Below are 144,179 nucleotides of genomic sequence, written 5' to 3'. Positions count from 1 at the left end.
ATCTTTCCTCAGGGAAATACATTCTTCTGCTATGACAAAAGCTCACTCATTTCATCCTCTATTTTTCTATTTTTCTTTGTTAAAATTAAAAAAAAACCCAATTCCTGCCTTTGCAGTGACAGGACATTGACAGTTCCCTCATCTTCCTGCTTTACCGGTGGCAAAGTTAAAGGATGTTTTTGATATTTCAGGCCTATTATTTGATGTTATTATGCCTAGTAGCTGCATATGAGGGTATGGTCCAGACATTATTAAGAACATGTTAGACATGCTCTTGATCAGGATGGTTTTAACAAGGATGATCCTGCCTTGAGCAAGGGGATGGACTAGGTGATCTCCTGAGGTCCCACCCAGCCCTCCTTTTCTATGATTCCAAGGTATATACATTTTGTGGTTGTGTTTAAGGGTCCTGAAGTCTTGATGCTTTGCATGATGGGAAAAGACATGTAATCTTGTAAGGAACATTGATTGAGAAGAGTTATGGTGTCCATTATAATGACTTAGCAGATCATGAGTCAGTCCTAAGAAGAGCTAAGTCTATTGAAGTCAGTAGTTGTTGAGACACTCATCACCTTTGAGAACCAGCCCTTTAGTGCCTGGTCCTACACTATGGAAGTCAGTGGAAGCTTTGCTGCTGATACTGAAGAGTTCAGCCTCAAGTCCTTAATACTGATTTCCTCTTAACTGTTTCACTCTTGATACAGTTAATAGTAAAATGATTATGCAGTATATGCATAGCACTCAACACTATACTAGGTACTTTACAGAGCCCATAAACATGCCTGGCACATCCACTGCTCTGAAGTGCTGAAGATCTAATTTTAGACTTGATAAAACATGCAAAAATTATGAACAAAAGTGGGACTAGATTCAAGAGGGCAAAGGTGGCAGCAATAAAATAACAGGGTTACTTGGATTTGGTAGGGGAACATCCTGATGGCTGCTCTCTTTAAATAGGATAACTCACCTACTCTGGGCCAAAGGGAAGAAGAGGGATTTTAGAAGGATGTGGCTGTGGAGAGACCTGGTGAACAGAAACTAGGAGGATAAATCATAGAGTAGCTGCTACAACTGGCTTCATTGTTTCAGTCCTTTAAGACCAGGCCAGGATAAAACTAGTGCTATGCCGAAGGGAACAATATTGTATCAGCAGTCTTCCTGATCTCTTCCCTCTTTGACTTTGTTATTCTAGACAAAACAATCTGTTTGTTCATTGTGTTTCATTCTGAGCCCAAATGGCCTTGATTTGGAAGGTTTAAATCGGGTTTTAAATGAGGTTATTTTTCCTTATACCAAAAAAGAAATGCAATGCAAAAAGAAAAAAAAAACAAGATGGACATGGGGAAAAGTATACCAGGTTTTTTAAATTATTAGATTTTCACAATTGTAGCAGTAAGATAGGGTACAACATGGCATTGGTTATGAGACATGATTTTTAATTAGACAATCAATGCCATCTTCATACGAATAGTTCAATTTAGAGTTTCTTAATGATGCAATGCAGGGGAACAATTATTATTTTCTTTAAAAAATCCTGTCTTTGCTGGCATTTCCTTTCCCCCCCTCCCCTTTTTTTTTTTAGCAGTGGAAATATACTGGTTTTGCAAAAGTTTATTTTGCAAAACAGAAATGGTCCTCAAACCTATAATAAAGTAATCCCTTTAACGTTTCAGAAATTTACAGAGCATTAGCATAAGCTCAGGGGAGGTTGAAAGAAGATGCATTGTTGTTTTTGCTTCTCTTCACTTTCTTTCACTGGTCTGGTGACTACATTCTTCTGGGTCATGTGTGCAGGAAAGACGGACTACATGGAGCCGTGCAGCATGGAAAGTATTCTAACCAGGAATAGTTATGTTGACAGGCTTCACACGTGATGCCCATTTGTATATTCCTCACATGTGTTTTATTAATAGCATGAAACGGAGACAGGGAGAGAGCTAGTTATTTCTCTTTCCTCAAAGAAAACACCAAAAACCAAATGCTTTCTTCTTTATCACATTCAACCTGTACACAGCTGATTATTCTTTATCTTTCTAGAAATAGCACACAATACCATTAGGAAACCAGTGTAGTGCAGAGCAAATGAACATCAGTGAGAATGGCTTTCTAGGCTTGTCTGATTGTCACAAGGAAGGAGTGAGGCCAGCAGGACAAAGGACACAGAATCCAGCATTTGATTAAAAAAGAAACTGGGAAGACATGAATAGAGGTAATTACCTCAGAGGCCTCAGGGATCTTATCTTTTTTTCAGGATCATTCCTAAATGCAAGCAGAGTAAAAAAAGGGTCCCCAAGTTTGTTTTGGTACTGTGGGCCGTGCACGCTTTACAGCTCTCATCAGACCTACATCCTTGCATGGTCCTACCAGCAGAGGGAATGAGAACAAGTCTCCTCCCAGACCAACAACCTTCTACCTGTGGGTAAGTTCAGGAGAATTTTCTCACCCTGGTGACACAGTCACAGAGGGAAATCAAATTTAATTTCTAGCAATTTTTTTTTCTCTCCTGCCTTAAGTTTAAATTCCTACATTCATTACCTCTAACCTTACTGCTCCTGTTTGTTACAATGAGTCAGAGATGTTGGAAGGTGTTGTTTCTCCAGGGCACTTTGCTAGCTGAGTAACATAGTTATTTCCTTCTCTCCAGCAGTCATTAAGGGCATGCTTAAGGGAGCTGGTGAAGCAGTCATAGACTGGCAAAGGATCCACAAACAACTTAATATGGTAGGTTTCGCAAGCTGTTTGGAATTGTTCTAGATAATGTAAAATGTCATATGGTGTTCTTGGGGAGATATATATATGCGTGCCTTTCTTGTACTGAGGTTACTAGGAGACATGCATGCGCACCCAAAGGCCACATTGTGTTCAAGATCATTATTACCTGAAGAGACGTACATATTTCTAATTGTTTCTTTTACTGTAGTATAGCCAGTAGGTCAAAGAGGTACCTGGGTGGCTCCCATGGCTAAGACACCCCAGTTCATGTGGGACACAAAGGAGTGATGTAGCTAGCTAGCACCATGTCCAGTCACCTTTGATACCCAAGTCCAAATGACTAGGTACCCATTTACAACTGGGATGACAAGGGCAGTGTTTGGTGTGAGGCTTGAACTCATACCTCATGATCCCTGCCAAGAAGCTTACCTGCTATGCTCTTGTTATAGGTTTCAAACAACCAGAAAAGGGCTTCTTCTTTTAAAAGGAGCTCTAGGAAATCTCAGTACTAGCCCCACCAAAGATCTTGATTGCCTTAAATTGCCACCAGCAGCTGTTCTTGGACAAGCTGGCACCTGTTCACCATTCTGAGCTCTACTGCCAATTCAGCAGCCATCCATTGAGCACTGTGCTGTCCTAGGCAGCAGTCCTTAGGGTAAATATCTTATTCCCAGTAATGATATTACTAGTGTCTGAAATACGAGGATGAAGAGGCTACAATCCATGAGACTAGCTCAAATTCCCAGTGAATATAAACCACATAAAACAAAGGCTGTAAAAAAAAAAATCTACTTTCATACCTTTTAGATGCTAGAAGTTATTTAAATTAGATTGTATAAAGTACTTTAGAATTTACTGACTGAGATGGAAAGTGGACCACAGGAAGGGTGGATCATAGGATGTGTACTCAGGAAACCTGTGTTCTCATCCTGGTTTTGCCAGACACTGACTAGGTGACCTTGGTAAATCACTTAGGTCACTCTTATATCAACAAGGAGGCACCCAAAGTTTGGAGCCATGTTCAGAGTGTTGGACATAGATTGCAGTTGGTTATAAAGGTGGGTAGATTAGCTTACATTTGCAATGATAGGGAAGAGGATGATAGCTATTAGCTAGAGTCCAGAGATATGGTCAAAGTAATGGGCTAGGAAACAGTGTTCTCAGTGGGTATTAACAGGGTATTGGCTTTCTTCCACCTTCCTCTATAACGTGTTTTAAGGCAGACTTTTTTGTGCAAAAGAGGTTGTGCCTAAAAATACTGTAGATGCATTTTAAAGGAGTGTTAAAAGGCATGAGCTAAAGTAAAGAATAAAGCAGGGCTGGAGAACATCTGAGTGCTAGTGCATTATAAAACACACTGAAATCCAGACTTCGGATAACATTCAGGAATTGTTTCAGATTTTGTTGCCATGAGTGGTGAGCTGCCTGAATACGGCACCCCCTGTGAGGAGTAGTTTCATATTGCTTACCATTCAGGCTCTGCATTTTATTGAAAACTTTGTTAATTGCAGACACGTGATTGTAAAAATATTCTAACTCCTCCAACGAGGTTTCATTTTTCTTGTCTATGCCATTCCACTTCATAAAGCAGTAGAAATCATTGTAGTCTACCGACCTTGCTGAAGAAAACCTTCATATCACATACAACCATGCAGATTGGCAATTTTTGCATTCTTCATCCCAGCCTGCAGTGACTGTGGAGCACAACTTTACCTGTTATTGAGTCCATAGACAAATGCTGTAGGGTTTAAAAGACTGAACAGTGGGCTTATCTACATGTACAGTTCATGCAAATGAATAAACTCTGGTGTACTTTGCATCAAGTTTATTGCTCCTGGGTGAAGTGTTTGCATGTGTGCTTGGGACCGCAGCACATTGAGCCGGGATGGAGCAACCCCAGCCTGCAGGAGGCCCCGGGGGTCAGTTTGCTAGCCTGGGGCTGCTTTGACCTGGCTCAAGGTGCTGCGGAGGGGCTGGCTGGGGCATGAGGGTGCTTCGTGAGGGTCTTGCCAGCAGGCAATCCCCACATGGAAGAGCCCTTATGCACCAGCCATCCCTGTCAGCACCTACACGTGCACTGCAGTGAAGTAAACTCCACCATAGTATAATACTTGTGTCTGGCAGTACTATCCTATGGCAGAGTTAATTAGTTTACTCCAGCCTAATAGCACCGCACATGTAGACACTGATGTCTTATTGCAGAGCTATTTAGTCAGCTCCACAGTAAATGTCTCATGTAGATATGTCCAGTGTGAATGATTCGGGGTTTGACCGCTGAGGAGGTAACACGAACAAACTGGGCAGGCATTTAGATGATGGAACTGCAAGGCCAAGATGAACAGTAATAACTCTGAATGTTATTTGTCCCTCTCCAGGTGGCGGTGACATTCACCACCAGGATGAGAACAAAGCAGTGCTCCAGGATTCTCACCCGAACAGCACTCCCCCAGCTTTCAGACTGTGTTTTCGTATGAATTTTCCTAGTCTGTTTTTGGCAGAGAATTAAGTTGAAACAATTGTATAGGGTTTTTTTTTTTTTTAATGTAGCATAAAAGCTAATTAACTAAAGTAAAGTACTCTTTGTGTATCTGCTTTAATTCCTGTCCAAATGTTACACACACCACTGTACAGTGCTGCATAATGAAGCTTTGCATGTATGCAGTGCCTTCTATTCGTAGACTTCAAAGGACTTCATAGCTGATAATAAGGGAGATAAATTGTAGGTAAGTAGCCACCTTTATCCAGGCAGTAATTGACATCACTGGAGTAATAGCAGGGATGAATTTATCCATTACTTTAATATTATTTATGGAGAAATTGAGGCTCTGAGAGCTTAAGTGATTTGACCTAGTTTCCACAGAGTCTATTGGTGTGATAATAGGAATTAGAGCACCGATCTTCTAAGTCGTGGTTCTGTGAGTTGGCCACAAGACTGGAGGTTGTTTTTAGGTATTATATGCATCCGGATTTGGCATTTTGTGCTTTGTCTACTTGTTTTATTCGCTCCTTTTTGAGCCTACAAATAGAACAGCTGGTTACTTGTGTGGTTTGCCAGTGTATCAGCCTATATCTTGGCTGACTTCTTGTTTTCCACATGAAGTTTCATGCAGAATTTCTGTAAAGGTGTGGTATACAACTGCTGCCAATGTGTGCCTAGACACTGTTGTGGCATGTTAATAGGATTCTTGTAATTCTTATGTGACCTATCTTTGTAGTCTCACAGCACTTAGAAGTAGTCTTCTTGTAGTCTCGCAGCACGGAGAGCTTAGTAATCTCTGAACCAACATAACCTATGAATCTGTTATGTAGTTCATTTAGGAATGACGCACACCCATAAAAGGAGATATAGATTTTAACCAGACAACAGCCTGATTGGATGTAGGAAAAGTATCAGTAATCTGGAAGAATGGGGGAACCAAACCCAGCCCAACACAAAGCTAGAGCCAGTGTCGTCCACACAGGGTGCTTGGGCTAATGCATCTGTATAAATGCCGATCTCGTGGCATCATCTTGTGCCCAGTGGTGCCTTCACACCAGTCTACACATGGTTGCCATGGAGACCTTTTGGGAACATTGCGGGAGGGTGTATAAGCGTCTCTGAACAGCAGCTCGGCATCTCTGTCAGCAGCCTTACTACACAAATCTGATGCTGGGATTTAACGTTGAGAGCCAGGGCAAGGCCTCTCCCAGCCAGAACTAAATGTTCATCAAAGGCAGCATTCCTTCACCAAAGCTTGCTGTTGAAAACCACATTTCTGTTTGTGTAGGTGATAGGAAAACCTCGAGTTAGATTTTAATTCGTGTTCCAGCCCCTGCCCAGAATCAGAGCTGCAGCAATCGGAGCCTGATGCTGCCCCAGCTTCAGCACCTCTGCCCTGCCTATCAGCTTTTACATGCGATGACATGGAAAAAAATTAATTCACTGAACATTAAGTGGAGGTAAATTTACTATAATGTATATTACATCAGTGGCTAGATGCTCAAACCAACCAACGTACATTGAGGTACCCGGGCCTTAAAAACCTCCAAGGATGGAGAGTCCACAACCTGTCTGGGTAACCAGTTCCTGTGCTTTACTACCCTCCTAATGAGAGAGTTTTTTTCTAATATCCAACCGAAACTTCCCTTGCTGCAACTTGAGACCATTGCTTCTTGTTCTGTCATCTGCCACCACGGAGAACAGTCCAGCTCCATCCTCTTTCGAACCCCACTTCAGATAGTTGAAGGCTGCTATTAAATCCCCACTCTCTCTTCTCCAGATTAAATAAGCCCAGTTCCCTCAGCCTCTCCTCAGAAGTCATGTTCCCCAGTCCCCCAAACCTTTTCATTGCCCTCCGCTGGACTCTCTTCAATTTGTCCACATCCTGGACACAGTACACCAGATGTGGCCTCACCAGTGCCAAATAGAGGGGATGTATCACTTCTCTCGATCTGCTGGGAAAGGGTCTCTCAATGGTGTGTGATATCCTGGGGCTTCTCCTAGAACAGTGCTGCCTCCTCATCCCCTCCTGGCCAGGACTGTCCCTCCAGGCACCTGGATCTAATGTCTCATAGCTCATGCCTTGTCCAGAGGCCTCAAACTTTTGCTCTGGCACCCAAGCATACGCAGAGCATTTCAGATAGGTGAATTCTGTTCTCTTTAATCTAGAGACTGAAGTGCATGTGTGTTACGGTGGAGCTCATAATAGAAAGTTTACTTCCATCTCCACTATGGAGAGATTAACACCATGCCATAATGAAATACTGTATCTTTTTCTACATATCTAGAGGCAATTATCACTCAAAGCACTGCATGGACTGCAAGATCCTCCTAGCAATAAAGCCAGTGCTGTAGCTCACATGGGGCCTGAGGGATTCCCTATCAATGACTGTTTTATGAGATGGACTTCATTCTGGCTAAAGAAGGGGTTAAGAGCTTTGTGAGCTCCTGTTGAAAGGGATGATTTGGACTGCTACAGTTTGCTGTATGAAATTGCCTGCGAGTAAGGCTAGAGAATGAGGAAATTGTTGCTTTTCTGTCATTATTTTATGTGGAACATATTTGGTTTCTGCCCTCTTCAAGCAGGAGGAAAGGTTTCACATTCGTTATTTGTGAAGGGCATGGATATGTAGGAGCCCAGGAACATTGATACAAATGAATAGATGACCGAGGAAAAAAATAAAAGCCTTACATGGTATTGTTTGTGCTACTTCCAGACTCTAGTGCCACCCACATATACATAAAATGTAGCACAGTAAATCCAGGACAAGAGTAATGCTGAAAAGAAAGGTGCTTTTTGAACAACAAAATCAGCAACTTATCATAAGCAGAAGCAATTTGCTCCTCAACTGCACAGCTCTGACATCAGCAGAATTACCAGTAGTTGTGTACATGCATTCATACACATACCCCTCACCTATTTTTCTCAGACACTAATCTTATCAAAGATCATTTAGTAGCCAGACCACAGTCTCTTCATGCTAGTCAGACTTGGGATGATACCCAGATTCTGGAGCCCCTGGATTTCCAAAGTTAAGCAGTAGGCTCTCCTAGAAACTACCTGGCTGAGGTCCAGGCAAACAAGTTCTGATTTCTTTTACGCCTTTAAGTCATTTACTATCCACAATAAAGAGTAAAAAGCCCATAAAAACTTGCACTGTATTGTAATCACTCAGTCATTCTAGGGTGTAGCTTTGATATTCGAACAGCTAAGCCCTGATTCTGCTCTCAAGCACACAGTGTAACACTAAGTACATTTCAGTATAAGTACATGCAGAAACCGGCACTTAAATATTGCCCTAATATGCTCACTTTTTCAAAAGCGATCAGTGGTTATTAGCAGCATGTGAACAAAGCTGCCCGCTGGCTAAGCAGTTTTCAAAACACACACCCCCTATTAATCTCAGTATTGGGATTCAGAGCCTTTTTTAACATGGACTAAGAAATATAAGATTAATCTATTTTTACAGTATTTTCATGTTCATCAAGAGTTCAGTGCAAGTCAATAGAGTAAGGATTGGGAGTCAATGAGACCAGTCCTAAAGCCTTTGCTCAGGTGAGTAACAGCTGAAAGGGCCTGTAATTGGTTATACACATATGAGCGGTGAATTTACCTTTAACAAAGAATAAGTTACTAACTGAATTTTGCACCTTTTTCTGTTTGTGACATCTCTATACGTGGATTCAATTTTCACAGCTTACTAGAATCATCTCAAGAAAGCTTTCTGCCAATTAACCTTGGCCTGTAGATCACTTAATTGTTAGATGTCTCTGTTTAAGCTATCTAAATATTTATATGGCCTTCCAACGACTAATACATATATTGTCATAGTTCCTTCTGAGGTGGATAATCCGGATACCTTTTACTGAGAGGGAACTGAGGCAAATACAATAACGTAGCAATTTGTAGAAGCTCACAGAGAAAGGAACTGAATGCCAGTCTCAGGTGATAAATCCATTTGTTTGCTCAACCCAACCTTTTGTTTCGAGGTGCATTGGTTAGCATGAATTCGATGCCAGGGCACATGGTGTAGTTTCCCTTTCCTGAATGGCTGTTCACAACTAAGAGCCTGGTCTCTATTCTGATGAATGGAACATTCACCTTCTAACATATTCTTGAATATATGCATGACAGCTGCTGTTTCTGTGGTGATGCTAATAAGTGAATATATTCATTAGGAACTTCTCAGGGAGAAAACAAACAAACAAACAAGAGCATAACCCAGCTGAGTGAATGTATTGATTTATTTGAATATTCACTGTTGTAGGATGCTTGTCTCAGTGTTATTTGTCCCTGCCCTGATCAGCAACTAGTCAATTCTGGCCAATGTTTTCACACGTCTCAGCTTTGGGTGTCCAGATTGAGGCACTGTATTTAAAATGGTGGAGACTGCTCCGCCAGATATCAGACCCTGAGGCTGCTTGCAGACATTAAAAAAAACACCAGAAAACAGTGCTTTACTTTAAACTCAGTGAGCTCCTGTGCCGAGCCTGATGCATGCCCAGAGGAGGCAGCACATTAGTTGGACCTGGCTTACCCAGTGTCTGTACAGATCGGGCACTTTAGTGGGGCTTTTTTTGGTGCTTTCATCTAATAGCTGATTGAATCAGCTTTAGACAAAATCACCAAAAAGCCCCACTGAATCTCCCAATCTAGACAGATGCTGCAGAGTCAGGTCGAAGTAATGCGCTGCTTCTTCTATTAAAGCATGGTTTGGTTTGGTTTGGTTTGGTTTAGTTTTTAACATCTGCAACCAGCCTGAGTGTCTCCATTTGGGTACCCAGCATTTAAGATATGTTTGAACATCTGGCCCTTAATGAAGGCCTGTGATCTCTTATGTTGTATACATAGGTAATACATAATTCAGAGAAAGCCAAAGCCCTAGCCAGAAATGAACTAGGATTGGAGTCAAAAGTAGAGGATAATACGGTAAGATAAAAAATTAAGGCTTTTGAAGAATTAGTTCGGATCTTTTGGGCACCCTCCAAACTGGCCTCATTTTATGGCCCCACGGCACATGAATAAGCTTGGCAGAATTCAATTTTTTTTTTTAAATTTTACTGGCTAAAATTGATGCCTATCTTTAAGCACATACTTATAAATTTTTATCACTTTGTAGCAGTGGTTGCTTTATGGAAATCGATTTTATTGGCATTTTGCAAGTTCATAGTTTATGTGCATTTTTGGGTGGGTTCACTTCTTTTTATTGATCTTTATTGATTTTTGTCAATTTCTGGCATCTTTGATTTTTATTGATTTTTGTCAATCTTTGTCAATATTTCTGTAACTTTTTAATCAATATTTATTGATTAAAATTTTCAGGATTGCATGAAAGCAGGTGCATGAGGGGAAGACCATTTAGTAATGACAGTATACTGTTAAAAGCTTTATAAAATTGCATGTTAAAATATATAAAAGGAAATATCCATAAATCAATACAACATACCTGCTTTAAATCATTCTGTTCGTTCATCAGGAAAAAGCCAGGTGGGCAGGGACCAGAAGAGGAGGGCAGCAGCACTCTGGAGCTCTGGGAACATGGGAAGAAGCAGCAGCTGCCCAGCCCAGGGCAGGAAGCAGCTCCCCAGTCCCCACAGCCCCTGCCTGGCAGGTGCCAGTGGAGGGGTGGCCTGGCCCCTGGATGGCCATGGCCTCCTGCCTCTCTGATCAGTGCAGGGGCAGCAGCTGGGCCCTGGGGGCACCCCTGTGCACCCTGCCCCAAGCACACAGGGGCAAGGATGCATTGGGCTCCCCAGGAGTTTGGCCCCCCACAACCCCAGCTGGGACCTGGGCAGAGAAAGCAGCTGACGTCACCAGGTTCCTGACTGCCAACAGCCCTGTCTTCCAACCACCCCCTCCAAGCACAGGTCTAGCAGCACGATCCCTAGCTCCTGCAGCGGCTGCCTGAGCTGCTGCCAGAGGAGCAATGTGCAGGTGGCATAGCCAAGGCTCCCCCCACCCTGCCTGCAGCGACTGCTGTGTGTGCGTGTGAGTGTGTGTGTGTCGTGCCCCCTGTGCTAGATTTCCTTATGTCCATCCCATTTTTTTTAACCTTTCTATAAATTTTGATGATTACAGACGGAAATATTTTTCCGTCAGTCTGCAAGTGCCAGGTGAACTTGATGCTTATTGATGAAAATTGAATCCTGCCAGGCCTACATGTGAACTAACAGTAATGACAACATCAACCCACCCTCCCAGTTGGACCCAACAGCACATCACCAAAATTTCACTTAATTTGACCGTGTCATTTCACAAACTTATATCCTTGCCCAAAATGAAACTGAGGAAACCATCTCACGATGCCCAAGCTCTTTTGTTTGATTTTTATAAAGCCATTCAGCTAACAGATGATACTGAACAAATGCGTCCTGCCCACTCCCATCTGATTTATCTCTCCTTTCTTGTCTAGCTATGCATTTTTAGCTGGACATCCAACACCCACACACCCAACTTCCTCTTGCAAACCTCAGCTAATCCTTTCCTCTGTACCTTGTTCTTTTTCAAAATGATTTTGTTGCAGATCTTTCAGGTGTCAATGCCAAAGGGCAGTGCGTGAAAGTAAACATTTTTTTGCACAATCCTGAGGTCAGAGACAGACTTGTTCTCAGTCGTCCTGTAGTTTTCCTACTAATCATGAAGCAGAGGAAGCAGTGGAGTGATTCAGCTCGTGTCTGATGATTCATCTAGCTTGCCGCAAGGGGATGAAGATCATAAATTGGTCATGGAAATTTACAAACTTCAGAAGCCTATTGTAAATTTCTCTTGCCAAATTTGTAAAATTCCAGAATTTCTTCTCATGTCAGCTAAATAGAATGAAGTAATTTTTACTTTTTACTATTTGCTGGGACATGGCACACATAAAGGTATACATTTTTTGCAACAGACTATTGGAAGTAGGTAATAGTCTATATGGTTCTTTGAAAGAATGGAATAATCAAGTATTTTTTAGATAAGAAAACTAGCTTCACATGCAAAGAAATTCCAGGCAGATGGTGGATTTTTAAAAATATATTCAGTAAATTAGTATACATTATGCCAACTTTGTGAAATATAGTTCTATTAGGAATATGCATGGGAACAAATTACCTTATTAGGAATCCTTTTGCTGCCATTTTCAAATCCTAACTTTCTAAGAAGTCTTTTTTTCCATTTTTAATTTTTTTTATAAGTATGTACAATGTTCTTCAATATAGCTGAAGTAGGACATAATTTAGATGGAAGAGACAAGCACATATCTGTTTTTCCTTTACATGTCCAGTACATTTTCCAATGCAAGAATCATTGCAAGTCACCATAAACTGAGCAAAAAGTAAAGGTGTAGAAAATATGAGGGCCAAATGCTGGCATGACACTCAAATTAAACTCTCACTGGCAATTTTAAGGAAGTCTTTTGGGTTTGGGTTTAGAGTAGATTAGGGAAGGCTTAACCCCCAGCCTGCAGGTCAAATTTGGCCTGTGGAAGCATGGTATCCAGGTTGCAGGGTTCCCCAGGGGTTGATAAACTTGGCAATGCGGGGAGTAGTGACAATGAATACCGCCACCCCTCTCCCACTGCTAAATTCCCAAGTCCCGCATGGCTGGATCAGGGCCAGGCCATGCCCCAGTCTCCCCCACGTGGCCAGATTGGGACTGGGCCACACTCTCCCTGTGTGGCTGGATTGGGTCCCCACCATGCTTGGCCCACACACCAGATCAGGCCCCCACAGCCTGTTGAGCAAAAAGGTTGGGCACTATTGTAGCAGACAAACACAGTATCTCTACGTGCACTCAGTGAAAACAGAAACCTTGCCACTGACCTCAGCTGATGTAGTCTCAGGTCCTTCGTCAACTCTTAATTGGATCGTGCTGCCTATGTATCAGACTGAATCTTGAATGCCTGACAATCTGGGAGAAACATGTTTGTTAAAACCAGCAGAAAGTGACTTACGTCCACACTTATGCCTTGAGGTAGAATCCAGAGTGCAATTGAATTAATTTAATTTCTAAGCAAGCTGTGACTAGAAGCATGCAGCCTGCCAGTGCCAGCAGCACAGAAATCTATAAAAAACCATGATAAAATCCTTATTAAGGAAGACAGTCAACTTGGCTTACATAACTCATTCAAGACTCCTGTGGCACAAGGAGCATCCAGGGAGCAGACACCTGCAGCAGGAGAAACATCCACGGTGGTCAGGAGACCTCTGCCAGGACATCTGATTGCCTCCATGCCTTTGAAGTCATGCCTGTGTAGGCTTTGTCCACAGAGGGTAACTTGGAGAACGGGGGACTAGATGGTGATGATCTGATATTGATTAAAACAATGATCTCTCATGTGACAGAAGCGGCTTCTTTCTATTCCATGCAGCCAATACCCGAGAGGGGTCCCCTTCCTAATTGCATCTTTGGGCACTGTGATAATAATTCCAATACTAATAAACAAGAATAAATGAGAGAAGGAATAAGATACACATAGACAGACAGATAATGATTATATTAAGAAACACACATGGGAGAACTGTTTTAATGTATGCTGTTTATACACAGAATATAGAATGAATCCAAAATCCCCCAGACGCATCTAGAAAAGGATTGAGAGAATCATCCCAAAGAACCTAAGAAAATTAAAGAAAATCTTAAAGGCCAGGAAAAAAAAACTCACAAAGAAAAGCATGCACATTAAAGGCTGTAAGACTGCTGTTCTATGTCATGTAAAACAAGGGTGGCTCATCACGTAGCCCTGCTCATGTTTGGAGCATGCAGGTTCAGTGCTTGACAAAGTAGTCTCTTTGCAAAGCTATGTAATGCAGCAGAGTCAGCTAGGAACTAGTTATAAACAAGGGAACTATTGAGCTGTCAAGGCAATTTTCAGCTATGTTAAAACAGAACAGGATGGGCTCAGTTCTGCAGAGACATACGCCTGGCGCTGCCCAATGGATTTGCATGCATGTAAGCCAGTGTAGAAAATGCCAGCCATGTACAGTGTTTGTACATGCTCACATACACAGACACACGGGCAGCATCATTGTACCTTCATCTTTCTCAGCTCATATATAGATCGCCCAACGCTTACATAAGTTGCGTTCAGTCTGCATTCGTGGATGTCACTAAGTTCTACCCATGCTTGTAACATTTATGTTTCCATAGTAACCAACATACTTTGAAGGGGAAAAAGCAGGGGGAGACTTAGAAGAGCAGAATAAGTGAACAGAATAAGGTGAACCCACGATGTAAAGAAACGAATGGGTGAATGGCGGGGTTGGAAGCAAATTTGTATTGCCCTTTCATTGCAGAGATGCCTGTTTTAGTCATAGTTCCACCGCGTGCAAGGAATGTCATCCTTCAAAGTCAGGTCCTTAAAATATATACAATATCACCGACCTTGGATACTGTATGCAGTGTGATTTTTGTGTGTGTGTGCACGTGCGTGAGAGAGAGGGAGTTCATCCAGTGTAACCTCAGCTAGCACATGATTTATTTGCTGCTTGCTCTGTCTCTTGCTCCATCAGCAAGTGTTGCAAGCCATCCCCCTCAAACTGGAAGCAGGAGCTAAGAAATTAAAGATTCAAACTCAAATTTAAATGGAACATCCATCAAGTTTCCCAAAATGGTGTGTACGGTCCATGTCTTAGGAGAGGCAGGGAAAGACATAGTCTCAGATATTTTTCCTTTTGAAACAGCCAAATTTCTGTTAAATTGCTTAACGTAAAAATTAAAAATCTTTGATAAAATGACTTTTCTACAGCTTTTAGCAGAGTTCCCATTGATTTCAATGGGAGCCATGATTTTTGCCTTTTTATTATATCCCTCAGTCCTTCCTTCCCTCCTACATATTTTGTGTCACAGTTTTTTCTCCTATTTGACTTTTCTGCTGTTGCAACTTTTCCTTTTTTTCCCTTCAATGTTTTTTCTCTCTCTTCCTCTCAGTGCAATGCCCAGTCCCTCTTTAGGGATATCTTTTCTCCTTTTATCTTCATGTCCTCTTGAAGGCTCTATTCCATTCCAGCTTCCAACAGAGAGTGCTTTAAAGACTGTGTGGGTGACTGCTGGTGTCAGCCTCCAAAGGCAAGTGGCAGATGGAAGAGAGCGTAAATTGGGTGGGAAGAGGGCCAGAACAGGCTTCTTGAGGTTTGTGTCACATGTAATATGTAATATGGGCCTGTAAATACTGAGTTCATGTCATATGAGAACACAGACTCTAATATCCAGCAATCATTATTATATTGATATTGCATGGTATCACTGCAGGGCAGATTTAAGGCTATTTGGGTGTCATATTTGCATTTCTGGGCCTTCAGATGCTTGGATTTCCTTTAAGTTTTATATTAAATAAGAACTTTTATAATGCTTTCATCTAGACTAAATAAAATAACCCTGTAACACTTCCCCCCACCCCGCAAAATTACTAATTTGTACTCAGCTCCATCTTAGCAAATGCAAATGAGAATTCTAATGGAAATATAAAACCAAATTCCCATTCTCCAGTGAGACTATTCAATGGCACATATATATTTTTCATTAGCTATTAGCATTTTATAGTTGGATTCTCTGTAATTTTGCTCTTAGAATCTAGTTTAAATTAGACTGATTCCTATTTCATTGCCCCCCTTTTCCACTTTGTTCTCTTTATTTCTCTCATTTATGTTTGGTTTTTTTTATTTCTCTGTCTTCTCCCTAACCTAATTTTGTATTGAAAGGTGGATTTACTTTCATTACATTTCAAAGGGATTACATATTGGGCACTTAATCTCCCTTACTGATCAAGAGAACAAGTTTGAACACAAAAATCAGCTGCATTCCTGAGTACATATTCAATTTGTGAAACTAAAATGCCTTATCGAGTTACAAAATAGTTTAAGACCTTGACTGCTATTTGCAAGCTTTGGTCTGAGGTCTTTTTTGGATTGCATCTTCATTTTTCTTGTTACCTTGGAAATGTGAGGATTTCAGAGATGTACCACACCAGAGTATTATTATTCATTTGTTTGCTTGTTTTTGGTAGTGTGCTGTTTTCTATGGGAACACTAGGAGGTGCTTCTTCTAAAACCTTTTGGCTCTCCTTAAAGACAGTCTCTAGTGTTTAAGATCAAATCACATTGATCAGCTTGTTGTGATAGAAATTCTTGGAGTTATTTCCAAAAATATACACAAAAACCTGTAAGTTAGACAACAGGCTTTCATCAGTTGATATATATCACTTGGTGAAGCCACTGAAGAAATTCTGTTTTCCTCCCTATAATGCCAAAATAAGTCATTGTTAGATTTTTTGGTGGAGAAATAGTTCTGATACAAAAATGTCTAATTTCTGATGAAAAAAATGGATTTTTCATGAAGATCAGTAATTCGCAACCTAAGTTTCTTTTTGAGCAATTTGAGTACTGTGAAGTTAGACCTGAGGCATTTTCTAAGTCTGCTTGTGTTCCTCAAGCGTCATTCCACTCTGGAGAATACAGATAACCACTGGGTGAAACTGTTGACAACATTACTTGTTTCAACAAGGTATACAAGAACAACCCAATAACACTGAAAATGTCTTAGAGATACAGGGCACGTCTACACAAGACACTTAATGCTCAGTAGACTAATTCTACTGTGTATTAGTGCATCATGGCAAAAGCTGTGCTAACGCACAGTAGAAGTAGTCTCCTTGCATTAAGCATAATGAAAAGACCGTGTGTCTTTGCTATTGTGCAGTAGCGTTGGCTACTGCACATTTATGTAGTACCTTATATTAGAGGTACTAAACAATGCGCAAAGTTACATTAATTCAAGTGTAGATGCACCCACAGTGTACCTACCTTTTCCTGCCCAATAGGGCTGTGCGAAGCTTTGGTTGCTGATTCGATCTGGAAGTGATTTGGCCCAATCCAGCAGCCAGATGTCCAAATCCGAATCAAACCAGGAGACCCATTAATCTCTCCAAATTAAATTGGAAGCTTCCAATGCGATTCAGAGAGATTCGGAGATATTCAGTGATTCGGCCATAGACACAGCTTTGTATGTTTTTTCTACATACCTTGAGGTACCAGGCGCAGCTCGTGAATGCTGCGATGGTGGGGTGGATGGAGCATCCCCTGCGAGCATGGGGGGGATCCCCTGCGCACTTGGTGGCGGACCCGGAAGTGGACTGGAAGCACTTCTGGTGCACTTCTGGGTCCGCTGCAGAGCACACAGGGGACCCCCCTCTGTCACACTGGTTCGGTGACTGGTGGCTCCTCAGTGTGGGGGGACACCCAGGGTCCCCCGTGGCTGATCATCCAGCTAGGGGAGGCACAGGGGGGGTCCTCCACACACTTGGTGGTAGACTCGGAAGTGGAAGGAGAAGTACTTATGATCCACTTCCAGGTCCGCCATCTAGTATGCAGGGGACCGCCCCACATTCCCATGGGACACTCCATCCACCCCACCATTGCAGCATTCACACGCCACGCCTGGTACCTCAAAGTACATATAACAAACATATAAAGCTGTGTCTGTGGCCGAATTGCTTATTCTCCGAATCAGAATCAAATCTTCAGATTCATATTTGGCTGAATCGAACTGGGACAGTGATCTGAATCAGCAAATTGAATCACTGTCCCCCGAATTGGGCCAAATCTGAATTGAATACTGCCCACTTCACACACCGCTATTGTCCAGATACAAGGTAGTATCTGGTATAATCAATTATATCAACATATTGAGGTCAACATCTCCCTTTTCTCTGCTCAAAATATTGACCACAAAGGCCATTGGTGACTCGCAAGCTGACATCCACCATGATAACTCAACTTATTGAAAAAAATATTATTTTCAGGGAGCTTGTCCTCTCCATTATTCCTGTTCACAGGAGTTCTACAAAATAACTGAGTTTGGGTGGGAAAGGGTCATAAATATCCAAGAGATAGTCAGAAAGTTGCACAGACATGTGATTAAGCTCATCTTATTTATGAACACATCTAAGCACTTGGATGCCTAATTAGAGATGCTGTCCTGAAACACAGCCTCTGGGGGTTTGGGGGTTTTGTTTAAAATACATATTTCAACACCCTGCTGATATCATTGTGAAAAGTCCCCTGGCCATTAACCAGTTAACTACATGTGTTTCTCATTGCATAACAATTTTACAATACCAGTGAGATTAACTTCCCTTTTGTTCATTTTAGCTTCTCTTCCTCCATTTTATATTATTTATATTAGAGCTTCTGCTAGACTATCTAATCAGACTGCAGCTTGAAAATTCAACTATTGGAAAGTATCAGACATGACTATCAGAGCACATGGAGATTTAAAAAAAAATTGATAACATATTGAGTGTCAATAGCAAAATAACTTGTTTATTTCTATTATACTTTCAGGTATATTGAGCTGCCATTTTTTTTCTAAAGTGTATTTCTCACACTCTTGTCCTATCCCATTTAGTAGTATGTTAACATTACATATGTTGGTCACATGTTATCCCAGCAGTTCTAAACCTCAGGACTAAAGGCACCCCTTGTGAAATGATTTTACTCATTTCTTGTCTAAGAAAAATCATAGAGCAATTCTTCTGTTTGAAACAACTCAGAAAGAGCACAACGGGTCAGAATGTTTGTGACACTTTATATTCCTAGTGAAATCTCTGGGCTCATCTTTCAAAGCATGTGTAGATATTTGTACACCTAACAATGCTAATATTGCGTGGTACCCCATGGCACCCTTAAAAGGACCTCATGGCACCCTAGGGTGCCAGGGCACCTTAACTGAGAATCACTGTGTTATCCCACTTAAATATGTCTTTCTTTTTTGAGCCTGTGGACACCTTAAAGGGAGATGATTCTTACCACAGTTCAGTTGATTTTGCTATGACTGTTTCGTCTGTTTATTCTAGCCCACTAGAGCAGGGGTGGGCAAAATATGGCCCACGGGCTGGATTCGGCCTGCCAGGCAAAGTCATCCAGCCTGCAGGCACTCACCAATTATTTGAACCCCACCTAGCCCACATACCTTGCTCCCACTCTTGTGCTTGGAAGGACCCAGTCCAGCTAGCATGCACAGCTACCAAAGGACCTGCTCAGCTTCCCCAGCCTCCAGCAGCTCCTCCTCCTATCTCTGCTTCAGCATTCACTCTGGGCAGCAGGTAGGGAAGTGGTGTGGACAGAGGCGGGAGCTGCAGCTGGGCAGGAGCCCAGAGCATGGGGCTGGGGCAGCGGGAGCACAGAGCCTGTGTCCAGACCAGTGGGGTGGTAGGAACGCAGAGCTCAGATGGGCAGGGTATGGATGTGAGTGTGTGGGCTGTGAGGGACCTCCCCACACACTCCCCCATAGTGCACAGCCCCTGCCACTGGTAGCAGCAGGCAGAAGGACCTCAGGGTGCTCATGGCCCGTGCAGGCACTGCTGCCTGGCAGTGCGCAGCTGCAGCCAGTTCCAGGAGCGGCACATAGTGGCCCGCCAGTTTCAATCGTGTTGGGCTCCCCGTGGTGCTTGTGCAGCTCCTGGCACTTGTGCGCCAACGCTGGGAAAGCCCTGCATGATGGAGTCAGCTGCCTTCCCTGGCCCCTGCCACCATGTGCAGCTGCTGGGACTCTACCAGGAAGCAGGGAGTGGGACTCCCTTCCATTTCCACTGGAGTCTCAGGAGCTGTACATGGTGACAGGGAGCGGGGCCAGGCCACTGGCTTCATCGTACGGGACTTCCTTCCAGTGTCCTGCAAGTTCTGGGAACAGCATGTGTGCCACAGGGAGACCTGGATGATAGAGGAGGACTAGCCTGGCACTGCTCCTCACCACCATATGCAGCTTCTGGAACTGGCTGGAGTCACATGCCACCAGGCGGCAGCGCCTGTGCAGGCCACAAGCACCCCAAGGGCCTGCTGCTGCTGCTGCCACCAGCATGGGCTGTCTGCCATGGGGGGGGCATATGTGGGGGGGTCCCCAAACTCCCCCACCCTCCCTCATGCCCCACAAACCCCACACACCCACACCCTGCCCCCACAACCCCCCTCATATACACACCATGCAACATACCCAACACACAAGCCACACCCCCTCGCAAGCCACCCACACACTCCACAACCCATCATCCACACCCCCCCACCACACCCTACACACTTCCCCACGCACAATTTACAAGAGGAAGACTTTAGTTTTGAGCTATTATGCAACCATCTTTATATACACTATGTAAACACAAATCATGACAAAAATATTTCTTTAAATAAAATTAAAATGTGTTATAATAGATGTTTGACTTTCAATACATTTTTTTTTTTCTGGTTCCAAGACTGCAACCAGCCCCTCCCAAAAGAAGCACTTCTGGGAGCAAGGGGAAGGACTTCTGGTGGCAAAGGTCAGGGTTTAGGGGCAGAGCTTCTGGTTCTAAGATGGCAACTAGGAGGCAGGGCACCTGTCAAGGGGTGGAGCTAACCTTGCAGCCCTCGACAGCTCACAAAACTCATTAAGTGGCCCTCCATCCAAAATAATTGCCCACCCCATGCACTAGAAGGTAATCACAATAATTTATTACCTGTTTCCTTTAGGGGTAAATTACTGCAGTGTAACTTCACTTACTGTAGGATACGAGCAGACAAACAAAACTGTTATAATTGATCAGGTGATGCACATTTAGTTACAATTAGTTCCTCCCCTTCACACTAGTATAATTGTTTCCTTTATCCAGAGCTTCTAATCTCCGAAATCACATTCCGCTGCTCTTTCTACCACATTGCCTTTATCTCCCAGCAGCCAAGCAAGCAGCATAGTGTGTTCAACTTAATGACAAAATTCAGGAGAATGCCAGGGTCACCAGTGATATCCTCCAAGGAGGTGTCTTTTAATTAGAGCTGGGTTGAATAGTACCAAAAATAACTGTTTTGTAAAAATATTCATGCAAAAATGCACTAAAATTGATCCATTGTGATTTATGATATTAATTATTCATGATTTGCAAGCGTTTGAGTAATGGATACAAAAACTGGAAGCATGAAAACATGTTGGAAAAATAATTGTGGGCTTCTTCGACAGAGAAAGAATGGGAGGATTTTTTTGCAGTAAGCAGGAAATTAATCTCTGCCCACAGGACCAGCACGAGATCTCTGTACCATATAAGCCCTCAGAAAATATGGCTGGATGGTACAGCAGCCTAATTCTAGTTCTTTGGACACGGCCAAATTTTACCATAAGGCAATCATTAAAAACACACTTTAAAGTAAATGTTTTTTGCTGATCTGTTATCTTTATTAGACACCATGTAAAGCTTTGTCATTGTTGGAGACATAATAGCTCTGACTTAATACCTACGTGAACTATGGAAGCATGTAAAATGACAAAATAGTGGGGAAAAAGACAAGGAATAATGAATGAAAGTTTGGAAGAGAATGGTAATTTTCCACTAGGCCCAGTGATGACTCCATTGTCTCTCTTTGGAAGATGATTCTTCTTCTCCTAAACAAATATTACCAGGTTGCTCTTTCTCTTAAGCAATTTTGTGCGTTACAGATGAATGGGATCAGCGAGTTGCCTGGAAGAGGGCAGGGAGGCCCCTGTGTGGGAATCTGACAAGTGAGTGGAGGAGGTTGAGAGCCTTGATGGAAAGCTGGGTGGGCAGTGTGAAGACTGGCATGGGAAAATATGCAGAGAGGGGCAGTTATGCAGAAATTTGAACATGCTGCCAAAAAGTTAAAATTTAATACGAACAAATCAGATATCAAATACCAGGAGAAGGCAGACACAGCAAGAATTCTTGTGAAACATTTTGTGTTGCAAGTTCAATAGATATACAAAGAACGAATTGCATCTGCATTCTAAATTATACAACCAGGGACGTCAGTGAAACAGCAGGATGATTCATACCAGCTGAGTATCTGGTATGGAATCCCAAAAGCTACAAATACTTCAGCACAAAGCAGCTATGAATTTCAGAGGTCATTGCAAGAGTGCACTGGTCTTTATCCTGACGTTCTGAGAATTTCAGCTACCTGAGCTAGCACAAGCAAAACTACGTTTCTCAGGTGAAGCTACACAGTGTGAAAAATGAGCACCAACTCATCAAATTCTATGTCTGATTGGCTGTTTTGATTCATTTGTCTTCCTCCAAACCATTTCAGTAAACTCTTGTGCATCACAGCATTTAGAATCAGTTTGGAGAATGATTCACTCATTGCAAAAGCCTACGTTTGTGGACTCAAACCTCCCTCCCCTTCATGCAAATGCAAACTTAAATCTCATTTAAATCCCACTTCAGTTCTCAAGCAGCTACTTGGGTCTTGTGCTGGGCGATTCCCACTTTGATGACCATGTCTGCAAAGGAAGAAGCCTGCATAGGAAACAGTGGAGGGAGACAAAAAGCAACAATACAAGAAATCTTGTGTTTCAACGAGCATATATTGTACTCAAGACACACGAGGTTGGGATTAAAAAGAGGCACAAAGAAGAAGGAATTGGAGAGTTTCCCTTTAAGAATCCACAGCAGCAAGGCAGTGCCTGAGAAATAGCAGAAATCAGATAAGAAGATCATTATCGTCTAGACTTGATATCAAGTTTGCCTCCAGGATGCCACCTGGGTAGTGTTCTACTCATCTGGCTAGTTATCTCCTTTAGAAAACAGATGCTGGAAGCCAAATTGCTGCTTGGATTAATGTTTTTGGTTTTTATAATGTCTTAAAAAATTAAAAATAAAGGCAAATTACATAAATAATATAGCTGAAATAGGCTGCTCCACTGCCTTTAAATCTTTCTTGCCCCTGAGCCTCAGCTACAGTCATAGCCTGAATGCTAATAAATGGAGTCAAGAGAAGAGGGAAGGGGATAATTCCACCCACTGCTGTTTAAGTACAGAATTCACTTTCCAGACCCTCCCCTTCCACCTAAGATGGACACGTTTTCACAGGGGCAAGGGGACAAAGCATCTTCTCAGTTTCATTGGAGCCAGTCCCCGTTGACTTCACTGGGGTGATCCAGGACTGACATCACTGAATCTGCAAGGAATTAAAAAAAGCCGGATAGTCAGTTCCAGTGGGTGCATCTATATGTGCACTTTACTGTGTGTTAGACTAATTAGCTCTGCAGTAAAGTGCCACCATCTACACGTGCGTCAGTATTAAGAGCACAGTAAAGTGCAGGGACAGTACTATCTTACTGTGAAATAATTAACTGTGGTGAAACTCCTGTATAGCCAGTGACTGCAGGTGCAAATTGTGCCCGGTCAGCCCAGCCAGCAGGGACCAGACTCCTGCCTGCAGCCTAGCCACCCGGCTCTGCAGGTTCTGCACCCTCGTGCCCCAGCCAGCCCCCCCACCACCCAGCACCACTGCCAGAAGCTGACCCTTGTGCCCCCTGCCAGCCTGGGCCTCTTCCGCCCTGCCTCAAATTGCTCTTGTCCTGGGCGCATATGTGAATGCTGCACCCAGGAGTAGTTTACTCCTACTCCAATTGCTCCAGAGTTTATTGCTCTGCAATAATTGCTAGTGTAGATGCACTCAGTGCCTCCAAACTCCTCATTTGGAATAGAAAAAAAATCAGTAAAGCTAGTCAGGGGATTTATTTATTTATTTCTGAAATGTGTTTTTTCCCCACAAAAAATACCATTTTTGTTAAAAGCAACACGTTAAAAAATGGCTTGGTTTCAGCAAAATTACATTTAGAATCCCCTCTCTCCCCTTTTCCCCCCAAAGCATTTAAATAATGTCAGACTGGAATCGGGAAGGGTTCAGGTTGAACTGTGGGGAGAAATGAAATAAAAAGTGAGCAATTTTACCTTTTGTTGCTTAGTGTTTGATGCAACTGTAGTGGCAACCTCATTGGTTGCCAAGACAACCCCTGAAAGAAATGAAATCAAGAACAAAAACCTGTGTAAAAAACCCCCAACCCAATAAAACAAAAAAACCCCCAAACTATGCACTCATTTTAGTTCTCTAAACTATGCACTCATTTTGACTGTCTGGAAATTAAATACTGCTCTCCAAATTAACACAGGTCAGTTTGGTATGTAGTAGGTAATGCTAATAGTATTAACATGACTTGCATTTAGAGATTGCCTTTCACCCTAAAGAGTGTGGAAGCATTTTGTAAATTAGGGTCAGAACCTGGGTCCAGCTTCAAATTTTCCACATCAAGCCTGTAGAGCAAGCCTATCTAAAAGCTGTGATAATCCATACCTTGAGGTCTATCTTGGACTATTCCTGGCTAGCTTTGAGCTTGACCCATTGATTCCTACATCAAACATCTCCAAGGAGGTGTTGGGGAAAAAGTTAGTGGAGTTCATGTCCCTTTATTCTTGAAATGGTTTTGTAGGGTCAGGCAGTGGATTGCAAAGTAGAGCAATTTTCCAGCTCCTTTCACTTATGCCATGACTGGACTGTTTCTGCTCAGCGAGTGGATCACATCACTCAAGATTTTTGTCCTATATACAGTGGAGGAGCTGAGCCCTTAGTTTATTAATGCTGGCTTACCTTCAGTTGCTCTGTTTCGATCTTTCCCCTTTCCATAAACACCCTGGAGTTTACGGACACGTCAGAGATTCCCATTGCATTCCACAAGAAATTGTCATTTTACACCACATATGAAATATAAGTTTATATTGACATCACATGCAAAAATGACTGCAGTATGCTAAAAAACACTATGTCCAGATGCCTCCCTGAGCCTGGGACTACCACTGAGAAACAAGCATGAACTTGGGATCCCACTGCACCCTTGCCTCTAATTAACTGCCAGGCTTGGGCACATAAAAAGAAGGAGTAAACAAGTGTAGCTTCATCAGCCATGGATGAGATACAGGCATGACCTAAAATGCTTTGTAACTTTAAGATCCTAGCAGCATCCAAGGTATTTGATGCGGTGAAAATGACACCACTTTACAAAGAGCCAAGGCAAGGTCCCCACACCATTCATTTGGGTTTAGTAGCATTATCTGACAACAGTTATAGCAAAGAGGATTGAATTCTCCATTGCACTTCATTGATTTTGCCCTGGGTGCAATAGGAAGACACATTCATTCCAATACCCCTCATGGTACAACAATGGCATTAATGTAAGTGGGAGAAGTGGTCCCTTTTTTTTTTCTAAGCCTCTTTATTCTTTGGCCCTGCACTGCTCTTGATGTCCTTGAAAATCAGCTGGATATTAAGATGGTCCCACTGGTAAATCTGGCAGCATTACAAGAATACCCTGCTGACTATAGCTGGTATGCTAAGCATCAAGGAGGTCAAACAAGTTAATTGTGATTTCAGACTCCTCTCCCTGCATTGCCACCATCATCCTCCTTCCCTCCCTTTCCCTGCCTCGCTTGTAATTGCATGATTTGGTTCAGTATCTCCAGTACCTTTCGATTTCCAAAACAATGCTTTTTTTTTAAATACTAGTGGATCAAACATGTAGGTTGCCAGGGAAATGTGGTCTTTGATTAGACCTGGGAACTAAGACATGGTTCAGAACCAGAGTCAGTTTTGCTCTGATGGCACTATCAATGTCTTCAGAATTTTAACTTCCCTTTAAATGTTAGGATAGATTACTAGACAGTATAGCAGTGATTCTCAACCAGGGCGATGTGCCTTGAGAGCCTTTCAAGGGTGATGTGAGGGGCCACACCGTATTAGCACTGCTAGGTATGCAAACATGCCTTACAGGGTAAACCCCATATTTCAAATAGGAATCCATAGTGCTAAAAACATTCTGACATTTTGTGGTCTGAATTCTTTGCTATATTATTTTTCCATAGTCAAAAAAGATTGAAAAGTTTTTTTTTTTCCGAAGGGTGCCTTGAGTCCAAAAAGATTGAGAACCACTGACTTATGGTGGCTTAAAAATGACAACAGCCTTACAAATTGGAATGGGGCTCTTGAAATGATAACTCTGAGAATGAGCTTTTTGCCTGGTTTAGCTTAGCAGGGTGAGGTATACATTTGGAGCATGCAGGGACTATCTAGTTTTGATCACATTAGAAGAAACATCCTGGCTAAGTACAAACAGTCAAAAAGCCTGAGGCTGAATTGATTCATTATTTGTAGGTTAGTCTAAACTGCACAGATTAAATTAAAACAGAAGTGAACAGACATTTACCTTTGATTCAGGAAATGCAGCCTCATGCCTGCAGTGGCTCAGGCCAGAAGCCAGGGTGTGCTAGAGCACGGCTCTCTGGCACATAGCCAGCATGAACTGAGAGTTCATTTCTTCTTCCTGCTGCCCCCGAGATCTCCAGGATTTGCAGTCCAGAATCACAGCAGCAAAACCCTGCAAGGTTACTCATCACTTCCTCTTCCTGCTTCCAGGTACCTCTGGGATTTGTAGTCCACAGTTGCAGCTTGCAGTAAATTTAAGCGGGGGAAGGGGTGTTTAGCCCCTGGCCCCAACCAGGGTTTGCCTGGGGGGACGGTCAGCCCCCCTTCGCAGACTATGTTGCATCCCCAGTTGGGTTTGCCTCCCCCTGACCCACTAGTCACCCAGCCCTCACTGCTCCAGCTAGGGAAGAGAGGGGCAGAGCTAGGGTGGCCATCATAGAGGATATTCCAGTTTTCTGCTGCTCTGTCTTCTATTGATACGAAACCCAATGCCTTTATGCCTATTTTTCTCCTGAAAAACAGAGGACATAAAAGCGTCTGGTTTCATATCAACAGAGGACAGAGGACAACTGGACTATCCTCTATGATGGCCACCCTAGGCAGAGCCAGACCTGCTCTCTGGAGCAGACAGCCCAGCCCAGCCCAGGGATGCAGAATGCTGGGATGCTGTGGGACTATGATTTAACTTGAACCAGGAAGGGGTCTGGGACAGAAGTTCCATAAACCGGTTTGACCCAAATCAGTTAAGTCTGATACTACATTCAACCAGGTTTAAAACCATTTCAGACATTTTGAAATTGGTTTATGTGCACTGAGCTTCTGTTCTGTTACAGGTTTAAACCAGTTTCTGATCACTTCAACCAGTTTATGTGTAATCTCTGTCCCTAGCCCCTATGTGGTTTGGGTGTGTTGGGGGAATCTGTATTTTGGCCAGTTTGAGAAAGCTACACCCTTTATCCCATCTCATGAATCATGGCACAACTTAACCTGATAAACATGGATGTTACGTTCCAAGTTTCACTGCCCAGGAACAAGAGGTACCTATGTGAGAGGACCATATCTTTGCAATCCATTGAGTGGGAGTGAGGCCTGTAATAGAGCATCCAGGTCCAACAGGAAACAAACCAGAAGATGATGTTGCCAGGTAGCAGAGATGTGTGTATTTATGGTATGTGTGAGGTTCAGATAGTAACCTAAAGAGAAAGCATTCATGCCAGCAAGATAGAGCTCATGCTTGTAGTTGGAATTGCCCCAGCTCACTTTTCACTGGGGTATTAACATTTGCTGTACTCAAGCAAAAGACAAATAGCAGTTTGAAGAAGTGACCTGTCAGAGATGTTCTATGTATTCTAAAAACCTCCCACTCCACAACCCTACTCCACAGGGTGCTAATTTACTATTACCCTTTTGGTACATCATTGATTATTTTAGCAAACCGAAACATGACTATGGGCTCATTTATACAAGATGCTAACTGTGCAGTAGCCTATTAACATTGTGCAGTAGCACATCACAACACAAACAGTGCTAAAATGTTACTGTGCAATATTATTAGGCTCCTGCACAGTAGCATCACTAAAAAGGCATGCAGTAATGCTGGTTACTGTGCATTAATTTAGGACTTGATTATATAAACACTAAACTTAATGTGCAGTAACTATGGCGCATTAATGAACATATAGACATACCCTATTAGTAGTGGCAGTAGTACATTACATTTTGTAACGGTCCTGTTTCAAAGATGCAATTGTATACATTGAGTAATTAAGAGAAACATTCAGAAAACATTTGTTTATTCTTAAAGCAGTGCCACTGTTACGAGTTTACATTTTTATGTCCAATGATAGGATTCCTTTTAAATGAAACTAAATGGTTAAGAAGTCTTCCTACATTATAAAAGGCCCTTTATAGCTAGCTTTCTAGTATGTAAGGTGACTACTGTATAATGAAATAAAATTACTGTATAATGAAATGTCCATCACAGTGAAACATATTGCTAAGATACCATGTTAGCATTCTTGTTCTGTATAACATTGCTTAGCACCATCATAGCATATGCCAGGAAAAGCAAGGGTGTGTTATTACATATCAGCTCTGAAATGCAGGGTCTGATAGTCTCATGTTCAATCTAGTGTGAGGTTTAAGCTAGAATCTTAGGGGACTGGTTGATTTTGATACAGTTCCAACACTGTTTAATAGTGCAGAGCATATGTGGCTTAACTGGGTATTGGGAAACTGGGAGTTAGCCCAGAAAGCCTTGTTATGAGCCTTTCAGATCATTTTGCCTATTCCAGAGTTTCAGAAAGGATGAAACAAGCCTGAAGTCTTTGGCTTCCTTATATGAACCAACATTTGGCATCTGAACCTGTAACCAAATCTTAATTTTGTAAAAGATTTTTTTTTAGAGTGAACCAAAGGAAACCTCCAAATCTGAACAAGAATGAACTTTGGGTTACTGGAAATCCAGATGCAGCTCAGCTTGAGTACTTTGAGACCTAAGCTTGTTATCTTTAATTGTGATTTTATAAGTTAACAAGATGGATAAATAGTTCATGCTTAGATTAATTACTCAGTGGGCGTGTCTACATGTGCACTAATGCACCGTAATTATGGCGCATTAAGTTAGTACTTCTAAAAACAGGTACTAACTTAATGCACCATAATAGGCACTGCTGTGCAGTAGTGCTGGCATATGTTTTTTACATAACTAATGTGAAGTGGACTAATTCTACTAAACATTTAGCTCACTAGCACAGCTTTTGCCATGACACGCTAATGTATAGTCGAATTAGTCTACTGCACTTCTAGTGTCTCGTGTAGACATGCCCAGTAGGTATCCAATCTGAGAGCAGAAACAGTGTCATATTTGGCATGTGACTTAAGTGGTGAACCAACAAGTCTATGAATAAGTAATACTGAATCACAGAAGCACAAAGTTGGAGAAGAATCTCATGGACCTGATGCATGATTTCTCAAAATTATTGGTGAATATTTGTGGATGGCAAAGTCATTTGAAAAATAACAGTTTGGTTTGAAAGTGGTTTGCTAAGCAAAAAAATAAAAAGAGGGGCACTTAGTTTACAATTAATAATTTTCTTAAAAATAGATCAGACAACTCTACCAGATTTTCAGAACTAAAAAGAAAACAAGAAACTCAATTCTTAGTAACAGATAATACCATTACATGAACACAAAACAAAGAATGGAAATGTATCAGCTATTTTCTGAGTGTTCAGGCCTGGCTTTCGCTTGTTCCTTGCCACAAACACAGCACTGTAATTATCAAGCACATTCATGGGACTTTTTCCTATTGCCACTCAGCATGAGTGTGAATGAAAAGAGATTAGCCTCTTGTGGCATTCATTTGAATGTGTCCAACAGAAAACAACCTGTGGGCATATGGGAAGCTGGATGTCTCCAAGGCTATTTTGAAGACCTCTGGGTTCAAATTTACTTGGTATGAGTATTGCAGGAAACTTGACCTTATATAATATAACTATTTGGTGGCTTATTTGGAATGAGAAAAAGTCCCAGTCCAATTGCTGATGTCTCTACATCTTATAAGCTGCCACCACAAAATGTTGGTTGACACTTTCAGTGGCGATGCCAATGAAGGAATGAAAGGTATGAACTCCTTTCTCAGTCCTAGAAGAAATTCCTCTAAATCAGTGATTGGCGACATTTTCTGGGAGCAGGTCAGAATGACCCAGCTAGGATCCAAGGCAGGTCAGGGCTAGGATCCAACTGTTACTGCTGCTGCTTCTCTCCTCTACCCGCCCCAGCACAGACAAAGCCCCGTGCTGCCAAACAACAGGGCTCTGCAAAGCTTCGGTTGCTGATTCGACTGGGAGGAGATTTGGCCCAATTCAGTGGCTGAATCTCCAAATCCAAATCGAATAAGGAGACCAATAAAAAGGTCCGAATCAATTTGAAGCACTTTGAATTGATTTGGAAAAGATTCAGAGAGCTTCGGAGATTCAGGCAGTTCCCGCTCACTGCTGCAGGGTGCTGGACCTGGACTCCATGCTGGTAAGTGGGGGTGGGGGCAGCTATGGGTCAGGGGTTAGGAGAGCAGGTGGGGAATGGGGGGCTCATGGTAGAGCCCCCCACACAGTGCGGGGCAGTGTGGGGCAATGTGGATGGCCCCTCCGCCTGGCAGCAGCCAGTGAGTGCCAAGCTTTTTTTTAAAGAGCTGGGAGGCTGGGGCTGGGCGGGGCAGCCATTGACAGGGCTGGGAGAGTGGGCAGGGGATAGGGACTGCTTGATTCGGAGATTCGGCCAATTCGGCAATGGCCGAATCTCTGAATCAGATTCGGCCTAATCGATTTGGGACAGAAATTTGAATCACCGAATCAAATCACTGTCCCCCAAATCAGCTGAATCTTTGTCCCCCAAATCAGCTGAATCTAAATCCAAAACAAATACTAACCACTTCGCACAGGCGTACCAAACAATGCCAACGCCACTGCACACTCCTGAAGCTCTCTTGCTCTGCAAACTGAACCAGTGTCTCTGCAGGTCAGATTCAACTCATGGACCATAGCTTGCTCTAAATCATACTCAAGGAATATTTCTGTAGGTCAGGGGTGCTCAGCCTCTGACTCACAGACCAGATCTGGCCCATGGTGCTGTGTCATCTAGCCTATGGGGTTCCCCACAGGTCCAGAAATTTGGAGGTTGGGGAGTGGTGACACCACTCCCCTGCTGCCAAATCTCCATGCCCACGTGGAGCCTTGGCCCCTACATGCTGGATCTGGCACCCAATTCCAGTGCGCAGGAATGGGCTGAGGTAGCACCACATCCTAGGGTCCAACCCCCGTGTAAGGCGGGGGCAGGAGGGCTACTTGCACCCCAAGATCATTCTGGCCCACAGACAGCTGAATCTAGTCTGCAGATGGGCTCTGGGCCACTTATCTGTCTCTCGGGGCCCAAAGGTTGAGCACCACTGCTCTAAATCATGTTGTCTCCGTGAGATAAGTCTATGGGGGAAGCTTAGGAAGTCATCGTCCATGCAGTATCCTTTTCTTGGAGAAAGGACTTCCCTCCCTGCAGAGCTTTCTGTCTGGTACTTCTAACAAGCACAAAATGTTATTTAAAAAAGAAATTAGAACAACGTGGAATCTGTTTCTCCAAGCAGACTATTGTCATGGAAACTCACAGATGTAACCTTTCTGCAGGAAATATTTCCAAGATAGCCCCTTATCTGCGACAGATTTGCATTGAATCTGAGTGCAAAATCAAGACATATTCCCTGTTTCAAGGGAGAGCAAAGCCGCCCAGCATGCGTTCACAATGTAGTGGCCACCTTTTCCTTTCACACGGTTTTCCATTTCTGTATAAACAACAGGAGGATTTGAGTGAAAGATGGAAAACCAGTCCTGTTTACTTAGGCTCATTCACAGTCCCATAGCATAGGAGAGTTTCGCCTTGGTGTCCTGGCAAAATTACAAGCTCAGGTAATTACTGTGCATTCTGGCCTACTTACATGCCCCCTGCAGTTTCAATTAGACCAATTGTTTTCATTTTCCTTTCCTACACTGTTGAGCAATAATGCCACTGCCATTAAATGGCTCCTGTGGTCCCTCCTCTAAGTGGCAAATTTTTTTTCATAGCAAGGGAAGTCATATGCTTGTACCACACATAGGACTAAGCCTCCAGCTGGTGTAAACTTATGTAACTCCCCAATGGAGCAATGGAGATTTCCATCAGCTGAGAATGATGCCGACAGAGTAAGGCACAGCTTCTTTTGGATATTAAAGGTGCTGTGCAATTGTTGTTACTTTTCTTCAATTATACTTATTTTTGTGGACATTTAAATCTGGATTTCCAGACCATTGGAACCAAAACCACCATTTACATTTACAGGAGCTGCATATAGATAAGAGGTTCAGAATGGCACATGTAGTTTTGTACGTAGTCTTTTTTTTTTTATTCAAAATTCTGACTATTCAAAATGCTGGTATTTAGGGACATTCTGAACCTTCCTTATTCACATAAAACACCCATTGGCCCCAACAGGCTAGACAGGACACATGATGCATTGCTTTCTGTGTTATGAGCTCCTGGAAAATGAGTTCTTTGAAATAATCTCCTCAGGCCTATCAGGAGAATTAAGAACATGGCTAAGAGCCAATCATTACACAATACTGGGAGGTTATACGTTTACCGCTAAGCCACCACCACATTGAGTGTTAGCATTTATGACTCAGGACTGCAACATCCAGCGTATTATTTATCTTATCAGGAGAGTCGACATATTGAACTAGTGACAAGGTACAAAGGTTTCATTGGTGTGAGTTTGAGGCGGGCTGGGTGACTCTTGATAGGTGGATATTCATCACCTGATTTCCCTGTGTCATCATGTAGGTTTTCTAATAGCTATTAACACCATAAACATGTGTACATTATAGAGGGAGAGAGTGATCATGGATCAGCCATTCAGGGTCATGGTAGCGGGGAAGGATAATAAGACCCTCCCTTTGGATCCTCCTTGAATCTTGGGTCCATGTGTGGAGACCAAAGTGGGTTTTGTTCTCTGTAATGTGTTCTCTCCAAGTTCTCCTCCAGTGGCAGCTGCATATGACCCCTTACCCTGCTTGTAAAAAGTAGTTAAAACCTTTTAAAATGTCATGAAATGCCTGGTGTACGTTCCTTGATGAACTCTCATCAGGACACCAGGCGAGGTGAATTTGCTGAGTGTTGTGGCTGGAAAGAAAGAGCAGAAGAACATTTGTAGAAGTTTTGCTTGAGGTTTTGCTTTATTATCTCCAAGGTGCTTAGGCATATACATTTGTGGTAAAATCGAGGTCATTTTGGTTCAGGATTTGAAACCTCTGCCAGTTAGATGTTTTGTTCTAACAGAGCTAATAAAGCCAGGGACTAAACATGTAGTTCTGGTGGCAAACACAATGTTTGCCCTGACTCAGCACTGAGCATTTCCCTGGCATGGAGGAATCTCTGGGCAACACAGACATCATGAAATCACTCCCTTGACGTCTTCAAGTGAAGGAGCAAGTCATGGACATGGCCGAGGCAGGCATAGCCAGATTACTCTGGATTCAGTAACCCCTGTCCTGGAGGTTATCAGTTAGTAGAAGATAGAGGTGCCCCAAGGCTACTCTAACTTGCCCCTAGTGTCACAATGGCTTCACTTCCAAGTTGGACAGGAGGTATGGATACTGAAAACCCTTGTTCCCTCTTTCAAAGTCTGAAACAAATGCAAATAAGTTGGTCCCAGGAGGCAAATTCCAAGAGTAGAACTGGTCTGGATCTCATTTTATTGAGCTCCAAATTTCTAGACATTTTTACTTAAAAACACTGTTTTTTCTCCATTCTCTCAAATATGGCTCTTCCTTAGCAAGTGTTTTTCTTTTTAAATCCATGGAACTAACAGTATCTTATCTTAACACCCTGCCTCGGGCTCCTGAATGGAGCTAAAGCTTATATACCACTTTGGGTTTAAAAGGACAGCAGTCATGATCCCAGCTCTGACCTCCTCTTTCTCTTCCTTATCCAGTATCTGTTTGCAAAGTCAGTGTAATTCTTTATATGGGATTTTTTAACCCCTTTGGAAAACAATAGGTTTACATGTGTTTTCCAAAAAAAAAAAAAAAAAAAAGGGAGTGTCAGCTGTTTCTTACTAACAAAGAAACTTCAGTGCGTGCTTTTATATCCATTCCCATAAGCAGCAAGTCACAGGTTCCCTATGGAAGTGCCACAGGAGGTAAACAAAGCAGAGCATGCAGCATTTACTACACCTTTCTATAGTATACCAGAAGCTCAGGACTCTCTCTCTCAGCTTCTGTTTAGCAAATCACAAGCTTCTTTGTAAATAACCATTTGAACAAAAATACAACCAGAGAAATCATTCACTGTTATATTTTTTTATTAAAAGTAATATACTTTTATTAAAACTAATAATCTACAAGCATCCCTGGGACTTGTTTTCCTATGAGAAACTACCTACCATAAGCTAAAAGAAAGGCCCACAGTCTACATATGAGGTTCAGGATGCCACCTTCATTAAAAAAAATGGATGTTTCTTTAGCATCATGTACATTCAGGGCAGGAAAGTGCTAGGAAAGAAGCCCAAAGCAACTGAGATTCTATTTCTGTGGCTCTGCATCATCTAGTTACTATCTGGATCATTGTTTGCATATTGAGTGCTCTAGATAAGGAAAGACCATCACTGCACTGAGAAATGTACGTTGCAAAAGTCACTGTTTCACATATTCTGGTATACCCAAGCTTTGGTCAGAGCTGGACTAAGGAGATTAGAGAGCAAAAGTATCTTGATGCCACTACTGTGGCTCCCTGATTCAGAGGCTAGTTCTGGGCCAATTCAGTCACTATGCCTACTGAGATTAACCTAAGGGTTGTTCTGCCAATGGTAATCAGTGGGACCCGGTAGCATACCCCTTTTCAGTGAGCATGCCCCCAGTGCTGGGGACTGGGGAAGGGGGAGGTATTAAGCCACTATCCCAGTGTAGCAGGGCCAGGCCAAGCCCTGTACTCACCAGGACGATGGCTGCCAGCATGCCTCCCAGGCAACGAATTCCCGTCCAGGCTTGCGGAAAAGCGGTGAGCCCACATGTCAATGGTGTGCTCTGCTGTGCTGCTGTATAGGCATCCAGTGCTCAGCAGATGCTCCCCAGGCTCCGGTCCCAGACTGGGGTGAGGGTCAGAACCCCAGCTCCACGCAGGCATGGGCTGCAGCCTAAAAAAAGGGCAAGTGGTCGGCACAGGAAGCACTGCCTAGAGCCTGGAAAGAACAGGTACAAGAGTTGATGGGCTCTTCTGGGGCTCTCAGAACTTGTTGGCAGTAGTGGGGCACATGGCCCAGACCAACCCAGAACTCCTTACATAAGGCTGCACTAACCCCAGGAAAGGGGGAATGCCAGCATAGGCACTGCCCCACACAACATTACTCCATTGAGACTGAAGACCGGGAGCCAAGGCCCAGGACCGCTCCAGCGCTCCGGATGGAATCCTGACTGCCACCCTACCATAGAAGGTCAGGCACCTTTTATGGGCTTCTCTGGGGTTTGTGATACCCCTGGCCCTATATTATCCAAAGGGCTCTGCCCAGGACAGACTGGCCCACTCAGTCTGAGCTCATAGAAAAAGCAAGCCCTAAAGAGCTAGGAGTACCGGAGAAAAGGTGGCCAAGATATCCTGCTGGGCTGAAAGGCCTGAAGCAGGCACAGATGTGTTTATTTAAGTTATATTAGTTTATTCATTTTTTTAATGTGGTCCATATGCCACTGATTAGAGAACTGCAGCAAAGACTGGAGGGCTTAGCTGAGGTGCACTGATCCCAGGAAATGCAGTTTCCTTCTGCCACAGGCTCTTTCTAAACAAGGCCAGACACTCAGTACAGCCAAGCATCTGCACCAACACCAACAAGAACACCCAAGTGGAAAGGGGTGGGGTGTAGGAAAGGAGAAGCCACACAATAGACCCATAGATGCCATGACCCATACCAGTCTCAGCCAACTGTCTTCAGTCAGGTGCCACCTCCTGATACCCTTTTTGATTACACCAAGTCGTGGCAGGTAAGATATGAAAACAGAAGAGTACTACATCCACTGAGCATGTCGCACACGAGCCCTACCCCAGTGTAGCTGCTCAGCCTGGATCCCTCTACACCCAGATATACACACTCTGAAGGGTTCTTCTGTGTGGGGAAATTCATCACTATGCTGTTTTGCAGCCCTCTGGCATCATCAGAGCATTATACAGGGGATGTAGTCTAGTTAAACTCTGGTCTTATATTTGTAAAGTGTTTTGAAGATTCAGTGTGCTGTATAGTACACAGTTTTGGAACAGATTTTAGGGTAGAATGTGCCAGTAACCATGGGGCTAAATCCTGCCACCCTCGTACATTGTTGTTACTCATCAGAGACGTGCTTATTACTCATTGTGAGCATGGCTAGTGCATACAGGCCTCTAATGAGTGAACAGGCTGCTGGCAGGACTTTGCCCCTAGCCCTGCACCTAAAAAAAACATTTTGAATTCAGCGTGTGTTCTAACCAATTCCCCAGGCATAACAGAGTGGATGAAATTGTCCTTCCTTAACTAAAATCCTAGCAGTTGCCTTTTGCACCATCTGGAGTTTGTGCAGAGCCCGATTAGGGAAGGCAGCCAATAAAGAATTACAATAATCTAATCTTGCTGTGATAAAAGTGTGAATAACCATTTTGGAGGCTGACTGGAAAATCACCACAACCTGTCAGGATAGTAAGAGAGAATGTAATGCAATGGTACCCCAACTAGAGGTCATGACCCCAAATGGGAACGTGGTACCTATCACTGACATCATGATCTCCCCCAGAGTCCAGTTAGAAAAGATGGGCTGGCATTGGAGGTGGGGCCATGAGCCCTTTCAGACTGAAAACAGATGAACTTATGGGCCATTACACTTGCTACCACTGAAGTGAAAGCTATTTGATTTTATTAAAAGAATAGACTCAAATCTGGCTGGGTCTGCGCTACAGGGTTTTGCTGGCAGAAGCCCACTTCAGGGGACATAATGTGTTTGCACTTAAATCCCCTCTGCTAACAGAGTTATTCCCACATCTACCAAGTAGACCAAGACTTCTACAGCTGCTGGCAGCCAGCTGAAGGCATGTGTAGACACTGCTGCACCTTTCAGCCACTTCCCACGCTTTTCTCATGATCTTGTGCCTTCCCAGACTACACCTAATGCAATGGTGGCCCAGCGGTTGACTGCAGTTGTGTGGAACTGCCAGAAGCATATACTCATGAGCAGGGATCCAGGTTTTCTGTTTCCCATGGAAAACAGAGAAAAACCTGGATTTTCCCCTTTGCCCAAGGAAAATGTGGATTTCTCAGTTTAACAGAGAAACTTGCAGATTTTGCACTTTTGCCAAGAGCTGTCTGCAGGCTGGCAGAGTTTCAGTCTGCAAGTGGGGCTGGAGGTAGCAGGAGAAGGGCAGTCAGGCAGGGGGTGCCATGTGCATGTATATGCACGTGGCCCCAGGCAGCCTGGAGAGCAGCTCCCGCACGTAAGTGGGTGGGGATTGAGGCCCCCAGCAGGAGGGTCAGTTGAGATTGTGAAACACTTTCCATATTCAACACCTTTTCTTCATGCCTTCACTGTTTCCCAGATCATCATGAGTTAGGGGGACAACTGGTTCCTCTTTCAGTTTGGAACAAAGTCCGCTCCACTATTTTGGAGCTCAGAGAGGTGAGATTTGTGTTCTTGCTGCTCAGTGAAGAGGCGATTGGACACATTTAATCAAATAGTTGCCACACTGCAAAATGCCTTGTTTCACCATGAATGGAAGTGTGACTTTTAAATGGCAGATTTTGACATATGAAAATTTGACTGGCCTACTCACATTACAGGCAGTCCTTGACTTACGGCATTTCAACTTATGGCGATTTGCACTTGTGGTGCTCCACCATTTACGCCCATGTTATTACTTACAGTGCTGGATCCTCGCACTTACGGCACTACAGGGACATTTACAATGAGAAAAAGAGGACAGCAAAACAAACACCCCTGGATCCGTTTCTCAAAAAGCCATCAAGTGGCCCTCAGTCTCCATAACCCTGATGAAAGTGTTCCTTCACCTTCTGATTAAATAAATTCTTATGTGATTAGTTACTGTATTGCCCTGTTTAATCAATTTATATGCAGTACACTTTAGAAAGCTTTGTACTGTACAGTGTATATCATTTATAGTTGATTAAATATTTGATTTAAAGATGGTGTTTATGGTCATTTCTATAAAAATTTAGGCATCAGGCCCTTTGTCAGGAACATAACCCCCTGTTGTAACATTGTTTCTATGGGAAAATCAGAGTTGACTTACATCATTTTGACTCACAGCGCCTTTCCAGGAACGTAACCCACCATAAGTGTGAGGACTGCCTGTATATTGGAAATTTTCACCCCAAAATAGGCTTGTTTGTGTGGAAACATGCTGTTTTTCCAGAAAGAAAACTGGCCAGTTCTGCTCCCTGGACAGTGGTGGTGCATGGTGCAGAAGTATTGCTAGGGGTTCTCTGACTGGTTCTGGGTAGCAAAAAAAGGAGGTAACGTCTCCCCCAGCATCAGCTGCTCCTACACCGTGTGCTGCTGCTGCTACTTTATCCTCCCCACTGTCAGAGCTGGAGCTGCTGCAGGGATGATGCAGGGTGCAGAGGGAAAGGAGGGCGAAGGGGGGCATCCCCTAGCTCCTTTTTGGTGCCCCTCTTTGGGCAGCACCTGGGGCTTATGCCCTGCTCACTAACCAGTATTGCACTGCCACTTTCCAAGCAAACAATTAACAACATGTGATTTGTGCCATCCCCTCCCCCCACAAATGGCCTTTATTCAACTTTCAGTAAAATGGAATATAATTCATGCGTTGCTTAGCTGCAAGAAAATATGTCACACGCACTGGTGCAGACTTCATCAATATCCAGCACAAGGCCCAGTACATCAAGGTGTACAGTGCCAAGCATGTTGCTGAGGCATGATAGGCAAAATGCTTGCATTACTGCTTCTTCTCATGAATTAAAAATAGCTTTTTAGCACTGCCTTAAAAGAAATAAAGGCCGCAACTAATGTAAGGGTCTAACTGGTACAGATCTGATCTATCCTCCCCTCCCCATAGACTGTTTTTTCTCATTCTAGATCTGGGATACAAGACCCTACATGTCTCTCTACCCCTATCATTTCTGTTTTATGCATTTGCTTGGCATATAATCACCTGTTCCATCCCCAACAGCTTAACCCAGGCCAGGATTCAGGCAGATCTTGTGTGGACCATTAATCCACACAGCTGTTAAGGCAGACTGAGCTGAAGTGAATTAGGGACATCTCAAGGAACCTATGTCAAGCTACTTGAATAAGGGATCTGCTTCCGATTACTTAAAGCCAAGTTCTACCTCTTCTTCTACTGAGAGGGGCACTACATGAATATACACTATTTGACTTTCAAAGGTCTAATGCCTATTTGAACTAAGGCAACCCTATAAAGCCTTTTTTTCCCTGATCTGGCAATGTTAAGTAGCAAATGTTTAAAAAGAAACAGACCCAAAATGCTTTAAAATGCACAATGAAATAAAACTGGAGAGGCAACTGAAGCAATCTAGTGAATGTTACTGCCAGTCCCAGGGAAAGATCTCAAAGAAAATAGCCTATGTTGCTGTCAACTCACAGCAGGTGCCTGACGGATACTGATTGTGGAAGTATGACAAGCAGGGGGCTGTGTTGGCAAGGAAAAGGCTGAGATGCCCGAATAGGTAAAGGGGAGGTTCACTGCTGGTTTGGGGCTCAGCTTCATTGTTTGCTATCTGGCTGGCTGATCTGCACTTTAGAAACACAGAGACTCAAGCCATGGGGCAACATGAAGCCTGCCTGGTGTCTCCCACTAAATCCTGAAAGATTTAGCTGGAATCCAGTCAAGGGCTAATTCTGAACTTTTGAACGCAGGACATGTGTACATGCTGTGTGTGATCCTTTTCATTTTTACAGTTACATACAGATGAGCATTGGAGGGTGAGGTTCAAGATCACTAATAGGCATCACACAGGCCAGATCCACAGCTTGTTGTCAATCATTGACTCGAATGAAATTGCATCCAAAGTTGCTCTGCCCCTTTTCTGCTTTTCATTCTATCCCCACGGTTGTGTCAAGGCTATCACTGAGACGGTAGGTTCCCAGCCAAACTGAATTGGATGAGCCTAATTTTTCTTCACATAAACTGGTTTCAATCAGAGCTAACTCTTTCATGCTCAGTCAAAAGCACTGGAGTTAGATCAGTGTAAACTTAACAGAAGTGGGAAGAGAAGATGTGCATGCCTGTGTGCGTTCTGTTCGGTTTCTTGGCAGAAGTGTGTGTCCTAGAAAACAATTATTAATAACAACAACTCTTGTTGACTTAGTGGTTAATGAACAAGCCATATACTGACAGGGCATTTGGCTTGTCAGACATACTGTATTAAAATTCTGTTTCAAAATTCGAACCCCCAGGCCTCTGGTGATGATTGAGGATCCTAAAGAATTTAAGGATCTCTAACTCAGAGCCTGGTATCTCGCTGCTAATTTTTTTACGTACTGTGTGCAGAGCAATTACAGCCATTTAAAGCATCAATCTTGGATTGTTTAGTGTTTGGAAAAGAGCAGTTTACTCGCGTTGCTTTGGTAAAGAGGATGAGGCCAGGTGTATCATTCAAAACCAGTGGCCTGGCCTTTTTAAACACAGCTTCGGGCAAGCGCTGGGGTGAAGCATGCCGTGGGAAGGGAGATAACGCAAACATGAAAGTAGCACAAAACATGACAGCCTATAAACCACAGGAAATAAGGGACAATACTGTGATAAAATCCATAAGAAAATAAAGATAAATGTGTCCCCTCTCCCTTTCCTCCAGCATTGCTCTTATTTCCTAAAGTGACAGAGATCATCTGATTGTCATTTGGTAAAATCCAGCTGGTTAAGTAGTGAGTTAAGCACTTGGGGGGCCTTACGCAGAGTATTTTAAAATCCTGCTCCTTTTTTCTTTCTTGATGTCCTGCCATGGGTATTGTGGTATTTTAAACCATTTCCAAGTCGCCTATTTCTCAAAGTGGGGGAGGGAAGAGGGGGAAAAAAGGCTTTTGAAGATTTAGAGTCATTAACAGTCTTTATAAGGTTTCAGACATTCTTGTGGTAATTCTTTGGAAAGCATATACCCTGGTGAACTGGACTTTATTTTGCCGCCCATGCAACTAATGGGGCTGTTCCCAAGATGTTTACTAACAGGAGGCAGAATAGAGCTAGAAAAAAGGGATGAATCTGAACAAACCCTTCTGGTCCAAACCCCCTATAATTCTGGGGATTGCTTCAGTTGCGAACTAAACTGGCCACAGTAAAATGTTCACTTCTACAATGGTTCTGGTGTGGAGAGGTGAGCGTGGTTTGTACGCAGCCAAAATGTCAGGCTTCGTGGGAGCATGACTGAAACAACCTACGAGATTGCAGTGCTGTTGAACTGGAACCTCACACGTTGCCGACATTCAGCCTTGAGCCCAGATCCCAGCCTACACATAATCCCAGTTTCGGTTGGATTGTCTTGGAGTATGAACTCTTTGGTCTTGGACCACCTCTTCCTTTGTGTTTGTATAGCACTTAGCACAAAGGTTCCCTTATACCTAGCCCCTAATGGCTATAGCCAAAAGAACAACAAATAATAATGAGGCACAAAAGTAAAGCCACTTGCCCAAAACTATAGTTGCAAAGCCAGCTCTTAGGCTGACGTGGACTGATGGAGCTCCATTGACTTCATTGGAGCTGTATGGACTTCCAGCAGTTTAGGTCCATGGCTTTAATATGGCAGCAAGAGCAGGTGCGGAGTTAATGTCAGAGCTGGCGTTGGAACTCAGGGAATTCCTGGATTCAGGTCACTAGCCCGATTTTCTCAGCTTTAAAGAGGGACTTTCATGTGAAGGAAAACTCCATGTATATCCGATTTAAGTCCAAATCCATTGGCCTTTCTCATTTGTTTCATAATTTGCCTTGTTGCCAGTCTGCTAATGAGCACAGCTAGTTATCCTCAGACAAAGGGGTTCTTTTCCTTGTATCCATAATCCTCTTTTGGGGTCTCATAAGCAGGATGTGAACAGGCTTCAAAGTGAAGCATGATTGCTCAAATCTAGCCTTGAAGCCTGAAACCTGAAGGCCAGTGCTGGGGTCGAGAGCACCTTCCAGCTCGCTGGAAGGATACACACCCCTTGCAGGGTATCCTGCCTTAGCTATGTGTAGGCAGAATGCCTCGGAGCATCTCTGCATCTCCACTCACCCCATGGCACGGCTTCTGAAACCAAACTTTGCCCTTAACTAATGCTCACAATCCCCCTTGCAGTCTATATGTTATTCCTTTTTCTTTTTTGACAGGCTGGGAAATGTTGATACGGAAAGGTCACAAGAGTTTGTCAGGTATAATAAGGAAGGCAGTGGTACAATGGGGAGTAGAAGTCGCATCTCCTGAGTCTTCTTTTTTGATTGACCCACCAAACAAGTCTCCCTATTTGTAAGTGTGTATACTCCATCTCTAGTGCATGACTGAAATATTCAGGAGCAATTTTTGTGTCTGCTTGTTTTGTTCAATCTGATTTCTTGTTTGCATTGCTTTCCAGGACCCTGATAATGAGTCTGTGATACAGATTCCCTCCTTTATTCAATCTGATGCTCATTTGGATTTGTAACTTTAACTTCAGAGAGGCTTGCTTCCCAAAACTAATGAATCACACACTAGATATAACCAGTTCAGTGCTCTCCCTCTAAAGCATGCATCCTTGCCACTGCTGGAGACAGGTTATTGGGCTAGATAGACTATTAGTCTGGCTCAGTGCGTGCATCTACATGAGAGGCTTGATGTGCAGACTAATTCTACTGCGCACCGGCACAGCTGGCAAAACCCATGCTAATGCACTAATGTTCAGTAGATTTAGTCTAATGCTCATTAATGTCACTTAAAAAGCATTTATCTGCACTGATACGCAGTAGTACCAATTATGGTGTATTAAGTTAGTACCTGTTATTACAGGTACTAAACTTAATGCGCCATAAGTACAGGACATTAATGAACATGTAGCTGCATCCCGCATGGCACTTCTTATGTTCTTAAGAGCACAGGGCTTTACTGTCTGGGGTGTAACACCCACAATTGTCAGATTCTCAAGAGAGTTCAGTTTTAATGTAGCCACCTAAAGGACAGAGATTCCAAAGGGAAAATGCATGTCCTGCACTGCGTGTCCTACACTGCTCCCAGCCTCTCGTCTCTATGCCCTGTTTGTGTCCTCCACCAACTTTTGTCTTCAGGCCTTCTTTCAGGAAACCCCTTGAATGATCTACTTCTTTTAATTGCCAAACACTATCTTCTTGGTTAATGTTACCTTAAACACTTGCTAACACATCCTCCTTGAGGTCCTCCAGTGTTAACCTCTCCAAGTAATCCAGTCAATTTTGATTTAACTGGTAAGGCCAACACCAACTGGAGTGCGGTGATTGAATCTACAGGATGTACCATGTTTGAATTGTACAGCCTGTGTTTAGATCATAGAATCATAGAAAATGATTCAGGAGGTCATCTAGTCCAGCATTTCTCAACCTGTGGGTCATGACCCAAAAGTGGGTCACAAGAATATGTGAAAGGGTTGTAACAAACTTTAAAAATGGATTCTCCTTTAAAGGAGAAAAACATGGGAAACTGTGGCTTTTCCCTTGCAGGTTGTCAGAGTTCCAGCCTGCAAGGGGCAGCTTGGGCCCCCCTGTGCCCCACACACTGGGGGGCTGAGAGTGGGGGGCAGCAGGTTGGGATCGAGGGGCACTGGGTCAGGACTGGCCATCAATCTTTACAAATGGGTCCTGGTACAAAAAAGGTTGAGAACCATTGATTTAGTCCAACCCCCTGCTTAAAGCAAGACCATCCCCAACCAGATCATCCCAGCCAGGGTTTTGTCTAGCCAGGTCTTAAAAGCCTCCAAGGATGGAGAGTCCACCACGTCTCTGAGTAATGTGTCCCAATGCTTTACCACTCTCCTAGTGAGACAGTTTTTCCTAATATCTAACCTAAATGTCTCTTGCTTCTCTTCTGCAACTTGAGACCGTTGCTTCTTGTTCTGTCTCCTGAGGTAAGAGACCATTTCTTCCTTTATCTTTGCAGTCTTAAAGAAACCACCACTGTGTAGGGCTCTGAGTTTGCCCTGTATTATTCAACGTGCTAATATGTAGTTAAAATCAAACAGCAATGGATAAAATAGATGAACAACATGCATTGTGGCTGAGATTTTTAAAGCACCTGAAGTGTTGGGATTTTTTTACACCAGACTCTAGTCCATGTGAACATACACTGGATGTCAAGATCCTAAAACTAGTTTTGAGAATCTCAGGATTTATGTGGCATCATCTTGATTTGCTTTTGTATGTGCTCTTTTACCCACTAATTCATAATAGCCCATCCTTAACAATTTTTAGTACTAGCAAGATTGTACTACAGAGAGGAAATAAAGAGTGTTTTGGAATACCAGAGCATCAGCAGGAGAAGCCAAAATTCAGTTCCAGAAACCACAGGGTGAAAGTAAAGGCTAGAAAAATAAAGATTTCTAATAAAATAATGTCACTTCTTATTATTTATCTCATTATTTTGTAACCCTCAAAACCAGCAAGCTGAGGTTACCATATACAAACCCTCCAGGGGGACAATATTAGAACTATAGCGATAAGTCCCAAACCCAACCTAGCTGACGGGCTGTTTTTCAGTGAGGGTTATGAAACATGTTCATATCTTTCAGTATAGGACTGATGGGATTTGAAATTGTACAGCAGATGATCCATGCCTCATTGCTGGAATGAGCATGCTGACCCTAGGGCAGAGCTTGAATGGACTTCAAAAGCACGTGTGAATATGCTTCAAAGTGTTATTGTTTAAATGTTCCACTCAATGGGAACTCCGGATCAAAATACCTAGCTGAGGTCAAGCTGAAAAATGTCAACAGGCATGATGAGAAAACAACATGTTCTGTCAGAAAAAAGAAATATTTCACAGGGGTATTTCTACTCTTTTGGGTTGTAAAAACACTTCCCCCCCCAAAAAAAATGTCAGCAGGTTGTCATAATGGCATTGCCATTGCTCTAAGAGTAGCCAATGCATCCTTTGTGTTTGTTGGACAGCACACAGAGGGCATTTGTGTGGTATCAAAGCCCTGGAAAAGTGTGGTTTGTTCACAACTTCATACACTGAGGCTGCCATCACCAAAGGTTCTCCCAGCTGATGTGTGCTTTCAGCTACAAGGTAGGTTCTGTTTTCACTGGCTTCTCCTTTAGAAAGGCAAAACTCTTCCTAACTTGAATAGGGATTTTGCCTAAAGAAGAACTCAGTGAAAACAGAGAGCCTGATCCTAGGATGACTGAGCCCGATTCTATTTCTTTGCAAGACTGTAAGTCCCACTTACAGTGGAGTCCTTTGACACTGAAGTCCATGTGAGTTTTGTCATTGAGTTCACTTGGAAAAGTATAAGGTTTTTCCTCATACTAGTGATCCTGAAGTCAGTGGGACTAATGCCATGAATACAGACTTCTCATATGAGCAAGGGAATTTAGCACGTGACCCTTCATTCCTAGTATGTTAGACCAACCCTTGGGCAGCGTGACAAGCAATGACTTCGATAAGCATCATCATTTTTGTTTGACAAAAAAGCTCCTGCGCTGACAATTCATGATTCAACACGGGTGGTTGAAAAAGAATTACCACTGCTGGAAACTATCAAATAAGCTCACAGGTCACAAAATCATTGGACAGGTCACAAAATCATTGGATGCAGGTGTCGCCGTGGATGTAGTCTTCCTGGACTTCAGGAAGGCCTTCGACACTGTCTCCCATCCCATTCTCATTAAAAAGCTAGGCAACTGTGGCATTGATGCCTACACAGTCAGATGGATAGCAAATTGGTTGAGGGGTTGTACTCAGAGAGTGGTGGTGGACGGGTCATATTCGACCTGGAGGGAAGTAGGCAGTGGGGTCCCCCAGGGCTCGGTCCTTGGGCCCGCACTGTTCAATTTCTTTAATAGTGACTTGGACAACAGGGTGAAAAGCACCCTGTTCAAATTCGCAGATGACACCAAGATTTGGGGTGAGGTGGGCATGCTAGTAGGGAAGGACAGATTACAGTGGGACCTGGACAGGTGACAGGGGTGAATTAAAATGAAAATAGGATGGGATTCAATACTGACAAGTGCAGGGTGCTGCACTTGGGCAGTAGGAACCAGCAGCACACCTACAGGCTGGGGGACTCCCTTCTCTAAAGCACGGTGGAAGAAAGAGATCTTGGAGTCATTATTGACTCCAAGATGAACATGGGTCGACAACACGAGGACATGGTCAGTAGGGATAACGTACCTTGTCGTGCATCCACAGATGCATCTCAAGCAGGGCCAAGGAGGTGATCCTCCCCCTCTACGCGACACTGGTCAGGCTGCAGTTGGAGTACTGCGCCCAGTTCTGGGCTCCGCACTTCAGGAGGGATGTGACCAGCATGGAGAGGGTTCAGAGGAGGGCCACTCACATGATCTGGGGACAGCAGGGCAGACCCTATGAAGAGAGGCTACAGGACCTGAACCTGTTCAGCCTTCGCAAGAGAAGGCTGAGGGGGGACCTGGTGACCATCTATAAACTTACCGGGGGGACCAGCGAGGATTGGGAGAGACCTTGTTCCCCCGGACGCCTCCCAGAGTAACAAGGAATAATGGCCATAAGTTGTTACAGAGTAGGTTTAGAAAGATATCAGGAGGCGCAACTTCACTGTCAGGGCGGCTAGGATCTGGAACCAACTTCCAAGGGAAGTGGTGCTGGCTCCTACCCTGGGGGTGTTTAAGAGGAGGCTTGATGATTACCTGGCTGGGTCATTTGAGCCAAGTTTTCTCTCCTGCCCAGGGCAGGGGGTCAGACTAGATCTACAAGGTTCCTCCTGACCCTACATTTATGAATCTATAAGCTGTAAGATTTCCATTGCACCTTATCCTGCAGAGGCATGCCACCATCAAGATGCCTTATTATGACATTCAAAAGTTTATTCACCTGGCAGGCCTAACATGTTAAAATTCAATTGCAGGAAAAATAGACAAGTTTCTTCATAAAGAAAAAGAAAGCATGCTAGTTTCTCTTATCAATATTCAATGAGATCAACAAATCTGTCGCACTATGACTAAGAAAGCCACCAGCCAGCACAACACAGGAAAGGACTAATGTGGGGGCGGGGAGGCCTGTATAATGGGAAGGAGTCATTAAATCAAGGTGCTACCAGGAATCTGTGTGAAAAGGGGTTAAGTCAGTCATCAGAACCAAGTCATAACTGATATTCAACTTGCCAGCCAATGTAAATGGTTCAAAGATAGTGCCAAACCCAGATTTCCAGCCACTATGGAATTAAGCAAAGAACTTAAGTTGGTGTCTAAAAAAGTCTCTATTCAGCAAAGTACTTTAGCATCATGCTTAACTTTGGCAGGCACTTAACTTTAAGCAAATAGAACAGCTCTTTTGGTGAATAAGACCTGTAATTCTGAGCAAGGAACTCATAGGCGGTAGCTCAGTTAAAGATTTTACTTCGTTCTCTGTTTGTGAAACGCACATAAAGAGTCTGTGCTCAGCGTTCAGATTGTAAAAAAGGACATTGTTGCAAGTATTCAAGATTGAGAATGGAAGCTGTCTCAGTTAGTCAAAAGTAACGTTACCTTTCTGTTCCCTAACTGGAGGACTAAAACTATTACAATCTGGTTCCTGCAGTCAACAATTCAAAATTAACATTTCTCCAAATGTTTTTCCAAATAAGAATAAAAAAAATACTCCACAAACTTTTCTAATGCTAACTTCTTATACTGTTCATGGAACATAAAAATGCAGAAAAATAGAGAAAGTAAAAGTATTTAAAAACCTGAAAAATATTTGCAAAATAGGGAGAAAGTTTCAAGTAAACAAGAAAAAAATACATTCAGTACCCTTTCACATTTTTTCCTTGAATATAATAGAGCTATAAACATTTTCTGTCAACAGCTTACAAAGAAACTTGTTCTAAATGTGATGCATTGTGTGAACTTGTACATCTAAACTGGGCTATAAATACAGGATGTTCCCATAGGTGGTTTCTGGCTGGGGCTGGTCAAATAATACAAACTTGGATTCACTAATATTTTCATGTGTAAGCAGAAGGAGTTATCTCATCTTGTACTTACAGGATGCTAACTTTATTGTGCACACACATCTCAGTCATTGCCAGCTTGTTTGTAAAAATATTTGTCTGCAAATCTCAAAGACATCTTGAATTTTAGGATAAATTTACACTAGAAAATGTGTTATTTGTCAAAGCTAAGAATATATCTAGGTGTTTAGCTAAACAAAGAGGACTTAAGTGTGTACCAGTTGAAGGCCTATTACATTTCAGTTTTTAGTTTAGTAGGGGGCAAGATCAATTAAATTCTGATACTCATTTACTTTAAACAAACCAACAAAATCCCTGCACCGTGAAGTTCTCCATTTATATATGTAGCTAGACCATGTTTCTTTTGCTGTTCCATTAAGTATGTCAAATCCAGTTTTTTATTAAGGCCTTGTTCTACAAACATTTATCTGCATGATTAATTTTATGCCTGTGAACAGCCCCATGGAGTTAAATGGATGTTAAATTGGTAATGAGTAAGAACACAATAGACCTACACACCTGCACAGGTGTAAATTAGAGCACAATAAGCCTACACAGACTGAATCCAGTGGGGCTAGCTAGCCACCTGCATAAAATGCAGCAAATATTCTCAGGATCAGGCCTACATAAGATCACAGAAAACGAGGGTTGGAAGGGACCTCAGGAGGTCATCTAGCCCAACCTCCTGCTCAAAGCAGAACCATCCCCAACTACATAGACAAGGCTTTGTCTATCCTGGTTTCAGAAACTTCTACAGATCTACACATATAGTTATTTATGATCTGTTTGTACAGCACCCAGCACAATGAGGTCCTGATTCTGACTGGGACCCCTGGGCACTACTGTTGTAAAAGTAATAATTATAATTAATAATACTTGGGCATCACAAATCAAAGAAAGAGTATTCAAAGTGAAAAGTTCATAAAAAGACCAGTGGGGCTGGGTAACCCTGAAGAGTGAGGCTATATTTTCATCAATAAGTCATTCAATCAAATCCTGCCCTAGGTTGGTAATGCTAAACAGTCCCTGCCATCTGCTCTTTCATATATGTTATCAGTCTGAACAGGCACGTGTCCACATCACCAAAGAGACTATCCAATTTGGCACTCTGCTGCAGTATAGAAGTCAAAACTGGGTAACGGAGATGGCCATACATTCTTAACCTTAGGTATGCTATAAAGTCAAGTAGTCAAGGCTGAGGTATACTGCTGTGTGGTGGTGGTTTCTGCTTAGGCTGTACCTGTCCTGTGGAAAAAATAGTATTATTACTTCGAACATTTGTAGCACATCTGCTATCATGATGTCAAGTTACATTTTATACTGCCTAAATTAAAAGCAAAGGCTTTTCTCCAATGTACAAAGCAAACATTCTCTAGAAACTGCAGCTTTAAGCATATACATTAGCATGCTGTGCTAGGAACAGCAGCCAGCTGTTAGTGATGCTTGTCTTCTATAGCTGTCTGAATGTGACCACTTAAAACTTAGACATGTTTCTAGCAGAAGAAAATTCCAGGGACAATATTGTGCAACTCAAATTGCCTAACGCTACTGGGTCTCACTGTTGGGGCAACTGGCTGAGGAATTTCAGATCAAGGAGGTGACTCAGTGAGTCATTGGGGTTTATCTGAGGTTAGGCCTTTTAGGGTGTGTCTACCCTGCCCACCCACTCTTATTCTGCATGTATCAATGCCTGGGGGTGCCTTCAGCACAATACTCAAGGTCTGGATTCTTGCTGTAGTTTTTGAGGTATCCTCAGCACCTCACTGGTGTTGATACACAGAACTCTGTAAAAAAAAAAAAAAAAAAAATTAGCATGTCCTTGTCAAAGAAGCTTGCATCACTATACCTCCTCAGTCTAGGTTCAAGGCTTGTTCCTTCTCAGATCATCTCTCCTACATCACTAGCAAACCATGCCGTTTTAGAAAGGTAGGTAACAAAATAAGGAGCATCTGTAAGCAGGAAAAGATCAGAAAAAGGGGCTTAGCTAGGCCTTTACCTCTAGATGCAAGGTTTCATTTGTAGGGAAGGTTTAAGGCATTCTGGCACTGTTCAAGACCAGCCACACAGTGATGCAACTGGGTACCTGGGGCACAGGGGCAGTGGTGAATTCTGGGTGCTGCTGTGCTGCCAGCATGATCACGATTGCGATTGTGAGGCTGGTGGCAGCAGCTGTTTTGTATTTGCTTCTCAAATTGGCACCCGGGTGCTTGCCCATGTCACCCTGTTCTAGTTACCCCACTGCCCGGGACACTTTGAAAGTTTGGTTCTGCCGGGAGACAAAATCTCACTTCACTGTGAATTCCACAGCTCCACATGTCTATTAAACCAGCCAACCTTTGTGATGGTTTAACGGACTTTCCCTGCTATTGCTATTTATTTTAGCTAAAGATGACAGCAAGATGCAGTCTTCTCCCTTCTTGCTCCCTTGTGTGCCACGTGCCTTTGTTTTCACTGGAGGGGCTGTTCATGGGAATTAGTTGGCGCCCCTCTCCTGCTATTACACATTTCACTAGTGAATAATCCGACAATTAAGAAGCACAGCAGGCATATGGACTTGCCTTTTGAGCTAATGAACCATCTGGGACAGTATCTTCTCAACCCCACGTTAAGAACAGACAGAGAGAGTCCAGTGATGGTGATACAAGCCACAAGAACGTGCGTGGTTTGTGGGAAGCAGTGTTGCAGCGGTGTAACGGGAGGCATGATAGCATTTGGGGCAAACAAGAAGTGCTCTGAACAACACAGCACCAGTTCAGGGCACCTCACCTTGCCCTGCACTGCCCTGCTAGCAATAGCTGGTGTGCAGGGAGACCTGCAGCCAGACCTACACCCCTGCACCTGAGTAGATACTTTCCCTCTGGGATGTGCAAACCTGTTGGCAGTAAATACAACTCCAACTGTTTTGTCCCAGTATCACAGGGAGTGCCAAGGTTTTTTTTTATCTTGTATTGTGAGCTCTTTGGACTGAGGCCTGGTGTTTTTGTTTTGAGTTGGTCCTGCACCCAGAATGGAGCGTTGGTCTAGGACTTGTTTTAGGCTCTGCTATTATACACGTAAAGCAGTGTTTGTCTTTGGGTTTTATACTAGTTTTTACAGCTAACTCATGGGGGATGTGCAGAAAGACTCGGTTCCTCGTGCCTCCTTCTCTTTCACAGGCAACTGTAATAGAAACCTTTATATGAAGGTGCCTTTGGGTTTACCCTTTTATGTAAAGGAAAGAAAATCAGGGGCTCAACAGTGGCTTAAGCTTCAGACCACAGAGTAAGGCAGTGCAAGGTTACACTTCGCTGCTTCAGTGGGTACTGCTGGAGCATGGTGCAAGAAAGAAGCAGGATCACAATTCAGGGCCACTGCCCCACATGCAGGACCAGTTCACTTGGCATATGCAGGAAGCCTTTCTGTCTTCTTGCCTTTCTTTATCTCCCTTGGACAATAGACTGAGGCAATTCATGTGCTTATGGAAACCCTGGTGTGTCTCAACCCTGGATAAAGAGGGGGAAAGGTGTGCTCTCTCTTGCTTTTAAACAGATGGGCACAGCTTAGCCCTATGTGTTCACTATTTCCAGATATTCATATAAAAATATAGATTCATGGATTTAATAGACATTAGGGGCTGGAAGGGACCTCGTGAGATCATCAAGTCCAGGACCCCTGCCAGAGGCAGGAAGTCTGCAGGGATCAAACAATCCCAGCAAGATAAACATCCAAACGCCTTTTGAATGAGTCCAGAGTAGGTGCTTGCACCACCTCTGGGGAGAGTCTGCTCCAGACGTTGGACACTCAGACTGTAAAGAAGTTTTTCCTTATATCGAGTCTGAATTGGCCTTCTAGAAGTTTGTGGCCATTAGACCTAGTTATCCCTTGGGGAGCTCTGGTGAACAACTGTCCTCCCAGATCCTGATGCATCCCTCTTATATACTTATAGGCTGCCACCAAATCCGCCCTGAGCCTTCTCTTCTCCAGGCTGAAGAGTCCCATGTCCCTCAGCTTCTCCTCCTAAGACTTGCTCTCTTGGCCTTTGATCACATGGGTGGCTCTCCTTTGGACTTTCTCAAGCTTATCCAGGTCCCTCCTGAAGTGAGGGGCCCAAAACTGGACACAGTACTCCAGCTGCGGCCTCACTAAGGCCGAATAAAGCAGGAGGATGCTGTCCCTGGTTTTGCTTGAAATGCATCGGTAGATACATACCAGAGTTTGGTTTGCTCTGTTGGCCATGGCATTGCACTGGTGGCTCATGTTCATCTTGTGGTCAGTCAAGACCCCCAGGTCTCTTTCAGTCATGGTGCTAGCAAGTGTAGCATCACTGAGCCTATAAGTATGATGCTGTTTTTTTCTCCCAAGGTGGAGTACCCTGAACTTCTCTACATTGAATGCCATCAGGTTTTAGTCCGCCCACTTTGCAAGCATGTCCAGGTCAGCCAGTATCCCCAGCCTGTCCTCCAGCATGACTGCCTTCCTCCATAGTTTAATGTCCCCATTTAGTTATTCTTTGGACAAACCTTACGGGTTAAATCTTCATATCATTAAAGTCAATGGAGCCAGGATTTCCCCAAAATATATTAAGGTGTTTTATATTTTTCATGTGAATCAATACCACTTAAACCTATGTTTTTGTTGTTGATTTGTCAGTACCTATCTGTTTTGGAGGTAACCAGAGCTGCACACATGATTTTAAGTTGGTGCCCTACAGAAAACAAATGTCATCTCTCTGGTACGTTACGTGACCCTCTCCACGTAGCCCAATGAGTAGCTGGAGAGAATTTGACACCAATGGTATCTCAAGGGATCAGGCTTTCCAGTACTTCAGACCTCAGCTTAATGTAAGGCTCAAAATACTGCTGAGAATGACAGAGATACTCAATGTTTTACAAGTTTCAGGATCCAGAAGTATGTTGCAGAGACTAGCTATAATGTAAGTGGCTATACATGGTGAATACATCAGGTAAATTTCTGTCCTTTTACACTCAAAATTTTGCATTTCTGTTGTAATAATTAATTCTGTAGGAAGAGGAAATGTAGAAATGTTGGTTTGGCTTTTAATATTCATAGAGATACAGATGCCTTTTTTCAGGAACTGCGGCCTCTTCCAGAACCATGTTAAAATGTTATTACAGCCCTGAAAAAGACTGGAATAGGACTCACAGATATACTGATATTCATATAGTCACATGCCAGATGATAGAGAAAGACCCCTTCTTCCTTCATCCATGATGATGCCTCAAATACAGTAAGAGTCAACAAGACTGCCTGGAAGTGAGAGACTTTTTTTCTTCAGAAAAACCTATCACCTATGATTGATGATAAGCAGTAGGGCTCTGCAAAACAGCACCGTTCCATTTCGCCTTGAGTTTCGATGGTTCAACGGAACAGTGTTTTGTCTCAAATTTCATTTTGAGTCAAAACAGCTGTTCCATTCCATTCCATCGAAATAGAAAGGCTGTTTCAACCCTGTTTCAAGTTTCGCCAGGGGTGGAAGGCAGCCCAGCTGGGCTGCCTTCCTATCCCCTGCACTACATCATGCCAGGGGCAGGAGGCAGCCCAGCTGGGCTGCTTTCCAGTCTCCCGCACTACATTGCACCCCCGGCAAGATCTAGCACAGGGGGCCAGGAAGCAGCCGACTGGGCTGCCTCACCGCGCCCTGCCAGATCTTGCACTGGGGATGGGAAGTCAGGCCAGCTGAAATGACTTCCCATCCCCAGCCCATGATTGAAAAGTTTCGACTTTTGAAACATTTCGACCAGCCTTGTTTTGTTTTGAGGCTATTTTGAGGGCCTTTGTTTCATTCCGATTTTGCTGTTTTGACCTCAAAATTGGTCGAAACAGTGTTGGAACGAAACGGCTGGCGAAATTTTGCACAGCCCTAATAAGCAGATGTACTTGGTTGTCTTTCGTGACTTTGCCCTTTGCAAATCATTATTTGGGGGGCCTAGTTTGGGGGGGGGGGGGTTGGCCTAACAAGAATTAGAAAAAGCGCTTTAGAAAAATACATATTTAAAGAAAAAAAAGACAATATATTGGTGTTCCACAGATTAGTGATGAAGAAGTAAAAGTATACAAGGTGTCTGAGTTCACCCATCCTGATGTCTTCCACTGACACTAAGTGAGAGTTATACTCTAGAGAAAAATCCCAAGTCGACCATACTTGGTCCTGTCATCTCTTAGTAGATCGTTCTTAAAATAGAGAGGCTTTTCCAAGTCTGGTGAAAGCTTATCCATTTTTGGTTTCTGTCCCTACAGAGCTGGCAATAGCTGCTGTTTCTGTATCCAATACCACTGTTTGTTGGTTTAATTTAGCTATTTATATGGTCCCCATCCCCTTAGTGTTTCAGTTCATTGAGTGCATTTAAAAAAGACATAACAATAACAGTCTCCCTCTTTCTCTTTTCCTTTCCCAGCCTGATTAGTTTATAGGGTTTTGAGTTATTATGTGTGTGTGAGAGGGAGAGAAGAATTTACTGAGGGGAAGCTAAGTTGAAGAAGCAAGCTTTGCATTCAGTTGTCAATTCACTGAGAGTGAGACAGCCATCAGAGGGGTGGCAGTGGTGCTCTTGCCTTTACAGTCATAAGAGAGTATCTGAATAGCTTCTTGAGCTGTTCTCCTTCACCACTGTTTGGGTAGAGGTTTTCATAACTTATTTTATTTTGCAGAGTTTCAAGAGTTCTCAAGGGAGATCATAGACATGGCTGCTTCTTGAGTTACCACAAGAAGAGTTCTTATTTCTGCCTGAACAAAGAAGTAGATTGATCAGGTCGTACGGTTCTTACATACCTCCTACCACAGCTGGACCAAGGATCCAGAGTATGTCAATTTCTGCCTCTTTCTCTTTCACTTTTTTCGGTGTGTAGAGACTGTCCATGAGAAACTTAATGTGGTAGTTTAGCTAGGGTATTTTGGGCTATCTCATCACAGGCACTCTTCATGGAGATACTGAAGTGTCCCAAGACCTTGAGAGAGGCAAGGATTTTTGTAGATGATACCTTTGTTCTGGACCAACTGCATGGTTGGGATAAAGATAGACTGGTCCATAATTTGTGGACCATCACAGCTCCAGCACTACCACTTGAGTCTTATAAGTTTCATTATAAAGCATTTCTTTCAGGTTTTCTGGGGAGTCTTTGGTGGCAGATCATTTATAGATTACTAATGTATTAGTTCTGTCTCAACTTACATAAGAAAAGGACTCACTCCAGTGGGTTTTTTCCACATACTAAGGGAAAGAATGGTGAGTTGCTTCTAGGTTCATCATCTTCAGGCCTGGGTCTTTAAGAACAAGAGATCATCATCATCATCCCAAGAGTGGATGAAGTGAGCTAACAACTGAGTTGTAGTGCTGGCCTGACATATTTCTGTGATGCACACAACAATGGGACTATAGATGCTGAATAACTAAATGATCATGTATTGATGAACCTAAGATTAAGGTTCTAGTAGTGTTTGCTTTTGGCTTCTGAACTGAAAAGTGGTAGAAGTATTGATATAAGAAGACACAGGTGAACCCGTGCTGACATCAGTTGGAGTGGTTTGTCCTATTTACAGCTGTCTTTCCCCTCAGTGACTGCATCTATGGTTTAGGAGACTTCACAGACACATACTGTCTCCTTTATACCAACAGAAAGAAACACAGTTTTCAGCCAAGGAATTAGAATTGGATGTGAAGAAGTTTTCTATGCATACCCTAACAGCATCTTCATTTAGATCTGGATCACTGAGGAGGACTAATGAAAAGTAGTCCCATGTTTATCTCATGTTTGGGCTGGACTGTAGATGATTTGCTTACTTGCAGGAATAAGACATAGTCTCAGAAGCTTTATTGGCATCCAGACAGGCAGCTGTCAGCACCTTTGCCTACAACTACATGCAGCTCATTAGGACAGTTGGCTATCATCAAATTAGCTAGATGGGGCAAGACAGGAAAACATGTGACAAGAATTGGCATCTCAAACCCACCCCTTTAGAAATTCCAATTCAAAACCAAGGAATGTTGCGGTCAACTGTAAGTAGTATCATTACAATAAAATATTTCCTAATTTGAGAGCAGGCTCGCCAAGTACAAAATGGAAACAAGGAGGGAGGTTATTTCAGCCTGGGCTCAAATGCCCATGGTACATATAAAAGATATAGCATCAGTTCTGGATTAGTTACTTGGACATTGGTAATGATGTTCCTGGAATAGTCCCACTTGCATTTGCAGACTTTGGACAGGTTTCCATGAAAGTCTTCATTGTTCACTAGAGCTATGGTAACAAGTTGTGTCCACCCACGATGCTGAGGATGGGGTAACAAGTAAAGATGCAGGAGCCTTTCTTGATATCCATTTTGCAGAACCACAATGGGCGTGATGTTGACAGGAATTGAGGGTATGTGTGCAGAAGTATTACGTCAGGAAGAAGGGAGGTTTTAGATCTGTTCCACGTGGCACTCAGAGAATGTTGCCTCCAATACCCAGTTCTGTTCTGGACATCTCAGTGCCAGGAAGATACCAACAAGTTGGAGGCGATTTAAAGATGAACAGCAGCAACAAATCGACAGAGGAGCAGGAGGGATTAGTTTATGAAGAAAGATTGAACGGGCTTAGCTAAGTGACAGCTAAGGTACCAAGGGAACATGGTAACTGTTTATGAGCGCGTAGTGTAAACACCAGGGGGCAGATGAATGGTTTACTGCAATACATTTCTCTGCTTATTAATCAAGTTAAAATGCTTGTTTTAAACATCCCCTCTGAGGTTGATCATAGCTCCTTATTTTTTGCAACCCAAATGATAGCAATTATGCTTGATCCATTATTATGTTCCAGTGCTTTTGATCCTAGGATCCCCGAATGCTTTGCAAAAATTAATTAAATGAGCATAACATTACATAGAGAGATACAAGAATCATTTCTTGCACCTTAAATGCAGTTAATTCTGGAGTGAAAGAAAGAAAGGCCCAGATTGTTTGATCTGTTGTACTTACTTTGCTTTCCTCTGGTGGCACAGAGAAAGTTAAGTTCCCTACTGGAGACACCTCCACTATAAACATAGCAAAAATTTGGCCTCAGAGGTTTATCAGTGCACAGGAACAGTGTGTGACATCTTAAATCTTTCATGAAGAAGAACATAATGAGCACGTCTATACATCCATTAATGTACCTTAGATCCTATGCATTTAGTTTAGTATTTGCTTAATAAAGTACTACTAAATCCGCAGTAACTAGAGTTATTGCACAGTAGTGCCGACACATGGTTATTTTGTGACGCTTACTCCACATTAGCCTAACAACACTGTGCTGTAGGTTATTAGCACGGTTTTTAACTGCCACACTATTGCACAGTGTTTATTAGGGTAATGTGCAGTAAGTGTCTTGTGTAGACGCACCAATTATCAAATTAAAACTGTAGGGAGGAATCAAAGATGCAGAGCATCATTTACCCACATAGAAAGAGGTCAGTCCACTCACTCTACTACCCTTGCTCTTATTCATAGTGAGAATAAATAGGCAACATTTTGACTTTTTTTCCCTTTTGAATATAGCACAGGCCTTGAGCTGTACTAGCTCAGTGTGGAATTAGCACAAGCATGGCACCTACAGCAACACCAAAACCACTTCCTCTTGGACTCAGATGTTATGTTCGCTGAAGGGCCCCCTACCAGACACTGACACCGCTCAGCTTGCAAAATCTGATGCCGGAAACAAGATGCAACAGGATGCTTTGTAAGCCATAATGGAGATTTACCTTCTTTAACAATCAGTCAAAACTAAGTGAGGGACAACAAAAGATTGTGATACTCCTGGTCCTAGGTGACTGCATCAAACTATTTAAAAACCAGGTGTCAGGTTTTGAGAAAACTTCTAATCTATTGATAATCACTATTAGAAAGTGTGTGGTTTACTAAGGCACATACTGTAGGCATCATAAGACAAATCCATTCTGCCAATTAAAGAAAAAGTTCATTTCTGGTTACAAACAATTTCCTACTGTGGAGAACAAAAAAAAAAAAAAAGGTTTGGGCTAATAATAAAGTGGCAGAAAAGCTTTAAACTCTATTACATTTGCTCAAATTCAGTTTAGTTTTCACTAGGCTTTCTATGACATATTTTGTAAATGGCAAAGGGCTTAAGAGATCTGTGAGATTCATCAAGTTCCCCTGGATTGGAAGCTACTCTGGTAAAAAGACACATGGGTTCTCTTTAAGGTAACTTTTGCCAAAGGCTGCCTACTGAAGGCTGGGGGCACATGTAGCAAGGGAGATCTGCACTCTTCTAGCTTTTGATTTTCTATTCAATTGCATGGGTGTATTTCTTGAGAAGGGAGGGCTCAGGGCTTGCTTAAGCTTGTGCTTCTTTTGCAATACTCTTTCTCTTGCATTTTGTTAATGAGAGATTGTTCTTAACTTATCAATCATGATCATTATCAACACTATTGATCCACAATGGTTTGTTCACTGGCTCTTTTCTGTCCTTTGTAACAATAATATAGCAATTTCTGTTGACTTCCCTTCACAGATTCAGAACAATCTGTTTTGGGGGCTAAATACACAGAGGTATCATAGCAACAAGAGCATGGGGAAGATGCTGCCTTTCTCCACAAGCTTCTAATGCAAGTGCAGCTAGAATGTGGCATTTAGTTATGAATATCATCTTACAAAAAATTAACCTATCAGGAAAAATCTTGCAACTGAGCGTTTGCCTGGGCTGTGAAACACTGCTACAAGCAGGGAGAGGAGAGCAATTACATATCGGTCAGGAGGGCATTTAAAACTTAGAATGCAAATTATTAGACAATATGCTGCAGGCGGCAATCCTGCATAGTCAGGAAGACAGGTGACTTGAGAGACGCTAGAGGATTATAGAACAGCTACATCAGTTTTTTGCTTCTTGAACATCTATGATTTCCTCCCTCCCAATGTGCGAGCATTACTCTATCGTCATGTGATTTGCTTTATAACCCAGAGGGGATGGCTGAATTGCTTCTACAGCAACAATATTTTTGTGATATCAATGCCATGACCTTTATTCATAGAAAACAAAGTACAAAATGGGAAAAGCAGGGTGGAGCTCAATCAGACATTTAATGTAAACAACTGTAAAGCCAGGATTGTTCTACTCAAAAGCCGTTTCCCACCAGGTAAGAATCTAAGCCCTGGGTGTTGCAAACATAGCAAAGATACTATCTTACATTTTATTAAGCTAATTGTCTATACCTAAAAACAAGGTCTACTAAAAATTACCAGTTCTCTTTTTCAGTTTAAGGGTAAAATGGCATTAAGGAAACAAATTCTTATGACAAGTGCATTCTCACCTCTAACAAAATGCCAGAGATTTTCCTAGGCTTCAGGAAAATGAAAGAAAGGAACAATTCTGTTAGAGTAATTGATTTAATTAATAAAAAATGATGATGAAATCTCCATTGAAGTCAATGGAGGTGTTGTCGAGGCTTCAAGTGTGACCAGAATCGCACCCAAAGCTTTACCAGCTTCTTGGTAAGGCATTTGAAGATGTGGCAAAACCCACTCCACAGTCCAGAGACAGAGTGCAAGGCTGCAGCTCAAAACACATATTTTTATCTCCCCTTTATAATCAGTTTGTACTGATTGTAAGGGGGAGATAAAAATATAAATGAGTGCATGGGCTATGAGATGAAGAACTTCCCAGGGCCTACAACTATCACTCCCCTCTTTTATTCTAGTCTACTTAGTGTTTTCTTCTGCCATCATTGTATCAGAGGGCTGTTACACCAGATTATTTATGGCCAGTGCTGAGTCCCACCTTATGGAGTGCAAAGCTTCCCAAGTGGCTAGGATTTGATGTGATGGTCTTCCTGAAGTGTGCTGGATGATAGATGGCATGTATTTGCCTTCACGATGTGATGGTCTTCCTGAAGTGTGTTGCATGATAGACGGCATGTATTTGCCATCTCTGGCATTTTGTTAGAGGTGAGAATGCACCTGTCATAAGAATTTGTTTCCTTAATGCCATTTTCCCCTTAAATTGAAAAAGACGACTTTGCCTTCATGTTGCACCTAAACATATAGGGGTACTTTCCCATGGTTGTGCAAATGGTGGTGAGGAAGTGGGGACAATTCACTGATGATAACACAGAGCCGTCAGAGCTGGTGCACAATGTTCACATCTCTAGAACTACAGGCAGGGGCTTGTTTTAAAATCCAGCAGGGGCATTCTGTCTGAATGCCCAGCACATGCACACTGGTGGGGCTGCCATGCCAGTTGTGTGTCTAAGGGACTCCGCATACTCCTTGCTTCATTGATTTGTAAAAATTGGGAGGCTGAACAGCAGAAAAAGAAAGGTTTAACTATCATTGGAGCAGGTGCGAGATGACTGTGTAAATGGAAAGGATGTTGGTCATGTGGAATCCATTTGAGCCATATAGTTCTATTGTTATTGCTGCAAGTTGTGTTTTATATAATGTTTACGAAGGAAAGAGGAACATGTAACAGGCAAAGAATGGGGAAATGGAAATATTGTCTGCTGATTTTGCACACAAACAGAACAACAATTACAAGAGGAGAGTGAGGCCTTATAGGGCTGCGGGAGACATCAAGAGCACACTTTGATTGCCTGCCCTAGTCCAGTAGTGCACTGTTTTGTGTTAGTGTAATGTTATGAACACCCTGTGCTTGGTGTGCATGTGCATTTTAAATGACTTGTTAACAGGTTTTATACATTTTAGAAGTGGGGGCTTTGAGGGTGGGAGATGGAGTGGGGCTGTTCATGGGCCTGCTTGTGAGCCAAACTAAATAGAGCATGACTTACAAAATAAAAATTTACTGGGTGGTAATAAAAGGAGACTCCACTAAAAATAGCAAAAGCCATGTAAAGCACCTGGTGCAAAGGGCTGGGGCCACTCCTACATGAATCACAGGTCAGTGTACGCACAGTCATAGCACTTCTTGTTTTCCATGGGGACTGAGTGGAAGGGACTTTGTGGCTTGCTGTATTTCTAGGAGCAAAGAAGAAAGAGTTTAAGTGGGACCTAGGTTCTGCAGCACAGTGGTTTTAATATTTTCCTAGAGGTGGGTATCTTTGGTTCTGATCTCTTCACATAGGGCTATTTTTGTTTAACACATGACTATTTAATGTAATACAGTTCAGCCTGCAGCCTCGTGGTAGGGCACATGTCCTGGAGGTGTGTTTGAAACCAGTGGCATATCTAGGGTGAGCCAGTAGGGCAACCACTCCAGTTGCCATCTTGAGGGAGGGGAACATGGAAAAAACTGGCTGCCATTGTAGCTGTGAGGTCATGCCAGTGGTGCAGCAGCAACTGGAAGTCACCACTGTCCTTGTGGGTAGCAGCTGCCCGGAGCACCTGCCTGTATTGTTACACCTCTGCTTGGAAACCTTCAGAGCACTCGCCCATGGGATAATGGACTTCCTCAGTTTGAGGAGATTCAAATCCACATCTCCCATCTCCCAAGATAGTACTCCAACCACAAGGCCAGATGGAACGGGGTAGGTCTCTCCCATTCCTCTTGAAACTGTGCCACTGTATAGACAGATGTGTATGATTCAAGGGGCCAAGATGAGACCATGGAAGATGGATCTTGATAGTGTGCCCCTCTAGTTCGGGCATTTACCTAGGAGGCAGGAATTCCAACAGATCTGATCTTGGCAGCCAGGGTTCATTCTTTCTTCTCATTCAGTCATTGGCTGTTTAATGTAAAATGCATAATCAGTCCAGCAACAGTCTGTTGGTTAGTGCATTTTGCTAGTAGATGGGCAGATGGTTGGGGAGTTTAAGGACCTACAAAAAATGTATAGAAAAGGAAGCATGCATTAATTCACCTTCCACTTCTTAAATGGGTTCTCTTTCTGGGCTTATATAGAATAGACTTAGATGAGCTCTTGGTTCTCTTCAGTTAGCATGAGCATCCTCCACAAGTTTGTCACCAATGTGCTGTACTGGAGTTCCTTCCTTGGGCAGTTCCAAAGTGTTCACTGTCAATCAAGGGCTACTTGTAGAGCCCCCACACAGTTTGGTACCCAACTCTACATAAAAGTGGCAGATTGATTGTTTCTTTCTTAACCTCCTCTGCCATTTAGTGGGACACCACTAGTCTTTTCCCTTTGCCAGGCATTGCTCTTTGACAGTACTCCAAGCTGTCATCTCCTCTGCAATATCTGAATAAGCATTCCTCTTTCCAAAGCAAGGAAAGACAAGACTTCTTTCCTAGGCCAGGTGGCAGCATGGGATTTAACCACAGCTTTATGGGGACCTATTTACTTGCTGGGAGGGACCGGAAGGGAGACGGGCATTGCCAAAGTGCCCTGGAGATTATAAAAGTTCCTGTGGGAGAGGGAAGCTTCTAGTCACTCTGGCCAGCTGAGTTCCAAATTGTAACCAGACTGATCCCTTGAGATGGCCTGGGATTGTCCCTGGAAAATAGTTTCTACCAGCAAAGGTAACGTGTTTTCTCCACAGGCGTTATACAAGGGTGCTGCTGGCAGACATTCATTCCATTTGGGGAGCTGGTTTAATTTGGTTGGAATACACTTAGGGTTTTAGGACTCAAAATTGAGTGAGAGCACACACAACGAAGTGCTGACATGACTTACTGGTAAAAACTTTTGTAGTACAGGCAAGGCTTTTAGTGGCTCACAGAAGGACATTTGTGGGACTCATACAACAGTGCATATTATTCTTTTCCTGCAGTAATTTGGTATGCAAAGCACCCTGGGACTTTACTTGCAATTCTTTGTGTGACATCATTCTAGACTTAGGCTTAACAATATTACATTATTTGTATAGGCATTGCACACAGAAATTCACCCTTTTAAGTTTAATGTTTTGTCTATTAATAGCACACTGCTTTATCTTGGGAAATTGAATTCACATGATAAAGGGGAATTTAATAATGTATTAAATTTTGATGAGTAACTTGCATTTTGAGTACTGAATTATGAATACAGAAGTGCAAGATGCAAATGATGTGTTGGCAACACTTTGTTCTGTGTTATATTTACATGTTTGATGTGAGTTGGGTGGGGGAGTACTGTTTTTATCAATAATTTTGCTGTCTCATCAAAGTCAATGGGAACTTCAGGTCAGTTCTTGAGGCTTCAGCTGTTGGTCATTGCACAGTACATACCACGCACAATTAGAAACTGCTTTAAATATGTTTTTGAAGACATCTAGCACAAAGTTTGTCGAGTGAGTTTTGAAAATAGCTTGACTGAGTTTGGCATAGTTTTAAAACTAGAGTTTTCAAGCCCAGTGAAACAAATGATATAAGTAACAATGCTGTGGTCAGTACACAACGAGCCCTCAGAGACTGACTGAAAGTAGCAATTTTTTATCAGCCACAATTGGTCAAAAGGAACAAACAAATCTTTCTGTGTTTTGTCTCTGTGATCATGTGAAACAAAGTACAACATCACAATTTTCACATGGAGCACACGGTGGGAAATACAGATAGTAGGCTTGTTGAATCTTCAACGAGTTGCAAAAATCCATGTATGTATTTATTTTAATTCAAGGAAAATGACTTTTGCTTCTTTATACCCTTATATAACAGTGGATCTATTCTCTTTTGAATGCACAAGTGTTTATCATTAGTCTAAAGGGAAACAGTCTTCTTTAAAAAACATACTCCTTTCTGAATTTTTTAACATATTATTTTACAAGTTAGAGCCTTCTTTCATTTGGCTGACTTGGAGCAACAATAATAAGGCCATTTTAGGGTTCGTTAACTAGTGTAATGCTCCTGAGGAAAGGGAATATATCTCCGCAATGTCATTGTCAAATTTGAATAGAGGGCAGAGGATTGTTATGTGGTCCATAGTTTGATCAGAGTTGGCAGAGTCACATTCTGCAGAACTGCTAATAAACCATCTGTGCATCAAGTGGGCCATGCCCAGTTTAGATCCAATTTAGAGGCGTCCATGTCAAAACCAGGAAGCTTTATTGTTGGGTCAGAAATCAGATGTTTATTCTGAATGGTAGTTTCTTTCCACACTTTCCTCCAAGCTGCAGCACTGTTGTGTCCTACAAGGGCTTGTATACATGTCTGCATAGGTTTCCAGGAGACCAAGTGATGAGCTGAGAGGTTCTTTAAATCACTATGACTGTGGAGGTCTGGATTGTCATTTATGCAGATGACCTCTCTGTATGTAGCTTTGTCTCCATGAATGTCTGGAGGAGCTATAGTGGCCAGCACCAGTCACCATTGAATTGGTGTACATTTCAGGGCTCCAGTGATAGGACACATTGCAGAATTTAACTGGACATCCATGCATTTGATTCATAGATTCATAGATGTTAGGGTCGGAGGGACCTCAATAGATCATCAAGTCCGACCCCCTGCATAAGCAGGAAAGAGTGCTGGGTCTAAATGACCCCAGCTAGATACTCATCTAACCTCCTCTTGAAGACCCCCAGGGTAGGGGAGAGCACCACCTCCCTTGGGAGCCCGTTCCAGACCTTGGCCACTCGAACTGTGAAGAAGTTCTTCCTAAGGTCCAGTCTAAATCTGCTCTCTGCTAGCTTGTGGCCATTGTTTCTTGTAACCCCCGGGGGCGCCTTGGTGAATAAATCCTCACCAATTCCCTTCTGTGCCCCCGTGATGAACTTATAGGCAGCCACAAGGTCGCCTCTCAACCTTCTCTTGCTGAAAAGGTCCAGTTTCTCTAGTCTCTCCTCGTAGGGCTTGGTCTGCAGGCCCTTGACCATAAGAGTTGCCCTTCGCTGTACCCTCTCCAGGTTATCCGCATCCTTCTTGAAGTGTGGCGCCCAGAATTGCATGCAGTACTCCAACTGCGGTCTGACCAACGCCCTATAGAGGGGAAGTATCACCTCCCTGGACCTATTTGTCATGCATCTGCTGATGCACGATAAAGTGCCATTGGCTTTTCTGATGGCTTCGTCACACTGCCGGCTCATGTTCAACTTGGAGTCCACTAGGACTCCAAGATCCCTTTCCACCTCTGTGCCACCCAGCAGGTCATTCCCTAGGCTGTAGGTGTGCTGGACATTTTTCCTCCTTAGGTGCAGCACTTTGCATTTCTCCTTGTTGAACTGCATCCTGTTGTTTTCTGCCCACTTGTCCAGCCTATCCAGGTCTGCCTGCAGCTGTTCCCTGTCCCTGTTGGTATGAGTGCAACAGCCCAGACAGGTGCACGGCTGTTGAGAAGACCAATGCCATAGCTGAGGTGTGGAGTACTCCCACAGTAGCACCTCAGCTCATTCCAGTGAGTTTTCGCCCTATGTTCACCCGACTCTTGATCTTCACAGCTATTTTCTGAAGATGATTATGGAAGGTTAAGGTGTGGTCAAGTGTCACACCTAGGTAGGACAGAGTTGGATCATGTTGTGATTTTTCTCTGCAAAGGTGACATTGAGATGAACGTGTGCTTTGTGGTTGTTGAGATGAAATGCTGAGATCTCAGCCTCCACCTGCAGAAATATTCTGACATTATTGAGAGGTCTAATGTCAGCATGTTTTCAATCTCTTTGAAAGTCCCTGCCTCTGTGGTTAGTGCCAGGTCATCGGCATATGCAAATTTCCTCGAAGAGGTAGCAGGAATATTGTTTATATAAATGTTGAAGAGGATCGGGGCAAGAACCTTGCCTGCAGGAGGACATTATTTAGGGTCCTTGGTCTGCTCACTTTGTCTCGCAGGTAGACCTGCATCCATTGATTGCCCAGAAATGTCTACAAAAGGCAGAGCAGCCTGGCACATTGGAGCAGGCGGGACAGTTTTAGCAACACACCATGCTGCTAAAAGTACTGTATGCTGTGGAGAATGAATGCAGTGCTGGTCTTCAGGTTGCACTAGAAGCCAGCCTCGATGTTTGTGGTACAGGCAAGCACTTGATCACAGCAGCTTCAGTGTGGCATAAAACTGGTTTGTTCTTGAGGGATGGATGCCTTGGCAATTGGACTAATCCTTCAGAGGGTGAGCTGCTCTAGTAGTTTGTAAGTTATACCAGCATTTCCTAACCTTTTTCACCCCATGGCACACTTACCTAAATAAAAAAGCACTGCAGCACACTGGAAGCAGAGTGCTGGGGGAGGGAGGGGCTCATGATAGAGTTGCTATTATTACACAAACAAGATTTTTGCAAAAAAAATTATTTAATTGCAAGCTGTCAGGCACAAACCCTTCATCAGGCATTGGAGAAAAGATTGTAAAAGTTCTCCTGGGTAGAAGTGAAATTTCATATTTCATAGGATTTCACGGAGGAGTCAATAGATGGAAAATTCCTCTGGGCAGGCAGGTCTCAGCTGTTAAAGAGTCTCTCACCTCTCTTGTGAGGATCTGTGATGATGCAAATTAGCCTGAACAAAAGCAGGAGTAGTATCTCAGGTTTCAGGTGGTCATGGTTGCTTCCTGCTTGGAAAAATATGAGGACTTCATTTAAAAATAGGCTAAAATTTGATATCTTCCATGTCTTGTTGGTCTAATAAAAGATATCACCTCTACCATAAGCCCAGATTGTTTTTTCCTTTAGACCAATATGGCTACATCCTAGATACCTGATATCAGCCTGTAGCTTCCAGGATCACTGTCTGGTTTCCCTGGCTTCAGCAGAGCAATAACCATTGCTTCACGCCACATTTGAGGCATTTGGCTGCTCTGCATCAGGTTTGAATATAGGTGCAGAAGCCACTTTTGAGCCATCAGTCCAAGATGGTGAAGAAAGTCTGGAGGGATCCCATCTTTTCCTGCAGCCTTCCCTCTTTTTGTTGCAGTCAGACCAGTCCTAAGTTCCTCAGTAGAGAAAGCATCCAAGAGTTTGGAAGATTCTGGGCAGCTGGCTATTGACTCCTTCAGTTGCCGCCTGACGTCCTGCTTGTAATGCTTGTCAAGTGGTCCCTTTGAGTTCACAGCCAGCTTTGTTGCAACAGCGTCTGGTTTGACCTGCAGATTCACAGCTTCTGCAGGGTTAGTTGCTCCATGTTTCCTCACAAGGTTCCCAGCTTGGTGGCTTGAATGCATGAACTCCAAGGATTTCACACACACCATCCATTTCTGGCACCTGGCGGTGTCCAGGGACCCAGGCAAGGCTGTTGCCAGTGCAGGATCCCCTGACTGGTGGTATTGTCAGAGGAGGTTCTCGCACTCAGCGTTCCAACAAGGAATGAGCGTCTCCCTGTATCCATGCGGGATGTTGTTTTATGCAGAAGGGCTGCAAAGCGGTCATACACGCTTGTCACTGGGGAATTTGGTGAATAGTTTTTTCAACCTCAGCTGGACCAGTCTGCCCTGGGGTGGTAGATGACAGCCTGGTTGTGGCCTACCCTGCTACATGGAAATCCAAAACAGGAAAATCCACAACTACTGTCATCACAACAGTGACCAAACGCCCACCAGCCTCCCAGTTGATGGAGCAACAACCGTGACTACAGGTAAACAAGACTGAAAGGAAGAAGTGTCTATTTCTTCTTGGTTAAATTACTTTGATCTCATTATATGTAACAGTCATTTTCACTGGTTCTTTAACACGGCAACAGAGTAAAACCCTGTTTAAAAAGTGGAGTTGATATAAACCTGAAAAATTGACTTTGTCTGTACGGGGGATACACAGTACTTAAGACTTCCTTCAAGGACTGCAAAACACTGTATAAACCTGAACTTATTGTGTCTCACATTATTTTGGCAAGATATTTTCCAGATATGAAACAGGAACAGGCAAGGTCAGGGGACTTGTTAAAGGTCACAGAACCCTTAGTTTATGAAGGAACCAGTACTGGAACTGCTTGCCACTGTTGCTGCAAAGCCATTATTCCCTTCATGATAGAGTATGTAGGGTGGAGAATAGTAGCTCTGCCGTTTCCCACTCTCCTTCCTAAATCTAGATTTCTAGACCCATCCAGGGAGAAGTATAAGTGCTGATAGCATTGATCAAACATGTGGGAAGAGCCTTGATTAACTTGATATAAAATCAAACCGTTAACTCGATATAGACTAGTTAAAAAAAATCCTTAAAATAGCTCATCAGTTTCAAGTGTGGCCAAAATGTAACAGAAATATAACACAAGCGGAATTGAAATTGCAACAGTAATATTTTAAAGTCGATAGGTCTAATGTTCAACCTTGAATATTCTTTTGCTCGCAAGCTGTCACAAGTCTGTGCAAACACTCCTGCATCTGCAGCTGCAAATGTCCTGGGTATGCAAAAATTAAAGGCTGTGTTTTGAATATCTGGAACAAATGCTTGATTCTGTTTATCTATAATTTGGCCAGACAATTAAAGAAAGGAAACAAACCAGGGCACAATTTTCTCCTTTTTTTTAAAAAAAGAACCTGTTGATATTGCAGCCAGTTGGTAGATTGAGGGTATTTAATAAAACAGCCCAATCTGTAACTGCAATAAGAACAGTCCTATTTTCTGAGTTATGGCTGCTCAAGATCTGCACCTGGGAGTTGCCAGAGTCCATGCAGGATGTATATGGTCCCCAAAGAATCTGTCAGCCTATCTCCTTCTGTATTTTCTGTTCAAGACAAACACATTTTGTTGTAGCCAACAGTCTATAGGAAGTCTCCTGTCAGAGGATTCTTAAGTAACAGCTAATTCAGAGCATCCCTTTACTGATCTCACCTACACACACTTTGCCAGACAGTGCTGTCCACTGCTGCTCTAGACTTTGCTTCTCAAGGGACTTATGCTCAGGTTTGTTTCTCAGGAAGCGGTGAATATTAATTAATCAGATTTCCATTAGATATTTTACTGATGAACATATCCTGGCCCCTGGCACAATATATTTAATCTCTAGTTGTTCCCACACTTGTGTTCAGGTGTATCCATCTAAGAAATAAAGATTTCTAGAATCAAACTCAAGTATTTGTTACACCAAGGTGCAAATAGAGAACAGTCTCTCTCTCTTAATGGCTTCAGTACATATTTACCCAAGTACAACGAAGAATCTGACCCCAAGGGTCATTTTTTTAAACCTTATGGCCTGGACCCGGAGATTAGTAAAGAATTAAATTATTGGATTAATCAGATATGGGAGACACCTACATTGTATCAGTTCCACCTTGTATATTCTGTTGGGTGGATTTGCACATCATTTTTACAACAGTAAGTGGGAAGTAAAGGGGAAGGAAGTGAGTAGCGCATTGGGGGCAGAAAGGTACATCTTCACATCACCCTGTGACGACGTAATGACACATTACGTTGCCGTATGGTGCGCTACGGCTATGTAACCATGAGGTGTGTCTACACATGGTCGCCAGCTACATCACCGTAGCAGCATGCTCCCCGAAATTTAGCCCTGCACTGTGCACATGGCACAGTAACTGCCCATACTGAGCTATGCTTTAGTACTTCCAGAAGGAAGTACTGAAACACAGCCCCATAGCAATGCTGCCGTACAGTGATGTGTAGTCGTGCCTGAAGAGTATTTGGTGTGTGAAAAATTGTAATACTCTCTGTTTCTCTCTCTCTCTCTCGACTCAAACCATACCCATTTCAGATCTGGCATAAATGGGTGCACCTCCACTGAAGTTATTGAAACTACATTTGTAAACAGGATTGATTTTGGTCTAGATTTCACCAAGACATTTAAAGTTCTTTTACATATGCTCATGTGTCTTGGTGAACCAAGGTCCCAAATTCTGTTCTTAATTACATGATTACAAACGTCAAGGAACGTCAGTGAAGTGTGTGGCATTACTCCTGATTTATCCTGGTAGAACTGAAGGTGTAATAATGCCCTAAATATTTATCTAATCCTGGCTCATTTTCAGTCTGGAGGAACTGTATTGTTGCAAAATGAAACAAAGCATATTGGTACACAAATTCATGAAATAAAGGAATGAGTTATAATTACCGTTTTGGTTAGTCCCAAATACTGTTTACATATTTGCCTTCAGAACACCTTTGTTTTCTCAAACATAAAGAGCAACCACGGGGTTTGTGTGATTGACTTTTTTTTTAGACAGTGAGAAAAGAGGGAAGGTTGATTTGTTTAGGTCTACAGTCTGGCAGTGATGTTGTTAACAGGTTCTTCTATAGATATTATAGGTTTATTGAAATAATTACTCTCATTGAAAACCAACTCGATACCGTAAATTGGCAGTGCTGGTTTAGAGACAGACCTTGCAGACCTTTATTGCAAGGTACGTTCATATTCTCTATTGCAACGGATGCTCAAAAGGGATATGATTCACCTATCTCTGCATGAACAAGCCAAGCAAGTAAACCTTCTAGGGAGAATCACTCCCAGAAAGTTGGTGGGATGGTGCCCACCACAGAATTATAAAATGAGGGTTGGAAGGGACCCCAGAAGGTCACCTAGTCCAACCCCCTGCTCAAAGCAGGATCACCCCCAGCTAGATCATCCCAGCCAAAGCTGTCTAGCTGGATATTAAAAACCTCCAAGGATGGAGATTCCACCACCTCTCTCGGCAACCCGTTCCAGTGCTTCCCTGCACGTGAGAAAGTTTTTCCTAATATCCCCAACTTAAACTTCCCTTCCTACAACTTGAGACTATTGCTTTTTGTACTGTTATCTGCTGCCAGGAAGAGCAGTTTAGCTTCTCCTCTTTGGGAACATCCTTTAGGTAGTTAAAAGCTGCTGTCAAATCCCTGCTCCCTTCTCTTCTCCTGATTGTTCACCAACAAACTTCAAGAGGGAGTTGCAGTGCAGGTTCCCTATGGCAGTTTTGGGGTTGGAAGAGAAGACAGTGTTTCTCTATATCCCAATATACAAGGGATCTGGAACACTTGCTCTAGATAAAGAAGGATCCCACACTTTCTATACCAGTCCATTCCTCTCATTCTCCTCTGCACAAGTCTATTCCAGGCCAGCACAAGGGGCACCTCTGCAGGCTATTAGGCAGGCAGAAATGTCTCTGCTCTGCCCACACATACAAGCAGGCCTTTCAGGGCACAGATCTTTCCACACCCTTTTCAGGGGATGCATTCTTCACTAAGCATCCATTAAAATGCCTCCATGATTCCCTAAAGGCTTTCTACTCCTCCCTCAATTCAAGGGCCTGGAGATGAGGTTGTGGGAGGAACAGCTTGTCACTCTTACACCCTCTCTAACAAAAAGAGATGGCAAAAAAGTGGAGCTTGTGTAAAAGATTCTGCCATAGCCCCATCCCCTGCTCACTGGGTTCCCCCTTCCTGGTGTGCTACACACAGACATGTTCCAGATCCCCTTCCTTGTGCCTTATGCGCATATGTGCATATCCCCCTTCCTCGTGTTATGCATGTGTTCAGCATCCCCCTTCCATGTGCCTTATCCCTTATGCACACGTGTTTGTATCCCCCTTCCTCATGTTATGCACGTTTGGTATCCCCCTCCCTTGTGCATTATGCACTTGTGTCTTCGATATCCCCTTCCTCATTATGCATGTTTAATATATCCTTTCCTTGTTATACACATGCTTGATATCTCCTTTCTTTGTTATGCACATTTGACATCCCCTTCCTCGTGCATTATGGACATGTGCTCAATGCCCCTTCTTCATGTTATGCGTGTCTGATACCTCCTTCATGTTATATGTGTGTTCGATACCTTTCCTTGTGTTATGCATGTTTGCTACCCCCTTCCTCATGTTACATGCGTTTGATACCCTTTCCTCATTTGATACACATTCAATGCCCCCTTCTTTGTGTCAGCATGTTCAATACCCCCTGGTGTTGTGCTCGGTACCTCCTTCCTTGCGTTACGTTTGTTTGCCCCTTCCCTTGTGCTAGGCACAGTCAATAATCCCTCCCTTGTTACACGTGCGTGTTCAATACCCCTTTTCCTCATGTTATACACAGTCAATACCTCTTTCTTCGTGACAATGCATTCGATACCCCCCTTTCCTCATGTTACGAACACGGGCTACCCCGTGTTACACGTGCAAGTTCAATACCCCCTTTCCTCATGTTACGCATGTTTAATACCCCCTTTCTTGTGTCAGTGTCCGATACCCCCTTTGCCAGGTTGATACCCTCTTCTTTTGTGTGTTTAACAGCCTTTCCTCGTGTAACACCTGGTTGATACCCCCTTCTTTGTGTGCTCAATACCCTTTACTGGAGCTATGCCCATTCAATACCCCCTTCCTGGTGTCACACACGCACCGTCCACCCCCACTTTCACCTCACGTAGGCTCAAGACCCCCTTTCTTCGGACACCCCCTTCCTGCTCTCGCGCATTTGGCACGTGTTTATCCCCCGTGTGCGCTCTGCTCCGCGGCCCCCTTTCCCCTCCCGCACCCTTTGGCGCGCCCTGCCTATCGCGCTCCGCGCCCGCACGTGTGTCCGCGCCGCGCCGCGAGCCGAGCGCGCTCCGCGCCCAGCCCCGGGCCGACCCCAGCGGCGCACGCGGCGGGCCCCGCACGCAGCCCCGGCGGCAGCAGCTGCGGCGGCCCCCGCTCCCCTCCCTGCCTCGTCCCTGCCTGCCTCCTCGCCGCCGTCCTGGCCCCTCCTCCCGCACGCCCCCTTCCTCCACCCCCCAGAGCCGGTGTTTTTCCACTGCAGGAGGATGGGGGATGCTGGGCGCTCCCTCAGCCGGCGAGCACGGGAGGTCAGGGAAAAAAAGGGCTTATAAATCACCCCGCGCCGCCCGCCGGCCCCGCTAGTCGCGCCGCTGCCTCCCGGGACGCGCCGCCGGCTCTGGACACCCGCGCCCGGCCCGGCCCGCACTCAGGTACCGCACCCGCACCGCGCCCGCCCATTGTCCCCGCGCCCGCGCCCGCTCCTCGCGGCGCCCCGCCGGGACACACGGACAAAGGGGCGCCGGGCCGCCGGGCCATTGTCTGCCGGGGGAGGGAGCGACGGGGAAGAGGAAGACACACAGATGGACAGAGAGACGTGGAGAGGAGAGGGAAAGACACAGAGGCAGAGAGAGAAAGAGCCGTGCGGAGAGGAGAGAAAGAAACAGAGACAGAGGGAGAGAAAAAGGGAGAGAGCGAGAAAGAGGACAGAGAGAGAAAGAAAGAAGACACAGAAAGAGGGAAGAGAGAGCAAGAAAAGGCAGATTAGCAGGAAGAAAGAGAGAAAAGGAAAAAAAGAGGGAAGAGAGAGAAAGAAAAGACAGGTTAACTGAAAGAAAGACAGAAAGAAAGAGACACGCATGGAGAGCAAGAAGGACGGCGAGAGAGAGAAGAAAGAGCGATCTGTCATTAGAGGCGGGGGCAGAGCCGTGGCTTAGAAAGAGCTGGGGGGGGCAGGGGGGAAGGAGACCCCCGGGGGCATTTCGTTACTGCCCCAGGTGGATCAGGTTTAGCAGCTGCTGGATCCCATTTTTTGGTTTTCTTGGTTTTTTTGCAGCCATGGTTTTGTACATGTCTGGGGTGCAGCCTCCGCCTGCCCGCCCGCCGGGGGTGTCAAGCAGCGGTGCTGTTTCTTTTCACACCCTCCCTTTTATAGTGTGTAGGTTGTAGCCGTGTTGGTCTAAGGACAGAGGCATTCAAGGTCCCGTGGGTAAATGTGATCTCTTTCATGAGACCAACTGAAAACTAAAATTTTTCCAACTATTTAGTTGGTCTCATCAAAGAGATCGCATTTACCCCTCCTTTTCTAATCTCTTTTCCTCCTTCACCTCCATCTCGAGCTGAGCTACCCTGTGGTTTTTCTGGCAGTTATTTCCACCCAGCCTCCCCCTCTAACCCTGCATTAACTTTTTGTCTTTATTTTTATTGAGATAACAGTTTGCAAAAGAAAATTCATTCCAGCATCGTGAAGTGCTGTTTTTCTTTTCCTTTTTCTCTCTCGCTCTCCTTTTTTTGGTTCCCCCACCCTGACCCCTTTGTAGCTGCTTCCAAAAGGCAGTATTTCTCCCCCACCCCCATTGTCTGACTGCAGTATGCAAACCTCTAGACAGGACCACCGAAAAGCCCAGTACAAACAGTGTTACAGTGGGATGCAACTGGATCTGACTGGAGTGTGTGATATTGCTGTTAATTAATTTTCCCACCTCAGTCATCTTTTCCCTGGAGAGGGGCAGCAGTAGTAGTCAGGACGCTCACGCCGAAAGGCACGTGGGTTAAAATTTGAACCTCGTTTACCCTGGTAAATAGTAATTCAGCAGTCACTTCTGTATAACTGATGTGAGAATTCAGCCCTGTGACTTTCAGATGATTAATATTCATTTGTGCAGGATAATAGAACAGCCTAGAGAGCAGCTTGGGAGTCAGCGCAGTCAAAGTTGCCGTATAAGAACAAAAGGGGAGTTTATTTGCAATCACGTAGAAGATAAAATATGCATTGAGAGGACATGCTGTCTTCCTTCTACTTTATCTTTTGTGACAGAAGTAGCTCGTCTGTAGATGAACGTTTTCGTGCATAGCAGTGAAATTTACTAAATTTGGAAAACTCCTCCTTTTCCTTCATTAGACAAGAACAAGTGACAAGGGGTAGTGGGTAAAAAGTTAAGAGCTTGAAATCCCATCCAGTCATTCAGTTTATGTCAGGGGGCAGATTAAGGAGTTGGGTTTTTTTTGGTTAGTTCCCATTTTTTAACTGTATTGTGAAAGACATTAAGAAAATGTGCGAAGAGGAAACCGTTGTGTTTATAGCGCTGTTTTGATAGCGACGGTTATTTTTTGCTTGCACGTCAAAATGTTTCAAGTGTTGAAGGAGCAAAAAGCGAAGCAGCTTTGAGATATGTAATTGTCCCTAGTGCTTGGCTGCCAGGTGTTCCTGGAATACATTTTATGACATTAGGTCTAAGTGAATCATCCCATTAAAACTTGGTGGTCTGGAATGTGGAGGAGCAACACTTACTTTCGTCAGGAGATTTCGGATTTTTTACTTCTAGGTTTAGATTCAGGGAAGACTGAACAACTTTTTGGCATTCTTCATTTGCGCTTAAAAGTGATGGGAACATGTTTTTTCCTGGAGGCCATTGGGTGGCCAGTAATGTCCTTATGTGTCTGCTGGGAGGACACCTTTGGCAAATAAGGGTGCTTAACTTGGGACTTGTGAAAAATTGGGGGCTCTGGGGACAGCTGCCCACCACCTTAATAGAGCTGGTCAGTTTTGTTCCATTTGTGGCAATTGACCAGGGGTCTGTACATCCCAGGATTCATTTGGGATGGAGGGCGGCCAGCTGCGTGTGGAGGCTGAGCGCCCCGGCCACCTGCTTCTGTGTGCCTGGGGCCTGGGGACTTAGTGTGGCTTTTAAGGAGCTGGTCAGTTACTTTACGCTGGTGGCAATGGAGTCCGTGGGCAGCCCCCTGGAGCCTCCACCCCCTGGGCAGCCTGGGATAAAAGAGTCTTTTCAGTTTCCAGGAATTAAAGAAAATTGAGGAACGGCTTGGGGAGAAGCACTCTTTAAAAGCTGCAAAAGCTCTTACAGCTCTGCAGTATCCAGCTCCTTGAAGCCCAGGAGTAAGGGTTCAGACAGCCCCAAAGCCTACAGACACACCTAGGCACCCCCACTCGGGGTATGACCACACATATTTCAGTAAGGTGTGGAAATGGGTCTTTACTGAATTGTAAAATCATAGAAAATTAGAGTTGGAGGGAGGTCATCTCTCTAGTTCAACCTTCTGCTCAAAGCAGGACCATCCCCCAGCTGTATCATCCCAGCCAAAGCTTTGTCCAAGGATAAAGATTCCACCAGTCAAGGCTTTGTCTACCTGGGTCTTAAAAACCTCCAAGGATAAAGATTCCCCCAGCCAAGGCTTTGTCTACCTGGGTCTTAAAAACCTCCAAGGATAAAGATTCCCCCAGCCAAGGCTTTGTCTACCTGGGTCTTAAAAACCTCCGAGGATAAAGATTCCCCCAGCCAAGGCTTTGTCTACCTGGGTCTTAAAAACCTCCAAGGATAAAGATTCCCCCAGCCAAGGCTTTGTCTACCTGGGTCTTAAAACTTCCAAGGTTGGAGATTCCACCACCTCTCTGGGTAGCCTGTTCCAGTGCTTTACTACCCTCCTCATCAGAAAGTTCTTCCTAATACCTAACCTAAATATTTAACTTAAGACTGAACCGAATGTTAGTGAGAAGGAGGAGCAGAAAATTGCAATTGGGCTAGGTATCCGCTACCATTCCTTAGTGGTGGTTCACTGCGGTGCCTAAAAAGTGATGGTTTTAGTAGTTGGAACTCTTAGCAGTGTGCAAGCGGAGACCTCTGACCTGGGACAGTTGTGAACTGGTTTCCAATCAGTGACATTTTTGGAACAGTTCAAGCACCCTTAGGATATTCTGCACCCTTAGGATATTTTGCTGGAGCTTCAGGAAGTCTAGTGTGTCAGAATATGGTTGGTTTAGTAAGGTTTTACAAAGTGACTTGTTTTATTACATGAAATTTAGGGAGAAGTCCAAGGATGACTTCCTCAAACAGTCTGAATGGCCAAAACTGAGGTGCATCTTAGAGGTTTGCCCCTAATGCCTCTTTTCCAGTTGAGAGGCATTTTCAGAGAGTCTTGCAGCCTTTAACTGGGCGAGTACCTTTGGTTTTAGTTAGAAAGGTCCGCACCTTCTGGCCATTTCTAGGAAAACAGAACACGCTTTGTTTATTTCTGCTGACTGGGTGAGAGGAGGGAATGGTAGCACAAAATAGATCCAATGATTACATCTTGTCAGTGCAAGCTTATCGTCACACTGATCTAACAGTGCTCCTCAGTTATCACCTGCTGCACCCCTTTATCCCAGGCTTGTCTTTTTTCTTCCCATTCCCTGGTCCTTGGGTGTACCTTAGTGACATGAAACATCCCCACCAATCTCAGAGAGAAGCTTTATACAGTTGCTTCCTGCTCTCTCTTGCGTTTTTGGTTGTTAACAAGTGACTCCATAAAGACGAAGCTGTTTTCACTTCCTTAAGAGTGTACCTCCTGTTTTCTTTTAAATTGAAGTGGTAGCCTATTATCACGAGTAATGACGAATGTGAAAGTTGGGGGAGTTAAAGCTTTTTGCCAGATCTTATCTGATTCATCACTCTAATAAACTGTAAATGCTTTAAAGAGCACAGCTTTTAATAGATTACTAAGTAAGATTAGTGCATTTGTCCTCTTTTCTTCACTGACTGCACTTATACCATAACGATGGATCAAGGTTCTGCTTTTTAAAAATAATTCCTGGGGCCCAAACTTGAGACCTTCGTTTAGCTCCAGTGGATCTTCTTTGTTCAATCCACTTCCAGGACTGAGTTCCTGGTGGTTTGGAAGGAAAGTCTGAAAATAATGTTATAGTACAGGGGTGGGCAACGTTTTTGGGCAGTGCCAAAAATACCTGCAACCTCAAATTATGCCGGGGTAGATGACAAGGGGAGTCATGAGGGGCCTGATACTTGCTGTGGTAGTGCAGCCCTGGCCCTTTCCTCACCATCTGCCCTGCCAGGCAAAATGCCTTTTTGTGCCATGCTCTGGCACCTGTGCTGGGGGTTGTCCCATTATAACAATTGCCCACCCCATTATAGTAATTGAATTCCCCATGAATGCCTGCCATCCTAGCTCACATCAAGAGCTGTGTCCTCAGATGATGTACTGTACTTCTGCTGATATAATTAATTTACCCCAGCTGAAGATCTCAAATTTACCACTCCAAAGTGCAAGTATGTGTGCAGATATATATAAGCAGGCTAGCATTCTGTGTATTGCTCATCCGATGCTGTGGTTGATGTTGGTATAGGATGCTCCAGTAGAAGTTTGGAAGTAGAGAAGGATTAAAGTTGTCCATTGACATATTTTTTAACCTTACCTCCAGTGGTTGCCTTGCCAGTGGAGAGCCAACGTTTGCTGGGGTTGCCATGCAACAGGATCTGAGATACTAAAGACCAGGAAAGTTTCCTAATGCCTACCCTTGTATTAATAATTTTTTCTGCATGTTTTGTATATATTGCCAATTTTTTTGAGTAAGTAGGCATATGCCTGCAAAACAGAGATGAGAACCTACCTTAATGACCCTGCTCCAATGAACATGCAAGATAGATATCGGCAAACAAGCAGAAAGAGAGCACGTAGTTTTTCATTCACTCGCAGCTGCTAGCATCTAGTACAGAAGCTTTGGCCAGACATGAAAGAGGGGGATGTCACGAGGTAGCAGGCTGCGTGGTGGTTATGTAAGGTCATTCATTGGTATGAAGACTAACAGGTGCATTATATTTCTTGTTATGGGTTCCTCCCATAACGATCGCAGCCTTGAAGGAATTCAGTAACCTTCTTTGTCTGCAAGGCTTATGCTTCAGTACATCTGTGGCTTGAGCATTGGGCGAAGGTTACTGATTGACTGTACAGCTCAGATGGAAGACAATGCATGACTTATTGGGTCCGCTGTTGAGTGTTGAGGTTTGCATACTAGCACTCAGAAGGGGAGCAACAGAGATCCAGTAGATAGATACAGGCAGCCATTAATGAAGATACTAGGAAGTAGTTAAAAAAAATCCTACCTTACTGTAGATTATAGGGCCTTGGTGTTTTATTTTCACTGATGTCTGGTGTAATTTACTTTCTCTTGAGACACAGGTAGAATTTCTGTGATAATTTACGTTTGAAAAATTGTAGTGGGCTGACAGATGAGAAACGATGGCCTATTTTTGCATTTGTTATTATATTCAGTATCCTGAAGTACCACAAAAAAATTTAGTTCATGCATTTATTATTGGATTTCATCTGCATGATGATGTTTTGAGTCAAAAGTATCTCATTATGCTGATGGACTCATTTTCCCCTCGCTTTTATTTTATATATTTATTATTATTTTTTTTTGCTTTCTCTTTTTTTTCCAAAACAGGAAGAGAAAATCCATTCAGGACAAACTCTTCTTCATGTAAGTGTTATTTATGCTGATTTACAAAGTTACAGAAGGATTAAAAAATTATTAGGATGTTCAAATACTAAAGACTTACCATCTGTTCATAGAAACCAAGTAAAGAGCCTATAAAAAGCAACTGTGATTGCACAATAATACTCTACTGTTATCTTACATTTATCTAAGCAGTTCTGTTGTGCACATCAATGCCGTATCCATTACAAAGTACTTTGCAGACATTGAGGGGTTCATTTGCACAACATGCCTGTGAAGCAGGTATGTATTATCATTTCACTTAACAGATGAGGGGAAGCATAGTAATTAAGTGACTTGCCCCAGGCCAAAGATGAGTCAGTGTCAAAGCACACCCTAAAACTCAGGCTCCCTAGTTTCCAGTCCAATGCTAAGAATAAGCTTCTCTTTCTTGGATTCTTCTACAGAATCCAAGCTCTGTCTGTAAAGTTGTTTGTGTATGTTTGTGTGTGTGTGGCCTCAAATAGCAAAGAGATATTTCAGGCCTTTTCTACCTATGATGATACCCACTAAAATAAGTAAGAGTAAATCCCACCAACCATTGGTGAATACTGTTGCAAATGTTTTGTGAAAACATTTGCCTCCAGACTAAATGCTCAGTCTCAGAGAGGCCAATGAGCCTTATGTAGTACTCTGCATAGAACAAGTAAAGCTGCATGTCATGGAGTTCTGCAGTTCTGCACATCGCCTAGTGACTTGTTTTGCTTGCAGATCTTTGATTTTAAAACTCTTGGTAATAAAGTAAGCTCTGCTCAGTATCTCTTCCTCCGAAGTAAATGCCTTGATTAAAAATATTACTGCCTTAACAAGGAAAATGACTGCATTGTTCACAATGCAAGGCCCGCTTTGCCTAACTTGGAAGCATGCACTGTTGTCAAGCCGCATGACAAACCCAAGAGCATTGACATCAAGCCAATTACTCATGCATCAACATTTTTCTGAAAATAACAACATATCTCTGAATTACAACGTTGCATTATTCTTGCGTAGCAACTGCTGGTTAATATATAGCAAAATGCTGTGTGGTAACAAATGGTTTTTGCTATTGTTGGGCTGAAATGTTAGTTCAGCTTTTAGATAAAGAGCAGCTTGCGCAATGAGCCCTTGTAGATCATCATTTCTATGGCTAGTACAGTAGTTGTGTAGACAACTGTGTTCTGCTGTTCGTCTTTCTTATGCTACCCTTCATTTTCCATTTTAAATTAGAGGTGGGTTCAGGTATATTCAGTGATGAGGCCCTCTTTGAACCCAGCGGGATATAACTGCATGGGTTTAGATTATCTCTGTTGCTAATCAAAAATCTATGGATTTTTTTTTTTATTCCAGTTGTTTTTCTGTCAGAAATGTCATAATAATTTTATTGTGTGTCTTTGAATTCATTATTGGTTGGTGTTAAGGAAATCAGTAGGGCTACCAGTTAGTGATGGTTTGTTTTCTTTCCAGTGGAAAAGATGATATATAAAACTTACAGCAATTAAAAAGTCGCCCCTTCCCATACAGATGCGCTAAAAACTTAGACTAGAGTAGAGCTTGTACCTTTCAGGTGGTACATTGCCACTTTTAAAAGACAGCAGCGACAGAAAAATTGAAGGTGTCATCTTGTTAGCCCATTTCTCATCATCGCAGGCCTCCCTACTGTACAAATTCAGACCTCTTGAAAAGAGGACAAAGAACACGCATCTCCCCAGATTTTTAAAGAGGAAGCACCGTGGTAAGAAAAAATATCTTTAAGTAAAGAGGATTCAAAAAGGGGAGGAGGAAAAAAATACACGATGGTGTGATGACCTTGAGTTGCAGCCTAGAATCTGGAGCCCATTGGAATGCAGATTTAAAGCTCTCTCTCTCTTAATTTTGACGCCATAAATGGATAATTGAAAGCTCCATAACTGCAATGTTTACTTTAAAATGGATCAGTAATATAAATTTATGGCCTGTGGGCCATATATACATTACAGCCTTCCACCACCTGCCGTAGGCAAGCTGCCAAAGGCAAGCTTTAAGCAACAGAGCCTCTTTCCTGGTTCTGTGTGTGAAATATTCTCTCTCAGATTTGACGTCTACATCTCTGCCTGTCTGTAATTGCTATATGTGTGCCTCGGTGCATTGGCTCCCTTTGGCTTCTTCAACAGTATGAATTTCCAAAAGAGAGAGAAACTCCAGGGATGTGAATAGAAAGACTATTGTCAAGTGCCAGGATGGTGAGACTTGCGGATAGAAACCTCTCCCAGGCCTTGTGAACTTTCAGAATGGTGTAAATTCCCATGGATATGAATTCTCAGATCGGGATTAATCCCCGTGGATTGTGAATGATCAAAATGAGACTCTTCGGTAAAGTTAAACTTTCAGAACTTAAGACCCCCCCTCAGAATGTGAACTTTCCAAAGGATATAAAAAGCTCAGGGATTTCGAACCTCAAGTGGTTCATCCCTCAAATATAAGTACATTCTCAGAAGTTCCTTCGTCAGGAATGGGTCTCCAGACACAGGAAGTATATGAAGGGTCACGTGGCAGGAAGTGGCCATTTTGAAAAAGGACTCTTTGTGACAATAACCAGGCATTTGTATTATAATGATAAGAAAGGGACCATCTTATTCTTGTCACTTTGCGACAAATACTACCACGATTCATTACTTTCCATCAGTGCATCATCCTATGGAGGAATCACCACTGCCTATCCACATTGAGGAGGGGACAGAAGTCCCGATTGGTGAGTGCAGTTGGGATGGGTATATGTAAGGGGGGGTTATGATGGTATATGGATGTATATGACTCACTTTTGTGTATACCCATTTGTCACTGAATATTCTAGGAAGTATTACCAATGCTTTTTAAAAAAAAAAAAAAAAAATAATAAAAATGTAGTGTATTCTAGCGTTTATGTTACATGGCCAGTATTGGTTCTTGACTGATCCACAGAGAAGATACTGCAGGCACAGCGGTTTTGTAAGCTTCCATCATACATTGTCCAAGTAGTATCGCTTAACACAGACCTGGAACAGCCACCAATAAGTGTTAAAAATAAGGGTAGTTAAACTCCATGCCCTTTCAGCGTTTGGCCTCAGTACTGAGCCTGCCAGAACTGTGCCAACTGGAACTGCCATTTTCTGCAGTGTAGACACTGCCCCATCAGGAACCCAACAAACTCATTTTGCATTAGTCACTGAGCAGCCAACAGTGTCACAACTTTGTCATTATTATCCTCAATTGGATTTCAGATGAGGCCGAATGCTCTATATCCCAAACCCATGAGCTACCATGTTATAGACGTTTTTGGGATGACTAAAGAAAGGACATGAAAAGACCACTTGAGCTGTCTAAAATGACCTCTGTGGGTTTTAGAGGGCTATGTCAACATCCCTTCCCCTAGCCTCTTATTTGACCTATTTTTCAATGTCTTTGGCCACTGTGCCTTGGCCACCTCCTTTAGGAGTATGCCATTGTCTACATGCAGTGCTTTTAAAAACCTTTTCTTATTCTCCAATCTGAATTTTTCATCCTTAATTTCAAGCCAGTTGCCCCCTGTCCTGCCATCTTTGAGGTGGAATAATAATTTTGCTTCAAGATATTTATAGTTGGATCATGGCCTGTAGAGTCTTCTCATTTCCAGATGAGATTAATTTAGTTCCCTTCAATACTCCTTGGATCATTTTTACTTCCCTTACTTGTATTTTCTGTAATTTTTCTATATTCATTGTAATTCATGAGGACCAGAACAGCACATGATTCTCACTACAGTTGGCCTAGCATGGCATTGTGCTTTAGATTTCTATGAGCCCCGTATACACACATCCAAAAACAACACTGGCTTTTGTTCCCCCACTCCCATTTCTCTCAGCAGCATCACACTGAGAATCTGTATTTGATGCCTGCAAACACGCTTGGGCCTTTCTCAGATTCACTGCTTTGCAGCTAGATGCCCCTCAGTTTGTCTATGCTATTTATTTCCTCTCCCTAGAGGTAGTACTTTATGCTTATTGGTAGCAAACCTCATCTTGTTGCATGCAGCCTTCCCATTTCACTAGGGCTTGATTTAAGACAGCCTGTCTTTGCGCTTAACTTTAATGCACTAAAATTTATCCTATCTTTCATAATGCAGTCATTACTGGTTTACTATCCATAGTTCAAAGGATTGAGATACTTAACATTTTATATTTAGATACACCTACAATGCATTTCCTCTGCCTCTTATTTCAAACCCTATTCCTGGCCCCGTCGTTCTTGTCTACATACCTACCCTTACTTTGCTTTATTAGTTGTAAAAATATACAAACTGGTAGGTTTAGCATTCTTCTTTTCTTCATGTTGTATTTTTTTTCCTGTATAATTACCATATTGTTGCTATACGCCTTGCACACATGGTAAGTGGTAGCTCTTCATATGGTGGAGGTAATCATTCCTCAATTCTATTGAGGGTCTACTCAGTGGAACAACTGAATGATGACAACCCACTCTGATAGAGCCATTTAATCTGAGCATTTCATATATATTTGGTATTTTCATCACATCTCTTCCGTTGCCCTGAGGAAGTATGGACTGCTGGGATGGTGGCATCTGAGCCAAGAATGAAATTTAAAAAGTTTGATGCATGATACAAACCAGCCAAACAAAAAAAAACTGTGAGTGAAAGCTTTTCATATGATGTTTGCTCAGTGCTGTCATGCAGTGCATTTCCTGGATGATGCACTGAGCTGCAGTAGTAGCTATGAAACTTTCTGCTGAATCTGGACCTGGACCTGGATCGTGCCAGAACAGAGGTGATCATAAAACATTTTAATATTTGTCTGTATTGTCAACATAACAGCCTGTAGTAAGGAGGAAATGGCGGGAGGGGAAGGAGGGTGGGGGGGACAAACATTAATGATCTCTGCAGAGATGCAAAATTGGATATTTGAATACCCAGAAAATTGTATCTGGGGTTTTTGACTCCTAACTTATTGTGCAGTGGTGTTATAGCTACATCTGTGTCCAGATACTAATCCCACCCTCCTTTCAAAGGTGCTGGAGTGATTTAGATTGAGGTTTGCATTTAAGCACATTTATAATGGAAATAGAAAGGAGCTTTGTCAGGTATTTAGCTTGGAGAAAAATAACTTAGTGATTGATCATACACACATGTATATATACACACTGTAGTCATATGGTTGTTAAAACAATTGATTGCAGTAGCCAGTTATTTTTAAAGTCATTTTGAGAATAATATTATTTGCTAGTCTGGAATGTAATTTAAATTACACTTCAAAATTACACTGTTTATTGTGTCCCAAACCTGAGTGATGATGCCAAGTCACTTTGCAAATCACATAATTTGATGCAAAGGAAATGCAAATTTAATCAGTAGGTTACTTTTTTCAGAAGCGAAATTTAACAACCTGGTTATTTAAAGCCAATAAAAAGGAACATAAATCTACAACAATTACAAATAATGCAGCATAACAATACAGAAATACAGTGGGAGCCAACGTCTTTGGTAGGCATGCCAGAAATTAGTCCTGCACCCTTCTGGAGTGCCAGTCAGATCCCCTCTCACTGCCTGATCTGTTGCTCTGTTTTCTGCACCCTAACCTGTGCTCCCTGCCTGATTTTCCCCTGTGCTTCATGCTTCCAACCCTGTGCTCCCTGCCCAATCTGCTGCTCTGCTTTCTGCTCCTTGCCTTCTCCGCCACTCTTCTTCCTGTCCCCTTCCTGATCTACTGCATTCCACACACAGAGGCTACCCATCCCTCGTGGTGGCACACATGCCATGACCACTTCTGCAATAATAGATTCACCAATGGAGGACCCAGCACACATGTTCAAGACCAAAACTCTGTGTCCTCAGTGGCATACCATATAGGGCCTCTGAGTTGACGAAAGGGAGGTTATTAATACAGAGTGTTTTCATCTTGATGAGAGATGTTGGCATTTTTGCATAGCTGAATTAAAAACTTTTGATCAAGAAAATGTCTGGTTCTACTCTTTCTTGATAAGCTTTTGAACTCTTTTTTTTTTTAGTACATTCAAGGGAAAGGCAGCTGAGCTAAGCGTGGACAATCATGTTAAATCAAGGCACTAGATGGAAAAGTAGTAACTAAGAAAAATCAAAGGGAGGTGGTTTTACTTAGCAGTACAACAGAAAGTAAAGACTAATGGTAAAAGGTTCACATCCTGTCAGCCTTTGTTCAAGCGTACACACCAGCTGACTTCTATTCTTGCCACACTTAATCAGTTTAGTAAGCTCGTGGTAAAACAAAACACAATTGATTGTTATTTGTTCTTACTTATAATAAGGCCATGCCCAAATGCCTGAGTCTGCATTTGGGGGTCTGTTATGCTAGACAAGCAAGTAACAGCCACAGAAGATGGCACAGTCTCCTGAAGAGAGATTGCAATAATTAATTGCCATGATTGCAGTAAGGTTATTGGAGCTGTGCAGGGCTGGGGAACATCACTGGGGCCATCACTCTCCCATGCACTTGAAGAGCTATAGGGCTGTAGGAGAAGGTGTTTAGTTATATTTCCACACTACATTTATAGATGTTAATGCTCTAGAAGTTGTCAAAATTCCCTTCCAGAGAAACTCAAATTGAGCACGCAGCTCCCTGTTCTTGTGCACCTGTGAATCTTGATTTTGGTGGCACTGCTATCATTTTACCTTTGTGTGAGGGAGATGAGTCAGGTCCTTGGTTTCCATTATAAACACAGGGCCCATTTTATAACCCGGACTTATGAATTACTTCTCCCATTGGTCCACATTCAGATTTCAGTGGCACAATTATAGAGCTGATGTTACTGCTATTTTTAGTGGACTTATTCCAAATATTAACTTCTGTCATTTAGGCCCTTCTTACATGGGATAGAAATACTCTTTTAGGTTTTTTTCTGTTTACTTACCTTAAAATGATTGAAGCTTCTGCCTAGACACAAAGTAACACACTTCAGTTGTGTTAGCTGGTCCTGGTACAGCTGAAAGCTCAGTTGACCTTCCCTGATTTAATGAAGCACCTTTCCCTCCCACCCAGGTTTTCCCTAAACACATACATTTGTACCTGTTCTGTCTGACTATGCTGACAGGCATCTCTAGGCTCTTGTTAGGCTCTTGTTAGCATTACATTTGTCCCAGAGCTGTCCACCAGTGCTTATCAGGCAGAGCGAGCATAGAGATATGTCATCTTCCCTCCCAAGTCAAAGAATATCCTATGCCCTGTGTTTCTACACCAAGTTGTTTGCTTTCTGAAGGTAAGAGCACAACTTTTGTCACATGTTCTGAAGGATTAGCTCCTTCATGGTAATGCTGGCACATTGAGGGCTTGATTTTGCCAGGTAGTAAAAGCCTTTTGATAGAGGTGCACTGGTTATATCAGCTGCCTGTCAGATAGGCACCGATAAAAAGGAAAACGACATTATTGGCTACCGGCTTATTTCAGCTGTTGAAGCTGATAATGTTTATTCATAATTATGCCTTCTGGCTAGGGACCTGGACACCTGGGTTCCCTGTCCCGTGCAGGGCCGCAGCCCCCAGATGCCTGGGTTCCCTTGGGAAACAGTAAGCAGCATTCTAGCCTGCAAGGGGTCCTGCTTGGGGCTGCCCGGGGTGAGACTCGGGGGACACCATGTGCATGTGCATGGCCAGGAGCACAGCCAGACAGCATGGAGAGCAGCTCCCTGCAGGTAAGTCTATGGAGGAGAAGGGGCATGGGGGGTACAGATTGAGGCCCCCCATAGTGAGGGAGGGAGTGGGGTAGGGGTAGGGGCTGGGGGTGCTGCCCACCCAAGACAATTCATGGGACCCGGGGCCAGTGCAGGGTGTGGGACAGAGCCAGAGGTGGCTCATCCAGAGGTGATGGGGCAGCCCCCAGCCACTGTGCACATCCCCCGGGGAGGCATAGGACGGGCATGTGCCCCCTAGATTTGTGCATGGGGCAGATGCGGTCTGCTTGCTGTGGTCTTGGGGCTTTCTGCTCTACTGCCTTTCCCTTGGGAGTCCTGTGCCTGCCCCCTGCCCACCCGGCAGCAGTGGGAGCAGCCAGTTGTGCCCCCTGCTGCCAGGTGGGCAGGGGGCATTCAGCCAGCATGGGGCTTCTGGGGCCAAGGCAGCAGAGTGGAGAGCCCCAAGCCTGTAGTGGGCAGCCCGCATCCACCCTCTCCCCACTCAGCTCTTCTCCACTTAAAAGCACCCCCACGCTTAAAAATGGTGGAAGCAGCGCTTCTAGTAAAGCTCATTCAATGAACTTTAGTTCAAGTACCCCTGCTGCTAGGACTGATACATGTAACACAGGAGGCTGCTGGAGTGTGCCAAAAAAAAGGTTTATTTATGTCAGTTAAATCGGTTATCGGATCGGCATCAGGTGATATGGTTGGTTAATAATTGGCTATCGGTATCAACCAAGAAAATATTTATCGGTACACCCCTACCTTTTGCAATGTGCCCTTGTGCCCTCTAAAGAAAATACTCTTGGCACCAGGCAAGATTGGGCTTGGTAGGCCTGCAGGCACCACTTACATGTTAGTTATGTGTTTTGACAACCCAGAAGTTGCCTTGATAGATTTCCACACAATGCAATATGTCCCAGGCATTTACAATGTTTCTCTGCCACTAGAAACAGATCTTCATACACAGGATTATTTTCTGCTTATCTATCTGGGAAATGAAGTGAGAACTTGAAAAAAAAGATCTCCAACTAATGGAACCATCCAAAATGGTTCTTTAAAACTATCCAAAATTGCATAGGGAGTTATATACCTGAACTAGCAATGTATGTCAGGTTACTGTGGCAAGGGGGTCATACGGCACATTATGATTAGCAGTAATGATCATGTAGCATGCTTTGTTATGTTCAGTAGTTTGGGGAGTTTTTTTTAAAGGAACATGTTCCTTTGCTTTGACAGTTAAGTGATTATAATCTGATATGGCACCACCAATGGCAGTTGCTTGTTTTATATTAATCTCAGAGCTTAGTCATTTGCTACATACCAGTTTAACTCCCTCGATAAATTTTGCTTTCCAATACTTTGTTTTAAATGTATGGAATTTCTGAGCATCAAGATTAGTCTTTCTTATAGTTTTGATTCCTCTTGGTTTTAACCTTCATCCCTCCTTTCCCCAACACCATTCCTCTGATGTTTTAAGAACTGATTCTCAATCCAGTTTTCTACCAATACATTTTACTCCAGATGAGATTCCCATCTCTTTTACGGCTCAGAAGAAATATCTCTGAGGTCAGCGGTTATAGTAATGTAAGATCAGAGTAAGATATTTCCTGTTCATGATCTAGCTTGTCAGCTCCTTGAGGAAGACCCCTCAGATGACATTTTGGACTCCCAGTAGGAGTTTTGGCTACTGAGGACATCAGTGCCAGAATTTCCATTCAGGTTTCCCTAAATCTCAGTGAAATGTCATGTGAAACAGTACACAAGTTGTTAATAATTGAGCCATTTCAAACAGAAACACTTCCCTCCCCATTGATTCTAAATCTCATTTCATATTAGTCAATACTTGAATAGTTTTGAAGAGAGTCACAGGACACTTGACTTTTACTTACACGCTGACTTCCTCGGCCTTTGCAGCTATGCAGTGCTTTCCATGGGAGGCGTAGGGGCCACCAAAGGTAGTTAATACTGCACAGAACAACTGCTTCTCAGCTCATCTCCAGTTCAGCAGTCCTACGCTAGACAACCTTGGCTATGCAGAAAATCTTTAAGCTTCAAGATGCAGCATGTCACAGGCCAGCCAAGTTGCACTCTAACAGAAAACTGTCTTCATTAGAGGGCTTTATTTTAACCTATCCCAAAAGGGATGAAAACTGTTTTCCATGTTATTTCAGATAGTTTCAAAGGTGTTCAAAGATAGTTTCACCCCAAAGTCACCCCTAAAACAATCTTCAATTATGAACAAAACAGAAAGAAGTTGCTTGCTCTTCCCAGCCAAGCCTACCCAGAAAATTTGATTCCTTCCAGGTCTGTCCTTTATCAGTAAGAAGGTTATTTATGGTTTATATACGCTCTTTATTTCCCATCATGCCTTGTCAGAAGCAAAGCTTTTAGATAGGGCTCCCAGAATAGTCTTTCCCAGATTTTAAAGAACTTGCCTTGTCCTTTGTGTTTGAAGGAAGGTCCCTAAAACTAGGGTCAGCAGGATGGCCTTTTGGTCGTGAAGCTTGTACAGTTTCTATGCAATCACTACTTTCCCCTCAGTGATAGCATCTCCCTTCCCTGTCATACAGGCAAAGTTTTAAAGAGGTGATGCCTCCCTCTCTCACACAGGAAGATGTGCAAGGTGAATGTGGAAAAGCCTGTTGCTCCCCTGTTTCCATGAAGTTCAGGGTCCCTTCTGCCCCATTTAGTCCACTTTGCCACTCACTACAGTGCATGGTGAAGGGAGCATTGGTTACCTCAAATACAAATTATAAATGGAGCTAAATACATGGAAAAGATGCATGCAAAGGAGGAATAGAAAGCATTGTAGCTGAATTTGAACCACTTCTAATATTCTGTCTGCATCAAACCATTAGATCACCTAGTTCTTGTACACGTACCACCATTTTTTTAAACTATAATTTTTACATTTAGCCTGTTAGAAATTATTTTGCATGCTACCATCTGCTTTACATGTACCATATTTCTGTGACAATCTCAGCTCAATTTCACATACACATTTTATATCATGGGACTGCAAGAATTTCCCACCTGTGCATCCCTTTACCCCAAGTCAGTAAAACAACAAAATTAGCCCAGGATGAAAACAGTATTTGGGTGTTAAATTCAGACTTAATGTAACCCCCCTGCCCCAATTTAGGTAAGATTGCATTAGGAATGAATCTGGTCCCAGCTGTTCTGTTTTATGAACTGTATCTTGGTAAACTGGAAGTAGTGGTTGATGGGGACAGGTGAAATTTAGAGAGCTGGGTTAGGACTATAAAAGCAGTATAACAGCTAAAACTATCAGCTGATGTCTGTCAGAAATCATTGAAAAGATAAAAGGTGAGGGAAAATGCTCGTGTTGCTCATGTTTCGTCTAGTTGTATCTAGACACACATTCACTTACAAAAACCAACAGAAGAACAACCAACATGTGCGATAGCTGAGTAGCACCAATGTTAACAGACCGCTGGGGTTCTCTGCATCTCAGTTGTTTCTGTCCTCCTCACTGTTGCAGGCTCCCTCCAAAGTCAATGAGGCCAAGGTGAACTTCAGCGGGGCCTTTGTCTGAGTACAAAGCATAGGATCAGGCTCTTTGTTTGCACATGCAGCATGCGTTCCACTTCACAGTGTGGCATGCTGAAGTGGTTTATCTATTCAGGGTCCCTGGAGAAGTGAAATATTTGTTTTGCGCACGATCTGATTTTCATCTCTCCACACAAAAAAACAAGAGTTCAACTTTTGAGAGAGCTGATGGGAAAGCTTATGTGGCTAAGCAGAACTGAAGATATACTTATGGTTTAAAAATTAACTGAAATCATGTGATATTTAAGAGACCTGGATAGCTCCTGGGATTAGTAATGAGATACGGAGCCTTTCACCTCCAACTTGGGTTTAAATCAGGTCAGTTTTGATCAAAAGTCACTTCTGGTAGATAGCTGTTCAGCAGCCAGCATGAGATGTGTTAATGATGTACCCTTAAAGCTGAGCTTCTTGAAGGGAGCCTCAGCAGAAAATGCAAGGAGCATTGGGCCAGGAAGACTGAAGCATGCTTGTCCTACTGGAAGCAATCTCTTCTGTATTATGGTGGATGCACAGTGAAGGTGGCAGAGAAATGCAGGGGAAGCTGATGCTGAACAAGGCTATTCTTTACCCATTCAGTGCTTAAACAAAGGATTTCAGTAACCAGGCTGTCAAGCCAGCACCTTTCACCAGTTGCATGCAAACAGCAAGAGAGAGAAAACATGATATTATCTCAGGGCTTTGTTAAAAGCCAAGCAAATTACACAGAGTGTCACCATCTCTGCTGGTTTCTTTAGCTAATTTATCACTTCTCCTTTTGGCATATCCTCTGTAGAAACTCCCTGGTCTCTAGTTTACTTTGCATGTCAGAACGACTGTGAGAATTCATTTCCTGTGTGAAACTTGAGAAATGTATCCAGTTTCTGTTCATTTTTTTTCTTGAAGCAAATAAAACATGAACAAACATTAACAAAAATCCCAAATCTAAAACACTTAGAAAATCCTTTTTTGTTAAAGACCTGTGACCAGACCTGTTTTTATATAAACCAGCCTGGAAACATCAGAGAGACAAGAATCAATTCTTATCGTACCAGCACCGAATGGCATGTGTCATTTTAGAAGTCTATGACCAATTCCTCGCACTCATACATTTCTGACTCACAGTTCCCTGAACAAGAATGGCGGACAAAAAGGAGAAATCCACATTTAATACCAACATTGCTCTTGGTCATTAGGTTAAAAGACCACGGACTCCACCTGCAGTGCTGTGTTTTCAGTGCCGCAGGGCTCCAGCACATCCCTCTGGCACGGCCACCGCAAACGCAGCTTGGGGCATTCCTACAGCAGCAGTTTCCCGACTGTATGTCAGCAATGCCTTTATCAGTGCAATCTGGGAAAGTCTGGGTGTGCAGATACTGTGTTGGCGGGATTCCCCACCAGGGTCAGAGAAAGGTGGCCTATCAGCTGATTGTGCTGGAGCATAGTTTTTTAACCTGGACTTCAGGATGTCTTCCTTCACAGAGAAGTTCATAGTTAGCTCTGTCAGTCTGAGGTCAAGCAGAAGGCAGGGCAGATTTGCACTTTCTAGATTTGCCAGAGGCAAGACCTTTAAGAGAACTAGCTTAGCCAGGTACACAGACAGAATTAAAGGGATCAGCTTCCATATCAGAGGCTCCATGTTAGAAACCTTACAGTCTGATGTTTATGTTGCAGTACACAACACTTAAATTATGTCCCCTGTATAACACTGAAAGGGGATGGATAGATAGCATAGAAACCTGGTAACATCTGCCTACCCTAAGGTATCCTAACCTTGTTTGAAAATACAAACTCCACGTGACATCCCTCTGGTTAAAAAGCTAGGCAAATTTGCAGCGTAGATGGATCCAATGATTTTGTGTATGTGATGCTGAAGCACCTCAACAGCTGCTCTTCTGCTTACTAAAATGTGTATTTATAAGGACAACTGAATGCTCCCGTTCCTTTTTCATCTTCCCTTTCACATATGGCCACTAGCATCAAATGTCATTGATGCGCAGCAAGAGCAGCCAAAAGATATGAATAGAGTTTAGTGACTGAATGTGTATTTTCCCCCAAACCATTTATTCTGATGCATTTCTTTCATTTGCTTGTTTAGAAGATATTATAAGAAACCTTTTTGACTAAGCTATGAATAAAGAACATGCATAAATGTAGAACTAAATTGAAGATGTACTGCAAAAGTATTGAAGGGCAGAATGACTTATTCCCAAGAAAAATAAAATCAGCTTTAAAAATAATGAATTTGTGCCACTTGTCGTACATCTGCTTTACTAAATGCTTAGTTTATTGTTTAATTCTGTACTCTAAAGCACCAGACAGTTTGCAATTCTGGCCCTGCAGTAAATTTTGGCATCTAATGGTAGCACATATTCTATAAGCTATGTGGATGCAGTGCATAGATTCTTAATCATGTACAAAAAAATTAAATAGTCACAGCCTAAAACATGGTGAATACTCAAGTTCAGAACCCCTTCCTGTTTTAAGAGGTTATATGGGTGCAGGGTCAATTAACTTTTCTACTTCATCTATGGAAAAAAAATTGCTGGTGGTTTATCAGAGGTTGTAGACATAGCTACTGCTCACTAATGGACTATAATTTAATTGTACAATAAATCCTTGGAAGTGAAAAAAAGAGCACAAAGAATTTGCTGGGTTTAGTAGGAAGCTGGATAATTACAGAGTGCAAACAAATGAGTCAGAGGAGGAAAAGAAATAATTTTAAGACACAAGGTTCAAAGAGCCCTCTTTACTGAAACCCACAACATTTGGGAATCTAACCATTTTGCTATACAAATGACATGCCCCCCTACATCTCATGGACTTAGGCAAGGACCCTTTCTCAAAAAGATCAGTACCTACAGAGTTATGCTGCATTGCGGATTAATGCCTTGCATCACAATGGGTGATCCAGTACAGCTGGAGGAGAGTAGCAGGGAAGGCAGGAGGAGGCTGCTGCTCCCCTCGGGCTTTTGATAATCATTAGGTTTTAGCAAGTGCACTTGGGGGGGCATCAAATTAGCTCAGCAGTTGGCTTGATATGAACAAAAACAACCTTTCAACTGGATGTTCCCTTCCACATTTACCACTAGCACGTTAGGGTTCTTCTTACCTCTGTTCTTGCCCACCCTTGCTTTGCTGCCTTCCTTCACCTGTAGCCTTGTGTGGAAGCAGCTAAGGGAATCAGCAAGGACAGTGGTGGAACAAGCCCAGCAGCAGGAGAAGACAATGGCTGAGATTTAGGTATAGGAGCATAGCAAATTAGGCCTGGAAGGCACCTCCTGAAGTCATCTAGTTCATACTCCTGCTCAAGCCAGAGTCATCCTTGACTAAACCATCCCAGTCAAGTGTGTCTAGCTTGATCTTGAAAATTTCCAGGGATGGAGGCTCTGGCTTTCCACAATTGTGGCTTTGTAAAGCAAAGGAACAGCGGTCATCCCCCGCCAGGCAGGGAAAGTCTGTGCCTTGCATGTGTGCATGCCAGTGGGAGGATTTTCCTGGCTCTTGGCTGGGGCTGGAGAGCGAGGTGGGCTAAACAGTGACTGGTGTGCTGGGACAATACTCCATGCAGGAGACATCCGTTACCCTTCCCCAAGGCTTGCACGAATGGCTACAGTCCAGCTAAACAGGCCTCTTGGGCTGCACACTCCCTCCTCCTTCCTGGACAATAGTTTTCACAGAAAGCATGACCTTTTGCTTTAGTCCCAGGACTTGGACTCTGATGCTACTCCTATTAAAATTAACATATTTTGGTGGTGATTTCAATGGGACTTAAATAGGTCTCCCTTTTTCCTCCTCTCCCCACGTGGGAATCCTTAGTGAACTCCTACTCCCTTTGGTGGTATATCAAGACACCTCCCTTCCTTTCCCCAAGTCTTTATCAAAGGATAACCTTTGACTGCAAAGCATTCAGCTTTTTAGGCTTTCTGTTTAATAACAATGCTGCATTAAAATACAATGCATTTTATTCTCTTTTGCAATATGGAGAGACTTCAAGTTTCTTTCCACACCCTTATCCTCCCATTATAAAAGCCAAACATTTCCCGTGTGCAAAGGGTTTTTTTTTTTTAATTTTCTCCTATTCAGCTAATCATAGGGGTTTTAGTTGTGACTGCTTTATTTTTTCAAATAATAGGCACAATAGAACAAGAACGTTGCGTGATTGCAGTGTTCCTCAACAGCTCTGCGCTGAGACACAGTACCTATTTACAGCCTTTGAAGAATACGAACATACATAAGAAGGGCATCTGGAAAAATAAATGCTTTTTATCCAGTACACAATTGATTGAAGAGAAATAACATCAAGCCTTGGGCTTCTGTTTTGTAGTATATCTCAGTTAAATAAAGGGATATCTGTTGCTTCCAATGCTTTCTGTAGCAATCCTTCAAGATGTTAGCCATAGAAGGAAAAGAAAAAGCATATAATACTGAAAATGGTACAAAAGTTGTGAAAGGAGGGTTCATAGAAAAACAGAAAAGGTGGGGGGTGGGATTGAAAGAAGAAAAATTAAGAAAAGAATTGATCGATCGATAATAGAAAGATGGATATTTATTCAGAAAGAAAGGAAATGAAGGGGGAAAGATCAAAAGAATCTATAAAACATTAAGAAGGAAAGTATGGAAGAAGAGATGAATGAGTGCGTAATAATAAGTTTTAATAATATCAAGAGAGACTGTAAGTTAATGAAAAGCTTATTACTTTGGAAAGACATCATATAAGTTAAGGACAGTAGATGAAGTCAGGTATACAGTGGACGTTTGCATGCGCCTTCAACTCAGAGAAAGAAATGGATCAGGATTATTTTTTCCCCACAGATTGGAAAGATCTGTAAGGAAGACAGAACTTTTATCAAGGCATTAAATGTTTTACTGCTGTAGTGACTAGGCCCACAACTCTGCTCCATGAAGGGAAGAAATCTGTCAAGACTAAGAGTTAAAAGTTTTAGTTTGGAGCGATCCTGGGAAATGAACCAAATGTAATCAGGTTTTTTCTGACCCTGCTGCTGTTAAAATCAATAGATGCTTTTCTGTTGCCCTAAATCAGAGCAAGAACTGGCTCTTGGAGAGGAATCACAATACTATCCATTTTGATTAGAAAAACACGAGGGGGAAAGAGGCACAGGGACAGCTGCTCTCTAGGAAAGGACAGTTTTGAGAGAATACGAAATTTCACTGGAAATTCTGTTGGTTTCTAAGATGAATAGAGAACAAACAGCAGACAGAGACAAGAAATGGCAAATGTTACACTTGGCCAGGGCACCATGTTTACATAGGAGTATAAAACGAATTATAATAGAATAAACAGGAGGCTTTCAAAAGGTAACAGACTGTGGCAAAGAGGAGCACTGAGATGCCCGGAGGCCATAAATGCAGGGAAGTTCATAGGAGAAGAACCTGTAGAATAAAATTAACCACAGAATGTGACCTGCAGAGACGAGTCCAACTAGCAGGAAAACGAGTGGTGCAGACTGGTCTTTCTTCAGACAAAATTCCCATTGAAATCCATGGAAATCTTCAGTCTTGAGTAACTCAACTTTTTTTTTGGACTTAACAGAAGAGTAGGAGAGTGTCAAGCAGCTGAGGCAATTTCAGGGTCAGTGTTCAAACATGAAGCTCTCAGGGTCCAGACCTAGTCCCTGTTCAGCTTGTATCCAGTCCTGTAATGGATATAACATAGGTTGACTTAGTGCACTTACCTTTAGAACAGGGGTGGGCAAAATGCGGCCCGTGGGTCCCCTAAAAAATTAAGAAAATTAATATTTATCTGCCCCTGGCTGCCTGTCATGCGGCCCTCAATGGCTTGCCAAAACTCAGTAAGTGGTCCTCCGCCCAAAATAATTGCCTGCCCCTGCTTTAGAACAAGGTTTCTGCTCTGGGAAGGGAAGGATTAGCCAGTGTGCCGATTGCAAGGTACCATCGTTTCAAAATAGCCATTATCTAGCCACCACTTACATTTCTGCATATATAATACCCTACATATTATAAAGACAGGTTTTGCTTACTATGGGTTTTTAGAGTGTGTTTTAGTCTTTAAAGATAAGTTCCTAACTTTTTAAAGGGATATCTGAGGGAGGGACTTAACATTCAGGAGATCAAGGGGCTTCTGATTGAACTTTTTAGTCTTTAAAGGCACATGTAATTATGTGTGGACTTTAGTATGTACTGTTCATGTATGTATGTACTATGGTATGTACACAGTAGCCTATTAGGACAACAAACCTTGACTGGCATATATGCATCAGGCTATTTGCGCACACTGGTTTGAAGATTTGGCTCTTAAAGGTCACTGGACCAGGGATGAATATGACCTTACGGCGCTCACTGAAAACGATATTGTATTGGTCTCCTTTGTCTGGGAGGCCAAGGGTTGTGGAACGGGTCATTATTTTTATTAAGAGCAGACATTAAGTGACTGTCAGTGTGGATGGACACCGTTAAACTGTCTGGCATTAGTTATGTGAGTGTTTTGTCAGTGGCCAACGTTTTTTGGCCTTCTCCAAGTATAAAGCGGTAACCAGCAGTGGGAGAGCAGCAACTGAGTTTGAGTTAATGGCACAGCAAGAGATTCTGAGGTTGCCTGTTTGTGCACCTGCTTGAGAGAGGATTTGGGAGTATGGTGGTTCATGGTTCTTCTTGTAGACCAGAGTTGTGTTGCAGAGATGAAGCACTCACATTGTGAGCGTTACAGACAACAATTATTCTCAGAGCCTGAGGGAAGAATGCAAATTCCCACATTTTGCTGCTTTAATATATACTTCTACACCACACCAGCATTAATCCAGATTAATTATGTAGTCTTCAGTTAAATTAATTTGGATTAACGCCTATGGGCATTTCTACGCATCACCCTACAGCGATGTTGTGATGCGCTACATCACCATATGGCATGCCACAACGACGTAGCAATCACACGTCTACATATGATCACCAACTACATCACTGTAGCAGCGCACTCCAATGTAGTGGGAAAAATTAACTGTGCGCTGTGTGCACGGCATAGTGACCATCCATGCTGCACTTCCAAGAAGAAGTACTAAAGCACAGCGCCATAGCAATGTTGCCATATGGCGACATGTAGACATGCCCTATGTGTACCAGAACAGAATTTGACCCAGCCAAAATGAGATTCTTCCCTGCCTCCCCCAACCCCAAGTAAGTTTCTAGCAATTTTGCTGTATGTGGTGAACACCCAGTCTGAAAATAGAAGGTTAGGCTGCTACTCATTGTTTATCCATCTTCATTTCAGCAGAGCAAGCCAAACTTACCTGGAACTAGCCCAGGCTTCCTGGAGGGGGCTGCCCTTGAAGGCAGACATGTGTCTCCTGGAAAGCAGATTTGTGTCTCCTAGAAGGCAGATGTGTGCCTCTGAACTGGATCATTCATTTTGGACTCCATGATTTTAGGAGTATTTTCTTACAGTGTTTTTCCCTTTGGGGGAATTAGCGGGGGCAGTATCTGAGATCTGACTCCCTCTAAGTGATACTATAAAAATAACCTATTATTCTCTTGTTCTGACCTGGGCGGCGACAAAGTATTGTTTTAGTGTCTCCATCAGACCATGAGATTGTTATCCCTCCAGAGTCCTTTTAACCTCACCCAGTGGGACATAACTGAAGGAAACGAAACTTTGACCTATTAATGATAAAGACAATGCCTTTCGCTAAACAAACTCGGTTCTCTTGGCTTTTTCCTTCCAAGAAGAATTGCTTCCACACCCACCCTTACAGTCTTTGTACGCTTTTTCTGTACTTGGAAGTGGATGATTGGCCCACAGTGGTTGTTGGTAGCTAAGGGATAAAGTCCCACATTCCTTGAGCGTGACATGGGCCAGGATGACAGTTCCAAGCAAGTACTTAGTGTTCATTTCTGTGGTGCTGACCTCAACTATATTCCTTCTAGCCATAACTACCACACCTTCATGGATAATAAAGACTTTTCCTACGCCAAATAAGAGTTTGAGAGTAAACACAAAGCACTAAAATAAGGAACATAATCAAAGATCTAGAACTGCACACTGTACAAATCTCAAGCATTTTGTACCGCAACACTGTGAAATTGGCAAAATGCTGATAATCCTAATGATCCAAACCCTGAGGTCTTTCCTTGGCAAAACTCCCGTTGGTGGACTAAAAACTGAGCATTGGCCTAAAGAGTTGTCCCTCCTAGAGAGCTGAAAGCTTAAGATGCTTCATCATGGTCTAAGCTGAAGACCTAAAGATCAAGACCAAAATTTTCAAAAATATCCACTAGTTATGGATAGCTCAAGACAAATTAGTGTCTGTTAGAAAATGCAGTCCCATTCAGTTACAAAACTTGAATCTGAAAAGACCGTATTTAGGACTTACTCTGTCGATCTGTATTTCCCTACTAGCTTTGTCATCTTTTTGGATTCATAACTCTAAACATCTAATAAAACTCAACCTGTTCCAAGTGTTGGGTGGTCACCTATCTGATAGGCAGCATTTAAAACAAGCAGTGTACTGAGTAGGCTTGCACGGTCTCACTGGGATTAAGTTGTGCTTTCACTGATGTAAATCAGAAACCCAGGAGATTAGATTACCTATTCAAGCTAATTAAAAAAAAAAGATAAGAACTTTGCATAGGACCATATAGCTAGAAGTAAATGGGATTTAGGTGCCTAAATCCCACCTAAGTTTCAGCTTTGATATCTGAGTCCAAGATTGTGAGTCTGGTAGCCTGTCTTTAAAAGAGGCCAGGACAGCATGCTTCAAAGGAAGGTAGGAAAACACTCATGATGGACTACTCCTATCCACCATCTTGTTATTTTTTTATCCCTCCCTGCGCTCCCTCTACTGTTCACTTTTGTGAATTGCAGGTACTCACCTCCGTGCTTTCTCAGCAGCCTGAGCTATAAGCCTGCCTTTCTCCTAATGCGGGAGAACGTCACGCTGAATGCCAAACTGAAAAGTTGAATGTTCTTTCTTTGATCCTAAATTAGTAAGAAGTCGTTGATGTAGCTGGCTGTCTAACAAGAAAGAACATTTGCCTTTTACGGGTCTAAGCCAGTGGGGCTGACACATCTGTCATGGTTTGTCCCTGATTTGGCTGGCTTAGACGTGGTTATAGGGAAAGGTTTTTATCTGTAGAAGTACCCTGATGCATATCTGCCTCAGGATCTTGCTCAGATTAAAACTTCCTGCAGAACTAATGTCAAACCAGGTTTCAGATCACTGCCACAAGCTAAATCGGTTTACAGATCAGAAAGCAGCAAGTACTGGATTTGCAGCTATCAGCTGGGATGATCTGAAGCACAGCTTTTATGGCTGTGCACACATAATGTGCAAGCAGGCAGTGGTTGTGACCAAGAATAAATTTGCTGGTTTGCATGGGTCTGATGAAAAATTTATATGCTTTCAGCATCATGCCACTCTGTCAAATGACAGTCCAGATTGATTTGAAGTAAGTTAAGTTATATAAAGAAGGAACTTGCCTCAGTGTCTGACTCTGGGTTTACGATAACAATACATATCATAAATTGTTGCATTAAGAACTCCTGGTTCCTGTATATAAAATAATGTAACACCTTGTTATGTTTAATGCCTTGTGCATTAAAATGAACTTTCCCGCTATGGTTTAATTTACTCTTGGTTTTGCATCAGGTGAATTATGCTATTGGATAAGAACTTAATGGAAATATGAAGGTTTATTTATTTGCTTTTCTTGATTCCAAGTAAAAGCGGTTTAGTAGCAAAAATAGAATAAACTGAGAAAGTTCCTTCAGATGCTATGGTCTGATTTGGAAAAATGATTCCCTACTCTGGCTTTTGTAGAGTTCTTAGTTTCTCAAAGCTGTAGAGAGACAGGTGCTTAGCTGTGTTAGTGTGAAGTCAGGCAGAAGGCAGGACAGTGTAGCTGGCACCTTAGGGACTATCAAATGCATCTGATGAAGTAGGCTGTCGCCTATGAAAGCTCATGCCTTTTTGAATCAGTTAGTCTCCTAGATACTGTGTAGTACTTTAACTACAGCCACAGTATTGTACAGTGTAAGCTGTGGGAAAGACTAGGGGACTGGGAGAGAAAGAATTGGAAGTTACCTCAATGATTATTGGACATCTCAGCAGAAGACATCATTGCCCTATATATATAATTCTTTTGGACCAAGTTGAAATTGCTCTTTGAAAAGAGCGAAAGGGATTCGGACATGGATGTATCACCGAGTGAGCAGAAACAACCTGAGGCTCCCTGCCCATTGTAGCAGGCATAATCCCTTAATACAGGGTTGGGCAAAATACGGTTCATGGACTGGATACAACCTGCCACTAGATTGTATCTGCCCCATGGCTGCCCCCACGGTACTCTGCATGGGACCAAGTCCCACCTGCTCTGGGCCAAGGCAGCCTGAGCTGCGCTCCCACCCACATCCGTCCCACACCTACCAGTGGCCCCAGCCTTGGTCCCAGCCAGCGTGCACAGCTTTCCAGCAGGTCTGTTCCCACTGCTGCTGCAGCCATCCGGATACCGCTCAGCTCCCCCTGCCTCCAGTGGCTCCTCCTCCTCTTCCCCCTGTTGTGCTGCTCCAGGCAGCAGGTAGCATGGGGAGGTGGCAGCTGCCTTGGGGATGCTTGCCCAGCCAGCTGAGGGGGAAGGTACAGGTAGGCAGTTCCTGTGCCAGCTTGCAGGGCTCCAGGTCCATCTCTTGGCTGACTTCCGCCCACTTGGCCAACAGGTGCAGTGAGCAGCTACCTGCAGGCGGCCAATGGAGCCCTGTGCACTGGGGCTGCAGCTTCCTCCCCAACCTGGCTGGGCACGCGGTGCCTGGCATGTGTCATTACAGGCGCCGCTGCTTCCCTGTGCTACCCGTTGCCTGGGGCAGCACAGCAGGGACAGTAGCAGGAGGAGGTACTGGAGGACAGGGGGAGCCAAGCAATACCTGGGTGGGAGCAGCCCTGCCGGGATGCTGTGTGCGCCATCTGGGGCCAGGGCTGGAGCAGTGCCATCGGTGGGCATGGGATGGGTGCGGGTGGGAGGAGGTAGGACTCAGCCCCATGCAGAACGAGGGGGCAGCCGCGGGGCTAGATGTGGGGGGTGGATGGCACCTGCACCTAAACCATACCGCCTGGGTGAGCTGTGCTGCTTGTGCCTCCTGCCCTGCTCCCTCCATCCCCCTCCATCCTCCCACCCCTGGCCAGCTCCCAGGACCTAGCGTGTGGGCAACACCCCAACTTACACCCCACCCCACTCCACCCACACACCCACCCACCCATGCACACCACACTCCCCCACACCCACCCCACACACATCTTACTTCCCCATGCACACCCTCTGTGCACACACCCTTACCACCCACACACACAATATACAAGAGTAAGACTATTTTGAGCTATTATGTAACCACCTCTATATACACTACTTAAAAAAAAAAATACATCAGGACAAAAATGATTTTTTGAAATAAAATTAAAACACATTATAGATGTTTGATTTTTAGTATATGATTTTTTATTTGTTATAGTGATAGTTTCTGAAAGATTTTATGTATGCAGCCCTTGACAGCTTACCAAAACTTCTTCAGTGGCCCGCCAGCTGAAATAATTGCCCACCCCTGCTTTAATGAGCACTGAGGCTCAGTAATATCACTTGCTGATGCAACATGTATTCTCTACACATAAGAGCCTGAGGCTAGCAGGTGAATAAGAACACCAAGCCTTTGACGCCCCGTAAATTTGGCCAGACACACCAACCAGGAGCAGAGAGGTGCAAATGCCCACGTATGCAGTCCCTCATTTTTCAGGGGCCCAACTCAGGGCTCAGTGATATTAGTGGGAATCTTTGCATTTATTTCACTGGGTGTTGGATCAGGTCTGTGAAGAGTTAGCATTGTATTTGGATTTGCACAGATACATGTGCAAGAGAAAAGAGGAAAGGCTTTTTCACATGTTTTAGTTCCCTGTTGGAGCTGTGCAGGACTGTCCAGAGTTTGGATATAGCTCGGTCAAGAATTTGGGTTGATCCATATCTCTCCTAGTCCAAGAAGCTTGATGAAAGGTGACCAAAGGAATCTAATTTGGTTAAGCAGGTCTTGCACTGCTAGAGTGTTACTGGTAAAGGCTGCTTTCTAAACCCCTGGCATTTTTTTTTCTCTTTTTAGAGATCAGAGGTATGGCCACAAAGGAAAAGCTTCAGTGCTTGAAAGATTTCCACAAGGACATCCTCAAACCTTCCCCTGGCAAGAGCCCAGGGACACGTCCTGAGGATGAAGCAGAGGGAAAGCCGCCCCAGCGGGAGAAGTGGGCGAGTAAGATTGACTTCCTGCTCTCTGTGGCTGGTGGATTCATTGGTTTAGGCAACGTCTGGCGGTTTCCGTATCTCTGCTATAAAAATGGCGGAGGTAAGTATCTCTCTAGCTCCTTCGGATTTTATCTGTCTGTCTGTCCGTCAGTCCATCTATCACTATCCCCAATGTCACAGTGAAATGTAAGTGCTTCCCCTGTATTTAAAAATAATCAATAAAATAACCATAAAAATTTCCTTCCTACTTCCCCAATTGTAGGAGAAGCTGCTTGATTAGTTTATAGTTTATATTCAAGGTTTGTTGCAGAAAATAACACCCTTAAATTGAATGTTGAGCTTATTTTACTGGTACTCCACTTGGACCTCATTTTTAACTTGGAAAATACATAAATTACAGAACTGATACAGACTCATGCGCTGAGCCATGCCAGTATAAATCCAGAATGAATCAGATTAGCAGAGCAACCAATGTATACTGGTGCAGCTAAAACACAGACTTTGGCTGACTATTTCTGGTGTGTGTTAAAATAAAAATAGTACTGTGGGTTAAATGAAACAAAAGTGCATGTGATTCTCATTGCACTTTAGAAAAGCCATGAAAGCATCCTTTCACTTTCATTTTCTAACCAGTCAATTTTTTGATCGTGAGCAATAATACTAGAAAAGTAGAAATATTATATGCTGATACAAAGGTGTTAAATTTGTTTCCTTGTTATGTATATTTACTGTTGTGGTGTTTTTCCGTTTGAATATTACCATTCTCTTAATCTTTATCATATACCATTGTGTTTTCTCCACAGGTGCATTTCTTATACCTTATTTTATTTTCCTGTTTGGGGGAGGTCTTCCTGTATTTTTCCTGGAAGTGGCTCTAGGACAGTATACCTCTGAAGGGGGAATTACATGCTGGGAGAAGATCTGCCCTATTTTCACTGGTCAGTACGTTTCTCTTGTATCATGACATGGACACAGTAACCACATGCTAGAGTGGGGTGGAAAGTTTGTGATAAATGTATAGCTTGGAAATTAATTGCTTAGAAATTAATCAATAATTCTGATTTCATACCCAGTCCTGCAAAATACCAAAAATCTTCCTCTATTCCTGTTGCTTAACACTGTGGTCCCACTTCACCAAAGCACTTAAACATAGGCTTAAAATTAACTGCATTGTGACGCAGGGCATGCATTTATCTGCTTTGCTGAATAAGGCTGGGATTACACATGCCCTTAAGGTTAAGCATGTTCTTAACTGCTTTGCTGAATCAAGACCTAATGCATTAACAAGGAAATTTACCTCTTTGCAAAGGGCCAGCACAAGGCATATATATCAACTTACATCCTCAGATATTAGAGTCTGATCCTAGAGAGAGGTTCCTGTTGACTTCAGTGGGTCAAACCTGCAAAGTGTATAGCTTATTAGGATTTATTGCTTAAAAACCTGCCAGCAGGAGAAGAATAAGAATATTCCCTTCAAGTTCATCGGTTTGTATATTGGCTGACCATCCAATATCAGTTCCTGGAAAGGTAGAATTCTGGGAAACCATAGGACAAAAGATATATTGATTTTGCTTCTATTATCCTGCTAACTGGCAAAAGTTCCAATAAAACACGGAAGAAATTGCACATTTCTCCCTGAATAAGTTCACACGGGGAACATCTACATATGTGCATTTACCGTTCAGTAACCAAAATTATTGCACAGTATCTACATGTGCATGGCCATACTGCACAGTAAATATGGTGACTTAAGCCAACTTGAGCATACATTTGATACCTGCGTCATGTAGGTATCAGATTGATACCTGCAGCATGTAGGTATTAAATTTACGCCCGATTAGTGACTGCACAGTAGCGCACATGTGGACGCCTTACTGCACAGTAACACTGTGTGTGTGGTCTGTCTTGGGACTAACTTTAGTCCCAAGTCAGTCCACACACATTGTTAATGTTCTTTAATGTCTGCACATGTAGACGCCAGCCTATTCCCACTTACTGTGTAGTAATTTACTCCGCAGTAAATTTAAGCCAGCATAAATGCATGTGTAGACATACCCAATAAGAGTCTGGCCAGCCTGTGAGAAAGTTGGAGGTGAATTCTCATTGTGTTGACAAGGGTTGGAGAAGTTCAATGTTCTCTTGATCAGAGTCTTTTATTGTCATATCCTTTTGCAAAAATGCCTTTTCAAATATTATTCTGGACTAGAAACCAAATGCTTTTTGCCATGCAAAAGCTTATCGTTGGCATCCCATCTATATTGTCTGCATGATTAAAATTTGAATGGCCTTCTGTGGAAACATTCAAGAATAAAACTTTTGTAATAATTACACAGATTCTGAAAAACAGCCCTAGTTGTCCTGTATAATTACTAAGGAGAATTTGCCAATGAATAAAGAAATGCTGTCAAAGTTCAAAGAATCATAGAAAATGAAGGTTTGAAGGGACCTCAGGGAGGTTATCTTGTCCAACCCGCTGCTTAAAGTAGGACTATCTTCACAAAGTTCACACAAACCTCCACCAGCCACATGTCACACATGGACTAATTTTAGACAAACCCTGAATGGCTGATAATGCAGGTAGCCTCTGCTTATGAAGAGTGATTTCACAGAAGAGAGATGCACTGCTATCCTGTTTTAAAATTTAAGTAAGAATGGACACCATAAAATGACCTTGGCCTCAGTTCACGTTGGCCACCCTGTTACACTGAACAGAATCTTGTTCCTGGAAATCATGTAAATAAAGGAAATATCACTGAGCGGGCCAGATTCTCTGCCACTGGACTCATTCATAGATCTGTCCAAGTCAGTGGAATTGACCTGTTTTACCTCCGTTTTCTTTCTCGTCTCTGTCTTATTAGGCATTTTGAGCAGGGAGGGGAGAAGGAAATTCTTTTAATATTAGGTAAAAATGTCCAAGGCAACCCTAGAAAGAAAATGTGTGGTTCTCATAATATAACTGTTTGAACTTTCTGAAAGAAGTGGAGCTCTCCAGAATAAATAATATACCGTGTGGAAGCTGGGAGCCCAGTGCAAAATTTTTTTCTGGCCACAAAGACTCATGTTGCAATCTGTCTTGAAGCTGCAAAATACAAAGCAGGTATGCCAGGTGCTGACACAGTGCACATCGGAGTGGCTTCAAAGTGGAACATCTGTGACTTTTTCAGGCTATTTTTTGCAGCCTGTTGTAAGTCTTTGTAGGGCATACAAAATCTCTCACACCTAGTCTCTTTGAGATTCCAGGTTCTGGGAACCAGGAAGGTTTCAGAAGCAGCACTGCTTGGATTTTCTTCATTTATTTTACAATTAGAGACTGGTTCTCCTTGACATAGTGGAATGAATCAGGTGTAATGCCAGCACGGCCAAGTTACACTGGTGTGAGAGGCATCGGGTCCAGAGAATAGCTGCAGTATTTAGTAAAAGCCGTTCCCAGAGCTGCATTCCATCAGCTTCCTGCACACCATTTTAAGCTGTGGAGGACGTGTCCTTATCTGCCCATGACCCTGTGCTTAAAAAACAAACAGGGGAGATGTTTTTATCATCATGTATTGATAGCAGAGTTAAACATTGATTTAATGAGTAATAACAAGCACAAATGGCACAAAGACTACAGCTTTCATCGTACTACCTTTAGGTTTTTCTCATTTAAATTGTTAGACATTTTACTAATTTTTATGTACATTGAATCTTTTATCTGGGGCTGTATTTGTACTGCAGCTGAGAGGTGTGATTGTAGTAGGGATGGGCAGATCTAAGGTTGCTGTAGTCTAGCCCATTTTGGTTACGATAGTGAAGATGCCGCATTTGGGACATCAGCACATGCTACCTGCTCAAGTGATTACCCAGCGTACTCATGCAACTTGCATTGAAGTCCCTGGTGCTGTGGCTTCCCTGCTTTTGGTACCTGAGCTAACTAGATTAAAGCTAGCCCAGGTATGTCTCCCTGTCCTGCAGTCCGACCTCTGATTTCAGTAAGACGTAGCCCGAGGCTTCTACTAATACCGCTGTAACCACGTGCACTAATTAGAGCCAGCAACAAGAGTGGATCTGTGCTTTAGCTGGGAGGTTTTTTTTAAGGAGGTTTGGGTTTCAATTGCAGTGTGTCTTGTACCAGGTTTGACATCCAGAGAATATTGGGACTGAGGAGTTTTCTAATGGTAAATGTTTGTGTTTTGCTTTCTTTCAATTAGGAATTGGTTATGCTTCCATAGTGATCGTGTCCCTTCTGAACGTGTACTACATTGTCATCCTGGCTTGGGGCCTGTACTATCTGTTCCAGTCATTTCAGAGCGTCCTACCCTGGGCTCATTGTCATCAGGAATGGAACACACCTACATGTGTAGAAGACACTCTCAGGAAGAACAAAACACTTTGGATGTCACTGAATGCCACTAACTTCACTTCCCCCGTCACAGAGTTTTGGGAGTAAGAACCTTATTTCTTGGGGTTTTTTTACAGTACTCTAGCTAAAGGATAAGATGATGAGTGAGACTACTGATCCAAACCCCTGGGAGAATTTTGGGTAGGGAGAATATATCTAGGTTGGGTTCCCGCCTGGTTTGGGATATTTGATCATTACAAACAAGTGGTGGCCAGCATTTGGATTAGGTATCCTGGCCAAACTCATGGAGACCAAGTCACAAAAGCAACGTGCTGATTCAGGTGTGACCAAACACAGGTAAGGCCACAATGTCACCTCCTTAATTCCCTACAATTATGTGCAGTGTGAGCTTTTGAGAGCTTACTGAAAAAGGGTGCTGCTTCAAAAATCCAACCTACAATGAAAACAGAAATTTGGCTCCAGAAAACTGCTGTTAAAGTAATTCTGGCAGCATGACTTAATCCCACAAAAGCAAATGAAAGGGGAAAGTCTCGTTGGACATTATTGTTGGTCTTAATTCTTGTGGTACACACATAGAACTGTCCAGACAAGCTTATATGGAGACTTTCTGCATGAGTGCACAGCACTGTGGATGTCACTAAATCTGTTGAGATGACACATGAGATGGCTTCTAATTCTCAGCACTGTGCAAAAACCAGGTAAAATGATCAGAGTGGATGCAGAAGGATCATTTTTCAGTCAGTCAGCTCTTGAGGCCTGCTTTGTTTTTGGAGAAAAGTGAACAAAATTCAATCTTAAACACCCTCTGTTTCATGAAAGGCTGTGGGAATAAAAGAGGAAGGTGTTACAAGTATTGTAGGTAGTGTATACTAATGTATAAAATTACCCTAGAGACCATTCTGGTTTGAAAGGATTTGGGTTTTGTTTTCCAATTTTGAAAAATACCCATTCATTTCCCTTAAGCCAAGCTTCATTTTGGAGCCATTCAGTTAGTTACCAGCACCCTGAGAATAGCAGTTCATAGTGGAAACAATGATAGACTATTAACTATGCTGCTGCATCTCACCCTCTTCCTTTCTTACAAACACACGTTCTCTGTGAATAACAAATCTCTTATTAACCTGGCAAAGATGCCAGCAATTAAACCTGGCAAAGAAAACTGGAAAAGATATTAGCCATTGCCCCATATTGCAGCATTCAGAGATTGTTTTTCTTTTGCCAGCTTGCTGTACAGTGTCGAAGAAGAGCTTGTTTTTGCCAAAACCTGGAATTCATTAGGCTTATGGCTTCTCATTCTCATTTCTCATCCCCACATTTCATGTTACAAACTGTTTTTTGCACAACCTGCTTTTTGAATGGACTGGCCCCTCTACCAACTGTATGCTATGCTTGGACACCAAAAAATATCAGAAAAGCAGGCTGCAGAGGAGGTCTGGGGGATATAAAACCCACAGGCAGGTTCAGAAGAGAGTAATTACTCACTTGGCTTTCACAGATGGTTAATTATTAAGTGTAGCCTTTGGTTCTGTCCCAGCTTGGCTTCTTCAGCCCACTTAAATTCCAGTTTGGCTCCTTGAATCAACTTGTACCTACTTCTGTGTTTTATAAATAAATGTAAGCCAATACCTCCCTCAGGAATGATATCAACACTAAAGATATCTGGCATGTGTTAAGTTTGGAAAAATAATCCTGGGAACGGTGCTGAAACTTGTAACCCAATGTCAATGCAATAACATAGGGCACATCTACACGTCGCCCTACAGCGATTTGGTGACATGCTAGATTGCCATACAGTGACATAGTGATCACGCGGGTCTACATGTGATCCCCAATGTAGTGGCATGCTCCCCTGGGATAGCCTTGTGGAAGTACTGTGCCATGCTTTTAATACTCCAAAAGGAAGTACTAAAGCACGGTGTCATAGCAATGTCACCGTACAGTGACGTGTAGACATGCCCATAGAGTAGATCTTGGGTGATCCAGTTATTTCAGTCCACTAATGACTGGTGTAACTGGTAGAGTGCTACCAGTGTCTTTTTCAGGTGCCTTTTGCACTATTTTTTAAATGCTAAGAGACAGATGCTTTCCCAGTTTGGATTTCTGGGTGGTGAGCTGGCTTCTCCCAAGACAAAGGGGTGAAAATGGGATTTGTTAGAAGGTGTCTCTGGAAATTTCACATGACGTCAAAGAGACAGGACATCTGATTGGCAAGCCAATCAGACTAGAGGTATCCTGAATGTGTCTGAAAGCCTCCCTGGGTCCTAACTCTGTGTGCACCTGCATCTTGGGCCTACAAGACGTTATTCTGAAAATCAGGCCCTTGTCCTTAGCAAGCATCCGGCTAGGAAATTTCTGGTCTGAGTCATATTCAAGTTTGCCTCGCAGTTGTCAAGCAGTTATAGCCAAACAGAAAGTCTCTGGTGCTTCAAGACTAGACTCTGTCCTGTGTTTGAAGGAAGCCATACTGTTTAGTGGCACCACAGTCAATACCAATTTAATTGAGTTGTTTGTTTCTAAAACTAAATGCCCTTTATAATGTGGCAAATGGAAGTGGCTCATCAGCACTGCCTGGTAAAGTTGACATGGCACAGAGATAGTCAGTCCTATTGGTACATTAACCACTCCAGGCTGAATGACATGTGTCTTTCCCAGTCCCACTGACCATGCAGCGCAGCTGGGCATTTTCATTCACTCAAATTAGCGCTCTGTGCAAATCACATGCTTGATTGAGCGGCAGTAAAAGGAGTTAAGCAGATCTGGCTCTGTCTGAGGGGAGTTGCCTTTGAGAGTCACATGTTTTACAGCTTATTTCTTAAGATTTTATTTTAAAGGATTACATTATGTAGTTGCTGGAAGACAGTGGCAGGATAAAAGACGTCTGACTGTCTGATGCTGACCCAGTGTTTATGAATGTTGGGTAATCAGCAGACCTTGTTCATCTAAATGTAAGAGAACCTGTCACATGCTCTGGCACATGAGCGGGTGGAAAGAAACCCCAAAACTAAACAAAATCCAACTTAGTTTTGTCTGCCAAACATAAGTTTTAGAAAATTGCTTGCTCCATAATACTCCCTTTGGTAAGTTTCTTGTACAGCCAACTGCAGCATCGGTTACTATTGCCTATTAGTGGTACATTAAGCAGCACTTCATCTCTTTTGCTATGAAAGGTCCTGTCTGCTTTCACATGATTAATTGACCTGGGACACTCTTCAAGGATTGCATAACTGCCCTCATTTTATTTTTATTTACATTCTGGAGCCAGTTACAACTTCTGTTATGCCAGTTACATGATCCACTTTACTACTCCTTTTGGCTCTATTAATAAGGTCCAAGACTGCTTGTTTATCACTGAAGCAAATTCCCAATTTGTTGTATTTGCTATCTCATAGTATTTGATGTCAGTGGTATCCCATTGAATGCACGTATCAATGACAGAATAAATCATGCAGGAATGTGATTAAATTAGTTCAGTGAGCTAAATTGTCCTGAGTTTCAGGTGCAAGCAGGCTTAAGGGAAGGAAAAATGGAGATTTGTATCACCGAACTACGGATCAATCCAGCACTTACTCCTCCCTCGCAAGGAATGTCAGGGGTGTTACAGATCCAGACTGAGGGGCTTCTGCTGCAGACACGTGGCTTTTGGTTTACAGCCTAACATAATTTAATGGTAACACTGCAGTGACGAGTACTCAATTGGCTCTTTGAGGCATTCTGCCTTGGTAGAGGAGGATGGCCCAGGACAGCAAGGGAGGAAGACAACTAAAAAAAATATATTGAGCCCTTCACTGCTACTAAATAAAGAGCAACTTAACTGTCCTAGTCAGGGGAGCATCTACCTGTGTGCTTCTGTGGAGTAAAAAACTCGGCAGCAAGGTAGGACTTGTATTTCCAAGTACTCCCCTGCTGCAGAGTTAATTAGTTTCCTTCAGCCTAGAAGGGGCGTACATGTAGACGCGTGACGTTTACTGCACAGCTAATCAGTCAACTGCACGGTAAACGTCTTGTGTAGACGTACCCAGCGGTTTCACTTTTTGGTCCATGACTTTATTTATATTTCCTTTTGAAAAAAATAATATTATTGGACACGCAAGATAAAAAGAAAACATAGAGCTTCCTGTTGTGTCCTCTCCAAGTTTTGAAAATACTTTGTTGGTTGTGAAGCCTCCGCCTGTGCCAGTAGGCTGCACTAGCACGTTCTTTGCACTTTAGCCCATTTGGGAGAGGATGGCTTCTGACCCTCATAGTTGGGTGAAGACAAAACTCAGGAGCAGTCTTTCATGCAGCAAGTCAGTTTATCTTAGACCTTGAGCAACTTCCTACCATTCGAACTCAGTCAAAACGCTCTGTGACTATAGAGAAAGTTTTGCCTGAGTGAGTACATTTTAGTCTGCTTGTTTTGACAGGAGCTCTGCCTAAGTAAATAGGTAGAAGAAGTCTTGGTCTTTTGTGTAGACGATGAGCAGGGTAAATATCAGGTGTGACCGTTTCCAGTCAGTTTAGAAAATGTTAACAGCATACCCTTTGAGTGTGTATGCTGAAGGGGAAAACAAGAGAAGGAAATAATTGTAGTTAAATATTTTCACCTACCTGTGGAAACTGCCGAAAGAAATGCAAAAGAAAATATTCCTGTGATTTTGACGGCCGTGTTCTTACCTCCTTCACATCCACACTAGAGTAGAAGTCTGTGTTTGTTTTTTAACTTGAACGACCAAGTAAAGTTTACCAAATATCCTTGGGTTAGCAAAACAAGGTCTTATTCGTGATGACTTTGACCTCCCTTGGCAAGCATCACAAATGTTTTTGTGCACGTGAGCCAAGATAAATGGCAAGGGCAACAGAAACTGTAACAAAGCCAGGCTCTGCGCTGCAAAGCACACGTCTTAAGGCATTCATTTCTCACCCTGTTGTTTCTGATCCTCACAAGGATAGCCACAATAAGAAAAAAAAAACAGTACAGTATAGCGTGGCCTTTTGGAACCAGACACCAAAGGTGATATAGACAATTAAGTACTCGGTGACTTCAAGGCTTTTTTAATAGAGCTGCTGGCTCCCATCTCCATGGACAGCAATTCTAGTAAATAACCTTCACATTTGCAACTTGTTTATATGATCATTAGCTTTCAGGAGGATCTCAGGTCAAGATGCTGTATTGTATTGCACATTGGCCTGGCAACAGCTAGGGCAAAATTCGGTACAGCTTTATTTATATGAGCACTGCTGACTTCACTCCAGTAAATGAGTATTCATAAGATTGGGACATTACAGTGCAATCAGTTCAGCCACTGTTGTAAGTGAGAGGATTGTACTTTCAAAGAGCATGAAAAGAATGGTGATTAACTGGTTTCTTGTCTTTGTCTTGCATTGTTTTCTTTGTGTGCATTAAGGCACAACGTACTGAGCTTGTCCTCAGGAATTGAGGAAGTCGGTGTCGTCAAGTGGGATCTAGCACTGTGTCTCCTTCTTGTCTGGGTGATATGTTTCTTCTGCATTTGGAAAGGAGTCAAGTCGACCGGGAAAGTAAGTGCCCTGTGTCCCCCTATGTAATAATTACCCTAAATTATTGGCAGCATAATGATTACTAGGCAGCATATTTCTTAAATAATGTGAGGGGCAAGGGTGATGGCTTTTATTGGATGAACTATGTAGTTGGGATAAAATTTGACAATCTTTCAAATGCAAGGCATTCTTCCTCAGGTTTTTCCTGCATAAATAACTAATGGCATTACTCCCCTGCAAAAATTGAAGAAGCTACAGATCTGACCGACATTGGATAGTAGTGGCTAGTTCCATACTTTGGTTGCCTCTTTGCCAACTGGATATGTAAAATATGGCATTAAGAATCAGATAAATGCATCTTAAACACCCTTTTAAATGGATGCCAAAATGCTGCTACATATACTGGTAGGGGTGCCTTAGACCTTCTGGGCAGTGTGTCCTACCAAAATCATAATTCTAAACCCCTGTGCTTTTAATGCATGCCACCCATAAAATCCAAGTGTAGTCTTGGTGAAATACTATTGAAATCAGTGGAGTCACATATAGAGATACATTTAAATAAATAGAAATTACGGTATGCTAAGCACTTTAAAAAAAAATCTATCCACTTGCTTAGGAGCTTAATAGAAGTCTAACTTCAAGGTCTTGCTATTTTAGCAGTACGTTTTTCTTAGCAAGGATCTCAGTGAAATGTGAGAAGTCCTGGTCAACAAAAATTATATCACCGTCAGTATTTTAGGTACCTGCTCAAGGTCACAATGATTGAATGTGCTCAGAATCTGAAGCTATGCGTGCAACCATTTTTTGTAGAGTAAGAATCTTCTTTTGCTCTTCTTGCCCACGCCTGCATCTGTTCACTTTCCAAGATGACACCTTCCCAAATGGTAGTAATGATGTGGTACCTTAACCATATGCTACATACAAGAAACAAAGTGCAGGAATTCCCACCCGGTTGCTTATAACCACGATGGATAGCATTTATTGCTTCTTTAAACCCATAGTAATTTTGAACCACCATTTCTGTCTCCCTTTGTCATGGAGCCTCATCATTAAAGTAAAGCTGGTGTATTATTCTTCTGGAGTCCTGCCAGTTTTAGCCTCAAAGAACAGCTTTCACACCTATAAGTCTGTGCTGACAGAAGGTGTTTGTATTCCCTATTCTCATCAATTGCCATGACCTATTGAGTTGTCTTGGCAAGTGCCAAAATGAAAGAGAACGCAGTAATCTCTCCAGCAGTAGCAGAATGGAAATGTGCATTTCCTCAGTACCTTTTGTGATCATGGTATCTGTTTGATTTACAAGTTAAGGTAGTACCAAAGAATTAACCAAGTTTCTTAATATACAGAAAAAGACAAACCCTTGCCTGTGATGAACGAACGCAATAGAACGAGTAAGGGCATATGCAACCCTTAAGTAGGGGAAAGGGACTCAGTGGGCATGTCTGCATGTGCCCCGAAAATTACTGCGGAGTACAGTCACACGTCTACACGTAGTTACTGTGCAGTAAGGCACATGTGGATGCTTTACTGCACAGTAACCCTGTTTGTGTGGACTGACTTGGGAGTAACTTTACCCCCAAGTTGGTACACACACAGTGTTACTCCGCTGTAATGCCTACCTGTGTGGATGCTAGTCTAAAACCTGCTTACTGTGCATTACTGTGCAGTAAGTTACTGCAAGGTAAATTCATGTGTAGACACACCCAGTGACTTGAGGATTTGCAGTGAACAGAGAAACCTCTGGGCTTTACCAGGAACTTTCATAGGTTTTTCAGGACAGAACTCAGTAGCTGAACATCTCCCTGGCAAGTACATTTTTTCAGCCATGATGGATAAAACATCAGTGTTCCTTTTGAATTCCAAACTGCCATACACCTTAGGGGTAGAAGAGAGTGCAGGATCTTTCCTGCTTCCTCGGATATCCCTCTATTGTTCCTGTAAGTTAACCCTGAGCTTCTTTAATTAAAAAAAACCAAAAGAGAAATATTAAAGAAAAATCAAGTAACCAATAAGTTCTTTTTTCCCCTGAAAATTAGGTGCATCTCTTGAAGATAATGATTTAAAATCTGCTGCTCTGTCTTATTTGAAATTTCAGGGTGTGGTCCAAGCCCACTGAAGACAATTGAAAGACTCTTATTGTCTTAATTGGCCTTAGATCAGGTTAAACTGAACTACAGGACTCAAATATATTTAATCAGCCTATTGTTTTCTTTTATAGATTGTTGTTAGTAACACCTTTTTGCTTTCCATTGGGTCAATTGCCCGCAAGAGAGAAAAAATCTTTTTTTTATAAAAATTTGCAGCAGCATATTGAATAAACAGAAAAAACATGAAAAATAGGAGTTTTATCTATTTTGTGTAGAACACTGGAGTCTAAATGTTCCTCCAAGAATTGCATGGGATTTCATACCCTCTCGTGTGAGGTCCACATTGTACTACTGAATTCCTGCGAAGGCATACATACCCTGCTTGTTGAGCAGCAACGATTCTTATCTATCTATCTATCTATCTATCTATCTATCTATCTATCTATCTTTGATTTATATCTATATCTATAGATATATAGATATAGATATATATCAGTCAAATCTATAGATAGATATAGATATATATCAATCAAATCTATAGATAGATATAGATATAGATATAAATCAATCAAATATATATATATATATATATATATATATATATATATATATATCAGTTGTCTATATATTTAGATTGATTGATTGTATATATATTTAATAAATCTTTCATAATGTATATAAATAAATCCTGGTCCATGAGTCTCACGTCTGCTCTACAAGCAGGGTATGTATGCCTTCACAGGAATTCAGTGTTACACTGTGAACCTCTCTACAGGGTAGGAAATCCCATGCAGTACTAAAGGATCATACAAAGCAAAAAGTAAATGCCTTTTCCAAAGCTTTCATCTGAAACTGGGCTAAAGTTAAATTAGTTTTCGTGTCAGTGCAAAATATAACCACGTTCCAAGAGGAAGAGGGAAAAACACATAGATGAAAAGGTTTCCTCTAAGTTTTATGAAACCAGACTGGCTGTGAGAGTTATTATGGTGATGCTGGCTTTGATTTCTCCTGGATACTCTCAGAGGACACACTTAAAAAGCAGATGATGCCTCTCAGGAGCTTTGATGTGGTTAAACAAATTCTGATAAACAAAAATATATTTCAAACAAAGCAGTGGAGCTGTCATGTAAAAGTGCCTGGTGGAAACATCTGACTGCATTTAAAAAAGAAAGAGTAAATCCCATTTTGGAAATCAGAGATTGTCTGACAGGGTAATGTTAGGGCTTGTCTGTGCAGGGGAAATTGGGCAGAGAGCCTACAAGAGTAGAGGAAGGCCTGATCAGCAGAGAAAGTGATGTCTTAGAGCTCAGGAAGCCTGGGGATAAAGTGAAAATGGGCAGAAATCCATCTGAATTAGACTTTCAGAACCTAAAAAATATTGAAGAACAAAAGTTCTTCAGCCATAGTCATTAAAAGATAGCAAGGAAAGAGAAAGGTAGATCTCCTGTGAAGGGAAATACGAGGAGAGGTTAAAGATAATTTAGATATGCCCCCCACCCCCAAATCAATACTTTTCCTCAGTTTTCTTTTACGGATTAGTGTGCTGAATATGGGGGCAAAAAAGCAAGATGGCGAATGGCAATGCCATTATGGAAATTGCTGTATTCTGGGTGGAAGGGGACTGGATTGCCTTGCCCCAGTAATTCCTTAGGGATTGGCGCATGAAATTTCAGGTCTGGAAGTAAGGACTGTTAATAAATCTATCAAGCCAGTGTTGCTGCTAGTTGGCTGAAGAAAAGAAATGCAGTACCTATATTTAAGGGTGAGGGAAAAGTGATCAGGGCAACCATAGGATTGCTAGTCTGACTTCAGGAGTATCCAAACTTTAGGACAAATTTTGAATTAAAGGCTAATTAAGGACATACAGGTAGGTAATAATATTAACATGGATTTACTGACGTGTAGATTGTGTCAGAGTAACCAGCTATCTCACTTGGATGAAGTAGCTGATTTTCCAGAAAAAGGAGACGCCATGGATCTCATTTATTTCAGTATCAGTAAACTGTTGAATATGTGCTACATAGAAAATTATGTGTTAAGGGGAAGGTGGAGGTTGATATAATAATTACAGGGACATTATTGCAGTTCCTCAAAGATCAGGTTTGGAAATAACAGAGGAAGAGAAAGGTGTGGAGGTAGTTATCTATGAGCCATCAGTGTGATGCAGCTGTGAAAAAAGTGATGCACTATCCTGTGATGAGTCTCATGAGGTATTTCTGAAAGTGATAGGAGAGTATTATAATCCCATTGCACAAGACCCTGCAGAGATCTCATCTGGAATAGTATGTACAGGTCTGGCCACTCATGTTAAAATAGGATGAATTCAAAATGGAGCAAGTATGGAGATGGCTGGGTTGTGCAGGGAGCCAAGCTCAGCCGGGGACAGCAGCAGGGGGCCAGGTTCCCCCCCAGGTGTGCCCTCAGCCCAGGACTGGGCACAGGGACAGGGGAACCCACCTGCTGCTGCTGTCTGTGCTCTCTGTGCATCTGCTCCCTACAGCCCTGGGTCACCCTGCACCCCGAGGCATAAGTAGAGAGGGTGAGTGGAGGAATGGGAGGGCAGGGAAGGGGAGGTGGGATTCTTACCTGCTTCAAGGATCTCATAAAAGTCCCTGGTTGCTGTTTTCACAATGTGATTTGCCCGTCATGATGGGGAAGGAGAGGCTGGGTGCAGGGATGCACCTAACCCTGAAGCACTTATTGCTGTGCCTGCACCCCGTTTTAAAAATCCTGGATCCACCTATTAACAAATGGGTATAAATTTAGGTTGGAAATTAGAATAAATTGGAATAACTTCATAAAAGCCCTAACTAGTTTTTTGATGGTCAGTCAGTTCATGAAAGGAATTATATGATCTGTTTTCCTGCAGAAGTAGGAGGCTAAATTCAATGACACAGGAGTCCTGTGTGCCTATGAGTGGCATAACTATTCTGGAGAAACTATTCCACAGTCGCTATTTCTAAATAGCTCTCTGTTTGGACACCCTGTTCTGGAATTAACTCAGTTATTTCAGAACAGTGTGTTCACCAGAAGGGGAAGGGATGGGGAAGAGGAGTTTATTTGGGCATAGGTAGATTGTAACACGTGAGTTATTTGAGAGGAGCTATGTCAGTCTAGGTAAAGAAGCCTTTGACATTTGATGTTGTGAACCTCCTCCCCTCAGTAGATTCAGTCTTCAGTGCTCAGCAGTTGCACCACACCTGGTGCCTCTCTTGAGGAGTTTGCTAGGTGTCATTCAATACTTGAAATGTGCATAGATGTCCATGGGAAAGGAAGGCATAGGCATAGGCACCTCTGGTAGGTGTGACATGGAGCCAAAACATGAGCAGACTCACATCCTCAGATGGAAGATTCAGAAAAGAAAAACAAAGTACGTTGCAGGGGAAGCTTTAACTCATCATTGGCAAGGTTATTCTTGTGGTAAAAGCAGGCAGCAAGAGGCAAACTCAGGGTTGTGATGGGTAGCATGAATCAGAAGGAAGTCCTTTGTATTCTCCTTGCCTGGATACAGATAGACACTTGAGCACAGATCAGGAGAGCCCCTTGTCCTTGTATTTATCAAGATTTGGGGGAAACAAAAACCCCAGTCACATGCTGGAAGCCGAGAGAACAGGAGAGTGGGAGATAGCATTAGCTGGAAATGGGCAAAACCAACCACAAATCTGAATCTGATCAGTTTTTTGAATATCAGTTGGATTTGAATTTGAATCCCAGGACTGCCTGCAGTTTGGGTTCTGGGTTGAAAGGATCCTATCCACCATTTAGCACTAGTGCATCTCTTGTGCTTCTAAAGTAATTGGTAAAAATTATACATATCATTGCTTTGTCTTGGCAGGTTGTGTACATCACTGCCACATTCCCATTTGTTATGCTTCTCGTGCTGTTAATCCGTGGTGTGACCCTGCCTGGCGCTGCAGAAGGCATCAAGTTTTATCTATATCCCGATATCACACGATTGGCAGACCCACAGGTATGATAAGAATAGCTGGGACTGGGATGACTCCACAACTCTGAAACAAGATGGGACACAAGGTGGTGGAGGGTGGTGGTGCCAAAAGAGCAGTAGCTTTTTTTCCCCCCATGATCTTTCTGGGTTCAGATCTACCATAACCGTCCATGCTGAGCTATATTTTTTCCCATGTATCTGGTTGAGAAGTTTATTGTTAAATATGTTAACGCCTCTTTCCATGCGCGTGTGTGTGTGTGCGCGTTTGTGTGTGCATATCTTTTTGTGTCAAAGGACGCTGAGGCTGTAGACTGTATCCAGTAATAGACTCTCAGCTTTCTTGTTAGGCTCTGGATAAGGTAAGGGAGATTTTTTTTTTTTTTTAATGAGGATAGTTTTTAGTGTTGAAGGGAGACAAACTTGAGCTTCAGAAATGGAACAACAAGGAGCAACCGTGAGTATCCGTATCACTCAGCTCCCACAACTTGAGAGGAGGAGAGTGGGGGGAAAAGGGAATAGAGTAATGGAAAAATGAAAATGCTTACACAAGTAGAAGCCAACAGTTTTCTCATGCAAAGACACAGGAGAACAGGTGGGAGACAATTGCTTAGCACTGAGTAATGGGAATTTTACAGGCTCTGACTAGAGAAAGAAGGGAATCTTCCCAGTCGTGCTGCTGCTGTGGCAACCTGTACAGTTCTGCCCACTAGCTCTTCCCCCACCGTGATCACATGCAGCATGCAAAACTCTCCAAATAGAAAGGCAAATGTGGGGATGAATCTTGGTCTGAGAAATGAGGGAGGTGGGGCTTTCTTTTCTGCTGTTTCTTTTTTAATGACTCTCTGATTTAAAGCACTAAAATGCTGGAGCCATAGAAATAACTAAGCAGAAAAAGTGTCGTTGAAAGAAAGAGAGTGAAAGTACACTCCAATCTTGCCTTCTTTCCACCAGCTGTTCAGACATGCATTTATTTCTTTCCCTGGTACCATATAATTACAGTGATTTGTTAGCCCTAAGCCTTGTGCCCAGGGTGACGACTGACAGCACAGGAAGGATTTGGATTCAGATTAGCTCAGTAGCTCCCTCTTCATGGCAGCAGAGCTTGCTTCACATGTAGGTCATCACGGACTCCTTATCAATAGGATTTCACCTTCTTCCCAAAGAAATCCTTGTGCATGTGTAGATGGATGATGCTGGCAAGCTTGGGGAGAACAAGCAGTAAACATGTTGGAAGAGTGCTGTTGGGATTGGAGTAGCAAGCAGAGGTATATGGCTCCACATAGCCAGACAGAGATGGATCCAAACTTGAGATTTTCTTGCTATGATGATATTGAATTTTGTATGCATTTTTGTACCCATGTCATTAGGATGATGCTGAGGTTAGAAACAACATTGCTTGTATATATTTTTTATTTTTTAAAAACTTGTTATATTATATTCACGTCTTCTTAACCTCTGTGGTTTTAGTCCTTGCTCATGCATTGAAAGGTGGGGTTGGGGTCATTTGAAAAACTGTTCACATTGATCACATTTGCAGCTTAGTGACTCTATAGGCAGGTCCTAAACGAAGAGCATCAAATGGATGCACATGTACATAGGACTCTTACTGTTGCCTCTACATGATCTTAGCTCTTTGGAAAGCCATGATCAATTTATGTTACATGGTGGAGGAAGCATCATTTGAGCAGCAGAAAGACTAGACTAGAAGCTGCCTTTTGGGAAGGGCTGTTTGGATTGTTGATAGCATTTGAGGTTTTCTGGTGGGCTCTGTTACTAATATTTTTTTTTCCTTAAAAAATGGTCATTTTTCATGTGAGATGCTCTTTTCTTCCTCTCGTGCCCTATTATCTGTCTCAATTGAAGCAAAATTTTTTTCTCTCTCTTTTTATGGTGCCTATTTTAAATGACTGATTGCCTGTTTTGAAGGTTGCCATGCGGAAGTACCTGTATTAACAGTTCTTCCATCTTTTCCTTTAGGTATGGATAGATGCAGGGACACAAATCTTCTTCTCGTATGCAATCTGCTTAGGAGCAATGACTTCCCTGGGAAGCTACAACAAGTACAAATACAACTGCTATAGGCAAGTGTCCATCCAAGGGGGTTTAGTGTCTTAGCTAAATGATGTAAATGAGTAGGGACAATGGGCTAATTTTTTTTTAATTAACTTGCTCCATGACATATGTGTGACTTAGGGACTGTTTGCTGCTGGGATGCCTGAACAGTGGTACCAGTTTTGTGTCTGGCTTCGCAATTTTTTCCGTCCTGGGCTTCATGGCACAAGAGCAAGGGGTGAACATTGCTGATGTGGCAGAGTCAGGTACGATGGTATTGGTGGCAGTGGTGGTGGGCACTGCCACCTAGTGTGTGAGCAAAGTGATGCAGACTAAATCAGCCAAAATCTAAGAAATAAGAACAAAGAAAAAACTATTTCCTGTAATCATCAGAAAAATAAGTACATTCACTTATTAGTTTTTGCTTTTGTGTAGAACGGTAATGGCTAGCTGGTGATTATATGGCTTTAAACTTTCCTGTGATTAGTGTAGCAGTCAAACACAAGCCTCCAAAGCATACTAATAAATTGTAGTTTAGATTAGAGTTAAAATAACTGCACCCGTTGTTGTCTAGAATCCAGAAATGTCAGTCAGTTTTGAAAAGCTACATCACTCCTCTTGTCGCTCTACCTTTATTTTGACAAAAATGCTACTAGCCATGTTCTCTGTATTTTTCATTTCTTCTTCAGGCAAGCATTGTAGTAGAAATAATGTCTGGGACTTTCAGAACAACAGAGTTGAATTAGTTTTCCAAATTCCATTCAAAGGCAATGGAAGCTGGATAACCAACTCCCTTAGGTTCCTTGGAAAAACTCAGCCATCGTGACTCCAGTTGTTGCAGCTCTATACATTTTAGGGAATCTCCAAGGTGAGGTTGATAGGATTGTGAAAAGTCCCCTCTGAAACTGGTTATATTGCTTCCTCAGTGTCCATTGATAGTCCATGCAATGTTCAGCTGTGCATAGCCCGTGCAGATACATGAGGCTAGATAGACTACATTTGTCTGGATATCTCATCTCTACAGCATGTGGGCAACTGTGATGCCCTGTACGTTGTCACAGTGATGGCAAACAAATGTGCCAGGTTAGATCAGGATTTCCAACCCCATGTGCTCAAAAATCAAAAGTCAGGCCCCCAAAATCATGTGATTGGCTTAAAAGGCATGAAATTCAAATGATGGCGATGATAATAATTTGCAATGCCTTTTCTTTCCTGTGTGATTTTTGAGCCTCTGGGGTTCATTTTGATCAGGTTCTCAAATGTTTCTCCAGGCTAAAAGCTTTTTAAATAAGCCAGCTGAGGTGACTTTCTAGTAATTGTACTGCTTCAGGAGATTGATCTTTAAGAAGAAAACAACAAATGTCATAAAAACGCATGATAAAATTATGAGGCTTGCTCTTTCCTAGGTTCTTGGTGTAAATTACCATGACTCTTGAAATCAGCTGCCCAGTGTGCGACCCATAAAGATCATTTTTATTTACATAAAGGAAACAAGCTAAGGCAATAATCTTGAGGAATATGTCCTAACAAGCAGAGCGCTCACTGTATTAATAGGTCACTTCTAAGAATTTTTCAAACATTTGCCTATATGACTTTTTCCATTAGAAACAGTTCTCCAGGTCTTATTTAAAATGTATTCAAGATCACACAAATTCTAAATCACACATCCGCTGTTAAACCCAGCACCTTTATCCTGGTGTTTGTCATTTTTAAAACTGCATCATTTCTGAAACAACAACAAGAATTATAACAACAACAGGAACAATAATAAAAAACAGCTAACAGCTAGTTCTTAATAGTGTTTTTATCAGTAGATTCCAGCATCATTATCCACATTTTATAGATGAGGAAACAACCACAGTGTTTGATCAGCACTTTATTTTGAAGCATGTTTCCTTGCAAACATCTTTAGGTTTTTTGGTTTGATTGATTGTTTTCAGCCCAAGCCAGTAGAGGTCAGAAGTGTAACTGATGGCTGTTCATTGGATTACACAGCATAATTTTGTGGTTGGAGGCAAGTTTCTAATGAATATGCATCCATATCACAAGAACCGCTGTCAAAACTGCTTCTGATTATTACATTTGTTACCTTTCTAACCAGAGCAGCTAGGGGCTGACTAAGCCAGGAAGGCTAATCTATCCCTCTCACTCCTCCAAGATGTGATGACAGCAGCTGTCCAGACTATACCTGTTCTGTGCCAAAAAGATGACTTCACTTTTTGAGTGAGGCTACCTGACACCAATTACCAGCACACAGAATTTTAATTAGATCTGGATTGTCCTCCTCAGAATAAATGTTGCCCTTATGTTAGCAGTATGCAAATCTAGGCCTATTCTTCCAGGTAGGAAAATGAGAGAGGAGCAGTGAACGTTGCAATCTGTGAGGTGAGGAGCATGCCTCGATGAGCAACGTTGTGCGTTGACCAGCGAGATTATTCCTCCATTGTTTCCTCCCGGACAGTTAAATCGCACATTTGCCTTGCTTACACTTGTGGTGCTGTTGACTTCATTGTTGCTACTTTTGTGAGTCAGGTTAGCCCAGGTATGTTCTTTGGAGCAAAACCTCATTATCACACTGCTGCATAGCAACTCCATCTGCCAGATTCATCCCTTGTGTAATAGTCCTGAAGTGAATACTCTCCATGTAGGATATGGGTAACTTTCTATATATGGTAGCTACTCCTATCCTTGAATGGGAGAGACACTCAGTGATTTCATTGAGTTACACTAGGGTTGAATTTAAGCCCTTGTTGCAAGTGATGCCCAAGTTCCTGCTTTTTTAAAAAAAGTCCATTTTTCTCCAACAATGTGCTATTTTAAGAAATGGCTTAAAGCCAAAGAAATGCAACGGGAGAACAAGTGCAGCACAGGGAAGTCTGGCTAGTCTGTGCTGGATTTGTCTGCATATGTGGCTTTACTGCATCTGCAAATACATCCCAGTGATAGAGTAATGTCAAGCCTTCCTCATTTTAACACCATTTGCAAACTGTTTTGGATTAATCAGGTCTGACTCTTAATGCCTGTTAAGCTGACAGAGAAGCCTTGTCCTCCATATTGTATTATAGCAAACTGTCTGCTATCCACAGTTGGGTCTGCCCACTGGGTATCTTTCCAGCTGTGATTTGGCATTTAGTCGGCACCTGGCCAACAAAAGGACTGTGATTATTGTATTGCCATTCTAATAAGTTTTTAACAACAGCCATGAACATAGTGCAGTTGATCAAGATAATTATTCAGTGGAACATAGCTCCAAATTAAATACATTTTAAAATTATTTACATTAAATCAAATGGATGCTAGAAATGTGTTATTTCACATGGACATTTCTTTTTACATTTCAATATTTGCCTTCAAAGGAAAATTAAAAATAGCTCAGAGCATAGGATGCTTGCCATTGGAAATTAACACTACACAGAAACACTTTCACTCAGCAATAACACACACGCATTCAGAGAGGGTAGCAGTTTTACATCTGTCTCATCATTTGCGCAACCTGATGACATATGTAATATAGTAGAAGTTGTAATTGAGTATTCAGTTTCTACCAAGGGAAGCCTGTTTCCTGGAATTGAGGGACAAACAAAACCCTGGATATTTTAGAGACTCGGCTATTTTTTAATTTTATTTTTTTTTTTGGTGCCTTCTGTCACATAAAACCTTAGATGTGTTTCATTTTAAAAATTTCACGCAATAAAATTAGTTACTCAATTGTTGGCTAATTTGTTTTTATTTCTATTTGAATATTTCAATGACTTAAATTCTTTTAATTAAAAAAAAAATCACCTCTCTTCTCTCTCTCTTTCTCTCTCTCTCTCTCTCTTTAAATTCTTTTCCTCGCTCCTTTTTCCATCTTCCTTGCTGGAAAGGAAAAGTGGGAGGTAGGAAGAGCATCAATAGAGATTTCTCATGCAGGCTTGTGGAGAGAATTCTACCCCTGTTCTTCAACAGCTATAAAAAAAATCTGTTTCTTATTTAAAAAAAAAATAAAAAAAATGATGGTTTGAATTCATCCACCAATCCTGCAAGATGCTGACATTCTAGTCCGTGGTTGCCTTAAACACATGAACAAAAAAAAATCAGACAATTTCCACAGTTCATGAAAGCCAGAAGATGGCAACAAGCCTCATATTCCCAGTGTTCCTGTCTCCTGCCTGGAGATAGCACGCGCACTTTACAAAAGTTCCCACGAGTGATGGCTCAGAGCCATCTGCAACCTGCCTGGCATCACATGGGAACTTCTGTGAAGCAAAACACGGGAGAGCGGCGCAATGATGCTCTTGTGTGGATGAGTGAGATGTCAGCTGCTAGTGGCTGGCCAACAGATAAGAGAAGGAACATACTCCATCAGTTAGCTATGGAAAGCCTCCTTCAGCTTAAGATAGGAACCTGTGTTTTCAAAAGCATACAGGCCAAGACAGTAGTCCCATCTTTGTTGGTGTATACAGCTTGTGTAGTCTGGCCAGCAATTTTTCCGGATTGGCAGGACACATATTTGTCATGGTAGGACTAAGAAAGACCAGCGGCATAGGGGAGCATGAGTGAAGTGGCTTGGCATTAACAACCGGAAGTGTTTTTTTTCCACCCCACCCCGCTCTTCCATTATTAGTAGCAGTATTATTTCCAAACAGTAAGAGACAGGTCCATAGCTGATGTAAACAGAAGTAGCTCTGTGGCATTCAACGCTGTGATGGTTTACAACAGCTCAAGAGCTCAAACCAGACTTCAGGTTGGTGCGTTTGGGTCCTGGTTTTCCAGAAGGATAGGCCAAGCTGGCTACAGTGTTGAAGGTCCCAGAGACTCCGAGAGGCAGCATCCTCTTTCGATCTCCGCATGCAAATGCTGCATGGGTATCGTGCATGCTAGAAATGGGATTCAGCCATTTTATTAGTGCAGTTGTCTCTATTACTGTTATGTTTTGTGACTGACAGGCGCAGGAAATGATCCATGACTGGCATGTTTGAGACAGGTATTAAAACTGGCAGTCGGTTAGCAATGGCTTTTGGGTTTGCTTTTGGTTTCTGCTGTAGTCATGCATGCTTCTTTGTCAGATAAAAGAGCCAAACTTTCACTTCTGGTATTTCCAGCTGCGTTTGGATTTATCTGAAGGGAACCAGGCATCCCTGCATTTGAGTGTGCCTCCCCCTGTGGACGAGTTGATTACTTACTATGTCTATTCCCTTTTCCCCCGTCCTATTTTCTCTTCCTCTTCTAGGTCCAGGCCTGGCCTTCATCGCCTACCCAAAAGCTGTGTCCATGATGCCGCTGCCCACCTTCTGGGCAATCCTTTTTTTTATTATGCTTCTGTTGCTTGGACTGGATAGCCAGGTTGGTAACTGCGACAGCAGATGTTTTTCTTATTGTTTCCTTTGTGCTGGCTGAGAAAGCTCATTAAAAATGGGTGGATTAAAAAGAATATCTCTAAGGCTGCTTACACCAGCTTGCTTATATGCTGTAGAACTGCCAGGCATTTTAATGGGAAGCTGTTTTGCTCTGAGCAAAGAGACAGCAAATGAGTCAGCGGTGATCAGTGTGTTCTTGCTTGGTAAAGTTTTGCTATCAGGTCCTAATGGTATCCAAGAGGTGGAGCAATACTCTGTGGCCCAAGTAACACCCCGTTCCCTCCTACAACACCATCCTTTATGGTTGGTATGCAAGGTTATCCTTTTTTGGGGGGAAGAAAAAATAATAGCCACACTAATAAAAGACAATAGGGGCCTGTTCCTCTATGGCACTGAGTGCCAATGAAATCAATTGGAGCTAAGATTTCTGAGTGCCAAAGTCAATACACAGTGTAATCATTAACAGTTAATAGAAATGCAGGTTTTGGCTGTTGTCTTGCTCCAAGGAAATTCAAAGGTGCTGCCATATGTCTGCAGTAACATAGCCAGGGCAACTCTAACCGTGCAGAGAAAAGCAGCCATCCTTTTATGGCCTGTTCAGCAGAGGTGCTGACGTGGATGGTATCAGCGGGAGCTCAGCATCTCTAAGAAGCACGCTGCTCCCTCTGACTTAACAAAAAACATGCCGATTCTTTTAAGTTTTATTAATTATATAGCACAGGCTGTTAATTATCAAGCAAAGAAGAATCAGATCACTCGAGCTAAGAATGGAGAGTTTCTTGTGGCCGTTTAGAGGAACACGAGTGATTGCTCAGAGGAACGTTAGTAGTTGTTTAGAGCAGCGGTTCTCAACCTGTTTTGTACCAGGACCCAGTTGTACGTCAATGGCCAGTCCTGACCCAGTGCTCCTCACTCCCGACCCGCTGCCTCCCACCCCCAGGCCCCATCCCCCCAGTGTGTGGGGCAGGAGGTGGATGTGTGGGACAGGAGGGGGTGTATAGGGCATGGGAGACTCCAAGCAGCCTGGAACTGTCACCCTGCAAGGGAAAATCCAGTTTCCCATGTTTTTATCCTTTAAAGGAGAATCCATTTTTAAAAATTTTTTGATCCGTTGATCTATTTTTAAAGTTTGCTTGTAACCCTTTCATATATTCTTGCAACCCACTTTTGGGTCACAACCCACAGGTTGAGAAATGCTGGTTTAGAGGAACGTTAGTGTAAATACCACAAAGGACTCTGTTAGTCATTTTTAAGATAGACTCTTCCAGATGTAACCAAGGATTACGCCGTAACTGAAAAAGCTGTGGTTGCCTGAGTTTCCTGAGCAAGAGGCAACACTTTCTACTCCCCCAGGAAAGCAGCTCTACAATTATCAAAATCCACTCAGTAAAAGCAGAATGTTGAGCTGAAATCCGCTCTGCTGTTAGGAGAGATTTATAAGTGGATTTTCCCCCTGAGGTTTCCCACTTGATCTCTTAAAATGTATAGTGTTGCCATTTGTTGTAAATCACTCTTTACTGCTGAGTCTTTGAGATCCAAGGAGTGACTTTCAGTCATTTCCAGCCTGAATGTTAAATTGCCCAGTGCTGTGATTCTACAACGGAGCGCTTATGCAAATTGAAAACCGCCTACAAATTTTAAAAAAGCTCCTCACTGTGTGGAATGATTAAAACTAATTGGAGCGCTTAATTTCTCCCCCTCCCCCTGCTTTTTGGAGTGCAGTCAAGCAGGGTTGTGGAATGCCAGAGCTGCTTACGATCAAGTCGGACCAAAGGGAAGTGTTACTTTTAAAAAGAAAAACAATTTTACATAAGGCTTTATACTAAGCTAGGAGTTCAAAAAAGCATTCTAGATTAACCACTGAAAGCTGTATAGTTGCACTATATAACCACTCCACCTGATGGGCGAAGGGTATGCTTCTTAATTTGTTTACAGTGTGCCATTGGATACCATAGGTGTAATAATGGAAAGAACAGGAAAATGTATATACTGTAGAACATTACAAGTGCGTGGCCACTCCACGTTGAAACACTAACTGTGGGATGAGCCGCTTACCCCTGGGTGCAGACTTTGCTCTCCATTACATCAGAGCATCTTTAACGGAACCAGCGGATTGCACCATTGTAAGTGCTGATTGAGTGCTTGGGGAGGGCAACGGGATTTCTCCCACTAATTTTAATGGTGCTGTGATTAGCTGGGCCCAGGTCCTGTACAGCTTGGCTTTGTCCCTGGTTTCCTGCACACAATACTTATTAAACTCAAAAAAATCGACACAGTTGAGTATAACTAGAGAGCCTTTCATCACTGTTGGCCAGCCGATCAGGCTGATTGGCAGAGGGGAAGTGTGCAGGGGTTACACATCTGGAGCATGATAGAACAGCTGCATCTTTTGTATACTGATTAATTATAGAAACCAAGCAGATTCCCAAGGAGCACATAAGAAAACCAATCACCAGTTACCACACAATTATCATTTGGGTGTACTCTATTTAACTACTTTAATATGTGTAGCAATTAGTTGGCTCCATTAAAACCTCCCTATTTTCACGGACAATATATCACTTATCATCTGCCAGGTGTGATCTGCAAAGGCCTGGAAATGCCCTGCTAATCACTTTTTTTGGCAGCCCTACTGAGCTTGGTGTTGTCTGTGAGGAAAGGAGTGGGAAGGGCACCTGTGTCTTGATAAGGTGACAAGGCTACATACCAAACACCAAAGTCTTCATTCCACAGGCTGGATAGTCACCAGCAGGACCAGAAGTAGAATTAGGCCCTAATCGTGGGTTTAAACTAAGCGATGTGCTGACGGTTCTCTAGCGCGTCAAAAGAAGAACAAACGAGAACTCTTTCCCTAGTCAGAAGATTTAGGCTTTAGGAAGATTTTCCTCTTAGCTTTGTTTTTTTCCTAATTTACATTCCTCATTCATTTGGAACAGCAACAGTAGAAAAGCCACATAACTACCTTCCTGTCATCATGTTTATTTCCTTTATCGTTGCTGGGTACATATATAAAGAAACCAGCTTGAGTATTTTATAAGTACATGGGGAAATTGGAATAAACGCTGAAGCCTTGTTCCAGGTTAAGCCCACCCACACATTTTAAGCTTGAGGTTTTCAAGGAAATGAATTGCAATTTGATTATTCAAACTATTGTATTTCCACAGAGTGCTGCTAGGGTGCCTTTATGGGAAGTTTAATTGTGATATAGGAAAATGTAATGCATGCTGTGTGTTTCTTTCCCATCTAGTTTGTTGAAGTTGAAGGACAGATCACATCATTAGTTGATCTGTACCCATCCTTCCTAAGGAAGGGTTACCGACGGGAAATCTTCATCGCTATAGTATGTTTCCTAAGCTATCTTCTGGGACTAACTATGGTGACTGAAGTAAGTAACATTGATAATGGAGAGCTTTTAAAAGTAATATATGTACATATTTGTATTGTGAATCAGCTGACAAAGGTAAGTTGAAAAAAATAACACTCCATAGCTCTTGCATAACTTTTTTTACCATAAACTTCAAAATGTATTAAAAGGTACATATTATTATTGTATAGGTGGACTGTACAAACAGGTAGAAATGAGAGACAGTGACAGATCTGGAAAGAGACCCTGGGTCTTTCAACTCCTCATCACCTAGATCAAGGTTTCTCAGGTTGTGGTTCAAGAGCAGTTATGTGGATGTACAACTACGCATCCTTTCTTCATGGTTACCTTGGATGACCCCAACATTTTTCTCTCTTTTAAAAGTGTGCGCATGGTAGAGCACTACTGGATTGAATTGTTCTGGACCTTATCACAAGACAAAAACATAAGCACACAGAATTTCCAAAACCATTCCTTTATTGATGTCATCTGGCAAGAGCAAAACCGTAAAGGAAAAAAATAGAAAATCTGAATGTCACCCTGAGTAACCCAGTTTATAACCTCTTCCTAATCAGATATGTGCAGAACAGTTAAAGCCTTTGGGAATGACAGTCATTTCAAAACAAAAGCCTGAAAATGAATTACAGTGTTCATAGTTTGTAAAGATTGCTAGAAAGTGGCTTAAACCAAAGATTATTTTAAAGAGCACTGCAACTTAATTCATATTTAAAGACTTCAAAAATTCACGTATAATACCAATCACAGCCCTACATCAGTTGATTTATCTGCTGTATCATAACTAGTTCATTATGTGGTATAGTTTTCTGTTCATGAATTGCAGTTTTGTTGGGCACCCCCACTCTGTCCAGGTGTAACTGAATATGGTGCAGTTCTTTACTTCCTGATCTAACCTATTGGCAGGCACGTTTGTATTAAGTTAAACAATTTCTGAGTTTCACCACTGGGGTACTTGAACTGCAACGGTGACAGTGTATCGTGGGAATTAGCTAAGCACCAGGTTCTGGTCCATGAATTCATGCAGGTAGTCTCACTGATTTCAGTCCAGGCTTAAGGTACTATATTCAGCGTGGGAGAGATATCAGAGTCTGGCTTCAAATTAGAAAATGCCACAGGAACCTTCTGTGAAAAGATTAATATTGCTAAACTCAACTTCAGCATGGTGTGTTAGTTGAAGCTCCATCCAGTGCAACCAGAGAACTAGATTTTTATATCAGTTACACAGCTTTGAATCAGTGAAGGTATTCTGGGTTTAGACTAGTCTAAAAACCAACCAACTAATATAAAAACCTGTTTGAATAAGAGCATTATTGGGACAGTTATTTTAGAACTAATTTGTGCCTCATTTAAAACATCAGAGTTTAAAAAAAAAAATCTGAGGGGAAGAGAGGGAATTACAATAACGTCCATAAGTGATATTTTGAACACTCAAACACTCAGAAAGGTTTGGCTGTGACCAACATAAAGAGCGAGGAACATTTACATCTATATTGAAATTCAGTTCTGTCTGTTTAAAGCAGTTGCCAGAGCAATGAATCTGGACAGTTCTATGTAATATTTAAAAATGAGAGAAAAGTGAGATATTTTCCTCCTGAGAAAAATATCTTTCTGCTAGATTCATAAATGAAGGTACCTCCTGGTGACCTGCCTTGCATTTTTCATCACATTAGAGCAGTTCATGTTGAAGACCAGTTATTTCTTTCCATTATATGATTTCATAAAAGCTTACCCTAAAATACTTTTAAGAGGGAAAAACTGTCTCAGTAGATTACATTAAGTGGCTTAATTTTTTTCAATTGCTGTCAAGTTTATAATTCTTTCTATAATAAACAAGAACAGTGTGTGGGGAAATTAGTGCTAAGTACTTATTTTTACAGATGCAGCATAGAAGGTTACGGTGCTGGTTAGACACACATTTGTTTGGGATAGTTTAACTAGGGATGATCCTGCCCTGAGCAAGGGGCTGGGCTGGATGACCTCTTGAGATCTCCCCCAGCCCTATAGATCTATGATTCTACGGCATTTTTACATGCTAAAAAGCAATTAGAAAAATATTTTTGGTAGAATTTTACCTTTCATAAAGAGTCTGTTAGAACTCCCAAGCAAAAAACAATTTTAATCAGTCAGGTCCAGTACACACATTGTCTTAATGACTGAGCCTAACCTTTTATCTCTCTGTCTCTCTCCTCTATAGGGTGGCATGTATGTTTTTCAACTCTTTGACTACTATGCAGCTAGTGGTGTATGCCTTTTGTGGGTTGCATTCTTTGAATGTATTGCTGTAGCCTGGGTTTATGGTAAGTGGCCTAGTACAAATCTTCAGTGAATAATAATGAAAATAATCAGCACTAGCAAGACACCATTCAACAGTCAGAACTATCGATTCCAGACTTTTCTTTGGAAATGTTGATATTTTGCCTTCAATGTGAATTTACACTGACCCCTGAGCACTACATTTGAGCTGGGCTCAAGCCAACCTCCACATTTTTCAGGCAGACAGGTGCCCAATTAAACATTTGCATCTGTAAATTAAGAGGCCAGAGTTGAAATTTTGGCTGGCAGTGAAAAGCACTGATTGTTTCTCAAAGAACTGCCTCCCAAAGCCCTTCACTTCTACATGGGTCAAGTCCTTCAAATAGAAAACTTGTAAATACCTAACTGAAAATGTATTATATTTCCATATTTTTAATTGATACTGATTTCCTGAGTCGGACAGTAGCCAAACTTGCTACGTTGGCTGCTTAGGAATGGTTGATGCCATAATTCTTCATGTACCAGGTTTTATTTTAGTTTTTGTTTTATTATTTTTCATTTTGAATGACAGTCACATTTACATTCAGATGGATAGTATCTGTTGCTATATTTTCCTTTCTCACACACAACCCCTGCCACTCTCAGCGGACTCGCCAGCGTTAGCATTCCACTGTACCTAGATAGGTATGGAATAGCTTATGAAGGCAAAGGAAGAGAAATATCCTTTAGCCTTCCAACACTGCCAAGTAGGCTCTTCTAGAAGCCAGCCTTAGATTTCTAGACCTGTATTTCACCCTTTTTGTATAATACTGGTATATTATACAAAGTCCTGTAAAGTAACATTTCTTCTTCACCTTAGAAATGAACATCCCTGAAAAAGTAAATAGTGGGCACATCTACACATTCATTAATCTGCCTTAGGTACTATGCATTTAGTTTAGCACTTGTTTAATAAAGTACTAACTAAATGCGCACTAACTAGAGTTACTGAGCAGTAGCTCCAGCACATGCTTTTTTCATGACGCTTACTGCGCATTAGCCTAATACTGTGCAGTAGACTATCAGCACAGTTTTTAACCACCACACTACTGCACAGTGTTATTAAGCTAATGCACAGTAAGCATCTTGTGTAGTCTGTAGTCTTGTCCAGTATGTCTGGCACCCACAGCTGGATACAATCTTCTGTACGCATCAAGTCCCACTGACCCAGAACAAATCAGATTTTTTTCCCCTTTGCCTTCTCTCTTAGACCCAAGGGTGCAGATCTCCTACTGCAATATCCCTTGCTCAGTCATGTTGTATAACTATATTGCATAGCTGGTATATGCAGGCTCTGGATAAATGTTCTTTTCTTCATGGAGTAACTATATATTTCAGGCGCTGATAATATTTATGATGCCATTGAGGATATGATTGGATACAGACCTGGTCCCTGGATGAAATGGAGCTGGATTTTAATCACACCAGTTCTTTGTGTGGTGAGTACTGAATCATGCTGTTCCACAGCCTGTCCGTGGTTTTTTTTGTCATGTTGGTTTCCTTTGAGGGGAGTGGTGAATGGAGTGTCACCACGTTCACATCCCGTGTTACAAGAGACATATGTAGGTTATAAATGGTCCATTTTCTTATTCAATATTATGTAACATGCACCAAAATATTGTTAGATCTATTAAGATTGCAAAGTCAAGCACGTACACATTAGGAAAAGCCAGAATTAAAGTTGCCTGTGCAGGGTCTCTTTGTGCAGTGAGTCACAGTATTCCCCCTGGCCTCTCATCTAATCTAAACATTGCAGCCCTTCTCAACTGGCTCCCAGCCCCCCCATGTCCTTCACCAGCTTCCAACCCCAGTCTCTTTACAGAACTGGTCCCAGTCACTCCCTTTCAATTCAATCCCAGATTGCAGTTTCTTCTGCTCCCCTAAGCTTCAGTTTCCCCAGACTCCTTGTCTCAACCTATTTCTTTTCTGGCTTCTTTGCACTCTGCATTTGATTCACATGGCTTCTTCCTCCACGCTGTCCCTTGGCCAGCAAAGGGGTTACTCAGAGCATGAGACAGACTTATTCGCTGCTCTCAGTTTCGGTGCCTGGTTCTCTACTCAGTGCTTCTGTAGTTGGGTCACCTCTCAACTGTGTACATACATATAGGTGTAGAGCTCCTTCTAGGGTGTCTTAGCCTTGGTTATAAACACTTAGTAAAGTATACCAGCATTGTGTGATACTGCTTCCTTTTTCTGAGATCAAGCAATACCATATTGTATTTAAGCTACAGTGGATCCATGATTCCAGCATCATTTCTCTAACCTTTCTTTCTGTCTCTCACAGGGGTGCTTTATCTTTTCCTTGGCCAAGTATAAACCTCTGACCTACAACAAGGTCTACACATATCCTGACTGGGCAATTGGTCTGGGTTGGGTTCTTGCCCTTTCCTCCATGATCTGCATCCCGATGGTGATGGTCATACGCATCATACAGTCAGATGGATCGCTCATTGAGGTATGAATGACCCTCTGAATTGGGAAGTAGGGGGATGCTTGAGAGAAAGGGTTTGGGAGGAGGAGAAAAAGAGAAGTTTAGGCTTTCTGACATGACCTGCAGGAAAGTTACTTCAATATGCAGCAGACGAAGCAAGGCCTAAATGGAGTCTCACAAAGTTGTTTGCCCTTGCCTGCATGTTTAACAGGGGTTGGTTGCCCCTGCAGGGCCCAGGCCACAGCATGAGATCCTCCACTTTCGCCATCCTGATAAGAAAGCCTAACCATGTCATGCTGCGCTGTGTGACCTTAGTGAAACTGCCTCTGGTGTGCTGAAACCTGCTGTATTTTATGCAAAATCAAAACAGCCCTTGGAAGCCTGCCACTGTGGCCCTTGACAGCATGGGGTCAGACACTTCTGCTGCAGGGAGTATGAGACCTGCATAGATCACCAGTTCTTTTGGCAAACAATATAATCCTGTTTAAAGAGAATGCGCGCAACGTTCTCTAGCCTAAAGTCATACTGGATTTTACCTGCTTTCTATTTCTGCAAGCCAGCTAATTGTTCCCTCTGTGAGTACCTTGCGACTGAAATATACTTCTATGCAGAAGGGCTCAGTTCTCAAGCCAGGGAGATGAATCCCTGTCCATACATAGATCAGCAAGAAAAGGAAATATTCAGGATCAACCCAAATCTAAATCCTGTATCCACAAACTCATTGCATTCAGAGAGATTTAGGTCCATATAAAAATGCCATCCCTCTGACAGGCTAAAACAAAAGCCTCACAGACATTAAGAAAGCTCCTACCTGAGGTTTTTTTGGCTGTTCTCTCCATAGGATTTTAATGGTAATTTCCAGTTCCTGCCAGGGCATTTTATTGGCTTCTCATTTTCTTGTCTGCATTATCACCATCTATTAAGTGAGAGATCTAGAAGTAGCTAAAGCTGCCGTATAAGACAAGACTAAGCAAAGAAGAGTGAATATATGTCAGATGCCATCTAGTTCCTTCCTTCTGAAGTGAGAACTGGGAGAACTGATGTAGCTTGGCAGTGAACTGCTGCATTTTCAGCATGTAGAGAGAAAACATATGGCCTGGAGAAGATCCTGCAGCACTGGAGGTTCACATTTAGATGGGGTTGGGGGACTGCTAGAACCCACAACTGCAAGTTGTTTCTCCACCAGCTCAACAGAGAGGCTTTGATTTTAGGTTCACTTCCTGCCTTTGCAGAGGCATGGCTTTCAGAGGTGGGCTGGAGGGCTAGGTGCAGCACCAAGCCTGGAAGCTGATAGATTACTTTTTAGGGAGGTATGCTGCGTGCACTCAGAACCCCATCTCTAATCTTAACCCACCAAGATGAGAGTCCTCAAATAAGATACCTTAGTCACAGAGAAAAATAGGACAACAGAGCTAATCTCATTCAGTATCTACACTACTCCCTCACCTGCTCTGTTGCAGTAGTTATAGATACACACTTCAAAAGCTATACAGAACTGCAGGGAACTGTTGTGCCCTGCCAAGTCTCCATAACACTTTATAGATGGGGCAGGGTCATCTTTTGGTGAACATGAACCTTTAAGATACCTTTGATAACCACAGTGTTCAGTGATAATGGCAACAACAGTCTTTCCTGTGCACTGAAAACTCAGGTGTCATAGGTTGAGAAACTCTGTTTACTTGGGCTACTCCAAATATGCTTCCTTCAGATACACGTGCATGAGCTATTAAACAGCTTGTATGGGACTGCACTTGGGGTTTAGGAGAGCTGTGTTCCCAAGCATCCTTGGGCTATCAGTTTCTTTTTCAGCACTCTTTTTCTTCTTGCCACTGGGCCTCCTTTCAGGAAGCCATCAACTTCTCATCCATCCCGGGCAGTGTCTCATTGTTTGCTGCATTTGCCTTTTTGTCTTAAAGCAGAAACTCTATGAGGTATAGATACCATTCTTGTGTTATGTGTTGGTAGAGCTCATTGACTTTTAGGAAGATTTTGCTTCCCATTTTCTAAAAGTACAGCTAGCCCCAAGTAGATTAAGGACCTGTCTCCCGTTGGTTTCAGATTTACCTTCTGGACAAAAAGACAAAGGGGGTTGTATTGAAGCTCTCTTGAAAAATACATGTTCACTTGGTCTCAGACTGGTAATTTTGTTAATGTGTAGCCAGAGAGACAAATTTCCTGATGGAGTTACTACGTCTTCCTGTGGCACTAAGTGGTAAGCCTTTGTGAGTGCTAGCCCTGGGAGACAGCTGGAGATTGGGTCCTTTTTTGGAGAGAAGTATTTTACCGATGATAGATTTACCTGTCAGGGCTGAGGCAGCTCTTTTTTCTAACCCTTGACTGTCTTTGCCATTCTCCTTTCAGAGGATAAAAGCAGTGGCTGCCCCCAAGGAAGTGAATCGGTGGGCCAAGGACAGAGGAAGCGCCACTCCATTTTGCGCCAATGGAACTGCTAATGGCGGATTGATCAAGCCAACTCATATCATTGTGGAGACTATGATGTGAGCTCTCTCTATGAGAGGATAAACCTGCTTTAACTGCCGTTTACTAACCATAGATTCTCATAGGACCAGGTTTACAGAGCTTTATATTTGCACTAGGATTTATTTTTATTTCTCACAGAGAAGTTATTTTTTGTGTGTGTGGTTTTTTTTGTTTTGTTTTTTTTTTTAAATATTTTGTAAGGTAATCACAGCAGACACCTCTCTGGGGAGGCCAAGCTTTCATATCAGACTAGATATATTACAGGAATTTACTATTATTGGGTTTTTTAAGTATATATCTATCTCTAAATATTGTACTCCTTACCACTTGAATTGATTGTCTTGCCAGCAATATATTCAAGTCTCGGACAGCCAGGTTTAGGTGCTGGTGTGGTGGGGAACAGGGTCAACCCTAGAACACACAAATGAGCTCTGTTGAGAGGTCTTTTTTTTTTTTTTCCTTTTTTTTTAAAGAAAAAGAAAACAACAGATATTGCTCTGAGAGTTTGTTTTTCAAAGGTGTAGTACTTTTGTTTTCCTCTGGTTCAAATGAGGCGAATGACAGACTTCAGGTTCACATCAGGAAAAGGGTACTGAACACTGTGACATTTGTCATGGTCCATGCTAAAAAATGTACATATTTGCTCAATGGGAGGTGAGACGTTTGGAGTGGAGGAGAAGCGGTTAGGAACAAAAGACCAATCAGGATCATTGTCATTCCTGAGCACAGCTGAGGAGCTTCATCACTGTGGAAGGCAATGACCGCAGAAGAGAGCAAGTTTGCCAACTCAGCCCTCTTTACTCTAGCAAAATTTTGACTGCCTGCAGCAAAAGGTTTGTGCGAGTCTGAAGTTCTGGACACAACCCCTTAGTTTTCCTGCACGCTGTATTTTAGTCGAGGGGGTACTTGAGTTCAACTTAAATTTTGCTGCAACAGAACACTAGGCTTTTCTGGAGAAAAGCATGCAAGTGCCGAAGAGCTGAGTTAAGAGAAGGCAGCATTTGGTATCTGTGGAACTCCAAAACCAAAAAAAAAAATGGGAAAGATGTTTGGGATTGTTTTTATTCAACTATTGGGCTTTGATATCAGAAGAAAAACACCTTGAGGATTCCAGTTAACCTAGCAGCTATTCACAACAAGTGCATTTGCAGTAACAACAAAAAATGACACGAGTACTTAAGCACAGACTCAGGTGCTTTTCATCCATCTAGCCCCACATGCTCTACCAATGTAAGGATTATCCTGATTTGTTTGCTGTTTTTCTTACTATTGGGGAAGCAGGCAAAGGACAGGGGCCATGAAGTGGTTTACCCATGTTTCGGAAAGGCACTGGTAGAACTGGACCCTTGACCCCCCCATTACCCTGTTCTGTCACTGGACCATGTTGCCATCGTTTTTGCTTCTGTTGGTGAATGCATTTATGGGGGCTGGGACTCTGTCTTCTAGGAGATAGGGCGTTAGGGGTTTCAAGTGAAGAGTCAGAACGGTATGTGATTTTCTTTGGTTTTAAAGCATTACCTAGCATTCCAGTTTAAAGAAATTTAAGTAAGGCAGTGCTAAGCTTCTAAAAAGCTGGACTGCTGTAGCTGAGCTGAGTATTGATCAGCCACCAATATCCCTAGGCCAAATTAAGAATTATAGTAAGGGTTCAACTCCCTAAAGAATTTCCAACTTTCTGAGAGAACCATGTTTCATTAACAATAGTGTGTTTTGGCAGGGAGACTCTGCAGGAAACCAGCTCTTTCTAGTTGGGCATCATTCTTTGGAAAGAATCCTCCCTTATGTGGTACCATGGTTTGGCTATCCAAAGGGATGTGGAGAAAAGGCTTGATTCAGTAGCAAAGTCATACCTGCTCACACTTTTGGCAGCAGAGTCCGTTAGTAGCAGATTCTGCCATTTAAAGAGCAACATATCCAATTCTTAACATTCCTACATTTGCAAAAAAAAAGTCCCACGTGCTAGCTAGCCACTGCACCACACACACATGCTCTTTCTAGTCTTGTAGATACTCATGTCAAACAGACAGGGCAATTTAGAAGTTCACAATGGACCAAAACCAAAATAATAATAATAAAAAGCTAACTTCTGTAGGTTGAGCGTTGCTTTAGGTTGAGTCTATCTGTGTTTTTAAATTGGGCGGGGGGGGGAGGGGGGAGCAGGAGGGTTCTTGTTCCTTCTTCTTCCAGGAACAATAACTGCCAATATGATATTGCTTTGGTTTGCTTTTCCAGTTACTGTAGTATGAAAGGAAACACATCCACAATTTGTGATGAGAAATATGACATCTCACTAGGCTTGCCCATTGGCAGTAGTCATTTTTAGGCCACTCCAGATGTCTTGGAAATCCCTCTGGGCTGCCCTAAGCCAATATGATTCCAAGTGGATTTTTTCAGAACTTTATGCAAGGGGAAAAAATACTGTATTAAAAAAACAACCTTTAATCAAGCAAAATCAAGAGGGTTGAGTTGAAGCTAATGCTGTCTATAATTCATGCTATAAACAATTGAGGAAACAAGAAAAACATGATCCAAAGTGCATTCAAGTCAATGAAAGAACTCACTGACTGTTGCAGGCTTTGGAATAGGTCTGTAATCTTGCACAGCATCCTGTCACACTTAGTGTACACATGACAAAAACATGAATTAAAATCAGAGCATGAGGCTCATGGTTAAATCCCTTGCTTCTGTTGGGATACATTAAAATAACATTGATGCTTTGACATGGTATTTGGTTAAGCACACACCTGTTACCCCAGCATGCACCTGCATTAGGTGCTGCATATCTGGACAAAAAATTGTATGACATTTCACTTGCATATTGAGATTTCAAAAGCATCTGATGAGCCCGAGATGGAGATTTCACCATGCATCACTCATTGTGGAGGGTGGCTTTGAATTATGAACCAGAGGATCAGTGCTACACCTTTAAAGGAGAACTGGAGCCCAGCCCCTTTTTTTGACCTAACCGTGCCATTCAAATCAGTTGCTTCCATGTTCCAAATGAAAGCGTCACGCTCATACACAGTGACCTCACTGAGGCTCTTTTGGGGCACGTTTCTGGCCCTGACGTACTGTTTAGCCTGACTGCAAGGAAGGGCTGGACTGAGGAAGAGCAATTGAATCATCCTTTCAGCAAAACACTCACTCCAAAAGACTCCGCTCCTGCTAAGTTATGAGTTCCAATGAGCATGTTCATTTTGGTTTTTTTCCATTTTCCCCTAAGAATTCTGAATTTTACTTGATGGTAAATTTGCATTGCAACGTTATATTCTGCCAAATTAAAAAAAAACAAAAAACATTTGTATTTTTTACCTATTTATGATTGTAAACATGACTAATTTTTCTAATTTACATTGTAGAAACATGACCTATTCTACCTGTCTTATGTAACTGATAAATTAAATATTAAACTATTGCAACTGTTTGTAGATTAACTGGTTTGGAGCCACAAGAGAAATATCCCAACTTGTGGGCCAAAACCTTGAAACAAAATGTATGCGTTTCCAAAAAAAACCCCCAAACCTGTTTGTTTTCTGTGACATTTAATGCACCTTTATACCTTGTAGTTTCTACTGGGTTTGGAAATGGCATTTTCAAGTTAGCTGAAGTCAGAAAGTATGGGGAAGATTTCTCCCAGAAGATTTTCAAATTAAGCAGTTCCAATTATCATCTGAAATTTGGGATTCTTACCTAAAGCAAACCTGCCATGCTCTGTCGGTTCACCGCTCATTAGTCATGATCTCATTGGCTTGGCATCTATTACAGTGACATATCCAGTAGTCCATCCTTTGATAGTTATACCATGTTGTTTCATTCATAGTATTAGTTTTGGTCCTCATTCACTTTCCTTTTCATTTGTGCATTGATGAATTTAGTCCAGTTAAATCCATAAGCCTCGAAAAGCACTTTCTGAAGTGTAAGATACTGGATACAAAATGGGTCTGTTCCTGTGCAGCAAATACAATCACGGGAGCACAGCAGTTCTGTGTACCATCTGAAAAATGCTAGTATTCAACCTGATTTGCTGGATTGGGATGTGGGTCAGCAAAACTGATTTGCAGTCATGCACTTAGGAGGCAAAAGCAGCCCGCAGCCTTCTAAATATAACAAGATAAACCATCAACAGGGCATGTTTATCATGCCATACCTCCAACATTACCTCTGGCTGATCTGAGCCCTGGCTTGCTGTTAGTGTAGTATGAATCCTACCTTCTTAGGTGCGTGTGTATGTGGTTATCCGGTCTCTGTCCTGCATTTCTCTAAAGGATTTCATTAGGACACGTGAAAACATCCAGCTGATACACGTTAAAAGCCTCATCTTGGCCTGCTAGAATTTGTTGAGCACAACTATGCTTTTTACTTGTCACACCTGGGATAACTTGGGTTCAGACCTTACAGCTGCAGATATCAGTGTCTAAACCCCTTCAATGGGAGAATTGAAGCCTGAGAGCAATTGGTTACAAACCCCATATCTTGGGCTCACTGAATGCCTGGGTGGAGAGATATAGTGGTAAATAATAAGTTAAATAAGCTCTGTATTGAGTAGAGTAGACAGGGGCTAACAGCAATTCAAGTGGACTTGGGGAAAAAAAAAATAGATGGCTAACATCACCTCCAGGAAATTCAGCATATTTTTCCTACTTCCTGTAGCAACGACAGTGATGTTTCATTAGAATACCAAATGAGACCCACCACCAGACGTGTACACACACACACACATACACACGTGGTTAGGAGAGATGGTTTTTTTACTTTGGAGTTACACATTATAGGTCTTGGGAGATGACCTGATTAGGCACTCCTGGCAAAGTATGCTGGTCTTAAGAAGAAAAAAAAAGTCATTCCTCCTTCTTAGGAGTATTTTATAGCATGAATGCCATGTCACCTCACTTGAAGATTCACAGTGATGGACTGTAGAGGGAATGGGAAAAGTTTAGCCAGTCTTCACACACAAGAAGCCTAACATTCAAGACAGCCTCTAGTGAATAGTGATGCGATTAAACAAAAGCCTGAAATCCAACATGGGTGAACTTTGGGGAAGATTGGGTCAGGGATAAAAATAATAGCTACCCCTTCTGTCTATAATAGGCTGTAGAGAAACCACAGAACAACACATCCCCCAAGCTTTGGGAGAGCTCAGATATGTATCTAGCCATCATAGCTTGGGCTGATCCCTTCCAGAGTTACAAGCCTTGCATTTAGGATTAAGAGAGGTTATTAAACCTTGGATTAGACTAGTTTGGGAACCATCAGGATATAATGTTTAATCTTTGATAATTAGTTTTAACCTAAGCTACAGGTGCCCTGAATGGCATACACTTGCTCACACAGGAATTAGTATTACCTAGGGTACATTGGTTTTACACCTGTGTGAAGTATCACTAATATATTTTGAGATGCCTCAGGAAAGGAAAGCAGAGTATCTCGACAACTCCCTGCTCCTGACAAAGAAAGCATCCCTAAAGCAACTAGTGACACTTCACAGATGACAGAAAACCAATTAATGCTCCTGTCGGATCTTTTTCTGATGAAAAAAATGGCCTATATCTGCCCAAATTAAAATCTTCACATCAAATAGTTGTTTCATTTAACTTTTCACATCTTATTCCAATGAAAAACAAATTGGCATGTTTTCAGTTTGGGATGGTTTTCAGGAACTAAATCAAGAACTAAAAAAAAAAAAAATCTGAAGAAGGTCAACAAAGGACAACTTTAGGTTTGATTTAAACTCAGAAAGAAGCAAATAGCGATAGTTGGCAAGGAAACAGGCAAAGCTGCTTAAAAAAATTAGATTGGAAAATCCATGAGACATTCTACCAATTTCTCTTGCTATTTTTCACCAAAACTGAATTTTGATAGAAAATGTTACTGAAATGGTTGAAACTCTCAGCTTCCAGACAATCCCATCATTGATGGAAACTGGTTGAAAAAACATTCAACAACGTTGTTGTTAGCATATCCACAAAAAAAGTCAGAATTGGAAATAAATCTTGCTGGGGCTAAACAAATTGCACTCCCTGAGCAGCATGGAATTTAAAATAGGTCTAACCGAGAGCACCGCAGGTTTGCAGAGCAAGACTGAAACCTTCATTTCAGTGCATTATCTTTGTCACCTGTCCTGGAGCACATGCAAACCATTTAAACAGCCTTAAGTGAACGAATATCTAATGGCCCAAGGTGTGAGATTTGACACCCAAACAAGAGTACTGGGAGAGCAGAAAGTGAAGCCTGATTGGGACTAGAGGACTTGCTTCTTTATTGTGGAACATATTGTCTATAGATTGCTGATCTCTGCTTCTGCATCTGAGATGTAAAAAAGGTTGTATAGTAGAAAAAATGGGAGAACTCCAGTGTTGAGATTTTGCGGAGAAGCCAAAACATCAAGGGTCTTTTAGAATTGGTTTATGATCGGCTTCTGTCCAAAAACCCAAGGATGTTCTCTCATTGGATTCAAAGTATTGCTCTGAAACATGTGCTGTTTTACTAGGATGTTGTTTTCTCAGTGTAATGTTGTGATTGTTACCTGATAGCTTTCCAGGGACTTCACATTATAAGAGGTGGTCCATCTTGTTTGATGTTTTTGGCTAAAAACAGTGGTGGTTTTTTAAAACATCATTTAAGTTCCTAAAAACTGTGACTGTAACATGTGATGAATAGTACATGGCAGACTGAGGACATGTCCGTGTCCTCCTTTAAAAAGTCATCTGAACTTTTTTAAAAACATTTTTAAAACATTTTAAAAGTTTTTTGTTCCAGGAAGAAATATTTGTATTTGAATAAGATCCTGGAGTGTAACTTAATCCTAAAACTTAGCCTTTGTGTATATGGTAAATGTTTGTACTTTGCAGTTTCTGTTTTGCTTTTTAGAGAAATAAAATGTATATCGATATTTTTAAGTCATCTTTGCTTTTTTAGATGGGTTTGTAATCACCTTATAACAAAATAAAATGTTCCTTTATAAATTGAATGTGTTTTTCATTTTTGTTTTTCATTTCAGATGAACTGTGGGGGCTGTTCTGTCTTAAAGCTCAACACCTTCTTTGCAATAGCTTCTAAGAATAGGGTAGTTGGGAATAACAGTCGTTTCAGTGTGTTGGCTCCTCATTACAGCTGTACCCAGCCCTGGGTGGATTTAAAAAATCATGTTTTCCTTGAGTTCAAAGGGTCGTGGGGTTTTTTTGCATGCTGTTGCCCAATCTTGAACATTTGAAGATTGCTCGAATTTTCTTTAAATGGATGCCTTATTTTACATTTCCCCTCCCCAACTCTTTTGTGTTAACTTTAGCCATTGGCCTTTGTCCAAATGCTGATTGTGAATACCCTCTTGGGAGAGATGAGGAAGGTGCTGTTCACCTTTCACAGAGGAGGTGGAGCGGGGTGGGGAGGGAGTGTCGTCTGCCTGGCACGTTGCTTTCCTTAGAAACATCAGAGAGATGCTGGATGGCAGGGAAATTTCCTGCTGTTCATAAAGACTCTCTAAATAGTGAGGCATCCAGTGATGGGCACCTTGCAAGGACTGCAGATGGGTGTTTGGACCAACCCTGGGACCCACATTGATATAATTCGTTGAGACCTGCATGGCTTCTACAGGTGTTTTCTTAATACTTGTAAAGGAAAATGTAATTGAGCTTCAGACTCTGTCCCCTTCACTTACAGCTTGGCTGATCACATTGATCTGCTTCCTATCACTCATATCCACTCTTTGTTTTGACCTTGCTGGAGATCACTAGTTTCTTTTTTCCCCCCATCCCTTTCACTGTCAGTGCCTCGTGGGTTTTCTTCATCTCAGCGACTTTCACCCTCGGGTCTGAGGCCCTGGTGTAGAATACGCCCCAGCGGATCCGGACTTCCATACGAGCTAGCATCCCCTCCTGCCTCAATACCGAACCCATTCAGTCAAATTCACCTTGTCTCTAACTCCATTCATTTGAGCCCAATGGAGTTCAATTTACCTGAAAAAGGGTGACAGATGCTGTCCACCTGTAAAACATGCAGCCTACGCAGCACCTCAGCATTTAACTCAGGCAACAAAGCTGTCTCTGTCAATGAGAAACGGTGCACAGGTTGTTGAGGCAAACAAGACTGAGGGATGCTATTCCCTCCTTACTAACAGTGGCTCCCAAGCCCCACAACATTTGTCCTAGGACCTTGTAAAGCCACAGCAATCAGCCCTGCAAACAACCCTGTGCAGTGCGTATTTTGTAACTGGGTAGGGCTCCTTAATGGGGAAGGCAGTCAGGTCCTTCTTTCCAAGCAACCACTCTCAAGTGGGAACCTCTTACCTGGTGTGCAAGGAGGCTGGGTGAAGAGGCTACTGTTCTCTGAGACCACATTTATCACGTTACATTAGCAAGTATTTATACAACGTGCAC

General features: G+C 42.6%; 1 protein-coding gene across 5 annotated transcripts; it reads left to right on the top strand.

Moving 5' to 3' along the window:
* The first annotated feature begins 72,272 nt into the window (after window positions 1-72,272).
* SLC6A6 (solute carrier family 6 member 6) lies at window positions 72,273-142,774 on the top strand. 5 transcript variants are annotated; one of them, XM_059715668.1, is made up of 16 exons: window positions 72,273-72,461; window positions 78,488-78,523; window positions 81,180-81,245; window positions 101,823-102,062; window positions 102,766-102,900; window positions 106,150-106,384; window positions 111,686-111,818; window positions 117,720-117,854; window positions 119,808-119,911; window positions 120,024-120,148; window positions 125,095-125,207; window positions 128,469-128,606; window positions 130,798-130,900; window positions 132,234-132,334; window positions 133,180-133,350; window positions 135,688-142,774. In XM_059715668.1, exons 3-16 carry the CDS (start codon window positions 81,191-81,193, stop codon window positions 135,826-135,828), a joined length of 1,929 nt encoding a protein of 642 aa, XP_059571651.1. In that variant the 5' UTR covers window positions 72,273-72,461; window positions 78,488-78,523; window positions 81,180-81,190; the 3' UTR covers window positions 135,829-142,774. The 5 variants fall into 5 exon arrangements, with proteins under 5 accessions (XP_059571651.1, XP_059571650.1, XP_059571649.1 ...); XM_059715667.1 differs by having other exon boundaries at window positions 80,668-81,245; XM_059715666.1 differs by having other exon boundaries at window positions 80,165-81,245.
* Window positions 142,775-144,179: the final 1,405 nt, after the last annotated feature.

This window comes from Alligator mississippiensis, chromosome 12, assembly GCF_030867095.1.
Source record: "Alligator mississippiensis isolate rAllMis1 chromosome 12, rAllMis1, whole genome shotgun sequence".
In the NCBI taxonomy this organism is placed as follows: domain Eukaryota; kingdom Metazoa; phylum Chordata; order Crocodylia; family Alligatoridae; genus Alligator; species Alligator mississippiensis.
Note: the sequence above shows the minus strand (reverse complement) of the source record. Positions and strands in the feature narration are given on the sequence as shown.

Excerpts from the sequence above, each read along its gene's own strand:
- SLC6A6 (XM_059715667.1), top strand. The coding sequence starts at position 81,107 with ATGATAAGAAAGGGACCATCTTATTCTTGTCACTTTGCGACAAATACT. Across the intron at positions 102,063-102,765 it reads CTGCTATAAAAATGGCGGAG|GTGCATTTCTTATACCTTAT; the intron begins GTAAGTATCTCT and ends TTTTCTCCACAG. Across the intron at positions 119,912-120,023 it reads TACAAATACAACTGCTATAG|GGACTGTTTGCTGCTGGGAT; the intron begins GCAAGTGTCCAT and ends TGTGTGACTTAG.